General features: G+C 27.0%; 6 protein-coding genes across 14 annotated transcripts in view; 4 read left to right on the top strand and 2 right to left on the bottom strand.

The window, feature by feature from the left end:
* LOC107163136 (uncharacterized) overlaps positions 1-11281 on the bottom strand; it is a 16727-nt gene extending 5446 nt beyond the window's left edge. Inside the window, exons 1-12 of one of the 2 annotated variants that reach the window (XM_089227629.1) lie at positions 11012-11281; positions 8321-8452; positions 7634-7785; positions 7378-7477; positions 4718-7306; positions 4340-4419; positions 4086-4274; positions 3114-3264; positions 2535-2711; positions 1836-2049; positions 469-704; positions 161-307 (exon numbers count right to left, since the gene is read on the bottom strand). In XM_089227629.1, coding sequence (XP_089083755.1) covers positions 161-307; positions 469-704; positions 1836-2049; positions 2535-2711; positions 3114-3264; positions 4086-4274; positions 4340-4419; positions 4718-7306; positions 7378-7477; positions 7634-7785; positions 8321-8452 — 4167 coding nt within the window. In that variant the 5' untranslated portion in view covers positions 11012-11281. Of the gene's footprint in view, positions 1-160; positions 308-468; positions 705-1835; positions 2050-2534; positions 2712-3113; positions 3265-4085; positions 4275-4339; positions 4420-4717; positions 7307-7377; positions 7478-7633; positions 7786-8320; positions 8453-8553; positions 8788-11011 lie in introns of those variants that run through there. The other variant, XM_089227632.1, reaches the window with a different exon arrangement.
* A 282-nt stretch (positions 11282-11563) lies between these two features.
* Positions 11564-16877, top strand: LOC107171651 (deubiquitinase OTUD6B). 2 transcript variants are annotated; one of them, XM_089227636.1, is made up of 2 exons: positions 11564-11837; positions 14677-16877. In XM_089227636.1, the coding sequence occupies exon 2, from the start codon at positions 14683-14685 to the stop codon at positions 15526-15528; it is 846 nt and encodes a 281-aa protein (XP_089083762.1). In that variant the 5' UTR covers positions 11564-11837; positions 14677-14682; the 3' UTR covers positions 15529-16877. The 2 variants fall into 2 exon arrangements, with proteins under 2 accessions (XP_089083762.1, XP_015377382.1); XM_015521896.2 differs by having other exon boundaries at positions 11565-12207.
* A 1087-nt stretch (positions 16878-17964) lies between these two features.
* Positions 17965-29691, top strand: mei-9 (DNA repair endonuclease XPF mei-9). Of its 4 annotated transcripts, none has more exons than XM_089227634.1 (17): positions 17965-18087; positions 19407-19595; positions 19662-19841; positions 20030-20210; positions 21748-21900; positions 21964-22077; positions 22150-22298; positions 22407-22561; positions 22622-22758; positions 22881-23111; positions 25029-25175; positions 25237-25374; positions 25457-25690; positions 25755-25928; positions 27790-27939; positions 28144-28239; positions 28733-29691. In XM_089227634.1, exons 2-17 carry the CDS (start codon positions 19528-19530, stop codon positions 29003-29005), a joined length of 2580 nt encoding a protein of 859 aa, XP_089083760.1. In that variant the 5' UTR covers positions 17965-18087; positions 19407-19527; the 3' UTR covers positions 29006-29691. The 4 variants fall into 4 exon arrangements, 3 of the variants coding, with proteins under 3 accessions (XP_089083760.1, XP_089083759.1, XP_089083761.1); XM_089227633.1 differs by lacking the exon at positions 17965-18087 and adding an exon at positions 18634-18773; XR_016191731.1 differs by lacking the exons at positions 17965-18087; positions 28144-28239; positions 28733-29691 and adding exons at positions 18634-18773; positions 27000-27168 and having other exon boundaries at positions 27790-27940.
* A 1751-nt stretch (positions 29692-31442) lies between these two features.
* Positions 31443-41596, top strand: Flo1 (flotillin-1). 2 transcript variants are annotated; one of them, XM_089227105.1, is made up of 11 exons: positions 31443-31584; positions 32589-32664; positions 33021-33111; positions 34147-34290; positions 36314-36433; positions 36780-36910; positions 36995-37079; positions 38070-38257; positions 40102-40312; positions 40405-40574; positions 40935-41596. In XM_089227105.1, the coding sequence occupies exons 1-11, from the start codon at positions 31458-31460 to the stop codon at positions 40942-40944; spliced, it is 1353 nt and encodes a 450-aa protein (XP_089083231.1). In that variant the 5' UTR covers positions 31443-31457; the 3' UTR covers positions 40945-41596. The 2 variants fall into 2 exon arrangements, with proteins under 2 accessions (XP_089083231.1, XP_089083232.1); XM_089227106.1 differs by lacking the exon at positions 31443-31584 and adding an exon at positions 31600-31878.
* Positions 41597-52645: 11049 nt separating this feature from the next.
* On the top strand, positions 52646-114293 carry LOC107163142 (uncharacterized). 3 transcript variants are annotated; one of them, XR_001506003.2, is made up of 7 exons: positions 52646-53056; positions 81163-82165; positions 95473-95600; positions 97407-97569; positions 107449-107508; positions 111806-112568; positions 112652-114293. XR_001506003.2 is itself a non-coding variant. In XM_089225801.1 (6 exons), exons 2-6 carry the CDS (start codon positions 81202-81204, stop codon positions 112237-112239), a joined length of 1749 nt encoding a protein of 582 aa, XP_089081927.1. In that variant the 5' UTR covers positions 52646-52865; positions 81163-81201; the 3' UTR covers positions 112240-114293. The 3 variants fall into 3 exon arrangements, 2 of the variants coding, with proteins under 2 accessions (XP_089081927.1, XP_015365884.2); XM_089225801.1 differs by having other exon boundaries at positions 52646-52865; positions 111806-114293; XM_015510398.2 differs by having other exon boundaries at positions 111806-114293.
* LOC149056112 (uncharacterized) lies at positions 67777-71022 on the bottom strand. The gene has a single exon (XM_089227016.1). The coding sequence runs from the start codon at positions 71020-71022 to the stop codon at positions 67777-67779; it is 3246 nt and encodes a 1081-aa protein (XP_089083142.1).
* Positions 114294-144179: the final 29886 nt, after the last annotated feature.

The following is a 144179-nucleotide window of genomic DNA, read 5'->3' as shown; positions in this document are numbered from 1 at the left end:
TTTAAAGCAAAACTCATGTGCAGAACCTGGCGATTAACCGGAAAACAGTAAATCAAGATTCTACTGTATATATAGTTAAATGTAAGCAATTTATTTAAGTGATTACTAACACATTAATGTATACAATTTAATTATAAAAATATATGTAAATGTAATTTACCTTTATCATAGGTATAACTTTACGGGCATCTTTAAATTGATCGTTAAACACTCTATTGACCCTATTTTGAAGTTCATAATAGAATTTTTCTTGCTCTAATTTTTTAAAATCTTTAAGTGCTTCTAATTTTTCTTCACTAAGCAATGACTATAAATAATTTTTAATATGATATTATTCATATTTTATTACAGTGTTTCCCAATAGGGGGTGGTATAAGATTTTTGAAAATCCACAAGGGGTGTTGAATAAAAAAATTGGGAAACCCTGTTTTAATTTTAATTATTGTAATTAAAAGATAAGTAAATTACCTGGATTTCTATAGGATCAGTGGAATTATCTAAAATATTGCTCAATTCATCTATATTTAATTTATCTAAATTTTCTTTTTTTATACTTGAGAATATATTTTTTGACACTTTAGTTTTAGAGGCCATTTCAGCAATTAACTCAGTTTTTATTTTATTTGAAATTATTTCTAATGATTTTTGTTGGTATGCTTTATACTTTTCTGCTTCAATAGTTTCCATTTTCTCATTCCTAAAAACTAAATTAATAAATTAAGACAGTTCTAATTGTCATACCTATATCTATATTAAGTGGTGGACCAAAACTCTCCATAAAACTCTTAAGTCTTATATCTGTTCCATAATATCCATATAAAATTATTTACAAAAAAACTGCTAGAATTTATCCATATTAATCCCAAATATAAATGTATTATTTTTCTAATTTTTGAAATAAACAGGCAGATGTCCAATAACAAATTAATTAATTAAATTTAATAACAGTAATAATTATGATATATAATAAAAATAAAGATCTTATAGATTTATTTCTGAATTGTAAAGTATTTTAATTTAATTTAATTGTTGAGCTATAGGTAGTTATAAATAAAAGCTAAAAAAAATCTCATAAAATATATATCTAGTAAGCAGGGTCAAGCCGAGGGCTTGGTAAGGTGGGCGCCTGCCAGGGGCACACAATTTGATATAATTAAATTTGAAAATCTAGGGAGGGGACACAAATTTTTATTTTGCCAGGAACCGCTATTTATTGGCCCAGCCCTGGTAGTAAGTACCTATAAAGGCAATAAGTTTAAAAACAAGTAATAATAATATATTACTGATATTGATATACAAAGTAATCAGTTAATTATAAATTATTCCACAGATTTTAAACATGTTAAAACCGTCAGAAATGAACGAGCAAACCTTTAGAAAATCAATATGAGACATAATATTATGAATTACATAGGACTATGTGGCATAATTTGAATGTGTTAAAGTGCAAAGGCATTTAAAATATGCATAAACGATATGGTAGCTCATATGGGTGTTGTCTTACAATATTAATTTTAGTACGTAGTAGCCAATAGGTAAAATAAACCATAATAAAATGATGCTGGACTTCAAAAATTATATTATGACCTAAAAGATGGAGATTTATCCAATTCCATTAGCTTATAAATAAGTTATATATTATATTATGATTAAAATTTGTTTGTTCCATTGAGTACTTATTTTTGACTTACTAAATTAATGGAATGTAAAAATCATTTAGGACATAATAAACTGGGACTGGTAACAAGGAATATTGTCTGGGCTTAAAAGTAAAAAATCTTGGCACCACCACTTTACATATTTTATATATAAATATATTTTATTTGTATATTTACTAGATTTTGTATTTCTTTTCTTTTCAAGAAACATTATAGGGTATTTTCTAAGTATTACAAGTGAAAGAGAACCTATAATTCCACCATGTGGTAGAACTGATTCTAAAGTAATAGGTAAAGGTAATGTAGAGTTTTTATAGAATCCTAATTTGGCAAACCAGCGTACTCTTCTTGTACTGTTTGTTGATATCTTAAGCTTTACACTATTGTGCACCTTACACAAAAACAAAAACAAAAAATTTAACATTAAAGTTTTTTCTAATTTAAAGATATTAAATAGTACAATATTTATATATTAAATTTATTAGCATGGTACTATACAAGATTATAATTTTTTAACACCAATATCAAAATAATGTAGAATGAATATCATTAGTACCGATTTATATTATTTAATTCTTTTTCTATATTATTAATTAAAGATATTTTAGTTTATCAAATTATATGATGCAACATTAAACCAGTTACAAATGAATTACTATTAAATCAATTTTTGTTTAAACACTGATAAATTGATAATTATATTTTAATAAAATGTTATCTTACAGAAGAAAAAAATGTACTTAAAAACCCACAAAAATCATTAGTAGAGTGGACAACAGTAATGTACCTGAATATTATACAAATAATAATTGTATTATAAACAAATTATCTGAAGCCAAAATGTATATTATTTATTTGTAGTCATAAAATATTTACATCTAGTGGATCAATTCCTTCTCCAGCACCAATAAGTTCTGCGTTGTATATTATTAGTTTAGTACCAACTTTTATAATGCCTTTATGTAAAAGCATATTCATCTCATGATCAATAATTCCTTGAACACTATACCAGCCATCAGTGAGTTCAATACTAAAGGCTTCAGTTAAATTTGTCTAAAATACATAAGAAAATCAAGTTATAAGAAAAGACATATTTTTCTCAATTGTTTGAAAAAAGAACCCAATTATAAAAATAAAACGTTTAAAAGTATTAAATGTATTTTGTTATAAACAATGGCCAAAAATAAATTTAGATTCATAATAACTGTACTATATTTAAAATTTTCTAGTATCTACTTGAAGTCCCTCTTTCACTGAAAACATTATAACTAAAAAATCTGAGAAATAATGTCAAACCTAAATGTGATAGAATTCAACAAAATATGTCAAACGTAAAATAATACCATTGATTATAATATTTATGATCAATGATAATACTTACGACTAACTCTTATTATCACAAAAAAGTTAAAGTTATTCAGATTCATTCAATATTGAAAATTATAGAATACTTACTCTATTAACTTTTGATACACATAAAATAATTCTTTTTGATGTAGTTTCATCTTTCTCAAGTATCTTTTTTAATGCAGATCGTTGACATTTTTCAATTTCTCTATAGTATCTATATAATAGTTGGTGAATTACATTTTTTGCAGTTAACAACCTAAAAATTTTTAAACCATTAAATCTTTAACTTAAACAATAAAATAATAAATAAATAGATAAATATAATAAAAATAAATAAAAGTAGCTGTCATTATGACAATTTAATAATTATAATACTGGTTGCGGAATTATAAATGATAATTAAAATTATACCTACTTGAAATAAATCACATAAAAATTAATGCTTTTATTTTTTGTTAATGAATATAGGTAATTAAAACCAATGGGCTTTTACAGAGGTAACATATATACAGTGCTTGGAAAGTTCCTTTAAAAATGGAATTAGTTTTTCATTCCTGGCTTAAGAAGACACTACATCCGCATGTGTTATTTCCGTCTTACAAATGCGTAACATAGCAAAATTATGCTCAGTTCACGTTTAGCTACGTTAATTTAAAATTTAGAATGAATTTTATTGAATAAAAATCTTATGAGAAGCCATCGAAAATAGTGTTACTTTTAATTTTTATAAGAGGTCAATTCACTTTAAATTTTAACTAATGGAGCTAAACGCGATCTGCCGAGCGTACGATTTGCTATGTTACGCACTTGTAAGATGAAGACAACACATGGTGTTGCGTCTTTTTAAAGAAAATAACTAATTCTTAATTAAAGAACATTTTTCATTACTTGATATTTTTTAAATAATTTTAAATTAAGTTATATGGTATATCAAAAATTTAAAACAAAAATATTGAGTATTGAATAAAATATTTTTTAAGCATTTTAAAATTAAGTTGATCAGATTAGTGGATTTAAAATTCATGGTTGTATAGCTATGACCTTTAAATAATATGTTATATCAATATAAATATTTACTTGTTTCCAAAATGATCGGGAAAACAAATTTCAGTAGCAGCTAATTTCCATACTATGAAACGAAAATGATTTTCTATCCATCCTTTAGGAATAAGTTTGTTATCAACAAAATTGTGTGATAAAAATAAGTATTTTATATCTTGAAAATTGTACATTTTATTTTTATGTCCACCAGATAATTTATAATTTCTGTGAAAAAAAAAAAATGTTAATAATATATATTTAATTTAAAACTGAGGAAAATCAAAATATACTTGTCCCAATATAACTTCAAATTTATAGCATTATCAATATTCAATTTTATGAAATCTTTTGCAACACCATTCTCAGGAAACTAAAAATAATAAAACAGAATACGGATAACTAGGGATGGGTCTTAACAATTTTCATATAACATAAATTTATCATACGATCCACTTGATTAGTAACATAATAAAATTATCTTTGATAAAATACCTGAAATATCACAATATGCTAACATAACAATTATTAATTTATCTTTATGGAAAATAAATTGTAACATGAATGTATGGTCTATATAACTAATTATACTAATATCAATTAGAAATTATATAGTAATATATACTTTACTTAAAATGGTATTACAATAATATTACTTTTTAAATAGGTACCTGTTTTATAGTGAATATTTTTGGTAAGACCCAATCAACAACTTCTGGTAATGATACTTTGGGTCCATTCAATTTGTTTGATAAATAAACATTAAATGAATTATTTAACTCATCAATTTCCCATCTATCATTATCTACTGTTTTTTTAATTTTATAATTAATTTCATGTGTATTTATAGGACTTCCTGAACGTTTATTTCTCAGCACTGGCTTACAAACAATTTGATCTCTTTCAAACTTCTCAACTGTATTAATTAAAGACAAATCATCCTCAAATGTACCTTCTTCCTCAGGTTTTAAAATGTCTAAACAGTTTGATTTTGTTTTTGGATCAGTAGTTAATTTTGAGACTTTGTTAAAATTACTGCAATCACTTGAAACAGCCATTGTTTCCAGTGAATTATTAAAGATTTTTTTATTATCTTTATATGTTGGATGATTTTTTTTTAATGATTTATCTAATTTTATAAAAGATTTGTCTTCAGCATCCAAAAATGTATTACAAAGGTTTGTCTCTGTATTAGTTTGATCCTTCATAATTGATGATGAATATTCAACTTTGAGTATTGTTTGAACTTTTTTTAAAGCGACATCTGATACTTTAATAGATTTACCCGCTGCGGTTGCAAAACCTTTACATGTATTAGAATTTATAACAATATTGTCCTGATTAACATTTGAAAATTCATTTAATTCATCTTTTAACATTGTTTGAACTTTATTTATGGCATTGTCAGACACTGTAATAGATTTACCTCCAGCAGTAGAGAAGCCTTTGCATAATGTATTAGAATTATTAACAATATGGTCCTGAGCATTGACTGAAGACTCATTCAGTTCATCTTTTAACATTGTTTGAACTTTTTGCAATGCTGTATCTGATATTTTAATAGATTTACCTCCTGCAGTAGAGAAGCCTTTGCATAATGCATTAGAATTATTAACAATATGGTCCTGAGCATTGACTGAAGACTCATTCAGTTCATCTTTTAACATTGTTTGAACTTTTTGCAATGCTGTATCTGATATTTTAATAGATTTACCTCCTGCAGTAGAGAAGCCTTTGCATAATGCATTAGAATTATTAACAATATGGTCCTGAATATTGATTGAAGACTCATTCAGTTTATCTTTTAACATTGTTTGAACTTTATTTAAGGCATCATTAGACACTGTAATAGATTTACCACCAGCAGTGGCAAAACCTTTATATATATTAGGGTTCATAATAATATTTTCCCGAGTAACAGCTGAACATTCATTCAATTCATCTTTTAACATTGTTTGAACTTTATTTATGGCATTGTCAGACACTGTAATAGATTTACCTCCAGCAGTAGAGAAGCCTTTACATAATGTATTAGAATTAACAACAATATTGTCCTGAGTATTGATTGAAGACTCATTCAGTTCATCTTTTAACATTGTTTGAACTTTTTGCAATGCTGTATCTGATATTTTAATGGATTTACCTCCTGCAGTAGAGAAGCCTTTACATAATGTATTAGAATTATTAACAATATGGTCCTGAGTATTGATTGAAGACTCATTCAGTTCATCTTTTAACATTGTTTGAACTTTTTGCAATGCTGTATCTGATATTTTAATGGATTTACCTCCAGCAGTTGCAAAACCTTTACATAAGGTTAAATTTGTTAAGGTATCACCCTTAGTTAGAATTGGAGATATATTCAGTTCATTTCTTACAGTTAATTGAGATGTTTTTAATCTTTCATTTGAATTATCTAATGAGTTACTTTTTTTGATATTCACTTTATGATCAATAAAATCTGTTGGTGTGCATATCATTGTATCAACACTTTTATTAAAATTATTTTCTTTTGTTTTATTGCTCAAGTTAGATACATTACTAGTATACTGTTGTGACCACTGATCATCAAATGATTCTAATGGTTCTGTTATATCAGCTATTTCACACATCTGTGTATTTCCAATCGGATTTATTTCTTCAGGATCTAAAATGTTACATTTGAAATCACTTATACATGTATTCAGTTTATTACTTTTAGATTGTTCACTGTCATATTCAGATAAATTAGTTTCCTTGTTTTTTAGTTGATTAAGAGAGGTAAATTGTCCTTCAAAATATAATTTATTCATTGATCTGGATTCAGTCAAAATATTATCTTCCATACTTAATGCCATTTGTAATAATTTGTTTTCTTCCTCTGTATCATCAAGCTTAATGGTACTATTGCCATAAAGAAACGAAGCTAATTTTTTTTTTTTATCAGTATCAACTTTTATTTTTATTTCTTCAGATGATAAACTATCATCCATAATTTCTGACATTTGACACACTTGTTCTAATATATCCAAAGAAATGTTAAGCGAATCTTGATCTGCTTCTAAATTAGAAATACTATTTGTCTTTTCTTTTTCAAATAAGCACCTTTTAGCTTTTTCATTTACATTATCTTCATTTGATTTACTTGTATTGTTTGGTACAATTGGAGAAACAACATTTTTAATTTTATGAGCTAATTCAATTGAAGATTTGTTTGTTTTCCATTTGTTTAATTCACGGTTTTTACAAAGATTTGATGAATTGCGGTATTTCAATGGATTCTATTTGAGAAAAAAAATACTTTGTTAATAATTTTTCTGAGTAAAATTAGGTATAAATATAATATGTTTACCAATGAAAAATCAATTTCTACACGTGGTTTATGTTGATGAATATCTTTATGATTATATAAGTTTGTTTTTAAAGATGATGTAGACATTATTGGACTGAGACTAAAAAATAATTACAATAAATAAAATTACTTACAAGGAGCTATTATTAGAAACTTTTGAAGTTCTATACATACTGACTTAGACTATAACTTTAAATATTATTAAATAAATTAAGAACTGGATGATTTTTAAAAATTTTAAATATAAAAAACTTACTTCATTATTATTCTTGAATCCATTTCTTGTTTGTTAAAATGTCGAGTATTTGGTGTTGATTGTAAATTAGTAAATAAATTCAAATGTTTTAATTTTTTTGATGGATGATCAGTTGTCGTTGATACTGTTAGAACTTCTGTTTCTTGATTTTCCTGAATCATGTTGATTTTAAAATTATACAATTGTACCTAATCATAACTATGAATAATATACAATTAATTAAAATAATTTCTTATTGCTGATGATTAGAACTTCAGTATAAATAACATAATGTTATAAAAAATTAAATCATTTGAATAATTTAACCTAAAAATGCTTGGGACAACAGGGATAAGCTAATGGAAATCATCGGTGCTCTTGAAGTATGCTACCTAATGGAAAATATATCATACCTTTTTTTTTTATGTATATACCTGTATGAGTACCTGTGACATGAGTTATTAATATATATAATATATTATAACGCTGACACAATAGGGACAATGATAGTTATTTATTTTCTATTATATGTCTATGTTATTTAGCAATCATGATAACTTGTGAAATATATCCAAGCTACATAAGGTAGTTATAATTCCCCATCAGATAGTAAATCATTTTCAGATAAAATTTGTCAAAAATTAATTTTCAATAACCCTAAATATAAAATTTTAGAAATGTGATAACATATAATTTAATATTTCATACCTTTATTATTGGATTTAAGCCACGAGGTTTTGGAATAGATGGTGCATCACAATCCAGTAAAGCTGATTTAATTGTAGGGCTTTTAGGTCTTAAACTTGGTTTAAATTCATTACTTTTTTTTTGCTTTTCCATCTATAACAGAGAATTTTAATGCTAATAAAAATAATAATATATATAAATAGGTAGAATTAAGTTAATATTTTCATTAAAATTCCTTTATTTTAATTACTTACATTTCTTAATTTTTAAATGGAGAATTAGAACTTTAATATAATTTATTTAATTTCACAATATGAATAGAATTGATAATAAACAGACAGTTAAATGTATTAAAATTATGCATATTTGTAATTTTTAATATTTAAAATGCATAATTATTTAATATGCTCTAATCAAACTCATGGGATGAAAAAAGGATATAAAGGGCATGAAAAATGTATAAGAAATAAGGATGGAGAATTGATAACAACAAAGATGGAAATAACAGAAAGATGGGCAGAATATTTCGAACAATTGCTTAATGGAGAATACTCTGAAGAAATATTTGATTATATACAAGAACCACCCAATAATTGCGAATATAAAACACCTACGATACAAGAAGTTAAGATACAAATTAAGAGATTAAAAAACCATAAATCACCTGACGAAGTTGGTATACAAGGCGAAATCCTAAAATGTGTTGATGAAACAATGATTGAAATGATCCATAAACTAATTGAGAAAATATGGAATACTGAGGAGATCCCTAAAGACTGGAATATGGCATTAATTTGCCCAATACACAAAAAAGATGATAAAAAAGAATGTAATAACTATAGAGGTATTGCCTTAGTGAATATAACCTATAAAATTCTATCGTATTGCATTCTAGATAGACTCAAGCCTTTAGCGGAAAATATCATAGGTGACTATCAAGGTGGTTTTAGAGAAAATAAATCCACAATAGACCAAATATTTATCATAAGACAATCAGCTCAAAAAACCTGGGAATTCGATCAAGAATTACATACACTTTTTGTTGATTTCAAAAAAGCGTATGATAGCATCAACAGAGAATGCATATACAAAATTTTAGAACATTTTCGTATCCCACAAAAACTTATCGGATTAATAAAGGCAACTTTAAATAAGACTATGGTAAAAGTGAAAGTTGGTTACGTACTATCGAGAGAAGTTCAAGTGAATACAGGCTTTCGGCAAGGTGATGCACTGTCCCCAATTATTTTTAATTTAGTTCTGGAAAAAGTAATTAGAATGATGAATATCTCACCAGATGAAGGGGTAAGACTCGATGGCACATCAATAAGTATTCTAGCATACGCAGATGACATAGTGCTTTTAGGGAATAATATAAATACAGTGAAAAGTATGTGTGAAAGACTTATAACAGCGGCGAAAAGAGTAGGATTGCAAATTAACGAAGAGAAAACAGAATATATGGAAATAAGTAGACAACAGTACGGAAAACAAGCAGAGGAGTCTCTCAAGGTAGGACCTTATAGATTCAAAAATGTACCACAATTTAAGTATTTGGGTTCAATGATCACCCAATCAAATAATATGGAGTATGAAATTCTTAAAAGGATACAAATGGGTAACAAGTGTTATTATGCAATGGATAACTTACTTAAGTCAAGAATTCTCTCAAAGACACTTAAACTTCAGATATACACCACACTAATAAAATCTATAGTACTATACGGAGCACAATGTTGGACCGTAAGCAAAAGTGACGAGTCAAAACTGAGAGTTTTTGAAAGAAAAATATTAAGAAGGATTTATGGACCATGTCGTGACCTGCAAACAGGTGAATGGCGTAAAAGACATAATGAGGAGTTACATCACCTATATAACAGACCGGATATAGTTAAGGAGATAAAAAGAAGAAGATTGGAATGGGCAGGTCATGTATGGAAGAAACCTGATGCTTTGACAAAGAGGGTCTTACAAGAGAATCCAAGAGGGAAAAGACCACTAGGAAGACCCCGAATGCGATGGGAGGATTGTGTCAGGAAGGATGTAGCAGTTTCTCTGCCGGAGGAAGATTGGCATATGCTAGCACAAAATCGTGAAAGATGGAGGCAGTTATGTTTGGATGTTTGGTCTAAAAGGCCATAAACAAAAAAAAAAAAAAAAATTATATAGCTGACTTGCGTACCCAGACTAGGACACAAGTAACATGCAGCCGCTACCACCACTGCAAAATTCACACACACATATATATTTAAATCACCCACTTCCATAGTATTATATTTTTTGATCATTCTATATTGCTCTTGCTCTGCGCACTATTTATTTTAGTTCCTGGTATCTTAGCAACAGGCAACAGCTACTTCAGAAACAGCATCAGATATTATTGGAAGTTATAGTTTGAGTCAATATTTAAAGTTCAATAAACTAAATTTCACATATAAAATAAGTAAAATTGTTGTTATCATTTTATAAAGATCATAGTTTTTAAAACGCCTAAGTGCTATTAGTCCATATACAATTAAGCCTGAAAAACAGCAGGCAGTTTGGAAAAATAATAATTAGTTTGCAAATGGGCTACCCTATTGCAAAGAGCAAAGTCTTATCGTAAAAAGACTAATTTTCCAAATGGCCTATGACATATATAAGACATTTTATAATAACACACTATACTACTAGAGTATTATCCTAAACAGAATTTATATCAAAAACAATTACCTTAAAGTCCTTATTTATGAATGATAATTTATAAACAAATTATACAACAATTACAATGTTTTAAGTATTTGGGACTGTAAATAACACTTAAAAATTATTTTACTCTAAGACATTATCCACAATACATGTTTTCATAATACTTTTATAATGAAACATTGAAAGCTAGATATAAACTGAATAATAAGAAATGAGAATTTAGTAATATCGTTTGATTTTGGCCTTAACTTTTTAAAATTAGAGTAATGAATAAGAAATATGATAATCAAACATTTTAAATTAATTTAAAGTACCAAGGTATTATTTTTTTATAATATTTGATGAATTATAAATAACTGTACGCATATTAATATTTAATTTGCTTTTGAAAATTTAAAAATGTAATCATTTAACCAACTGATAAATGATAACAATAAATGTAAAGATATTAAAGACAGTTGTGGTATTATCACAGAATAATAATGGTATTATTCTGCCTTTATGGTATAAGGTTTATGGTAGATATTCACCATTTTTTTGTACGCTATTAATACTGTTATCAAATGTTAACAATTCAAGTTTTTGGTTAGCGTTCGAGTATATTATAATTATTATGAATCACGAATTCACGATCTTGTGTAGTTGTGTGAACTTTGAAATGTGAATGTGTGAGTGTGATGCCTACAATACTTAACTGTATGACGTGCAGAGTGCAGACTTCAGACTACAGTGTACTCGACACACGTACCGAACTACCGAGTCGTACTCACTACTACATAGTGATAGTAGTATACTAGTATAGTACTCTACAACTCTAGTCGTACAGCGTCTGTTCTCTGTATTCTGTATGGTGTGTTTTTTGCTTATAATTTATATCATGCTAAATTCTATAGACTATAATGAGTAATGCATACTATTTTAATATAAGATAACGTAATATTGTTTTATGATATTGTGTACTTAACTTATCTATAACGTTAAAAAAAAAAACCAGTGAAGGTACCTATTGTCAATTTAGATGTGTTACGTATTGTAAACCATATTTTACGAATATATCTTAATTGTTTTTAATAATATGTAATTTTGTTCTAAAAAAATAATTAAATAAGACAATATTTCAAATAGTTTTATGAAAATGTTTTTTAAATTATAATATATCCATCATTGGACTAAGTTGAATTATGACAACTTTTTCATTGTTCAATTGCACATTTATTTATGTAAGTATATTTTAAAATACTATAAAAGATAATAAATTGTATATACTACTTTCAGTTTTATTGTACCTGGGATTTTAATAGGGCTGGGCCATCATTATTCATTCATTCTAAAATTCTAAATATCAAAATAGAAATTAGGATAATGATAATATAAACTATTATTATTCATGATTTACACCAGTAGTTCTTAACTAATGTTCCACATTTCATAAATACTCCATACACTTAATGAAAGTATTCTATCCAAATTTAAAATACAGTGAACAAATAATAATGTTTATTAAGAATTATTCTTAGTTCTATTTACTATAATTATGTTATTTTCTATTGACTGATGTGTTAACTGTTATGTAGCTTTATAATTTAAATGAAAGACATTTCCTATATAAGTATTGTTTTATTTTATTGCTATATATAAACCTTAAAAATTGAAAAAAAATAAGTTTTCAATGATTCTTAAAAGGTTCAGAACCACTGATTTAAACAATAAAATAGATTTACTTTTCTTTAATTGAAAATAATTAATGTGTAAATAGATACAAATTAAAAAATCTTTAAAATTTGCATAAGGTACCTAGCTATAATGATAAATTAATAAATACTTTCTTGCTTCTGATATTAAAATCTAGTTAACTAGATAATCATGACTTATTAATAAAATAATACGTTCAAGTTACTTATTAATAAATTACAATAATAATACTAATTTTCATGATTGTATTTTAAACTAAAAATAATGAACTATATTTGCTTACTATTTTGTAGGAATTTATCCTATATTTGGAGTGTATAAAAAGATAGTTAAAGGGAAAAGTTATTGAGATCTTGTAAATGTATACCCTTTATTTCAATTAAAAGTCTTAATGTATTTAGAAAACTTTAAATAACCATAGTTAATAAACTAGCAAACCAAAATTGATGATTTTAACTAAAAATATAGTTATTACTTATTACCAATGTTATTCAATGACATAAGATAATATACAAAGGGTGTGAATAATATTTATGATATCTAGATATCCACATCTAAATAGGCACCTATTAATAAAAATGTACTATTTTCTCATCATTTATAAATGTAGATACTAAAATAATATTTTAAAAATTTGGTAGCTGCTTCTCTACAAAATAATAGATTTCTTTATTTGTTGGTATAATAAATATTTTGTTTGTTCCTAATATCTAATTACTAATATTATTAGATTAATTTTTAAAATTATTTTTATTTAATATAATGTAATGAACTGTTTATTGATACCTATTGAAATTTATGTAAAGTCAAGATAACATTTTATTTTAATTAGTCATATTAAAATCATTTTTAATAAATATAAAATATTATTGGCAAAAAAATTTCCCATTATTATGGACATTTTATAATTACCTAAATCATACAAAAAAATTGAAATTAATTTTTTTTTAATTTTGATTATTTTGAATCTAAGTACCTAAATAATCACATCCCTATAGTTCCTATGTTTAAAAATAGTATCTACAATGATTTAAATATTCCTTTTATCTTTGTATTAGGTTAAAGTAAACATAACTAAAAACTATTAAATTATTTATAGTTGTTTAAAAACTAGGAGGAAATATATCAATTGCTAGCTAATTGTCAAAAAAATAATAATATTAAGTAGCAAAAAAATAAATTATTTGTTTTATTAACATAATAAAAATACCAAAAATAATTTGATAAAGGAAAATAATTCGGCTTAGTTAGAGCTCACTTGGTTGATGAAAAAATTATTCACTGACAAGCTTTATTTCAAATAAAATAATTGAAAAACTTTTCACTGTATGGTAAATACATTTTTTCATTCTTTCATAATATATTATGTGTTGTTTCTTATTATGGCATATATTTTATGATTTAAATTACTATTGCATTAGGTAACTCTAGAGAAATTCCAAACATAAAAAAATATTGTCTGCCTGTATATTATATTAATAATCAAAGAACATTTTATAGTATTTTCTTGAAATTGGACTTAAATATTAAGTTCAACTGCCAAATCCTGACAACATAAGTTAAAACAAACAAAAAAGGATGCCTACTAAAAGATAAATATACCTCATATTCAGTTTTTCGCCTCTTCTCAGGATTTTTTTGTAACGCACACCTCTTGGTGATAGGTTTTCAATTTACCGAATTGAGCTGAACTTTTTAAATAGTTATAACTTATATTATATCATTAGAAATATAATTTTGGCAACCATGTAAACTACAATTATTAAAATTACAAAATAATATTTGAGACTTAGTGGATTATTGACTTAGCATTTATATATTTATACATTGGCTAAGTTAAAGCCCAGCCCTAATTAACATTGACATTTAATTAAAAGTGATATTTTAAAATGCTTAACATTTATTGTATGAAAGAAATTATGAGATTATGAGAAATTATTTTTTAATTTAAAATTATTTAGTGATTTATAATATAAAGTAACATACTATATATCTAGTGCTAAATGGAATCAGTAAACGTCGAAACAAAAGAAGATATTTTGCAAAGACATAGAAATGAAAAAAAAGACATGCAATGTAAGATTCAATCAATGAAGAAGTCTGTAGCAAAAGGTGATCGGAAGAAGAAGAAAGAAGTTGCTGAGCAAACAGCAGAAATCGAAGCCAAATTAAAGCATAAACATTTAGAAGAACTTAATACATTTACAGAAGAAGACGAAGAACCATCTCTGATTAAAAATTTACAAGAAGTTAACATTAATGGTACTACTGCTAAAGTTAGTAGAGCTGAAAAACGGCGATCAAAAAAAATCACTCAATTGAAAGAGAGACAAGCATTAATTGAAGAACATGATATTCAAAATATTGGTGGAACGCGACATTTAGAAACTCAAACATTAGTTAAGAAACTCAAAAATCTAGGTTTCGTTATTTATGATATTCCTTCAGACGGCAATTGCTTATATAGTGCTATTGTACATCAGCTTAAAGAAATATGTGGACAAACCTTTACTGTACCAGAAATTCGACTTAAGACTTCTGACTTTATCAAATGTAACAAAGATGATTTTATACCGTATTTGAGTCATCCGGATACTGGAGAAATGTTAACTGATCAACAATTTATTGAATATTGCAATCAAGTAGCAAATTCAGTTCAATGGGGTGGTGAAATTGAACTAAGAGCTTTATCCCATATATTCAAAATACCAATCAAAGTAATTCAAGCTGAAGGATCTGATATCACTATTGGAATAGAATATACTAATTGTAATAAATCATTAATATTAGTGTTTCATCGACATATGTATGGTTTAGGTGAACATTATAATTCTGTATGCCCAATTTAATGTATATTCATGTTGTATACTAAATGTTACTAAATTTCTAATTTTGATTAAATACATAATTCATTTGAAAATAAATTGCATTTCTTAATCTATAACTATTTTTATTATACATTTTGAATAATAATTTGGGTACTGGTCTAGTTGAACCCCGCTCAGAAGGCAATTCCCTGCCACTCAGGTTTAGTTGACGCCTGCCTCTTACATCTCTCGTATTTTTGATGTTATAATCAATAACCAAAAATTAATTTAAAAATGTTCGAATAATAATACATTATAAACATTATTCATTTATGATTATATAGAACAATTCAGGCGATAAAAATAAAAATATGATAATATAATATTAATAAATAAATGGTAATACGTATAATAAAAATTATGCAGGTGGACAATACTCCATCATGTTATATAGGGCACCCACTATTATACCTATCTTATATCATTAATTTTACTGCACAGATTTTACCAAAAATTATTCTTAAAATATCTAATTAGAGAATTTCACACAAATAACACATGTATATGATCTCAAACTTTTTTTATCTGCACTCTGCAGTCTATCAGTATATTATACATTTTATAAGATCAAAAATATGAGGAATGTAAATGGCGGGTGTCAAATAAACCTGTGTGGCAGGGGAATTACCTTCTGGACGGGGGTCAACTAGACCAGTACCATAATTTGTTTTTTATTCTTTCATTGATAAACACAAGGTTGTATAAATAAATCATCAGCATTTACTAGATAGTATGTGAAGTTTGTGTTGATATTTTATCTACTAAACATATATGAACATTGATAACATTGTAGTTATGCATATTACATAAAGTTGGATTTAAAGAATCTGAGTCTGTAAATGATTATTTATTAATATATAATGAAATAACACATAAACGTGCAAGTTAATTTTTGTGATTGTTGAAATAGATAATAATGATTAGATGGTGGCATGTGAAAAAAATTGATTGATTTTTAAACTTAATAATATTCTAAGTATATAATTTTAGCCATCTTTGTCAATATTTTTGGTGGGTTTATAGACTTTTAAACTATTAATACAATTTTTATAATATGACAAACCAGTGGATTCTGTGAATTGCCAAAAAATCCCTGAGAAAGAGTAATTTATTCACACAGCATTTTTCAATGAAGTTGATTGAATAAATATAATAATATTATTTTTAATTTATGTAATTAGTTGATTATCAAATGAAATATTGTAAAAATTCAATAATAATATAATTTTTTTTTGTTTCTACAATGTTTTATTCAATCTGTTGCAAAAAAGAATAATAAGAACAACTGAGGAAGTAATAGAAAGTAACAAAAAAAAAAACAAATAGATAAAGATATCAGAGCGAGCGTAGAAGCCTCCCAGTGGAGGTACTTGTCAATAACTATTTAATTGAAATCAAGCTAAAAACCATTAAAGAACCAACCACTGTTTAATGAAAATTAAAAAAACTGAGTTATGTTGTATACTGAAGATAAATATTGAATACAATGTAATTTACATTAGTAAATGTTATATTATCACTTTCAAACATGAATAATAATAATAAGTCACTCTTATTTTTTTTTACTATATTATCTAGAATTCTATTTAAAAATTAAATAAAGTTTTGTTGCTCCTAAATAAGTTTGTTGTTCATTTAGATTTTTTAAATCATAAACCTTAAATATATTTACCAAAGTACTGTATTTTGAGAAATTCTTACTCAGGAAATTTTATTTTCCTGATTGCTGGTTACCGTTATAATACATATTTCTGAAATGTAAAAAATGCTGTATAGAATATCCCATTTTCCATTGTGATATTTCCTGAGATAATAAATATATCATAAATCTGTTTTTTTTTTATTAGACTTACATAGACAAGGGTTACATGTATTTTATTTTTTAATTTAATTAAATTTTTTGGCAAAAAAGTTAGAAAAATTAATTTTTAATTTTTTAGAAAAATGAAGATACCTATTTTATAGAGTTAATTTTGCTAAAAAACAACATTTTATTTTCGTTATTCACATGATTTTTAATAATTTTTTTAGTACTGGGTTTTTCTGGGTAGCAAGTCCCCCTCTACGGCTAATGGGTATACCCTCAGAGAACACCCTGTATAGTTGATAAAATTACTTATAGTTGTAGAACATATATTTAATTATATTATCTATAAATACTTAATATTATAGCTAGGAAACAAAAGAAAATTATTTATTTTTCAGCTTTTAGTGTTGATATTAGTGTCTTCTACAAGCTCTTTGCAGAGTATCCTACACTCGATCACTGGTGTTGTTTCAAAAAATAATTTCTCATATTATACGCTACAAAATAGAGGGTATATTTCTATTGTATTAAAATCTGAGTAAGTAGATTATACCTTTTAACATGTTATACATGTTATACTTATTAAAATATATGCATTTATTTTAATTTAGAGAGGGTGACGCTGATTTATATATATCACAGCCTCATATTTCACATCATCCTACCTTTGATCCAGATACATATTGCCTTCAATCTACTACATGTGGAATTGATATTCTTCATATACCTAAATGGTAATTTAATAAAACTGATTATTTACCATTGTATTAATAGTTAGAAAATAGAATTGTAGCTTATCACTTGGTATGTTTTAAGACTATTTTTCTTAAATTTTTACATATTAACAACGATTAACATATTTTTATAAAGTTTATAAATTAATAATATAAATTTAAATTGGTTGTAAAATTCCAAAAATCAGAATCCTAAAATTTGATTAAATAATAGGATAAATAGCCCTGAAAATTTTCTATAATACAATATTAATTATTTCAAATAAATAATAATTTTTAGGAATTAAAAAATTACTTATTAAATGTAATTATATCATTTATTATCATAACCAAATATTTATGATCAATGTATTTTACTTTTAAAAAAATTTAAAAAAATATTGTTATTTTTTAATATGGTAAATTTTCTTGTTTCAGAAGAAAAATCTTTGTCTTACCTATTTTTATGATGTCCCTTATTGAGTTAAATGTAAATTTAATTAACTTCTTTTATGCTTTATTCAATATATTATAGGTTTAAACGTCCTATATACCTTGGTATTTATGGTCATCCATCTAATGAAATTGCCAGTTATACATTAGACATAATTAATAATTCAGACCCTGGTGAGGAATTTAATTTGAATTTGTTTGAATCCGAAGAAGAGAATGAAACTCAATCTATAAATACTGACAAAAACAATGATGTAAGAATTTAAATTAAATTAAATATCTGTTATACTATTACTCATAAATAACAATTTTAATTATTTATGTGGAAAAATTACAATGGTATTTCAAATATTTCACTAGATATAATTAGATTTCAATGAAATATTATGATATTATATTTAAATAAAAAAAAATCATCTGTGAAACGATACCGTATTCTTACTATGCTCTGCACCAGGAAAGAACATCACTGTTTTGTGCATACAACTATATAAGTCCAGGGCCGGTCTTAGGGAACTATGTGACCCTTTTGTTCAGGTTAAGTAATTGAATAACAAAAACTATTATTAAAAACTAATATCTGAACTCTGAAGGCGCCCATGATATATCGGCGTCCTGAGCCATCATCCAGCTTACCCACCCCTAAAACGGGCCCTGCATACAACTGATCCGAGACTACATTTTCTCTGCTTTGTGGCGCGATGATATTTATATATTATATTGTTGAGTGTTGCTGAATGAAAAAAGCATTGAATAGATGTTGTCGTTGAGTGGGGAATGTGAGAGATCAGATGCTTTTTAGTTGGGTTACAGTAATATTCTCTCCTGGTAGCCTAGTACCTAAGATAAATTTTATATATTAATTTTTTTCATTATTATTGTTCAAGAAAATTAATGAACATGCTGAACAAGTGATAGATTCCTTCAGCTTATCACTACAGTTATTTTGGAATTTTATTGGTATTATTTTGGAAGTATTATTTTTATAAACGTTAATAATTGAACAAAATGCTCCCATATGAAAATCAAATGTTTCTCGATATCTTACACGAGGATGGCCTAGTAATATGTGCTAAGTAAATTTAATATTTATTTTATATATTTAAAATAAAACTTAATAATTTTCATTTATATTTGTATAGAGGCCTTGGATTGGAAATTGTATTATTGAACATAATTAAAGTATTTTGTGACCCTGGTAACTTAGTATTAGTTGTTGGTTCATCTACTCCCGAAGAAGAATTTTGGATTACTCAATTAAAAAAAGATGGTATCAAACCATTACCAAAAATACTATCTGCTGATACTTCAATAGCTGAAAGGTAATCAGTTTATTATATAGAATTATTTTGACCCATATATGATTATACCAGGTTAGTTACCTTGTTTTTCTATTTTCTATGTTAAAATTTATGAAACAATGAGTAAACATGGTAGCCACCTTTATGAACATTATGACATGTGTATATGATATTCATTTATCTCACATCATTATATATACATTTTTTAGAGAAAAAATTTATCTTCAAGGTGGAGTATTGTTTGTCTCGTCCAGAATATTAGTTGTGGATCTTTTAAAACACAGAATTCCAACACCTCAAATAACTGGATTTTTGGTCTGCCGAGCTCATAATATTTTAGATTCTTGTCAAGAAGCATTTGCTCTAAGATTGTACCGTATGGAAAACAAAGTAATATCTATGTATTAAAACTAGTAGTTCTGCAGTGAAATCACTGTCTTCTAAAAAGTTTAGAAAACTATTATCTGTTATTACTCTAATATCATCATTTCTTTAATGTGTTGTTAGTATTGGAGTAAAATGATCTATTATCATACTTAATGCCCAATAGTAACAATATTTTCTATAATTTTTTTTCAATTTTAATTCTGATTTATAATTATTTTTAAATTTTAAATGTTGCAGTATTTTACATTCTTAGTTTTCATTTTAAAATTAAAGTATTAAAAAAATTAATGTGGTTGTGGTAACCTTTAAATCAATGATTTCCAATCTTTTTTTATTTGACACTTCTTTTTAGAGTTTCATATATCTCACACCACCCTCTTGATAAATTAAAAAAATTATCGTTTTATTTTCATAATTAACCATTTAATTAAATTTAAAGATAAAACCCTATGAACAATTTTTGTTTTTTTATACCTACTAAATTCTTCAATCTACTAAAAATAATAATTATATAAATATGTATAATATAAAATTGACTATTAAATAATTGTAAACAATTTATTTTTGATTAGTGATTAATGACTACCTTGCGGTTAATTGTTTCTTGCTTACAAGATGATATCTGGCTCAGTGGATATCAGCATTAGTCTTAAATCTCCCTTTTAGATATGTCCAATTGATTTATTGATTTTATCAAAAGTTGTTAAACCTTGTTAAATCCTTTTTTAATTAGGTAGGTTAGCGGAAAATCTATAGTTGATAACTCCTCTTCTTCCCCAAGTTTAGGGTATGTTGTTTTTTATTCATATCCGTTATGTTTAAAATTGATTTTAGCCTCTTTATTATACTTCATTTCAAGTAATTTTTTTGAATTAATGGTTAGATATTTTGTATATCTGCTAAAAATAAATTTAACGTACATTCTGGTTTAATAAGCTCATTGATATCCTTAAATCTAATTATCATATTATCTTTAAGAAATTCAAGATGAGCTCAGTATATTTCTAAGTCAGAATTTAAAATTTGTTTTGAGCTTGATAATTAAAAAAATTATTATTTTCTCTCAGGGACTAATTTTTTTCTTTAAAAAGTCTTAATTTTTGAATGAATACACTAAAAATGAACTTAGATTTGATAAAATTGATATTATGACTTTGCAAATGTTTGTTGACTTTATAAGTTTTTTAAAGATGTTTGCTAGGTATGTGATATATATTTCTCTTTTTTAAGTTCATCATTGAGTGGTTTATCAAGTGACTGTAATATAAGCCAAAGTAAAATTGCCCTCTTTTAGTTCTCTCCCCCTTTAAGTAAATGTCCTCTCAAAACTATAAACGCCCTTCCCCCGCCTGGAGAAGCAGTTGGAAATTAATGCTTTAAATAATAGTTAGTGTTATAATTGTGATTCGACATATTATTTAATATTAAAAAAAAAAAAAAAAACTAACAAATAATTATATTTCTATTATATATAAAAAAAAAAAAATAATTTAATATATTGTTAAAACTTAAAAATAATTTTTATGATTTTTTTTTCCAGACTGGATTTATCAAAGCTTTTTCAACCTCATCACAGACATTTACCTATGGATTCACTAAAATTGAGAGAATTATGAAAACTTTGTTTGTTCCTAAATTATATCTTTGGCCCAGATTTCATCTTGCTGTTAAGTCAAGTTTAGATAAAATAAATGTAATATTGTAAAATTCTGTTATAACTAGTTATTCTCAATTTTAAATGTGTTTATAATTTTAGCCTGAAGTTATAGAATTACATGTAGAATTAACACCTGCAATGTTAGAAATCCAAACATCTTTACTCGACCTTATAAATTATTCAATTAAAGAGTTAAAAAGACTTAATCCTTCGGTAGGTGTTTTTATCTGGTTTGGTATCATTATTTTAAAAGATGATTTTGGCTTAATATTATTTTATTTATAGCTTGATACTGAAGAAATTACAGTTGAAAACAGTATATCAAAATGTTTCCATAAAATATTACAAACACAATTAAACCCAATTTGGCATAGATTAAGTAGCACAACAAAGCAATTGGTGTCTGACCTTAAACTTCTACGAAATTTAATGATGTAAGTGGATAAATATATCCATATTTATCTATTTTTAACATACCAGGTTTTTTATTTACATTTCAATTATTGATTTTTAAAAGTTGTTTGAATGTGTACATGTTATAGATCTGTCACATCTTTAGATTCTGTCCGATTTCAATCCATGTTATCAAATTATTCTTCTGTAGATTATGTACATCGCAGTTCAGGATGGTTATTACTTGATGCTGCAGAAACATTATTTGTTACAGCTAAAAGTCGTTTGTTTAATTCTAAAAAAGGTATTTAAAATTTTTTTTAATAACTATATGTCAATATTATTGGTAATTTATTTTATTCAGAAATTTGTCCAGAACATAATCCAAAATGGGGAGGATTGACAGAAATTTTAAAAGAAATTGGACAGAATTCAAAAGATAATGGTGAAATTGTATTAGTACTTGTTCAATCTGCAAAAACCTGTTGTCAATTGAAAAATGTAATAGAATTAGCATAGTATTACTTAAACTATGAAAATTAGTATATATTTTTAGTGACTATATGGTCTATATGGTTAATATGGTATATAAAATATTATGCTAATACTTTATGGTCTTATAGCTTCTTGTCAAAGGAGCAGACGATTTACTCTTAAATTTATACAAAACACATATTAAAGATAAGCCAATAATGTCTACTCAAAAGAATACAACTAATGAAGAATCGGAAGTATATGATGATATTTTAAACGATGATGAGTTGGTTGAAGAAGATTTGAATAATTGTTTTACATTAACTCAGAGTAAAAATGAAGATGGATTGACGTTCACTGAATGTGCTAATGAATCTCGGGTATACTATAATTTTTTTTATTTGAATAATAATATGGCTAATGCCTAACTTATTCATTATTATCTTTTCCCTTGCTGAACCCCTTAGAGTATAGTAAAAATGATTGAAAACCTCACACTAAATATTACCCACCTAATAATAATAAATAAAGATAATTTGTGGACCCCTAAGAGTCTGCCGACCACAGTTTGGAAAATACTGATAATATATTATATAGTTTATAACAGGGGTTGCCAACATTTCTAACAAATAAGCCATTTCAAAAATATTATATTATTATTTATAATATTACACTCTACCTAATAATAAATTGTGTAATAATATTCATCTTTTTTAATTTCTCCATTCAAAAATTGTATATTATATTCTTCAAAAAACCGCCTAGTTAGCGACCCCTGATTTATAACATAATACCGTAATGAATATTTTTATTTTTATAAATATGGGGTGTCCCGCAAGGATTTACACATTGCGATATCTCACGAAGTAATGAAGATATTTGAATTCTGGTTTTATAATAAGGTTCACAGGGATAAGAAATACAATTATTTCATTTTTTAATTTATTTTAATGTTTTGTTAAAAAATTTAAAAAATTCATTTTTTATTTAATTATTTCCAAAAAAATTAAAGATAGCCATTTTGTAAAGTTTATTTTTCTGAAAATATTGACGTTTCAAAATTTTATTTTCATTAATTTCCTGATTTTTAATATTTTTTCTTGTTTTGAAGAAATAAAATATGATTATAACTATTAGGAATACGGTAAGTATTCGGCCGGCCAAATGGGAATGCTCAAGGCATGGCAGGTCATATGTTTGATAACATTACGGTGTTAAATACAGTGAAAACTCTTTATAATAAACTCATTACAACGAAAAACTCTATATTACGTAAATAATATTAATTTAACTTATAATGGTTGGTCTGTTTTAAAACCTATTAATTACTCTCTATTACGAAAACTCTCAATAACGAAAGAAATCACATGGTCCCTTCAGATTCTTTATAGAGAGATTTCACTGTAATTCGCAATTTTTCTCAAAATTAAAAATCAGGAAATTAATGAAAATACAATTTTGAAATGTCAATATTTTTAGAAAAATAAATTCTACAAAATGGCTCTTTAATATTTTTGGAAATAATTAAATAAAAAATATATTTTTTAACTTTTTTTCCAAAATATTAAAATAAATTAAAATATGAAATAATTGTAGTTCTTATCCCTGTGAAACTTATAACAAAACCAGAATTTCAATATCTCCATTATTTCGGGAGATATCGCAATGGGTAAATCCTTACGATATACTCTGTACAGTAATTATCAGGGCTCGGAACTTATAGCACTTAAAATCATTAAATTAAGCGCTTAAAAAATGTCTTAAAAACATCATTATAAGCACTCAAATATGCATTTAAAAACTTAAATTTTTGTTTTACATATTTTTATCAAAAAACAAAAAACTAAAAAAATCAAACAAAATCAAAATACATTTTTATCTTTATATTATAAAATAAATTAAACTTCACTTTCGATACTTTAAGGATTTTATGGGTTTTCTGAAAAATGAAATGTAAACAATATTTATAATATTTGAAAACATTATAAAAACGTAGAAATACTGGTCAAATAGTTAAGCAAATATAATCAGAAAAACTGGAAATAAGCATTTTTTTGAAAAATCGCTGAAACAAGCAAACTTTCAAACTTCATAATTAAACTTATTACAACATGACATACACTTCAATAGCACTATGCGTCTATGCTACATTTTAAGTCAATCCATAAAAATAAGCAAATACTTTAAGCCCCGAGCCTTGGTTATTAGTAATATATTACTTATCATATTATATAAGATTCAAATATATATGATTTATTATAAATAATCATAATAATAATAAATATAATTTGTTTTAGAATGAAACATTAAAAGAACCTATTATAGTAATACAGCAGTATAAAAAAGATGGCGATTTTTTATCCCTTCCTCGCACACTAAGAGAGTTACAACCTAAGTATATTGTTATGTATGATGCAAATATGACAGCAGTTAGACAAATTGAAGTGATATTTATTATTTTTAATATAATTTTAATATCTGGAATACATAAATATTATTTTATAGGTATTTCAAAACTCTGATGCAAAATCAAAGTTGGTTGTTTATTTTTTAATATTTGGAGGTTCCACTGAAGAACAAGCTTATTTAACTACTCTTAGGAGAGAAAAATTACTTTTTGATTTTCTAATTAAAGAAAAAGCGGTACATATAATTACTAAATAATATTTCATTGTCATTATTATTTTACATTGACATATCCATATTAATGTTGTATTAAATTTAGGTTATGGTTATACCAAAAGGTCAAGATGGTAAAGATGAAGATTGTCCTGAATTAACTCGTGATTTGGGTGTACACCCTTCAGAAATGCTGGATGATGACGATAATTCATATAAACCAGAAGAAAAGATTAAAAAAGAAATTCCTAAAGTTATTGTTGATATGCGAGAATTTAGGTCAGATTTGCCTGTGTTACTTCATCGCCGTGGCATTGACATAGAACCAGTCACTTTACAAGTTAATTACATACTTAAAATATTTTATTTTTATTTTTTTGTATTATTTTAAATATTTTATTTAGGTTGGTGATTACATTTTGACTCCAGAAATGTGTGTAGAACGAAAAAGTATTGATGATTTAATTGGTTCTTTAAAATCTGGTAGATTATATCATCAAGCTTTAATGATGTGTCGTCATTATACAAAACCAATATTACTTATCGAGTTTGATCAAAATAAACCATTTGACTTACAGGTAATTTTCTTGCTTTATCAAGTACTCTAATCATTACTATTTTCATTTTAAACTTTAAGATATATTTTATTATTAATCCAAAATATTATTTAATATGCTTGTGTAATATATATAAAGTGTAACGGACTATTTAACAAATTTACATTAAAAACATTACTATATATTTGTCAAATAGTACTGTTATACCCTGTATATACAGTGTGATTACAATTTAAATTAACACTAAATATCGCAGGTGGATGCCCTTGTATTGAAATGGGGTTTTTGGGAGATGATATTATTGAGTACCTAAATACATATTTTCAGATAAATAAAAATTTTTTAACACTTTTGGTGTGCGCATGTGCAACATGTTATATGTTTTTTTTATTGAAAACACTATTTTGTTTGATTGTTTCTTCATATTTGGATAGATTACTTTTTTTAAACATTTTTCGTTCCAAAAGTTTTTTTCTATTTACAAAACTAACCAAGTTAGAGTAAGTCAAAATTAGGATCTATACATAATTCCTATTTAATGAAATTTTCATTTATAACCACCGGAAATAATAAAATAAGTGTGAAATAATTAAACATTATTTTTAGAGTATGATATTTTGCCAATTGTATTAATTAAATGTGTAATAAAATATTTATACTGATAATAGTAATATATTAATATTATAATAAAAAATAAAATGTATAACTAAATTAAACTATATTAAGACTTTTTAATATGCCAGAATTATGCCTGGATATTAGAATATTGTGGTTTATACAGATTCATCTGTCAGTCTTCAGGATTTAAAATCAAAATACAGGTAGTATGTGATATTTTAAGTGAGGACTAAAGCAAGGCAGAACTTTAACTGAATTTTTGATGGGACTTGAACCATGTTTAGAACATAATGGTGAACACTTTGAACAATTTATAAGATAAATTTAGTTAATAAATTTTATTTTTTACCATAATATTAATATATTACTATTATTAGTATAAATATATTGTTTTAAATTTTATTAATACAATTGACAAAATATCATACTTTAAAAATAATGTTTAATTATTTCACACTTATTTTGTTATTTCAGGTGGTTATAAATGAAAATTTCATTAAACAGGAATTATTCATAGATCCAAATTTTGGCTTACTCTAACGTGGTCAGTTTTGTAAATAGAAAAATACTTTTGGTACGAAAAATATAAAAAAAGTAATCTATCCGAATACTTAAAAAAATATAGTGTTTTCATTAAAAAAATGTAAGTTGTATTCGCATGTGCTCACCAAAAGTGTTAAAAAAATTTAATTTATCTGAAAATATGTATTTAGGTACACCCTATCATCTCCCAAAAACCCCATTTCAATACAAGGGCATCCACCTGAGATATTTAGTGTTAACTTAAATTTTGATCATACTGTTTATGAATAAAATAAATTGTATGTTTCAATTTAGTGAAACATTTTTTTTTATTTCAATGTTATCTGCACTCTGTTTAGCATAAAAAAAAATGCTTGTTCGGCCTACTAGTGTACATATTGCGTGATTTTACTACTTGATAGGCGTACATAATATAGATTATTGACTTAGTATGGTGCCAAACAGGTGAAACCTGACTACCATACAATTAAAACTGGTTGGCCGTCTGAGTTAAACAGAGTATATTATTTTATAAAAACATATTCAATACCTATCCAAGACACAAGTTTTGAATGCTATTGATGATGTATTGTTAATTTTAATTTTTAATGTTATTAATTATGATACAATAAAATTTGCTTAAGAAGCTCTTTAGAGCGCCCTAACATATTAAATAAAATAAAATAAAGTTAGTAATAGTATATAAATAATAAACAAATTCAAATTAATGTTTTAATTTCAGGGAAGATTTTATCTTAGCAAAGATATGACAACTAGTCATCGAAATGACATAACTTCTAAGTTACAATTGTTAACTTTGCATTTTCCAAAACTTCGATTAGTATGGTCTCCTAGTCCTTTTGCTACATCAGAACTATTTCAAGAACTTAAGGTATTTTTGATCACAAATTCAATAGTTTTAATTTTTTTTAATTTTAATCATTTTGAAAATATAAGACTTCTCATTATTGCCAACTAATTTAAAACATTATATAAATTTAGTCATTAAATTCGTGAATACTTATTCATAATAGATCATTATTTTAATATATAAACGTATTATACATAATTACTTATTTTAATTGTTTTTGTAAAGGAAGGAAAAAGTCAGCCAATATCATCAGAAGCTGCTGCAGTTGGTTTAGAGGCTGGACAAAATTTTGATGAAGAAATATATAATGCTATTATTAAGGTTCATAAAACATTATAATTAATATACAACTGTGAATTATATATATTATGATATTGATAATAATTTCAGATTAAGTATTTATTGTTATTGAATTTTATTTATAAAAATCATGTACTTTTAAAAAAAAACTTTCAAGAAAGTCTAAAACATTAATAGTTTTGTTAGGTTTTACAGTATTATTTGAATAAGAAATTGAATTTAGGATAAAAAATTTAAAACAATGATTTGAGGGTTGGAATTCTTTTGCCATAATTCAAATCACTGAAAAAAAATGTATAATAGGAGTGTGGATAAATTACTTGTTTTTTCTACTGAAAAATTAATTGCTATTGTGGAAAATGAGGTATTTTACTGGCTGATTTTCACTTGAAAGAATTTCCTTGCTCAAACATTTTTATGATAACTTAGTTAAAAATTTTAATTGATTGGATAAAAATAAATATGTTATTATGATTATTAATAAATAATGTTGTTATTAAAACATTTTTTTCAGGATTTCATAAGTAAATTACCTGGTGTAACTACTCAGAATATATTAAACTTATTGAATAAAGGACAGTCGCTTACACATATGCTGAAAATGCCATTACAAGAATTAAAAACAATTGTTGGTAACTCTCAGGATGCTGAGACTTTGTACAACGCACTTCATAAAAAAGTAAAATCAACCAATGAACAATCTATTGCTAAGCCTCAATCGAATAAAGGTTTTCGAGCAACAATGAATAAAAAACGATTTAGACATACCAATTCAAAATCAAAATAGTTTAAACAATCTGTTTTTTTATGCTTACAATGTTTATTTACCTACCTATTCCTATATAAAAAAATAAAATAAAAATATTATGTATCAACATTTAATAAATGTATTTTTAAAAAAACTGTATTAGATGTATATTTTTTTAATAACAATTTATTACTTGCTGAATAGTGCCATGTTTTGTAATAGTTGTTGAAATGACATATCTTGTGTATTTTAAATCAATCTTGTTACTGAATTTAATTTAATTGATGCATTTGATATTTTTTGTACTTAAGAAATGTTAGGTTGTAATTTTTAACATGGTTGGGCCAGTTTTATCTCATATACCTAATGCAAGAAAATACTGAATCACCATGTTTTATATTATAATTAATTTTGTTCTTATTTTATTTATATTACTGAAACAGTAACGGTGTTTATAAATATATATTTCTAAGATAGTCCATAAAACGTTCAATTATTTTTTATAAGTTATTGATCCTACATTAGATAAGCGCAGCATTGTTAATTTAATTTCAAATATCTATTTCTACAGGCCTTATAACAAATGATTCGAACTTAATTCGAAAAAGAAATTTATGTAATTTATTTAAAGTAATTTTAAGTTAGAATGATTTATGTTCTGAACATTATATCGTGACTTGTAATAATATAATATTATGTGTAAAAATACATTTTTATGAGCGGAAGTGTGAGTGTAAATCTATTTAATAGCCAAATTCAATGTATTGCATCCAATCATTAAAACAACAAAAACAGGGAAATTTGTTTAGGTTATTTTATGGATATCAAAATAGACGTCACCGACTTATTCTTAATATTCTTTATTAAAACTTTTACCTACATCATTAAAATTATCAATTATTTCATAAAAATAATTTTCCGAGATTTCATAATCCATTTTTCTTCATGATTGGGCAAAGTGTTTATTTTATATTACTATCCTTATTGATGAAAAAACTCCGATTTCCAATACGTTCCAATGAAATTGAAATAAAAACTGTGCCGGATAAACCGCCGAGGCATTAAATTAAGGGCCCTTGCCCCTATAAATGTTTTTTTGCACCAGGGATCTAAGAATTCAAGATTCAGCTATATATGCAGGGTTGGGCAGTATGCCAGTATCTTCGATACAATTGTATCTTGTATCGCAATACTTCAAAGCAAAGTATCTCGATACTGCTTTTTTAGTATCTTGCCCTTGGAAATTATTTTTCAGTACCGATAAATCATAAAATTATAAACTATTATTTATTATAATATATTAGGATTTAGGACATTATGTTATTACTAAAATTATTTTTATTATGTATTTATATGATTTTTAATGTAGAATTATTATTTATATGATTTTTAATGTAGAATTATTATTGATATAATTATTATTATTTAATTGTTCTGTAATTGTATTGTGGTTATTATTACATATTTACATCGTTGACGACAACGAGATTACGTTATGTCGTAATTGATTTGTTTTATTATTACTGAATAAGTGTCAATTTTTATTATTTTATTTGCCATATTTAACGAAGGTGGTCATCCCCATAATAATAAACATATTTTTTTTTTAAACCAGTGACTAATTTTATTAAAATGTATCGAGTATTTAGTATCGCGATATTCCAAAGCCAAGTATCGAGTATCTATAGTATCGCGATACTGCTTTTTGTGTATCTTGCTCAACCCTGTATATATGTTATGACATTCAAAAATAATATAGGTAGATAATTTTATAGATTAAATTGACGATAAAATAAAATAGGTATTTTCATTATTTTCAAGATTAAGTTAAATGTCAATTACTTAGGTTTTATTTCAAATATACATATACAGCCACAGTGTGTTTAAAAAACTAATATATATTCAAATAGAATTAACTTGGGTATGTCAAAAAAAACTCAGGAAATTAGCTAACTGGAGTTAGGACACACTATATAAATGGTACCTATGGTTTATATTTTTATAATATTATGGTTTATGGAAGTAAATAAAGATTCTAATCTAATTAAAGATTTTTTTCCTGAATACTGTTAAAATACTAAATACCTATTATATAATATTTAGGTATGGCGCGAACAATGTTTTCCATTAATTTATATGAAAAGAGCCTAAGAAGTGAGAGTACCTACTTGATAATTATTAAATTATTATTGTTGAATAATGTCTTTTATCTAGGCTCTCTTATTGACATATTAAAATATAATTAATAGGTAAAATCTGCATGATACATTTATTTTATTTTATCCAAATATTCCAAATTGTACTTCTAGTTTGTACTGTTTCTAGGTTCTACATCTTGATTTGTATGTCGTAGCCCGTAGGTCGTACCACTCGTACCTCATGTCCTCATGGGTGGTGACGCCGTGACGGTGACGTTAATAACGTATGACGTCACCCTAACCAAAACTGCGATAATAGTTTTTGGAAGAGGAGTGGGGATCGCTTATCGTTTATGCCATTCCCACTTCACAATATTGAATTTTGTTTGTTTTGTTTACAGTTTACAAGTTTACTATATAATCATAATTCCTACTATATTTCGGTCTTTGAGATAGGTAGCGGTGTTCGTGATTTGTTTGGTAAAAAGTTAATCAATTTAATTTTTTTTTTTCATTTTCATGTTAACTTAAATGCAAATTGATTAGACAATATTATAAATTGTACATAGAAAATTGTTCTTTGACAAGTCTATGATTTAGAAATAGTTGAATATACTGTTTATTATCAATTAACTACATTCCTGTAGAATATAGTAATGTGACAACTTTATTTGACACTATATTTTATATTTTTGTTACATTGAATCTAAATATTTATAAAAATGACTTGGGGTTTTGTCACTTGTGGTCCTAATGAGGCTTTGGTTATATCAGGTAATTTAAATGTAATACAACTAATTGTATTTTGTTGAATTTAGTTACTGTATTATAACTTCCATTGATTGATATATTGATTGTACTATTTTTTTTTTTCAGTTAATTAAGTGGTAATAATATTTTTTTGTTTCTTTTTATATTTTTCATAACTACCATATTGGTTTTAAATTTGTTAAAGTATTTCAATTTTCTTTTAGTATGTATGGACTTACTTATAATGAAATTTAATACTCTTTTTGACTTAACACATCACTTTTTAAATAAAAAAAAAATATGTACATATTATACTGTGGAATTACAAAGAAAGGTTTTTAAGGGGTGCCTATTTTTGAGTTTTTTAATGGTGGCTAGGGGTATAGACAATAATTTATTATTAACTATAGTATATTAGTAATAACTAGGACAGGTAGTTACAATTATGTTAGTGTATTTGCCTTTATCAGATAATTGGTGCTGTTGGGTTGGTGAAGTATTAGACTAGCCTCTGAAAAATTTCAAGTTCGCCATACAGTGTTGTAGAGAACTCAGTTGAAGTGTTTATTTTGTAGATTTGCTATGCTGGTTATGTTTTGAACTTTAATAATTGTGTGTAGAGAATAATTTAAAATGTAAGGAAGTGCATTTTGTTGTAGAATCTGGACTTACCAATGATAATTACTATTGGAACAGTTTTTACACAATTGAAATTTGAATTTTTTTTCTTCTAGGATTTTGTTATGGTAAACCAAATTTGGTACCTGGTGGAAGAGCATTTGTTTGGCCTGTTATACAATATTGTCAGAGGTAAATAATATACTATTTATATTTATTTTAAAAATTTATTTCGAGAAAAAATACTTTGTCATGTACCCGTGTCTTACAGGGAAAATTATATATGATAAATATGAATGTAATTACAAATTAGGTACCTTTACAATAATTTTATAAATTGATAACTGATAGTAAATTAAGGTAAATTAAGGACAATAATCTTAGTTATTTGTAAATTTTATTTTAAGCTAAATTATTGCAAATATATTTGTTATACAATGTTGATTTTTATATGTATGCATCCAGTTTTTAATTTGATGTATTAACATGTTAAACTTATATTATTGTTATTTGCTGATTACATATTAAATAAGTTTTAAATATTTTAGAATATGTTTGAACACTATGACAATACAAGTTGATAGTCCAAAAGTATATACTATCCAAGGTGTGCCATTATCTGTTACTGGTATAGCTCAGGTATGATACCTTATTGTAAATAATAATAAATATCTATGTTTATATTTTAAATATAAAAAATGCAGACTATTTCATTTTTATTATGGAGTTTATAAGTGGTCAATAAAATAATAGTATTATATAGAAAATTATTCTTGTGCCTACATTTTTACTAATGTCATTTGTGGAGTATAGATAAACAAGTTTGAGTTGTTGAAATTCATACAACCAACTAAGTCTTCTTCGATAATAATATTTATTAATGGTCAATGATAATAAACAATATATTAAAAATGCTCTCAACCTGTAACTTTGATATGCTTTATATTTTTATGATTGAACTATCAGCTGGTAGAAGTAATTTATTATTGCTTTCCTTGATTATGATGTATAAAAATCTGTAAAAAGCCCAATTCAACTGTGCATGTTTGAAAATCAAACAAATATATAAATTAATATTTTGCAAAATAAATAGTATGTATTATCATTAAACTTTATAAATTTATAATATTTATATTTTGTATTTAGTATTTACTATTTATTAATTATTTATCATGTAATAATATGCTTAAACTTGAAGATAATTATTGTTCATCTTTTATTTGGTAAATTATTTAATATAATTATGTTAGTATGTTTTTTAGCAAAAATTTAAAACAGATTACAAAGTTATATGGTTGATAAAAATAAAAATAAAAAATAATAAAAAAAACTGTAAGTTAATTAAATATTATTATTTTAGAATAATAGTTATTTCATTTATATAATAAACATCTTGTGAATAGTGTACAATAGATAATGAATGAAACACTTAATTCAAACATTACATTTAAATGTAATATTTTAACTTGGTTAAAATTACATTATATATATATATATATATTTTTTAGAAGGAATTTGTGGCAACAGGCCATTGGGTGTGGGGTGGTATGATAGGGGTAATTTTTGTGTATTTGTTTGTAGGTTTTTAAGTTGATTTTTTATTTGTTAAGCTTTATGAAGTAAGATTTTTTTGATTATAAGTGTCCTTAAATTATTAATGATTTAAATGTTTAGGTAAAAATACAAGGGCAAAATGAAGAAATGCTTTTAACAGCATGTGAGCAGTTTTTGGGGAAACCCAAAGAAGAGATACATGAAATTGCATTGCATACTCTTGAAGGTCATCAACGAGCAATTATGGGTTCTATGACTGTAGAGGTTTGTTTATTTAAAAATGTCTATTCTTTATATATAAATAGAATAATATATGAATTAGAAATTACCTATATTATTTTGCTAAATTTTAAATTAAAATTGAAAAAAAAATTATCTTTTATTAAATTTTATCTTGGGTATTATTATGCTTAGTTCCCTTTTTTTTTATCTCTTTCTAATCTGTATTCAATACTTTCTAGAATACTTAATACAGTTCTCATACTTTTGTTCTGGTGTTCCAATTATCAACAATTGGTTTTTAAAAAAGAATTTTATTTTAATAATTTAACTTTTTCTAGAACACTCTTCTTTCTAGATAGTAAGTTGATTTCAAGATTAAATTTGGAATTTTTTTTCTTTTAGAACATTATTTTCTCCTTTTGATTCAGTGTTTATAACCGTCTGTAGTTGTTTTGAAGACCCATAAAATTTTTTTTTATTGAGTTATACGTTCAATTTCTTGAATGTTATTTTCATAGACTGGCATAGGTAAATTGTAATAATTCTTTATAGTTTGAGCATTAAAAAATGTCATTGTTATATTTTTAATAAAGTGGCTTTGTATGGAGCATTGTCTGCTATCAATCCCGGAATGTGACTGGGAGTAAGTAATGGCTGCAGCTACTTGCTCTCGGATGGGTGACCATTTGGGTTCATAGTAGTTAAAAACCTTGCCAAACATACACGTGTTTTCTACCTACCGTAAAAACTGTAAAAACAAACTACTGTAACAACTGTTAAAACATTCTACCGTACCAAAACCTTACCCTTACCACAGTTCATAACCCCTACAACAGCTAATGACCTTTGCGGTGGAAGACATAAGTGCCAAAATAATATAAGAAAAAAAAAGTCGTATCGTACAAAAGCGCCAAATCGTATCATTCATAAGCGCTAAAATGAGATAAGAAAAACAAGTCATATCGTTCAAAAGCGCCAAAATCATATCGTACAAAAGCGCCAGAAATTAAAAAACAGATATTAAATTTAGAACTATATCACTCAAAAACTCCAAACGCTTAATCTTAATCGACAAAATATGTATTATATGATTATGATAGATTGTCAAATAGACAGTGTGTGAGCAGTTTGTGTTATAACATATTGTTAGTACCTATTTCGTAAGCATCCGTGTAAGCATCATTCGTTAAAATAGATTTTATAAAAACTGTTACGAACAAAGGTGTTGTGTGTATTTTATTTAAAGAGCAAAAATATAGATTTTTAAGAGAAGTGGCCAGTGGTAATGTGTAATTGAGGTGTACCAAAAAATAATTGTACAATGGAAGAAATACCAGGATGGTAAAATAAATCGTATGGAATATGTCAAAAAAGTGGGATTAAAAAATCAACCAATTTATTAAATGTATAAAATATTGATGTGAATATTATGTACCTAACTATATTATAATTTACTATCAACATAATAATATTAATATAATATAATTTTTATAAGATATAGACATTTTTAAATAACTACCTACTTAATACTTATATGAAATATTAATTTTGGCGCAAATTATAGGTCATTTTTGTACCTTTGGCGCTTATGTCATATGTTGGGTATAGCAGGTATACAATATTAGATTGGCACTTATTTTCTACAAATTTTGGCGCAAATGATAGGTCATTTTTGTACCTTTGGCGCTTATGTCATATAGCCGGCCTTTGTCACCAAAATTTCTTAATAGACAAGACATTTTGTGTTGTGTTAAGAAAAATATAGTAGGTAATAAACTGTTGACTATATTACAATAATATAATCGACATGTAAGTTTTATATTAAAAAAAAAAAAATTATAATTAATTAATCTATAATTTTTATTACAAACTATTGAGACTATTTCTTTAAAAAATTTTAAATTAATGTATGATTATATTTTCTAAATTGATGATTTCAAACTAATAAAGTAATTTTAAAATTTTAAAGCATATATTATTAATGAATATTGCTTTATTGTTAATTTAATTAGATATAGAATAATTTATAGTATAGTTTAAAAACTGTGCATTTTTATAATTTTAGGAGATTTATAAAGATCGTAAAAAGTTCAGTAAACAAGTATTTGAAGTGGCTTCTTCAGATTTAGTTAACATGGGTATAACTGTTGTATCATATACAATAAAAGATATAAGAGATGAAGAGGTAAGATGTATTTATATTAATTTTGTTTTAATTGTTTTTTGTAAGCATAGTAATAGATTTTATTTGTTTTCCTTATAATTTGTATATTTAACTTTCCAAAATACATTATTAATAATTTTATTTGTTTCTTAAGTAAATATTTTTACTGTATTCATGCTATTTATGTTTAAAACATGTGTCCAATTAACATCATTATTAAACACTACATTTCTGACCATCGATATATTATATTATTTACTACTTATTACTAGGTCTAATTGTAATATTCTAACAATGACCTGTATTTACTTTTTGCACTTTTTTCATAATATAGTGAATTTAATGCATAATTAATTACCATGTTTAGGGTTATCTTAGAGCTCTTGGGTTGGCAAGAACAGCAGAAGTAAAACGTGATGCTCGTATAGGAGAAGCTGAGGCAAAACGAGAAACAACAATTAAAGAAGCAATGGCAGAAGAAGAAAGAATGGCAGCCAAGTATTAACATTTATATGATTATAAATATAGTTTATGCAGTTTGTAAGACCATAAAAATATTATTCAATCAATATTGTTTTACAGATTGATCAATGATACAGAAATTGCCAAAGCTCAAAGAGATTTTGAACTCAAAAAAGCAGCATATGATGTAGAAATTCAAACAAAGGTACATTGTAAGACATGTGAAGTTGTTTAAAATATATTTATTTTATCTTAATGGATAAAAAAATTATTTACTCACTCAGAAATTAGTTGAAAAAATTATTTGATTCAAGTTTTTTTACCAGTTTTTTGTTTTATATTGCAAATAAACAGTAATATTTTTAAAGTCATATTGTTAGGACTTTTACTGTCATATAATCATATCTAAGCTATATGTTAATATTTATTAAGTTAAGCTGCATTTTTCAGCATATGTTTCCTGAAATTAATTCATAATATTTCAATTAAACAAATAATATTTTATTTGATTTTAATATTCCAACTAATCTTATTAGATTTGCCAATATAATAATATATATTAAATAGAAAGTAATAACATATTAGTTTGTTTTTAAACAAACTATTCAATTACAGAATTTTTATAGTAAATTTCTTGGATTGTAATTAAATAGTCAAAAATAATTAATTTAATGTAACAAGTAATATTATAATCTTATTCATCATTACAAACAATATTATTGAAACTTTGAATTATGTTTGTATTCTAATATTGAATACATGATAAATTATTTAAAAATAATGAGAAATTAAGTTACGCCTAAAAGTCTTAAAATAAAGACTGGAAAATTTAACTATTTTTTTAAACTCATTTAATTAAGCTTAAAGTTTAATTTACTTTTAATTTTAGTTTTTTTTACTAGTTAATTAGAAAATAAAAATAACTTCGTTAAAATTAACTTGCTAATTCCCAACCTTGCTTAAAATTAATTTATATGAAACCTAAATGTACTCAAATAAATATTATATAATATATTTGTTATACTGTTCATTTAAGCTATTTATTGATAAATTGATATTGTTATTACAACCCCTTTTCAGGTTTATCTTGATCTATAAGCTAATCTTAACAAGAAAGAACTGTGTTCTCTTGATTAAATAAAAATATATATTTGGTTTTCTAATGTTTATATACTCAAATATTTAAATATCTTAGAAAGCTGAAGCAGAGTTGGCTTTTGAACTTCAAGCTGCAAAAACGAAGCAACGTATAAAAGAGGAACAAATGCAAATTGATGTTGTGGAAAGAACACAACAAATTGCTGTCCAAGAACAAGAAATTCAAAGACGAGAACGTGAGTTAGAAGCTACTGTAAGAAGACCAGCAGAAGCTGAAAAATTTCGGTAATATAATGTTTGAACTAAAAAATTTTAGTTGTATTATAAATTAGTATAAAAGAGATAATTTAGGATTTTTTAGGTTTTTTTTTCAGTGCTATTTTTTACAGTATTTCACTCTTAGTGTAATATAGTTTTCTTATATTGTTAAAAAAAATCATTATAGTCGTCAATGGCCATATATGATCAATTAGAAAATTCTATAAAATATTAATATTTTTATTTTAATTTTCAATACAGTAGCATTTTTTATATGTCAAAATATCCTAAAAATGTATGGTATATAATGACACTAATTTACAAAATGTTCATTATATTGTGTAGTATTCATAAATATTTATATTTTATTAGAGAAAAGTTTGTAGGAATCATAGTATGGATTTTTCAGTTTTTTAGTCTCAGTAATGATGGAATAGAGTAAAAATCCTAAATTGTGTTTTTTTAGAACAAAATTTATCATATTTGCTTGGAGCTCCATGGATACTAGCGAATAGTAATTTTTGTTTAGAAACATAGCCTGTGGTTTAAATTTTGATTTTTACTCAAACCAATATATAATAACATGTGATTTAGTTAAATTTAAATTAAATTACATTAATCATAAAATGATGTATTGTAATATTTATACATTTTGTTTGTTTTCATCTAAGACTAGTAAGACTGGTTGTGGTGTTCTTTAATTTAAATTCTGAAAATGTTCAAACGTAATAATTATTTAGAGAAACTTTTCTAAAATTGTACCAATGTGCAATACAATGACATGTTAAATCGCCAGTGTCTAACCAACTATGCTTTTTGATGTGTTTACTGACATGATTGTGTTTTATGGGTATAATGTAATAATGTAGAAAACTTAATTGCATTTTTTTTTTTTTTTAACCGATGATGCCGCTGGAATTGCTTTCGCATTGCTTCTGCGACACTGCCCATATAAATGACTAACTACCCAAAACATGGTATATCAATGTTTCATTGGGTTTTTATAGGTTCTATGAATTATTTTGGTTCTTAATTTGTTACTCTTTATAATATGGAATAATATAAGCTTAAATTTTGAATTTTATATATGTTAGATAAATAATAATACTCAATGATTATAGAGGATAAGAGGATATCACTACTGTTTGTTTTATCTTTCTGACCAATTTCCTATAGTGCATTTAGCAAAACCAATCTTGTAAGTTTAGCTTTAATATTATAGCATTTTCCATATGACTGAACCAGTGTGGTGTGGTTAAATGCACAGGCAAATTATATACCTAACTTAAAATCTTTTTCAGTGCAGTTGAGTTTATGATCATGTTGAACAAGGTTATGATTCAATATGATGATATCAACTATTTATTTTTTATTTTTTTCATTATTCAATGTAGGTAAAAGATGACCTAACCTAACCTTAATGAGTAAAATATAATGTTCACAATCATGAGGGACTTGTGCAATTATAACTTCAAGAAATTGAAAAAGCGGACTTACGACACATGTGAAACATAACAAACTGTACTAGTTATGAACTGATATTCCATATAAAACATAAAATAATTGCAATAGTACAGAAAATATTTTTAGAGTGAATTTATCTTTAACTATCAAACTTAAAGTTAAGAACATTATTTGTGTTTGTTTGTTGGAGTTATACAATTTTTAAATTTATATGTAAGTTATAAGTATACAAATATTACGATTTAAAATACTCATGGCTTGTGCACAATATTTTTATAATTTTAAAATCTTGACAAAAATGGTTGGTGGAATCAAACCTTGTTTCACCAATGTGTGGTGTCACAATTTCCGTGGTGGCTTGGGATAGTTTTAATAATTTATTGACATAAATTTGTTCATGAAAATAGGCTAGAGAAATTGGCTCAAGCAAATAGAACTCGAATTATATTGGAAGCTGAAGCTGAAGCTGAATCACTCAGGCTAAAAGGTGAAGCAGAATCATTTGCCATCCAAGCAAAAGCCAAAGCTGATGCAGAACAAGCGATGAAAAAAGCAGAAGCATGGAGAGAATACAAAAAAGCTGCTATTATTAATATGGTTCTTGAAACATTACCAAAGGTGATTTATAATACATTGATAAATTAATATCACATAAATTATTCATTATTATACTCATATAAAGTTATATTTTTTTAAAAATTTTATTCTAGCTTGCTGCTGAAGTTGCAGCCCCTTTTGAGAATACCAAAAAGGTTACAATGGTGGCCAGTGGTGATGGGGATGTGGGGGCTGTAAGATTAACAAATGAAATTATTCAAATTGTTAATAAAGTACCTGAAATGGTAACTACTTTAACTGGGGTTAAAATAAATGATGTCATGTAAGTTTTTTGGAATTCAGTAAAACAAAAATATTAAAATTGTCATTAATCATATGTAAATTATTAATTAAATTGAATCAATCATTTGAGATAAATTTATTAGACATATCAAAATGTATATTAAATATGAATACACACGAATAAATAATTATATGTGTATGTTATATTCTGTACTTAATATATAAATCAATTAATACATTTATCAATAATATCTTAAAAAAAAAAAATTGTTGTTCTCTTCTATTTTAATTAAAAACAATATAATACATTAATTTAGTATAGTTTTCAACTTAATTAATTAAAGTATACCTATAATTATTATATTATGTATATTTATTTATTTATTTTATCTTGTGACAGGAATATGTAAGAAAATGGGCTGGAAATTCGATCAATTTGGTAGTATTATTGTTTTTTTTTATATGCTTATGACTTTAATTGTCTTCCTATGCTCCTCAAGTAAAAATTAATATTATTTACCCTTTACAATTAATCAATTGCTTAACATATTATATGATAGCTAGGTCTACATTTTACATTAATTTTACTTATGTAATTTTCTATATTATTTTATTTATCAATCTTTTAAAAAACTTTTTATAAACAATTTTGTATTATATATTTTTCTTCCAATAAAACATACATTTTATTTATTTATTTTAAATAAAGAATATGTCTGATGCTTGTTTATTGCTTTCTATAAACTTTTAACAGGTCATGGTAAAAATTCTTACAATTTTGTTTTGCTTAAAACTACTAGCATTGGTCAGGAAAAGCACTGCGCTATAGTTAGCATAATTGTAGCAACGTTTCTTTATTTGTAGTAATTAACTTACACTACAATAATAAACCTAATGTAGGTATAGCGAGCTACTTTTTGGGGGGGAGCTACGTTGAAGCGCTTAAAAAACATCAGCATCTTGACCACTGGCTAATAGTACTACCAATTAAACAAGAGATAATGAATTAAAATTGTACATTTATTTATTATATATTTTAAAATAAAAATATACCTACAATTATTTATCAAGTGTTCTTTTATTAAAATGTGATTATGTTTTTTTTAAACTTTTATTTGTATTAATTAAATATGTTGATTTTAAGAGTTATTATTTATCTCATTTAAATCAACTATACTTCATTGACTCATTTTATCACTGGATGCTGGATAGCCCATACATAGTAGGTATCCTACTATCCTATTTTGTTGGTCAATGTAAATGTTGACAATGGCTACCTTGCAATTATTAGACGTATGATTGAAAAAAAACCACTAAGTAGGTAATTCTCTGCTGTACATACGTGTCTAGAAAGTCACTGTAATGGATGGATTTAGTTTGAAATCATAAATCATAGTATACAAAAAACAGTTCTGAGCAAAGACTGTCTATTTGCCTATAGTAATGAAATCACGGTTATCTACTAGATAACTGTGCCTGTAATATAACTAAGTACATTTAAAGATATGATTGTTAAATTAATTTATTTTATCATTAAAACTCTAGGGGAATCTTGTATTAAAATTACCAATTTTAGATATTATACATAGAAATAGTGGTAAATTGCCAATTTTCATGATTTTGATAAATTTTGTCAACATTTTAACTTCAGACACCCATAAAAACTATTGTGGATGTTCAACGTTTTTTTAACAACTAACCAAAAATTTATTGTTGAAAATAAATCAAAAAAAATAATAAAACTCGTGACTTAATTTATGCCTGAAGCTAAATAAAAATATAAAAAAAATGAAACTTTCTTTTATCAATTTATTATTTTATCTTATTAAAAAGAATTGAAATATTTTGAAAATATTATGGTGCTAATAAAAACATACGGTCAAAATTTCAGGTGTCTACGGTTATTTGTTAGAGTTAGGTATAGGTCCTACACTAAAAAAATGTTTTTATTGAAAACTTGTTTTTCTTTAACTTTTTATTGTATTTCCTAATGCTTTTGAAAACTATTGGGTGTTTTTTACTTTTGACTCCATCATAAGTACCTACCGACTAGATTCAGTTTTTTTTACCAGAAATGATACTGTTGAAAAAAATTGAAACACTTTTACTGTCCCTAAGGTGATTACAGACAAAAAACACGTTGTAAAATCAATACATACATCTCTCTGCTCAGAATCTGATACGTGATTTCAAGTAAAATATATTGAAAGTCTACACCAGTGTTTCCCAACCTTTTTTTACTCATCGCTTCTTTTAGATTTTACAAAATCTCGTTAAGTTAGGTTAGGACGCGCAGATGACATCCATCGAGTTTGAAGATGGTTTATTATATACACATCTATATATTATTTTTTTAATGATAAGTATACCTACCTTTACTGAAAGTATATAATACTTATTTGTAATTAAACATTAAAGATGTGGTAATTACACTAATTGCGTTAAAGAAAATATTAATCAATAATTTTCATGTTAAATATTATATATTGTAGTCTGGTGATTTTTTTTCCGGGGCTGTTTGTCATGGATTTTTGTCCTAAGGATACATAAAGTACCAAAATGCTGAATCAGTTATAAATCAGAATACACCAATAAAAAATAAAAGTGATGGAACTATAAAAAAATTAGAAGGAATGTATAGAAATTGAAAATAATGGTATCGAAAAGGTGAAACAATTTAAGTAACTATAAGATCGAGATCGACTATCACTTAAAACAATAATGTCTGGAATTTTGAAATTATGAGTCGCATATTTATATAAGTTTGGCATGAAAGACATATATTTCATATTATATACATCATGAATATTTCTAATCAAAGTTACCTATCCTTTAAAGTCTTAAAGGTTACTAACGTTACTACGCTAGATTCATAAACCAGCCCATCCGATCCCTACCAAATTTATTGATAGTCGCATGCTGACAAGGGACAGTGATGTCGCCCACTAAATTATATATATATATTGTACCGTATCAGACATAGGCGTGCGCAGACTTTATTTGCAGGGTATGCGGCTGATAAAATATGCCCCTCTCCCACAGATATAAATGATCCTAAAATTAATGAGCATGACATTTATTTTCATCTTACACTTTTGGTTACTAATTTATTCATGTGCTCCCAAGCGTCTGGCCGAAGGGTATGCAAACGCATAGGATATACGCCCATGTGAGTGACTACACTCGATCTCCATAAATTATTATATTATGTGATCTTATGACTATAATACCTATATAATATTTAAACTATAATTTTTGCGAAACACTGCAATGTTACTTATTGTTGTTCAACGTGTTGTCTAAAATTAATAGTCAGTTACCTATATTACCTATACCGTATAACCTATAGACTATTGCCGATGATGACCGACTTGCTAGATAGGTACTCAAACACGGCCTATGACTTTAAATTTCTTACATATACGAAAAAGTATATCGGATATACGACGTGACGGCCTAAAGCACTCAATCCGCCATGACCATAAAGTCTGGTCGGGTATTGAGTTAACCGTTGATTACTGACAAAAGTTATAAGGTTCGATGATGCAATACACGCAATAGGTACGCAAATGTCGCAAATCTAATTATAACAACGACGACAATTTCCACGGAGACACCAACTTAAACATAAGCAACTATTATTATGTATAATAATAAAATTCGATAGAGATAATTAGTGCGGTTGCGGTAGTTTTTATTTAATAATTAAACCAACTTATTTTATTATTATGTTGGCTGGAATTAAGTAAACAAATTAAAAACTGTGCTGGCTGTTATACACGTATTTGCATTACCTATTATAACGAAAGTATGTTTATTTTGTTAAGTGTTTTGTAACTCTCGGTTATTGTAATTTTGTACATACCTAGTTATTAATTCTATTTATTTTATACTCATACTTTCAAACATGAATATAATATTTTTATTTAATATTTTTAGAGTCAATTTTTCGTTTAAATAGTTGTTTTAGGAAAATGTATGTTTTCTTATTCAGTTATTGCAGGGAATTATTTTTCAGATACAAGAATATAATATCATAATAAGACACGATTATATAATCCAGATGTATTGCTTTTTCTAAATATACAAATCATCAAACTATGGTTTTATTGAAAAAAAACTAAACTGGATTAAAAATGGTACGTTAATAAAATTTTAATTATATAATTAACGTTATAAAGCTTTGCAGGATAAAAGAAAAGCAATTGACAGTTATAATAGTGGTAGTAGCCAGACTAGCCAGTATAGGTAAGCTATAAGTTTAATTTATTTTTAGGAATAATATGCGAGCTCAGCAATCTTGATGAAATCGATTATTCTTTTTTCTCGTCCGGAGCCGAATGCTTCTTTGAGTGAGGTATTGTTTATATTTTATTGTGTTCGGTCTTTTTACACATAACACATAAGAAGGAATGTGTGAGTCTAGTTTGTCCAATGCGTACTCTGGTAACCATGATTTCCTCGTGTCGTGTGAACTTTATTACTGAGTTTGATCATTTTTTGGTAGATGATAATTTTATTTGTTTAAGTTTATTGTTATTGTTGGTTTGTTTTTTCCAGGAATAATATTATTAACTGTAATTTACAACAATTAGCTATAAGTAGTATAGCGTAATACTTCAGATAAAGTATACAATAATAGTAGCTACCTACAATTATTACATTTTTTATTTAATGTATAATCTAAATTATGTATAGGTAGAAATATAATATTGCCGTGTTAAATTCAGTATATAACTAATCATTTATTTTGTGTATATAGAATACATTTATTTTGTAATTATTTTCTTTGGTCTTGCGTTAAGCGTTTTAAGGACTACCTACCGATAACGATATCCACGTTTTGAATTTAATACGGTACAGGGGACATTGGGAGAATTGTGGTTAACAAAAAGATACATTATTAAATCATCTTTATATTTATATTAATCTGCATTATTATATTGGCTAAAATAATGATATGACATAATACATTTCTTACGGTTTCTCAGTTTGTCTCATTTGAGTTGGCCGGCAGTTCACTCCCATTCTCCTCTTTGTGGAATAGGCCTACATGGGGACACCACAATAAAAAAAAACGCGCCTCTTGCAATACCTCATGTGACATTAAATGCGACATATTATACATTATTGTCATTGTTTAATAAGCTAAGGTGGTGTGGAAACTTGCAATACATTACATTACAGTGTGCAGTAAATATGCTAAAATTACCAAACTAAATATTTATGGTTTTTATTAGAGAACATAATCCTATAATTTATTTTATTGTACAGTCGTTGTAGTAATAATACATATCAACACGACTAACTAGTTTTATTTAATATAATATAATGTATACACGATTATGTTTTCAGAATTGAGAACCCCTAATACCTCTATGCGTCAAATTATTCAATAATCATAGGCGTGCGCAGATTTTGTTTGCACTGTTTGCAGGGTACCTATGCGGCTGATAAAATATGCCCCTCTCCCACAGATATAAATGATCTTAAAATTAATGAGCATGATATTTCATCTTACACTTTTGGTTACTAATTTGTTGATGTGCTCCCAAGCGTCTGCCTGCAGGGTAATGCAAACGCATACCCTGCATACCCCGTGCGCACGCCTGTGGTATCAGAGTAGATGAGTTATCGAAAAGCGCCACCTATTTGACATGGTGGATATGGTTCCAAATTAGGATGTCGTCGTCAAAACAAAAAAGTTGAAAAGAACTACACACTAGAATTTCATAATTTACCCACTGATTTACATTTCGTTTTAAAACTTTTAATATTTATTAAATTAGTTTTCCTTAGTTACCAAGTAATCACAATACATTTTAAGCTGGCGTACCTTCTTTTAAACTTATTTTTTTTTTAAATACCGCTTTTGGGGATACTATAAAAATATTATAGGTAGTATAATAATACCTATTGTATGTTTTGTATCATAAATACATATTTACATATAACATATAACATATTACTTGATTAAGAGATTACTCATTGATTACTACATTGATGTTTTATCTTATGTTTATTGAATTATCTGCTGTTCTTTCAAGTCCCAGCATTCTTCGCAGAAGAATAGTCACTACCTAGTCAATATTGTAAATAATATATTATAAGTACCTACTGAAAAATATTGTTGAAATAGGTACTTTTAAACATTTTTGTTTTTTATTTTTACTTTTTATAAAATGACAGTACAGTTCAATTTAGAATTTACACTTTCTAACTGACTTAATCACTTATTAGATATAAATAATGTATACATAATATATATGTATAAATATTACAATATTTTAATATTTTATCACTAAAATAATTATCACACGGCGGCGTCTTTTATAGATAAATTAATTACACGATAAATGTGGGTACATTTTTTTCTGTACCTATTCAAATATACCTATTCGAATTCCTGATATTAACTGAGTACATAACCATGCACGCGTTTTCTATGATTTAGGTTAGAAGGTTAGAACCCCACAAATTTACGTTCAGTTTAACCAAATCTTTGTTGGTTTTAATATTTAATATTATTAATTAATCACCTATTTTAATATTATGCCATTGAATTCAAATGGAAGAACATTATCTGTACGTCAGTTTTTTACTAAGTTTTAAGTGAGTTATGACTAGTCAAGTTACTTATCTTCTATCTATCTTCTATTTATCTTATGTATATAATATATAAATGGATTTCTATCTGTCTGTCTGTCTGTTTGTCTTTTATGTATTCCTAAACGGCTGGACCGATTGTGATGAAATTTGGTACAGAGATATATTAGACCTATAGGTAGAAGATAGGCTAAGTTAAAAAATGATAGGCCCACCCCGGGAGGTTCTCAAACAGACATTTTGAGATTTACGATAGAAATTTTTGTTTATTTATAAATGGTTGCTATTAGTGCGAAAGAAATCATTATCCCTAAATGTGTTATTATTTGTTTCCATGGCACTTGCGTCTATGGAATTACAAATTTTTATTAATATTTTGTTTTTTGTTATCGTCATTTCTATGCAGCTATGCCCCCCCCCAAAAAAAAAAAAATGTATTGGTAGTTTCTATGCCTCAAGCATGAAAGAAAATTACGAGCTTCAGAAGCAATCGAGCAAAGAGATGCAAGATTGGGAATCGTCAGAAAACGTCAAGTCTGATTTCGTTTATCTAAAACAACTGAGCAACGAGATGCAAGATTAGAAACTTATACATGAAATATATGGGTGTTACATCTAAAAAATGATATATCAGCCGATGGTTTCGAAAAACAATTGTTGGAAATGGGGAATGGGAAACTATCCATGAATCGGGAATAACACGATTGAGATCTTCTCGTCGTTATCGGTCGTACCTTTTTTAATAACACAATTGAGAACGTTTTTACTTGCTAACTTTTATGCAACGTTGCCACATTAATTAAAAATACAATATTGAAATAAAATAAACAATATATATACCTATATATATATATATAATTGATATAAACAACTATATTTCTTTGAGTTTTTGGTTACAGAAAAAACTTACGTGGAAATACATTTGATAAATAAAAATAAACACACACACCATTGTAAAATCAATACACGTATCACTTATTTGTTAGCTTGAGGCATTTTTTTAAGATTAAAATATTATAAATATAAATATTATAATATAAATATAAAATAAATAATATAATAATATAATATTAATAATATAAATATTATAATATTTTCATTTTTATTTGTCAGTTTAAGATCAAAATTTAAAAAAATTAATTCAAACCAAAATCAAAAGCAACCCTACCAAAAGTCTTTTGTTAATAGCAAGAATTTTCGTTCATTTTATAAACAAAATTTAAGGTGAATTTTGTCAGGAAATGTAAAAAAAAAATCAGTTTTAATCAGCAAAATTTCAAAATACCAAAAACAAAGATGCCCTTGCATCAAAATCCTAGCCCTAAAAGTTAAGATAAATGACAACGTTGCTCGAAAAATCATTCTCAATCGTTTGATTTTAAGGTGCAAAATATTGTTTCTTTGATCTGCCGAGGCCGACAATGGTTCTCAATCGTGTTGCTAAAAAGATAAAACGTTCTCAACCGTATAGCACCGCATGAATCAACACAATACACCACATTCCCAACAAATTTCTGTAAAATAACAGCAACAACCAATGAGTTAATCGACAAATCTAACACAAAATTACGAAAATCGTCAGTGGCTCATTGCACGGGCTATATTTATGTAAATACATACCTACAATCAATAACACCATTCTAAACGAAACTCCAGATGACACGATAGCGTACCAGTCCATCGATACCGGTAATGAATCAAGATGAAATTGTCAATTATCCATCTGATTTATTAAATTCACTTGATTTGCTAGACATGCCACCGCACATTAAAATTTGGCGTGGCCATCATTCTTCTACGAAACATCAAGCCACCATGACTCTGCAACGGTACCAGGCTTTCAGTGAAAAAGTTGTTGAACAACATTATCGAAGCTACTATTTTAAACGAAAAATTTAAAGGTGAAGATTTACTGTTGGCACGCATCCCAATGATTCCAACAGATATGCCTTTTGAATTCTAACGTTTGCAGTTTTCGGTGCGACTCGCCTTTGCAATGACCATCAATAAAGCACAAGGATAATCGCTACAAGTGTGTGGACTGAATTTGGGAAATCCGTGCTTCTCACACGGAAAGCTGTATTTGGCATGCTCACGTGTCGGAAAACCTTCTAATTTATTTGTGTACGCACCAGAAGGAAGAACAAAAAATATTGTGTATCCAAATGCATTTCAATAAATACCATTCGATTGAATACTTGAATTGTCAGACTTTTATCGATAAAACGAATAAAATTACATAATAATAAATTAAATTGATTATCAGTGTAAGATTATTACTAAGTATATTTGTACCATTATCTATCTATATATGTAGAAAAATACTGCTAGCATGATCACAGGTAATAAATTTAACACACATGCAGTTTGAGACATTTAAGAGATTATAGGCTTTTTAACGGACCACGAAGTGCACGGGTGTAGCTAGTGAGTAAATTAAATACTGTGATTTTAAAATGCTCATTTTATTATATACTAAAATTTAAAAAGTATCCAGATTCCATGTCGATATTGAAAATGCCTATGTACAATAAATAATAATAGATAAAGTTCTTACCTATACGTTTGATAATAGATTAATTAAATTTTAGATCATATCAATTGGTAGAGCCATTCAGCCATGGCTTATAGGTTACACATAGATAACGTTATTTGTAGTACCTACCTTGGAACTTAAAATGGATGATATATGTAGGTATGTTAAAGTTTTAAGACTGTGAAATATTTTTAAATTTCAATAAAATAACTAACATTATCATTCTTCATTTGAAAATATCTAATTTCGTTCAAATTTGAGCTCAAAATGTCTTTAAAAAGAATGTGGTAATATACTTTATAGTTTTTTTGGCTACAATAAACTCCTCATATGAAAAACTATGTTTTTAATTTTTAGCTATAAAAATTGGATATTTTATTACTAAGAACGACAAAATTTTCTTTTGACCGAATTTAAAACTATTTATTGACAGTTATAATTATTGTTCTAAAAAAATAAATAAAACATAGGTTCCAGTTTTATAAATAGTTAATACTAGTGCGTTGAACGAGTCTATCGAAATAATTCTTTTTTAATCACATTAAAGACTTAACGGCTTTGATTTCTATATCATTAGCCTATTTTTCTATTGTAGCCTGTAAGAGTTACGGTTGATACGGTTGGTTAGGACTGTTAGGAGCAATTGTATGTGTTGCAAGGATTTGAAGACTAGAAATTAGAAGCCCAGAGTTGGCAGTCAAAAGCATACCTTAACATTACTGGCGATGGCGATGGTTAAGTGGATTTGTTTCTTAAAAAAATTATAAGTTTTTAATTTAATTTAAATATTCATCTTAAAGGCAGACACTTCTCTGTCCGTTCAGGATCTGCTATATCCAAAATATTCCCGATCTATGCTGGTGTTCCCCAAGGAGCAGTTGCAGCTCCATTACTGTTCAATCTATTCACATCTGATCAACCTACTACTGACTATACCTACTACAACTGGGGACTTTGCCGACTTTAAGGCACTCTTGGCTCTCCACACAAACCCTGAAACTGCCTCAAACTTCATCCAAAACCACCTAAATCCCCTATCAATATGGTATAAAGATTGGGGGATAAAAGTCAATGAAACCAAATCCGTCCATTGTACGTTCACGCTTTGGCAAGCTGTTTGCCCTCCTGTGTACCTTCCACTTCCATCTGCTCAAAACGTTCGCTACCTAGGTCTTCATCTAGACCGCCGGCTAACCTGGGCAACGCATATCCACACAAAACGGCTTGCTCTAAATATTCGGACTCGTCAATTACGCTTTCTCTTAACATCAAAACATCTAAACCTTAAAAATAAACTTCTCTTATACAAACTACTTTTCAAACCAATATGGACATATGGCATCCAATTATGGGGTGCTGCCAAACCCTCCAATATTAATAAAATCCAAACTTTTCAATCAAAATGCCTTCGAAAAATAACTAATGCCCCATTTTATGTCTCTAATGATACTCTCCATAAAGATCTTTCCATCCAAACTGTTAAAGACGTGGCCAAGTCCTTCTACAAACGCATGCACACGAATCTTCACAATCACCGCAATCCCTTGATTTCAGAACTATCTATCCCCACTATTCCAGGTGACCCCAGAAGGTGACTAAAACGAACGTGGTGTCGTGATCTACTTTTAGACTAACCTCCACCAACACATGTCATGAAGTCCCATCAATGGATGGTCTCTTCTCTCATGCCCCCTGTCTGAATTGTTGTAAATAATTGTAATCATCAACCCGTAGTTGTTTTATTACCTTATTATTTCGTCTTTTCTATATTATTCTATTATATTATCACTTGTGCTTATTGTAAACCTTAAATTACAGATTGTACAATTCTCTCGTTTAAAAATAAAAAAATAAAAAAAATATTCATAATTTTTATTTTTAACACTGGACACCTACCTCACATTGACACTAAAAATAGGATTGGAATTTTATAAGGCGTATAATTTCTAAATTCCAGCCCTGCTATCATTTAAAATTAATGGTTATTTAATGAAAAATCTTCTTGATGACAAAAATTAAAAAAACATAATGAATGAAAAGAAATTGAATGAAATAGAGTATTTATAAGAATAGAACAAAAGATTTTTCAAAAAAATATTTTATAACTATTAGCAATATTAGCTTTACTCACGGAGTGGCGATCCAGAGGGGTATGAAGTTGTAACCCCCTTGAAAATTATTCAATGTTTAAATCATTAAATGATCGATCGAAAATTATAAAAAATAAATAAAATAAAATTCAACACAATTTAATGTTATAATTATATTATTAAAACAAGTTTTAAAGTGTACGTACTTATTATATAGTATTTATATGCAATATTTATTAATATCAAAAGAAATTACCGTAGCAAATTATTAATATTTTTATCTAAAAATTAATGGATTGATAAGTGTAGTGTAAAAATAATTAAATAATTGTGTGTATAAAATATTGCAGATATTTAGTGCAGTGAAAAAGATATAATCTATATTATATTATAATTGTTCATAGTTTTTTGATTACATATAATCTAAAATTATAAAAGAATTTTACTGTTGATAAGTATTAAATTCGAGTTTTTGAATCGTAAGAAAAATGTTTAAGAAATAAGCAGATACAACTGCATAAGCAAGAATCACGAACTCGATTAATTTTTTGAAAAGCAAGGATTTCCTATAATAGGACTATAATAGACTAAAAATAAAAACATTAAATAAAACCAAACCAAATCAAATTCTAACGACCAAGTTTTATTAAATTATTTAGTATGTGTATTTAGTTTAGCTGTCGGCGGCGGATGCACGTTGGAAAGTTTAGTGGTGTGATTTTTTTTTAGGCGAAAAATAATATAATAATCAAAACAAAACCAACACCACAGAACACGGTAGTGGTCATGCGATCGCGTCGTTAAAATTGGGTACGAAAAAAGGAAACGCTTGTCACGTGACCTGCGGGGAAACCGCCGATTTTCCCGCTACTACAGGCTCGGTGTGTAGTCAGTTTTCCCGTCCGCTATAGCCGTGCAACACGCGCGCCGCTATACACTCGTCGTCGTGTTCTCGTCCCGTGCAAACATTCGTCCTTCCGCATGAAATAGGATTGTTTAGAGTGTAAAAATCAAAATCATTGTTACTCGAAATCCAAATCTATTGGTTGATGGTCACGGTGTTATATAACAACCACTTACCAATTTTGATTTTGTTACGGTAAGGGACGAGATAATATTAAAACATTAATAACAAACCTAATATAACAATTTTCGCGATTCCGGAATGTTTGTTACGTACCCATAATTTTTGTGTCCAGTGCGTGAAATCGTATATGGCCTACGGGGCCACGTAGACCGCGGCTGCAGCCCGTCTGTGGCGTCAGTGATGGTCGTGGTGGCCACGTAAAGGTAATAATATTCATTTGATTAATCGTCTTTTTGAATGGTAGTGTGACAGGATAATGGATAAAGTGACCAAAACAAAAGAAGCGAAAACAATTAAAATACATAATCTACATTCATATGGTACCCATGGTCAATGTTTTTAACTGAAAAATAACATGGAGTATATTTACTGTATACTATAATATAATATTATAAAAAACTATAAAAGTATACACTAAGTATAAGCAATAGGTACACTGGAAATAAATACAATTTCAATTATTATTGTATTTATTTTGTGTTAACGTAAGTGTTTGAGAAGTTCTTGGTAAAATGTTAATATAACACCAATGGAAGATGTTGCGTCTCTTATAAAATATTTATGTAAATTACTCGATGTAACTAACTAAAATTCACCACTCAGCACTCTCATCATAATTATCACACTTAATGCAGGTACTATTTAGGTATGCACATATTAAGACAATTTATAATCCAACGTAAGAGAATGATTAAACAACAATTTGAACAGAGCAAGTTCACATCAAGTATTACTTAATGTTTTAATTGTAATTGAGTATATTTTGTGTTTTCTATTTGGAGCTAGTCTCGTCTTGTACCTAGACGCCACATACACAAAATTATTTTATTGACGTTCAAAATTCTTTTATTAGATTTTACCTATCTATCTACTGACTTATTGTATCATGTGGAAAATTTAGGGAAGGAATTTGATTTACTTGTTAACGCAATTCAAATACTATTTCAAGAACTGTAAATTTACACTCGTATCGAAAATACAAAAATTACAAAAAAATTAAATATTGGTTATTCGTTCACTATATTATTTGGAATAAATACATTTTTTTAATGAAAAACCGTAAGTGAAACATAACTTTGTTGGTTTTATTCACTGATATAGGTAATACTAGATAATAATATATGATTGGTGAATGGTGATAGTGAACTAATGATTTATAAAAATAATTCTTAAATACAATAATATTAAAAAAGTGAAAGGTTTTTTTTTTGTATAGATTTTACAAATCATAACAGTTTCCAAATGGCCTACAGTTTCTTCGGCTGGTACCGAATTGGTTCCCGAGCTCCAACCCCACATGCCGAATTGGTTCCCGTTTGAAAAAGGTATTTTATTAAGTTAAGCCAAATTGGTTCCCGTTAAATTACGCAAATTTTCCTTCTCAATTTTACAGGCTTAGGACTGTCAACTTAAAAGTAGGCTTGGTTAAAAATGTGCGTTAATGTGTGTTATAAAAAAAAAGATGGAATATATACAATTTTAAATCGTTGATTTGGAAGTCAACTATAGTCAAAATACAAATAATAAAATATAATAAATAGGTACCTACAATTACTTAAAAGCGTTGATTTGCAAATTTGAAACAAACTTTCTTTAAATATTCAATTCACCGATAATTTGCTAAACTGCCAATATATAAATATTAAAGATATTGCCATATTATTGTATATTATACTATAGAGTATAGACTATAGAATATTGCCATGAAGGTACATTTATATTTTATCTAATTTATATTTTGTACCAATTATTAAAAATTAAAAATTACCTGTACGCAAACGGGAACCAATTCGGCTCAACTTAATAAAATACCTTTTTCAAACGGGAACCAATTCAGCCAAACGGGAACCAATTCGGTTACTCCCGTTTCTTCAGGCTCCTTATCGACTTTAATTATAGTACCCAGTAGGTACTGTTGTATTGTGTAGTTATTTCTGTACCTAATGGTTGTTGGTTAGGTGTTATTTAAGCTACCATACGTACCTATGTAGTATGTATGTAGAACTTGATTATCTAACCAGTGATCGAAATGGTAACTGGTAGGAATTTTGAAGTGAATTAGTCATCAATAATTTAAGAGCATCCGTAGTTCTTACCAGAGTCCTTATCTCACCAAACTGTTTTAAGAAGTCCTCGAGGTCTAAACCTCCATCATTTTTTTTCTTTCACACAACTATTTTTTCATAAAAAGTTTATGTTAATAAGGTGTAAAAACAATTTTCCTACTAAGAAAATTGATTATACCTACATATATTATGCCAGCTCAGTAAAAACAAATTGTTATTTATAGCCTCTTATGTGAAGAAAATATATATTTAAAATTCAAAGTTGTTTTATTTTTATATATTTCATTAAAAAGACAAATAAAAACCAATTTATATTAAATATCACCTAAATAAATTTCTTCTTAAGCGTTGCCACGGACTTTGGAGACTAAAATTAAATAAGTCGCATAATCTCACCTTAAATAAGAAGAGGGTCTCCCACTTTAATTACTGCCATTAGCAAAACAATACACTTTACTAGAGGCTTCACTGTTACTGGTTATTAATTTATTATTGCTTTAAAGTGAATGGTATTGAAGTACATAATCTCTTACTGCTTAATACGTAGTCAAGTTTCGATAATTCGATAATTTTATTTGTGTTTGAAATATGAAGGCGTCAGTGCCGTACCCAGGATTTATTTTCTTGGGGGGGGGGGGGAAATATAATATACACATAGTATTTAATGTATTATGCATTCAATACATTAATGTAAATCTAAACGCCTTTTCTTTTTCGACGCAAACATATTTAAAATAGTATCTGTATCAATTTGTATGTCTCTGTGTATAATATTCATAAGTGCTATAACTCGTTTAATCTTGCCTCACCGGTAGAGTTTCTTATTTCTTTATTATCATGGGTATAAACCATAGACCTTAATATACTAAAAGGTCGTCAACATTATTACTATGATATGAACCCATTACGAATTACTAAAAAAAAATATCTTTCTGAGATTTCAGGGGGGGGGGAGGCTTAAGCCCAAAAGCCCACTCACCGGATACGGCACTGGAAGGCATTATACAGTTTACATTTGATTCTGATTTAAAAACTCAATTAGGTATTAAATGTTGTCATAAACGTCTAAATAATCCCATTTGTTTTTTAGTATTTTCATATGTATTTTTCTGGGATTATTTAAAGATTATTCAATAATCAGTCTAATGTAGCCCGAAAAAAGTTTTTCACTTAAAAAATATATATAAATCCGATTATTCTGCAAGACTTAATAGCGTTAAGTAATTTTTGATCGTTGAAATTGTTTGATTATTTATTTTTTCGTATGACCACAGCTCAATGTAACTAGAAATTGTTGTTTGAATTTTGACGCATTATAAATGGACATTTAGATAAGTACAATTAATATGAGTTTTCTTCGTACTAAAATTTGAACGTATTATTTCTTCTTCTGCATAACGTTTAGTAGGTTTGTCCTCTGAAAACGACGAATAATACTTAAATATTTACGTCAATAAAAACTATTTTATGATCATTTTTTTATTAATATCTTTTGTATCGCCTCTATTTATAGGTTATTGCGTCTATAAATATTTTTATCTAATATTTTTCTATAGGTATCTACACTATTTATTGGTAGGTAATATAAACGTAAAAGAACATTTTTTTTTAAGATAACCATGTTATTTATTTACTGATAACTATAATGTGTATAAATTCTAGCTAAAAAATACAATATACACTGCATAAATGATAATTTGTTTACATAAAAATAATAATTTTGCAAATTCAAGAATTCGTCAAAATATTGTGCAAATAAAAAATCAGTTTTTAATTTAATTAGTTTTTAGTACGAAATCTTCGACTAGAGTTAAGATGAAATGTTTTATGTAATAGTAATAGGTACAATAATATTGTTTGTACATTATTTTTACAAAAAATATCCATGACGTATAGTTTTAATTAATTTTATATTGATTGATTTAATTATTTTTGTACAGAGTGATTCACTAAGCATGCTCAATCCTCATTTCCTTTAATATTATGAATTTAGTTTAAAGCTAATGCATGGAATTTTTAAACATGCAGATATACTTAAAGACTAGATTTTAAAATTCTTGAGATTTTTAGCAATACTTAAAGAGTATGGTATGATGGTACAATCTTTTGTTTTTTAAAATGAGAACGCCCCCTACCCCATTTATAATGTTAATTAATTAGTGTATATTTTTGTTTTTTGAATATTATGCAATTAACTTAACTATATAGTTCAAAATTTGAATGAGTAATTTCTCAGTTATCAAAATATTTACAATAAATTTATAAGGATAATAGTCCTTAAAAACGATTTTACAAATACCAATATAAAATAGATATTATATTTATTGCTAAAATTTTTGAATCGTCTTAGATTTCTATATCTTTCCATATTGACCAATTATCCTTATTGCATAATGTTATTTAACAGTTTTTAAGATACTTTAGTAACTTAACTCAAAAACGACTCATTAAAATTGTTGACTTTGAAACGTCATTTATCGAAATTTTCATAGAAGTTTTATACTATCTTCACATTTGAAATATAAAGTTTGAATATCCACAGGAAACGCTTTAAGCAATAAAAAAAATATCCAGTGTTTGGAAATATGGTGCTGACGTATATTTGAAAATTCCTATAGTCAGGTTTTGAATAACTGCGTTGTTGAAGAAAAAGTAAGGTGATTTGATTGCCGAATAATCCTGCTATACGGATTGAATTATCAATAATTTTTAATAAATTACGCAGTATTTAACAACTTATTACAATTGTATTATGTAACTATTCTACTTTTTATCCATAGTTTTTATACTACCAATTCAACCACTAATTGAAACAATAATTTAACCTTACATTTTACTCTCTTATCGCTAGGTACTCTCTTTTTTGATAATGTCACACATTAATTAGATTTTGAACGATTATAGGATAAGTAATAATAGAAGTTAATTTAAAAAATTAATTAGATATAGCTGTATGATCGTGTGACGCTGGGTATATGTACATATATTATTGGGTTTTAACGTATATTTTTTAAATTTCATCTTTAGTTATGACTCAATTCAAAATTAGAGTGGTCTATGATTTTCATAACTATACTTACTAACTATTTTTCAATCTTAATCAATAAAAATTGAATGTTTTATACATTTTTAACTACAAAATAAAATGAATGATTTTGTTATTTTGATAAATTGTATAAAAATTGAATTTAAAATGATTATTAAAAAAAAGTTATGCCTAAGTATGTATATTATTTTTGAATTTAAATTATGAAGATTTATCATGTGTTATATTTTGAAGCTTTTTGACTAGGCGAACACATTCTAGTTAATATTTATAGAAAAACAATTTTAAAAATTTTAAAAATTTTAAATGTCTATAATAATACTCAAAAAAAGTCAAAATATTTTTTAAATATTATCCATATATAGAAATTGATAAAATAGATATTTTTGGTGAAAATGTATGGTTGTTTGTTTTTGGATTTCAACATAATAATAATACCGCTCATTCAAAGAGAAATCGTTAATTTACGGTTATCGGTTGAATATTTATATTTTCGTATAAAACTTCAAACGCTTATAAAAAAATAATGTGTTTTTTCGATTTTTATTTTATTTGAGGTAGAAAAACTTATGAAGAAACTTGTGTTAAATTTTCAAACTTTTTAACCAAACTAAATAAGATAGAACCGAAACTTATAGAAAAAAAAATAAAAAAATTTGAAAATTTGATGTATAAATAAATAACTCAAATCTAGTCAATTTAATTTGAAAATTTTATATTGTATAGAAAATGGTTTTATAAAAATGAATGTCTTAAGTCCTATTATATCAGACTATATTGGTATGTATATCTTCTCCTTTGCGTCTTCAATAGTTTTTGATTGGTTTACAGAAGTTTTCCATGCTTCCCTATTGTAACTTAATTCCTTTAGTTCTTTATAGCTATCCATTCCTATGTCAATGGTGATTTGTTTCATGTATTCCATCTTTGGCCTTCCTCTTCCAATATAGCCTTCTACGTCGTCTTCTTTAACAGTTTTCGTTAAACTATGATGGCGACCATGGCGTAGTATGTATCTTATCATTTTTTCTCTATTATAATATCATATTATTAGGTATTTAAATTATACAATATTATATGATGGAAGTGTAATATTTGCATACTTAATATTGTTGTGCCTATAACTACATATGAATAGGTAGGTATACGTGTTATCTCGATTGAAGTAAACTATCGTACGATGTTCCAAAATTGACGATGTTTACAGTTTACACTAATACAAATAATCTTTCAAATAATTTTAATCATTAAATAATAACGTGTATAGTAGTTGAGTTTGACACAAGTTATAAACAAGCGTTTATCCTCAGAAGTTCTTGAAGTGATTTACTGCAACGTATCACAGCGGCCATCACAATCGGACCTAGACGTCACATCAAGATTTACTATCAGCTTTCATATAGTATCTCTCACCATACTCGTGACAAATTATTAATTATAGACACTATACATTATATCAGCGGTTACAACCTTTTTAGCCGGCAAAACCCTTCTGTTTGTACACATTTTGTTAGGTGCCTTTCTGTTTATCACGAGGAACGTGATAAAAATAAACACTAGGTTTCATTCATAACTGATTTAAATAATTTTATCGAACATATTATTAACAAATTATAATTTTATAGTTGAAAGTAAAAAGAAAAAATACTGCTTTAATCGTAAAAAACTAATAATTAATAAGATATTATATGAGGCTGCTTATTTTTGGAAAGTTTGACAATATCTGGTTAAATTTAATTTGAGACAACTGGATACAGAGGTTAGGTTCTACATTAAGGCAGTTGCGGTATTTGGTTTTAGTAGTCGTATAGGCTGAAAATCCTGCCTTGCATAAATAAGTGGTAGCAAAGGGTAGGAGTATTTTAATGAACGTCGCCAATTAGAGGAAGTCGTGCGTTATACACGCAGATAACATTGTTGAAAGTTATCTAAATTTATGTGGTCATTTTTATCTATTATCAAATTATTCGACACATTTTTTTCATTCTTAGATGAGCCGTGGTGCCCCTTGAATGAGCTCGTGGTGCCATAAGGCCACCGCGGTGCACAGGTTGAGAATACTGCTGCACTATATTATATAAGTACGCACATTAAACAGCCTGATAAAACACGTTAATACGAACGAATCATAATACTCATAAATGGAGCTGCAAAGCTTATTTTTTGGATAAATTATGTATGAAGAAACGGAACAAAATAATAAGCGATATTAGGTTTTTAAATACTATTTTTTTTTTCATATTAATATTTTTATTTATTTATAGATATGCTAGCCATAATGTGATTAGTAATATAGTATTTTAATCGGTATAAATTAAGTGTAAAAATAGTGTCATAAAATATCAAGGTCTTAGAAAATGTATACTTTGTATATCCGAGAAAAGAGTCAAAGAAATTGGTAAGTCACGAGTCACGTGTAACTTAAACAATAGGCAGGTGAATTACTATCACAATATTTGTGTCACGAAGAAGAATAAAAATGTTTAATAAAAAAACAATAATACATTTGTAATATTGCATTAATTTTGAGTTTTGAATAAAAGCGTAAAATAATCTATTTTCTAAGATACGAGTATGATTTATTTTCCTAACAATTTGCTGAAATTATTGTCAATAACGCAGTGCTAGTGAATATGACCACGAAGAGCAATATTGTATACACTTATATGGTAGAAAAAATATATATGGATGTAAAATACAATATTCATCTGTTACGACTTGCGAGGCAATAATGTGTGCTCATATATAATTTATGTGTTATCTCTGAACAAAGACCGCAGAGGATAATAATAAAATCTCGTGACACTATTATTGGAAATATAGACAACAGTTCCTGCTGCAATAAATGATACGTAGACGGTGTGGGCCTGTTATATTATTGATGTGTGGCGTCGTCTAGGACTCGGTTTTGAAGGTTAGGAATGAATATATATATATAATATATGATATTATATATACCTACTGAGTAAACTTTTTGTGCGATTCTTTGACGTTTTTAACTTTGTTTGTATTTTACACAACGTGACATATACCTAGGTATCTACCTAGGTAGATGTATTTTTTTCCTCGTAACCCTCGATTATCAGAGACCAATTGGTTATTTTACAGAAACGATTGTTTAGTTCGGGTCGTTTTGACTTCTGACAGTAGTGTATTTACCCATAATACCCAATAGTTGATATGTATTGGGAAACCACGTGAAAATTATTGTCGGGTTCTCTGTAACTAAAGAATATTTCACAAATTTTAATTCCACTCAGCAACTATATATCAACTTGGGTATGAGTGTATAATTTATACTACTTATAGGTTACCTACTATTATATGGTCGTATGAACGTACTCGTATTTTATATTCTTTATTTTCAAATGTTTTCATGCAAATACGTTTGATAAAGGTAAACATAATTATCGATATTTCTGTCGACAATTTATTTACATACATACATACCTACCTATTACTTACAAACTGTTCTGTAAAATAATATTGAAATATTGTACAATGGTAAAAATTCTGAGTAAAATTTAGAAAATAAGAAAATGTGTAAAAGTCTTCTTTTCTACACTAATATTACAAGAGGAAACAATAACGCTACACATTCAACTTTCAATTATACACAGTATGTTATGCACTTATAATTTCAGACAAATCATAGAATTTATTAACATATTGCGTATTTAATATTTTAATTTAATTCCATGATATTTATTTGATTAGGTGTTTAACATATATCTAAACCGTATTACTATATTATGTATAGCCAGTAATTATATAAATGAATTTTTAATTGCTTGAATATTCGTTATAAAATAAATAGGTTTAAAAAAATTATAAGAACGTACATCATGACAATTTTTACATACAAATTTTGTTGGTTTTATGAAAATAAATATTTTAAATACTTACCTAAACAATTTGAAATACAATGTAGTGAATGTTGTAACCAAGTATTTGAAAAACTATACGCGTGTCTGGATATAATTGTTATAGGCCAGAGCAGTAATAAATAATAATTATAAAAATCTGTAGGTATATTTTTGATAATTTCAAGTGTGTTACTTTCCAGTCAGTCCAGTAGTTCAAGTTCATATGTGCACGAATGATGAAATGAAATAAAACAAATCAATATTTATAAAATTAGGCATTGCATGGAAGCAAATAGTTTTATTTATACTTACGTCAAACAAACGCAAAGAAACTTACTCTAACTACCGTCTACCATCATAATATATAACATGTACCTAAACTAATAAGTCCTCGGGGATTTTTATTCCAGAATGGGATATGCTACCTACTTAATTATAATACTGAAAATATATTGTTTTAGTGGTTTTGTTAGTGAATGTATAGGATTAGAATACTGTACATACTTTTAGTATAAAGTAGGCGCATACATAATATTGTTCAACGATATACCCAATTGTAGAGTATCTGATAATTTATATAATATATAGACTAGGTATAATAACATAACATTTAATGGATTCTAAATAATGTTGGTTGGCGGGGCCTTACTTAAACACTATTGATTATTTATTTATTGTTTTTTAAAATCATGCAATTAATTTGTATACGTTTATTAGGTTGGAAGGTTATGCACTTGTAAATTTGGTTATAATGAATAATTTTAATACGCATCCATACAGATACAATAGTTTTGATGAAATTATATTATACAAATTCTAATGGAAATCTAAATGAGGAACTGAAGTTTGTGTTGAGTATGTTTATTTTATTTTTCAAACCTAAAGTACTTAAAAGTACTTAAAAACGAATAGAAATTAAATATCTCGAAATTGTGGCTTTATATTATTATGTATATACTTATATAATATAATATATTGATATTTGGCGTTGGCCATTTGGGTAGGTATTGAAATCTGATGTGATACAGCATTGATCATAAGTTGTGAACATTGAATATTAATTTAAATGTATTTAAGCTTTAGCATTTATATATACATTTTATTATTAGGTACATATTTGCATTTGAAAGTTTTAATATAGAAGTACCTACATATAACTGTATAAAACTGTACCTAAGTAATCATCCAAGATATAAAATTTTCATGGATTATTAATTTAAGTATTAATAGCGTAAAATTGTTTAATCAGTTGGATAAGAAACAGTTACCCGTGGTGTTGGGCATTCGTATAGTTTATTGTTCACCTTGGACTTAAGAGTAAAAAGCGGTTTATATTATTAATACGAATTTCAAAGTTCTTATGAATAAAAGAGTTTGAAAAATATTTTATACTTTCAGAAGATATCTAGTAAACTTTTAATGAGCTAAATGTTTTATATAAAATAAAAATAAAAATGAATAGGAAGTAAACAACCTGCGACTAACAAAAATTATGATAGAAAAATGTTCAAATATGAAATTTAACAACGTATATAAAATATCATTGTAAAAATTTAAATATAAATATAATAATTTACTATAACATATGTATTTTAAATTTTATGCACTCCGAGTTATTATATTTTAGAGAGTCATAATTACATTAAAAAATCTATAGATGTTCGGTAACTGGATAATCTTGGTGTCAAGATACCTACTAGTATATTTTTGGTTTAATCTCAATAATATTATAGTTTTTAAACTTTACTGGATTATACCGTATGGCGTATGCCACACATTGCGTAGCTTGATCGGTAGCCGTGTGACTTAATACCTGCAGAACGTGTGACTTAATACCTGTAGACTACAGTTTGCAGATACTGTCATATGGATTCATAAATGGTGTTTCACTATGTCCATTGACCATAAGTACTATGATATTCGAATAAATTCGTTTGAAATAATAGTACTTGTACTCAGAAAATATTTTTGAATAATGAATAGAATTACTGGTTACAACCATAATATTCATATGGGGAAAACTTCGGTTTTTAGCGGACGACTGAATAATTATTAAACATTTTACAGTATACAATTTTCAATACACGATCTATACCTATAAGGGGCACAAATAGTGTATAATAGTATGTATTTATGTGCAAATAGGATGATATATAATTATATATACTTATATTAATTAACCACGTTTATGAAATAATAATAAGAAATAAGGAGGTAAGTTCATAATATTTTCAAGATGAGTTTTGATGTGAGCAGTCCATTAATGACACTCACGGTTGACTTTTATTATTAATATAATAATTATTTTTTTTTTACCAGCTTAAAGACCAAAAGCCCATAAACTACTAGCGCTTGTATAAAGTGTATTATTGTTTTTAGTCTTTATATATAGTGTTTACATTTGTTATTTATGCAGTATATAAAATTAATTATTTATAATGGATTTCGTTCTGGGTAGATACTTATTTATATTATCTTCATTATTCAAGAATTAAAAATAAACAAAATATTGTAGAATAACTTTTAATTTTTAATTTAGTAATATTTATAACTGAATTTAGTATTTATCTTTGATAAATTTATTTATTCAACGATTTGTTTTTATTAATTCATTACATTGATAGGTATCTTCCCATAAACAGCATACCTACCTAGTATTGTTAATTGTTATTGATTAATAATTGCTGTACTGTATAATAATTTTTTATATGATTATTGTTTATAACTTATAATAATTATACTCCCCTCCAATAAAATATGTCTTAATAAATAAAATTATACAATAATCTGCAGTTATTTTTTAATAAAATAAAATAAAATACATTTATCAGTAATTTTTAACTTACATGTTTAATTTAGTTAATTTTAAAATTGAATAATATGAAATTCCTTCTTTTATTCTTCAACCGTGTTACTTTCAAGATTTTTCTTATAAGAATAAAACTAAATTTATATTAATAGTATGAGAAATTTACATTTTAATCTGATTTAATAAATGAATACAATATGTTTGTATACAAAGTAATGTTTTTTTCAAGTTATTAAAATACATCTAAAAAAAAGTATATACAACTTTATACAATGTGCTATATAATATTTTTCACTAGTAAGCTAATCAAATAGTTTTTTATTGTTAAATTTGCATGATTAAAATGTTATTTTGTTTTATTAAAGTACATAATTTTCACTTAAATATATATAATATACTTTCTTAGTTTTTACAGAGAAAAATCGTGCGGTGAATTAATTACGTTCCGGCTTATTAACATAAAAAATATTCATATAATGTTGTGTATAGTTTAAACTATAAATTGTATAAATGGTAAGAATAAGGAGTCCACAATCATATTTGATGTGTACACTGGTGTATCTCCACGTGTGAATTTTATCACAAGTTTCATATCAATATTGTATCCTATACAGTTATACTATATCTATATACATATATTATAGATGCATACAGGATGATTCCGATGATTTACCGAGAGCGGTCACCCCCATTTTTAATTTAATGATGAATTTGTTAAAATTATTACTTTGGAATTTTTAAGTTTAGGTACTTACTTAAGGACCATATTTTTAAAAATGTATATATTTTTTTATTATTCGACTGTGACGGTACAAACTTATTTTTTCCAATGTAAACCCTTTATACTGTTTTAGATGATTTGTAATTTTAACGAGAATAAAATTTAACTAAAAAAGTTTTTAAAAAAAAATTAACTTTTTGAGTATAGTTATGTCTACCTTTGACAAATAACAATGATTAATAATTAATTAATACTGTATCCAAAACACAGTATAAAAACAATTTTGTTTTTAGATATTTTGAGTTTAAATTCGAACGAAATTAGATATTTAAACGAAAAATAACATATTTTCTCTCAAAAGTATACCAACTGTCCAACTAGTTCCAATTATCTATCAGAAAATGTATTATTTAGCTATTTTATTACAATTTTTAGTTTCGACATCCTTATATTTTAGTACATAATATAATATAATAATATGATTTGTTAGAATTCTAACTAGGTATCTATATAAACAAATCGAGATATAATTTACAAACATTTCTCTTTAGGTTTCAATAAAGTATACTTTGAATAATAATAACTAATACTTTAAATAATACTACAAACTGAGTCTAAAAACTAATTTACACTGAGGTAAGGTAATTACTAAACCGATTATCCACCTCCATTCACTGCAGTACATCAGCTTATTTGATTATTTTATATGTAATTATTCGTGTTATAAAGTATGAATATTTATATGAGTAGTATTATTTGTACGATGTTGGTACCTATATAGTCCTATATTCTTAAATTCATGTTGAAAAATATAAAATTGTACAAAATGTTTTATAATTCACTTTAAATTTAAATCCCTATACCTATAATAAAGAACATAAAATTATATAAAAAATATCATATATAATTATGTTATTATTGTTGATGAACAGATGAAAGTTGACACAATTATATTATTAATTGTTGCGCCAGAATAATTCATACGAATTATGTAGTCAACTACTCTGACTCGCATCACTAGTCTCGAGGTGGGTGACCAAAATACGAAACATAATATAACGCAAATGTATAGTATAATAATGTGAATCTATTGGACAATATATGAATACCTATAAAATACAATGATAAATGCGGGCGCCCAAAATTGGTAATAATATATAACACAAATAAATAATATTATAATAAATAATATGATCAATCGATCAATATGTAAACAAAACAATAATTAAAATACGATAATATAAATTGATAGTAGAAATGATAATGGAAATGATAATAGTCGATCACCCGGTAAGACGATGAAGTGGACTGGACGGTCACTGGCATGGACTGCAGTGCTGCCTCCTGGAACCGTTTGACACGAATACTACAATGTTCCCACGACGGCGACGTGAAACGACGGGCCCTCCAAACTTCAACGGGGAATCCCGCGTTAACCACCCGACGCTCGTCCGCGTCAGCAAAACAACATGGCAACCCGCACCTGACAATCGAAACAATAGTTCGGTTGCGGTAGTGGGTTCCCCACAAACAATGTGGTACGGAACGGGCGTTCACGCCGCCAAAACCGACACACGACGTAATGACACACGACGGTGTCGTCAATTTGCACAATTAATGTGGTTACGCGAACACCGAACGGCCGCGCGATCAGCGCCGACACTTACGCCCGTCACAAGAGGGCCCAAAACAATGGAGGTAACGGACAAGTCACCGACACACCGACAACGAACCCGTAATGGCGCACCCACGACGATCGAAGACGCCAAAATCCGTCCGAACAGGACGACGCGTAGAACAGACCGGCGTAGGCACTCGTGCACCACAACACAACACAGCACGCACCGGTCGCGAGAGGCGAGACGAGAAGTTTCTCGTAGACTGGCTGGTGCGTATATTATTACGCGCCGCGACCGTCCAAGCTGCGATTACGACGACGATAGTTGATAAAGATCGTCAAAACCTGTAGTAATCTGGCTGGACTCTGGACTCTGTATTGCCGTCGGTGCAAATCGTCGGGCACGAAATTGCGGCTCAAACATCCTCCCCCCCATGGGAGGCTCAGGCTCCCATAGAAATCGAACGGATTGGATTGAATGGGCTGCAGCGACGTCTTGAGATGATGCATGACCGGAGTGATACTAATTATCATTTCATTTTACAAAAGGAAAAGGAACATGTTGAATATAAAATTACAAATAATACACAATAATCGAATGAAGATACATAAATGTTAAAACCAATGACACATATGGTGCCCACACATTAGATATGAAGTCAGAGTAGCTAGTGATTAAATAATTGATAAGTGGTAGTTTATTTGAGAATATATAAAAATTAGAACTGGAAGCTATGTTTTGGGGATAAGCATTCAATCAACGATCAATTTTGTGAGGTTGTTAAGAATTCGAAACGCTAGTGGGTGGGTAATACCACTACTTTAGCCACCGGTCGAGTGATATGGCCGTTGCACGTCAACACCCGTACGACACGTACAACACCGTCGTTGCCAGGTAACAGTTCAAGGATACGTCCGAGACGCCATTCCAGTGGTGGAGATTGGTTATCGATTATAACTACCATGTCGTTGACCTTGACGTTGGGTGCTTCAGTAGTCCATTTCGATCTCCCTTGAAGCGACGTCAGATATTCGGTTGACCAACGTCGCCAGAATGCCTGATGGCATTGGTCAAGAAGCTTCCAACGTTGAGTTAAACTGACGCGTGACTCAAACGATACTCGGGGAGGTACAGCCAACAACGGTTGCCCGATTAGGAAATGTCCAGGAGACAAATATTCAAGGTCAGCGGGGTCCGTGGTTAATGGGGTCAATGGTCTCGAATTGAGTACTGCCTCAACACGCGTAAGTAAGGTAGTGAATTCCTCGTACGTGAGTACATGGGTACCCATGGTACGGATCAACAATCGTTTCGTTGACCGGACCGCTGCCTCCCATAGGCCACCGAAATGCGGTGCACTTGGGGGGTTAAAATGCCATTGACACGATGTGCGCGCTTGAGAAATGGTGCGTTGACCGTCTGGACTGTTGATCAGTAACTGAAGTTGCTTGTCCGCGCCAACAAAGTTCGTGCCGCAGTCCGAAAATATTTCTGACGGTAAGCCTCGTCGCGCAACAAACCGGTCAAAGGCGGCAAGGAATGCTTCAGTGGACAGCCCTGTAACCACTTCTAAATGGACAGCTTTAACCGACAAACATACAAAGACGGCGATCCACACTTTATATACTCGAGATTTTCGAAGTTGCACTTCACGCATTTGAAGTGGGCCGGCGTAATCAACCCCTACCCTCGCGAACGGCCTACTTTGCTGAACTCGTGCGGCTGGCAAATCTGCCATTATAGGTTGCGGCGGTTTCGCATCAAAACGCACGCAGACCGGACATGCGCGTGTGACGGTGTGTAACACAGATTTGATTGACACAATCCAGAAATCACGCGATATAAGGGCCGTCATTATTCGCGGACCAGCATGACACGTAATTTTATGCCATCGGCGGCATATTAACAACGACAAATGCGATTGTTTCGCTAATAACATGGGGTGTTTACTACCATAATTTAAATGTGAATGGCGCAATCGCCCACCAACGCGAATCACCCCAGATGGGTCTAGGAACGGACGTAGTCGTGATAGGTGTTTCGATGACACACGTGCTGACGTCAATAGTTCGTGTGCTAAAGTTTTATAGAAACATCGTTGAGACATGATGACCAGCTTGCTGATGGAGTCCTCGAGTTCGGTGCGCTGTAGTGCCCCAATGGCAGGCCGAGGGTGTTTCTTACATGCTTGAAGAAAACGATAAATGTAGGCAACTACGCGGACCAGCCGGTCATATGATGAGAAACTGTCATACCATTCTGATGGCTGTTCAGTGCTGAGCACTAGAGCTACAGGCCGCGTCTCAGGTAGTTCGGGTATCGGGATCGACGGTACAGTCAAGTCCCAGCTCGCCGCGTCATCGTGGAGGAACCGAGGACCTTGCCAATATAGCGATAGACTAGATAACACCGAAGGTAAGACGCCGCGCGAGGCACAATCTGCGGGGTTTTCTTCCGACTTTATGTGGAGCCATCGACAGTCAGGCATTAGAGTAATGATTTGATGGACGCGATTGGAAACGTATACCTTAAACGACGTATGTGGATTTTTCAACCAAGACAATACGATGGCTGAATCACTCCATGCGTACAAATCGACGATGTTTAAATACGATTTAAGGGTTGCCCGTATTCGACTCATCCATCGAGATAGCAATAACGCGGCGTTCAGCTCCAACCGCGGAATCGACAAGGGTTTTATCGGCGCCAGCTTCGTTTTTGTCCCGACGAGAAAAATGTTGCTAGAATCAGAATCATGCTCTAACATCTTTATGTATAAAACTGCAGCGTAACCGTGCTGTGAGGCATCGCAAAATCCCAATAGTTGACACGGCGATCCACGACGGGAATTGAAATGACGAGGTACCTTCAGGTCGTTAAGGGATGGCAGGTCTGATACAAACGATTCCCAATCCCGCGAGATGTCATCCGGAAGGGGGTCATCCCATGATGCCTTCGCCGACCATGTGCGCTGCATAATGCATTTCCCGTGAAAGATTGCGGGTGCAAACAGTCCTAAAGGATCGTAAATCCTCGCGATCATGGACAGCAATCCTCTTTTCGTGCAAATGATCGGCAACAAATTAGGACGAAGGGCACACGAAAACGAATCGTTGGTCGGATGCCACTGAAGGCCGAGTACTTTTATACCGCTGTCATCTGCGGCGTCAAACGAATGTGGATAATTTACACAATGGTCGGCAGGCACGGCGGTTAACACGTCGGGTTCGTTACTGGACCATTTTTTTAATTCTAGCCCCGCGCGATTCAGAATTGAAATTAGGCTGGATTGGAATTTTAAAACATCGGTAGTGGAATCAGCGCCAGCACACACATCATCGACGTATGTCTGGTTTAGCAACGCGTCACGAACGTCGTCATAATCAGTGCAATCATTAACGGCGATTGCCTTAAGGACGCGAAGTGCTAGAAATGGGGCACAGTTTGTCCCGTATGTCACTGTATCAAGTTCATACTCAACGAGTTTTTCGAACGGAGACGACCGCCAAAACACGTGCTGGAGTGTACGGTACTCCGGTAGGACCAATATTTGGCGGTACATTTTACATATATCTGCCGTAAAAACTATCTTTGGTACACGAAAACGGGTCAGTACATCGACGATGTCTTGTTGTAATTTGGGGCCCTGCAATAGACATTCGTTTAATGACAAACTTCGAGATCCCTTCGCAGACGCGTCAAATACGACGCGGATCTTGTTGTCGCCATCTGCAGGTCGATATACGGCGTGGTGCGGTATGAAGTATGTCCCGGGTGTTTTTGCCACCGACATATGACCTAGTGATAAGTATTCGGACATGAAATTGGAATATAACTCTCGTAGTTTGGAGTCCTTCGACAGTCGTTTCTCGAGATTTTCAAAGCGTTTGATCGCGTGTTCACGGGAACCTGGAAAACTTAGCGAAGACAAGGCTGTGCGCGTCGGTAATGGCACGGCGAATCGTCCAGACGGCAGTCGCTTGTGTTCCGCTACAAATACTTCTTCACAACGGCCATCATCCGTGAACGAAGGCGGCGGCATCGCGGGTTCCTCAGCACGCCAAAAATTCTCGATTAAATCTTGAATTGAGACGGTTAATGACACAGGGAGCGATGCGTGACACTCGACATAAGTTTGGAGCACCGGCCCGATCAGAATCCATCCGTTCGATTTCTATGGGAGCCTGAGCCTCCCATGGGGGGGAGGATGTTTGAGCCGCAATTTCGTGCCCGACGATTTGCACCGACGGCAATACAGAGTCCAGAGTCCAGCCAGATTACTACAGGTTTTGACGATCTTTATCTTCTGCTGTCTCGACCATGTTGACTGTTGTCTGAATATGACGCGAAATCAACGGAGAAAATTGGCAACAATCGACCGAAGACAAGGAGACAATAACTAACGGGACAAATTAGGTACCTATCACGATCCAGGTATAACCTATTGAAATGCGCGCTGTTATATATAAATACACAAAATTAATAATAATAAACCCAGAGAATAATAATAAATATTAATTAGACAAACAATAATTTGAAATGACGAATGCGACACTAATGTCGACTTGAATAAATTATTTGAAATCGAAATTATAGTTAGCAGTAATCGCTGAATTGTGAATAACAGAAAGGGTCACTCGTTGATTGAATACTCGAAACCAGAACGCTAATTAAATAAATAAAGAAACCACGCTCTGCTACCAAATGTTGCGCCAGAATAATTCATACGAATTATGTAGTCAACTACTCTGACTCGCATCACTAGTCTCGAGGTGGGTGACCAAAATACGAAACATAATATAACGCAAATGTATAGTATAATAATGTGAATCTATTGGACAATATATGAATACCTATAAAATACAATGATAAATGCGGGCGCCCAAAATTGGTAATAATATATAACACAAATAAATAATATTATAATAAATAATATGATCAATCGATCAATATGTAAACAAAACAATAATTAAAATACGATAATATAAATTGATAGTAGAAATGATAATGGAAATGATAATAGTCGATCACCCGGTAAGACGATGAAGTGGACTGGACGGTCACTGGCATGGACTGCAGTGCTGCCTCCTGGAACCGTTTGACACGAATACTACAATGTTCCCACGACGGCGACGTGAAACGACGGGCCCTCCAAACTTCAACGGGGAATCCCGCGTTAACCACCCGACGCTCGTCCGCGTCAGCAAAACAACATGGCAACCCGCACCTGACAATCGAAACAATAGTTCGGTTGCGGTAGTGGGTTCCCCACAAACAATGTGGTACGGAACGGGCGTTCACGCCGCCAAAACCGACACACGACGTAATGACACACGACGGTGTCGTCAATTTGCACAATTAATGTGGTTACGCGAACACCGAACGGCCGCGCGATCAGCGCCGACACTTACGCCCGTCACAAGAGGGCCCAAAACAATGGAGGTAACGGACAAGTCACCGACACACCGACAACGAACCCGTAATGGCGCACCCACGACGATCGAAGACGCCAAAATCCGTCCGAACAGGACGACGCGTAGAACAGACCGGCGTAGGCACTCGTGCACCACAACACAACACAGCACGCACCGGTCGCGAGAGGCGAGACGAGAAGTTTCTCGTAGACTGGCTGGTGCGTATATTATTACGCGCCGCGACCGTCCAAGCTGCGATTACGACGACGATAGTTGATAAAGATCGTCAAAACCTGTAGTAATCTGGCTGGACTCTGGACTCTGTATTGCCGTCGGTGCAAATCGTCGGGCACGAAATTGCGGCTCAAACATTAATAGAATGAATAATACAGTGTTAGGTAGTGCACTTTATATTTAAGTTTTCACCATCATTATTTATGTAAGTTATGGTGGGTGAAGGTGATGCATGTAAGGGTGGAAGACTCGTCACATGTTTCTGTTCCAACAAATTCTATATCTTGGATCCATATGTTTTATTCAAAGATACTATCTCCTTTAAAAGTCTGAAATAAAATAAAAACATTGATTTATAACGTCTTATGTAAACATTTATTTATTTTACACAACTGATTGTCAAAAAACGCTTGAATGGACTTGTCAAATGATTTAGTTAGGTGATAAAAATATGTTTCAGTAATATTTATATTGAACGAAAAAAACACGTAGGGGTAAAGCGATTTTGTAAAGAGATTTTGAGGTAGGTGCTTTATTATTATTATCTTTACTATCAAAATATTTCTTTCTTTAAAATAATGAAAGTACTTTTTAAAATAATTTTCTCGGTTTAAAATTAATATAGTTGCAAGTTTTGCAAAATAGTAAATATTGAGATTGAATCACGAGTATTTTTATTTAAGATTTAGGTACTTACTTAATTTATTGTTATAAATTTATAATCAATATTCCGACTATCTTATGTATTTATCTAAAAGTAATGGAATTATCTATGTAATATATATATTTAATAAAATAAAAATTTCAATGTTAATTTAAAATTGCAATTGATATTTGTAATATAACATTATTTAATATTACCATGATATTACCATAATAACCTTTGTCAATCCTATTTTATAAAATACCTACTATGCTTTTTAAATATTCCATTATACAGTATACATAATAACCTCCATTTATTCTTAATATAATCATTTATTAATCTTAATAATTATAATATATTTAGATTAATTCATTTAAATTCGGATTTATGGAAATTTTAAATATTATCAAGGATAATTTTTTCAAATTCTTGAATTTTTTTACTACTTAAGGAGTGTCCCGTTGGTATACAAACTTTTGTTTTTCAAATGAGAACCCCCTTTCCACTCTTTTAGTGTAAATTATTTAGTGGATAATTTTTTAAAAAATAAGATGTAACTATTTCGAAATTTAAATGAGTAGTTTCTTGGTTGAAAGTTTCGAAAATAGTTAAATATGCTTGAATTTATATATTGTTTTATGTTTTTTATTGGTTAAAAAAACTATATTTATTACTTAGTTATGATAATCGTTTATACAATGCTTATGTATATTTAGTATTTTAGTGTAAAAATGAATTTATATAATATAATCATCCGAAGCTAAACATTTTCACGTAAAAATATAAATAATAATATTAAATACAAGTTTGACTTTATGAATTGTATATTCCATATTTTTTTATATTCTCATTTATTTGTTAACAAGTGCTTATTATAATTTGTAAAAAATAAATAGAATTGGGAAGAAATCATCTATCACTAGTTTATATTGATTGTTGCAACTTACTACTTTAGAAGTTGAACTCATATCTAAACTCTCTTCTTGTACATTCCCTGACAACCCCCTTCGTTGTCTCAAACGCAAATGGCCTCGTGATTTATTAAATAATGCCTAGTATTTACTTTATATTTATAAAGTTACCTTGTTTAGTTTAAATTGGAAGTAGCGTAACTAGGTGCTCCCTTCCCTCAAGTTTTCACGTCTTGTAACTATCATCTCATTTACTTATTTATTTACTTGTGTACCTATATTGTACATTTTTTTTATAATAAAAAAAATAAGTTAGGATTAGTTATGTCCAATACTATTAAAATCCTTAAGTACTCAAAATATAATACGTCGAATTTGCATGAAAGAGCCATAATTGTTAAGGATGACTTATTAGCTATACAAGAGAATGGTGAAGTAATCAACTACGAGGAATGAAATTTAGGGGATAAGACTATACATTGTATTATGTAATAAAACTAAACAACTATAAAAACATCAAAATTTAAAAAAACCAAACTCAATATTTCAAAATGAGTTAAGATTGGATGTAAGATAGTTAATTAGTACGTATTATTTGCTTTTTAGGGGATTAGTGTAAGTAAAAATAATTACGTAGAACAGGCAAAAAGCTAGTGAATTAGCACAAAAAAATAGTGAGATTTAGGTTTGATGAATTTTAATCTTGAAAATATATTGAAAATCCATAATAAATCTACTAAAGCATGGTCATAGGAATTTATCATTATTATAAAAATTAATGGCCTACTTAAATATATAAAATACTAAAATTTTCATTTTTTAAATTGTAGATATTTTATCAAAGATTTGAATAAACGAAATCCCCTCAGTCATTCATATTTATGACTATTATATAAACAAAATATTCCTGACTATAAAATGTGAAATATGTAGGTATATATATTATATATAATATATTTTTGTACATGATTAATATTTATAAAAATGAAAGTTATAATTTATATTCCCATGAAATATTAATACAATATTTTATATTGTTTCATGTTTGATTGTTGAATTAACTGTCAAAAACATTTAATGACTTCAATTAAAAGTCTGTCATATATTTTTCATAGATAACAGGCATGAGTATATACATTTTTAAGAAAAGGAGCTTAATAATATTAATTAAAAGGTATCTGTATTCGTATAAAACAACTGATAAATTTAATAATTGAATATTTATTAGCATACATTTTTTTTTTATTTTACCTAACCTTATAATTATAATCAATTTAAAACTTGGGCTACTAAATAACCATTTTTTACACTTTTAATTTAAATGTATTTTTAAATTTTGTCAAACAGATTGATTTATTTTATAAAAATTAACAATTTGAGGATGACCTCTGATTCTATTTCATGTGAGAATTTAAGTGGTGTTTTTGAATTTAAAAATGTATAGATTATAATAGGATTTATGGGATTCGGTTAAAATGCTTTGCACTTACTATTAACCCAAACCCAAAGGATTCACATATTGTGGTTGTAGTTCTAATTGGGTCTTCTTTCTTTGCAATAAGAAAGTCTTGATAACTAGTGTAGCTCGTGCGTAGTCAATTTAATACATTTTTTTTTTTAAATTTGAATTCAGACTTTCTCATTTAGTGATAGTAATTTAAATTTAACTTTATTTCATGTATTTTATTCTTAATAAATGTGGTAATTTACCTAAAATTCAGCTTAAAAATATTTTTATGTAATTATAAGGTGATTTATAAAATACATATCATTATTAGTTGTGATTAATTTAAGCAATTTGTCAGCTTAAAGATATCTGTCCAGGTGGCAAGTATCCACATTATTGTGAGGTTGATTATAGTTTGTTTACTTTCGATGCTGTTAATTTTTTTTTAGATTTTAGTTGCAATATTGTATATTGGTACCACATTTTTGCAAACATCCATTATTATTGAAAATACTTTGAGAGTCACTGAATTTTAAATATTTAGTATATTTTTCAATAATTATTGTCTATATTTGTGGCTGTAAGAATCTAGCAGTTAAGTTTGTACAGTAGTACATACTATTGAGAAACCTCTTCAATGGTTGGTTTTAGGATTTTAGTTTAAACGTGATTAATTAAACGAAATCTAGGTTTGGTACCTTTGGTAACTATTTAAAATGTTATTGAAAAAAATACGATGACTGTTAAATTATTATTAGAAAGTGGTACAAGATATACTTTGGTTAGTATACTAGCTAAAAGGTATTAAATAAATTTGTTTACGTCATAAATATTATAACTTTAATAATGCACATTTAAATTAAATCATTTATTCATACATTGTTAATATGAATAATACTTTTATTTTATTTTATTAAGAAATTAACAATCTATACTCTGTGAGTTTAATAGAAAAATAGTATGATAATACAGTACATTTTATTTACATGTTGATATGGTATGAAGAGGGATTCCATTCAGTAATAGAACCCAACGTAATTTTGAATAGATACTTATATTTTAACTTCCAATAGTTATTTAATTTATTTCATGGAATGTAGATATTTATAATTATATAGCTTTTAATTAGTTCCCGAGAATAATTTTAATTTACATAGAGTACCTATTTTATTTTCGTACTCAAAATCTTATAAATATTAATTATAAAATAATTGAGATGAAACTTGATATGGATTGAAATTTAAATATGATCTATATATTATATTAACAATGTATTTAGAATGTTATATTACCATAATGATAGTCACTAAATATAACATTTGTTCAGCTCATATGATGTATTTTTTAAGATATCGTGAGCATTGTGCATTATATTGGTATACCGTTACCGTATACTAATAAAATTAAATATTCAAATTAATTGATCTCTTATGAATCATAAACCTTAGAGGTTTGAACTTTATTCCTTTTTATGATATTTTAATTTTTCTGTTAGATTAGGCCATTTTTAAATTTTGATATGTGTCGTCGTACTTATTCATATTTGACTTTAAAATTAAAATACCAATAAAATAAATTCATAAAATACATTTGATATATTTTTTTTCTTACCTTTAAGTTTTATAATAGATGGTCAATTAATTTTAAATTTAATTAATATTAAAACACGCAGTTGGAACTACTAAACTTATTTCTTTTACTTGTTACGTTTTTAGTCTTAGTAAAATAAAGATCTCTTAGTTGTCCAATTGATCTAATTGAAAAGAAATATCATATTGATGATCGATGGTCATTCGTGAGTCGAAACTAAAATGTTAATGTACCAATAAAAATACTGAACATTTCCATAATTGCACACTAAACACCTATCAGAAAACAAAATAGTTGTTTGACAGGAAATCAATGTAGGAAGCAATGTTAAATCAACAATGGGGTTAACACGAGACGAGGGATAAAGCGGGGTCAAATTTAGCATTGGTGGTGGCCTGTATTGTAATTTTAATTAACGTTTTGACGTGATTTTCTTACGACGGCTGCCATCATCATCATCATCACCATACGGGGGCGTTGCTACCTCCCTGTTTTGAATTTAGATGCGTGTGTTTGGTGTATGACATGAATACACGACGTTATCATCTAGTCTGTAGCAGAAACAAGAATGAGATCGGATAGAGGTAGTGGAAATAGGAAAGATCGGTGAAATGAAATGGAAATAAAACATACATTTAGATACTGAATAATATTAATGAAGGGACACCTAGAACTTTGGTAGTTATACAAGTATCAAATATACTTAATTATATTATTTTGTATTATAGGTTTTTATAATACACATATCAGCAACAATTTATAGATGCCTTTAATTTAGACCAAAAAGTGGTACAGAAATACGGTATATAATTATTTTATCTACGTCATGTATAATGTTTAGTTTAAAAATTAAGCTTTTAAGTCAAAACAATTTAGTTTGTAAATTTAGCTTTACGTTTTAGGAATTTCGTATAGATATGAATCATTTAAATACCTACCATACACAGCATTGGTCATTATTGCAATACATTTATTTTAGCCATTTGATTCAAATATTGTAAAATGTATCTATTTCATGACATTGCAAGTTACAGTAATATTATTTATTATAAAGATTCTAAATGGGACTAATGAGACTATCTTTATCCTAAAAAATTAATATTTATGAAAATACTTTATTTTAAATAATTTTTTTTTGCACCATCATTTGAATTATGTAATATACTGGCTAATGTTGAGAGGTGAGTTGTAAACTAGACAAGTACCAATATCCAACATCCAATTTTTTTATAATTTTTTACCTTTTAAAACAAACATAGTAGTATACTTATCAGGTATTTACTATTTAAAAAATTATATTTAGAATTGGTAAATGGTAGATAATATGCTAAATTCAATGAAAAATTAATTAATTTAATGACTCAATAATATTAAACGGACCAATCATAATCCGTGGCTCGTGAACTACAAAATCATGTTCATCAAATCTTAAACGAACTATCGATTCAAAAAATGTTTAATGATTATTAATTTATTCATGCGACCCAGCATTAGACTATTTTTGGTGTGATCAAAAAGTATCCTTAAAAATGTATTAAGATATTGATATTTTTGTTCGAATATTTAAACTTAACCTTATATATGTTGATGATTCAGTGCCAGTAACTTGTATTCAATAATATGGTGAACTGAATGATATACCAATTTGTTTAACAGCAGGAGAGTGACATAATAAAATGAAAAATTAATGAATTGAAAATGTTGGACTTTTGACTTTTGACCTCCTTACAAACATAAATAAAATTAATACCAGCAATAATTATGTAGTGTCTCGTGTCTGCTTACTTCAACAAATGCATGGTACAATATTTATCTACACACATTTCAGATTAATCTAACTTTGTTGTTTGAATCTATTAATTTCTATGTTTCTAAGGTGCATGCCTACTTATTTTTTGTTTTCATATACTATTTACTTCAACTTATTTTTATATATGGTAAGACAGTCTTTTTGAGCTATATATATTTATACTACTATCTTTTTTTTACTATACACGACCTTTAACGTCAGTGTATGTATATATTAATAAATAATTTAACTAATTTAGTTAAGGTAGGTAAACCTAAAACCATAACTATTTTATATATTTAACATAATTTTGTTCTATAATGTTTCCAATAAAATTATATTTAATAGTTGGTACTAATTACCTTTTTTATTAAATGATTTTATTTTAATAATATCAATATATTACAATATCAAATATTGTATCAAAAACCTCAAAATACTACTCTAAACACTAGATATAAGTTTCATCTAACTTTATATATTATCAAGATGTCAATTTTTAAATAAAAAAAAACCATTGAATATGAGTGTTATGACATTGTGTTTGCATGATCCATGTGAATCTGTGGGTTGCGCACGAAATCACTATTTGGTTGGTGTATAAACTGAAAGTTGAACAACTCCTTCAATTCACTGATTTTGACCCAAGAATCAAGATAGTAATGTTTTAATGTTATAATTTAATTTATACATTTGAGATTTTTTTATAAGTTACAAATTCAGTTTGTGATTGTTTATGCCAAACTGTCACAGAATATAATATTATAAGGTTTCTTTGACGGGAGTGTCACACTTTTTTTGTTTGTTTTTTATTGAACCTTACGTCTTTGCATTAATATGTATAAGTGTGACATACAAACTAAAAATTGTGTGAATCATAATACTATCAGTACATTAAAGATGCGATTTTATTTTAATGAAATAGATTTCTACGGGATTATTTATTTATTTTTGTTATATTATCTAGTTATTTTAATTCATAGTCTAGAATTTGGTACGATTTTTGTTAATAACCTGAGTGCAAGGCACCACTCATCAACAATAAAGAAAAAAACAACCATTAAAATAATGCCTAAATTGTACGATCGTTTATAAAACTTAAAATGTTTCACTATAGCTACCTATACTCAATTCGTTCGAAACAACCTAACCATAAAAATTCTCATTAAATAATATAATATATTCCTAGCTTGAACATCAAACTATTCAGATGCTGTTGTTGGGCATTAAAAAAAAACTTAAATTAGCTTTTGAGCAAAATCAAGAACGGATGTTTAAAAACAAATTATTCTGCACATAATCAAGTTATAAAAAGAATTTGTTAGAAATCGAGTTTAATTAACATTTTAGAGCTTAAATACAAATTCTATTTTATTAAAAGGAATGCTATAATGCCGAGTTTTCCTTACGCTTAGGACTTAGGAGGGGTACTAATGAGAAAAAAATAAAACTCATTTAAAGGACCGACTTGATATAATATCCAATCGAATGAAAATACGACTACTTACATACGAGTTGTAGCAAATTTATTTCCTATATAATATTAAGCATTTTATTTATATTTTAAAAAGTTGAAACTAATTTTTTTTTAATAAATATTTATTACGTAAGTACCTAATTAATAATTATATATGAAAAAAAGTTCATTTCAGATATGTATTATACGAATTTCATTTATTTTGTAAATATTTAAATTTAAGTTATTAATGTTACTATCATACCCATAAATTTATAAAGAAAAAAAAATGTTAATAATAATTATACTTATTATAAATATTGTATTAAACTATTATGCAAAAAAAAAATCATACCGGTTAAAAGCACCAACATTCTAGACACCTGATAAATTTATTAACTGATCATGATAAAGCGTCATACTTAAAAGTTATAACAGCGTATTTATAATTTATATAATTACATTGTAGGAATATGTACTGTACTTATTTGGTGAGCAATCGCATTTCACGTAACTTATACTAATAATTATTAATTTTACAAAAATAATTACAAACACGGGAATTTTGTAATAAAATAATGTTAATACAAATAATTAGAAACCATTTGATCTACCTACCTCTTTAAATTAATTTAAATTAATTTTTATACCATGATGGAATACTAATCTTGATTTTTTTATTTATGTTAAATTAGGTTACATACAATTTTATTGTGAATGGTTTGAATGCCACAATGCTTCAGAGATCTCCATCATCAAGGAAGAGGCGTGCTGCCAACAATGACTCTCGTCGAACCAGTGTGGCGTTTAATTTGGAAAATCAGTCAACAAGACTTCCGGAAGGAGGAAGGCAACAGACGCAGCAGTCACCGCAACATAGGAGAGCTAGTATAGCAGCTACGTCACCTTCTGATGGCTTCGAAATGCGACAAAGGACTAGAGTATCGCCGGAAGAGGAGTTTTTCGAATATACGCACAAACGAAGTCCCCGACCGAGTTTTGTGTCAGAAACTAAAGTACTGCAGTACATTGATAAAAGTCCTAGAAATAGTTTGGTTCCGGATAATATGTCAAGGAGTCCACGAACGAGTTTGGTACCGTCAGATCATCGAAAACCTCCTCGATTATTACCTGACGAACAACAAGACTCATATGCACGGTCTAGTCCTTCAAGGCTTGAGGTCGATGTCAATCGGAGTCCTAGGCATAGTCTTACATGTGAGCATCCAGATCCGAGAAGCCCTAGAAGTCCAAGAGGTAGTATGGTTCCAGAAGATGATTATTCGGAATTACGGTCAGGGCTGCGATTGGACGTGGAGAGTTTTAACAGAAGCTCAAGATCAAGTACTGCTGGCTTAGATCCATCTAGAAGTCCAAAAAATAGTTTAGTACCGGACCCTAGTCGATCACCTAGAGGAAGTATTGCTTATGATTTAAATCGAAGTCCCCGAGGTAGTTTGGCAGTAACACCTGATGCCAACCGGAGTCCTAGAGGTAGCTTGATACCAGACCCTGGGAAAAGTCCAAGAGGGAGTGTAGTATCAGAAGGTGCGTATAACATGAGTCGGTCAGCAAGAAGCAGCATACCCATGGCCGAATCAGCTTCTTTGGGAAGAACGCCAAGAGGAAGCATAGGCTCAGTGTCTTGTGTCCATTTTGATCCGCAGTTAAAATCAACTAGGAATTCAATTGAACCGGGTAAGTTATAAAATATGATTTTATTTCAAATTAATCTAATTTAGTCTATCATTAGGCATTAGAAAGTTATCTTACCTAATTAAACTAAAAATTGAACGTTATAATTGAAATACGAAGATAAGTAATAATATATATAATACATACTATATAAGAATACCTATAATTTCCACCTAAAACTATATTTATGATCATAATAATTGTCTTGTTAAATGTAGAGATAAAATAATTTAATAATAATAAGAAAAAAATATCTAAAATTAGTATTTTATTTTTATTTTTACTGTATGCTTATGTAAATATTAATAACAATTTTATAATCGTATTCTATAATATTTTAGGTTAAAGTTGAAAATTGAAAAAATAAAAATAAATAAAATAATATTGTTCTAATGCTTTGCAAAAATGGTAATAATAAATATATATAATTTTTATATGTAAAAATAATTCACAAATATTTTTATAGAGAAATGTATTTTAATACAAGCTTTTAACTCTCTTCAGAGTAAATAAAATATTGGTGAAATGCTCTTTATTTTATTTTATTTTTTTATAAACATTCGATGTAAGACTCCCGATTTATACCTACCGACATCAGAACTCAGGTAATCCATAAATGCACAACTGAACACTGATTGATGGTTGACACGGACATTTTGACACACGGATTCTGTGCGATGTAATAATTTAATATTTACGAGTTTATTGACTTAATACAATTTCAATACACACATAGTATATTATTTTGTTTGCGTAATTTTAATCACGAATATAATCTGTTTTTAATTTCTTCGACATCCAGGAGGCCAGACTCGCCTCGACGCTACTTACAGCATACACTATGGGTATTGTACAGTATAAACTCTAATGACTTTAATAAGATTTAAAACATTTTAAAACGTAAAAATATCTTTACAGATTAAATAATGAATATTTTATAGCCAACTACCTACTTAAGTTTTTAAAATTAGCGTGAGAAATTTATTATGATAAAAATGGAGTTACTTGTTTATTGATTTTATCTGGGAAAAATATACGATTTATGATGAAATAATATATACATGGAAGTAATTTTAAATTATTAAAACTATTAAACTATACTTGGAATATAAGATAGAGATACACAAATATGTTTAAAATATATTGCAAGGACAATAATTTTAAAGTAAAAGCTCTTAGTTTTTATTTAAAAAATAAAAAATAAGTTTTAAATGTTCAGTATTATAACTATACAACTATACATACTTCACATAACTGCAAAGAAAAGTATGGGTTTTTGTCAAATGTATCAATCTGTATTAAAAATATTATGGATTAAATAAATCGACAAGAATCAATGAATATAATAAAGTGGCATTAAGATTATAATACGTTAATGTGACCACATAGGTAATATTTATTATGAAATGAGCACAGTTCCTTGTTCGATTAAATTAAACAAATAAAAAGTATTTAAAATAGACTTGTGATGTATTTTGAATGTTTATAATAGACGGTAGTTTTGTATTGATATAATAGTCATTTCATGGTTGGACGATTTATCAGAGTGGTAGACACGTGCATACGTATAGAAGTCCTTACCGCAATGACATCCGTTCACGTGGCTTCAAGTTTGAATTTTGTATGCTGCATCGACTTGTTTCAGTGAGGGCAGTTTATGAGGAATTTTTTTATTAGATAATAAGCCCCTTTAAAATGAAATTAAAAGGAAACCGGAAAGCGAGTAATGGTAAAATAAAATGAAAATGCATTATGGCCATGTCCTAATCAGTCATTCATCGGGAATAATGTTCAATAATTTATCTTTGATCACATAGGATATAAACATACATATTCTCTGGATTAAAATGCATGAATGGATAATATTATTTTTTTATAAGGGATTAAAAACATTAACTACAAAGAAAATGGGATATTTTAACATATTATAGACTTTAAAATCAATTCATTAGAATAGTTGCTAAGGTGTTTCAAAATTAATAATTTCTACGACAGGACTGTCATGTTTGATAAGGCAGAGTGTAAAAGGTTTTTCGCTTCCGTTAAGTATTTTCAAACGTATTGATTTTATCTAGCTATATGACATTTGGATTATTTGAAAATACTGTCATAACATTTTTTATTTTATAAAACCTTCTTCGCAACGCTTTATTAAAAGATACAGATAAATTACGTAACTTTGTTAAAACTAATATATCACTATACAGTTTGAAATAGTGGTAAGTATAAGTGTTTTATAAATTAAGATATACAATATAAATCTTTATTTTTATGTATGTTTAAATAGAATTTATTCATTTTTCTATTATTTTAAGACATCACTACATGATTTTTTGACAACTTTACAATCGATCACTATAATTTATATTTTATTAAGTTATTTTTCAATTTTATCAGTTTCCTGTTAAATACAGCTGTCGGTGTAACTGTATAAGTCGTTTGCAGTTTGCTGTTTAGTATTTCTTGGTGTTAGCATCATTTTAATAATATGTGTTTGACTGTTATATAATAGTTCTACAAATTAAAAATGAGAAATTAAAATATTGTTCTCACAATTTAATAATATTATTTCTTATTATAGAAAATAAAAAGTGTGTTGTTGTTTTCGTGTCAGGTAGATTTCTTTTTTTAGTTAGTTGCGTTAACAAAAGCGTGTTGTATACTTAATTTGGACGTGATGGTATCTAATTCTAAAAATATATTACTGTGATAATTAAAAAGTTATGAAGTTTATGTATGCAACATATTAAATGCAAGTATAAATCTATACATACTCAATTGAAGTTTAAAGTTTTTGCACTAATAATAATTATAATGATATTTTTGTTAGAGCGTTATGATAAAAATTTTCAGTTTAGATAATAAAAAAAAAACAAACAATTTTTAAGTTAATATGGTTAAAATTGTTTTTGTTTATAAGTAATAAATGTTTTTTAATATTTTATAAAATATTTCAATTATTTGTTATTTTAGTTCAAAGTAAAACTAATGTATAACTAAATAGTATACCTAAGAATTAAATAATTAGACATCTTTTTGCTTTTAAAATATTAGTATTTATTATAAAAATATAATCATTACTACTTAGCATGTTGAATAAAAAAACCGTTTCAAGTGGATCATAAAATTTATTATGTTACTTTTACTTTAGAAAATGTTAAACGTGACCACAACTTATTTAAAATGCAATTCCGAATGTGTCACAATATTGTGGTTTTTAATTTATTTGTTTAGATATAAATCATACATTTTATATCGAATTTACTATGCATTATGATTTTCTCAGGATTTAGATTAAATATAAAATTTACGGTAATGAGAATTTATGTTAATGCAATTTTGAATTTACCAAATTTAGGGAATTACATTTATATAAAAAATGTTAAGAGCGAAAATACAAATATTTTTTACACTTTTCTACTATAGAATAAGTTTACCGAGTGTTATTAGATAGTTATAACGTTCTTTGACTGAAATATCTAAAACTTGGTTGTATCTGAAAAACTTCAATAATATATTCAGTGAATATGAACTGTAATATTGGAACTTGAAATGCAATGGTAGTTAATGGATAACAAAAGTAAATTTTCTTAAAGTTTTAAATTGAACTGAATATGACATGAACACTTATATATTTAACATTATAAAATCTTACAAAAGTATATAGTTCATCAAACTAAATCAATTAGGGATTTTGGAAGTGTTTTAAAATCTCATATAATTCATATTTTTAATATACTATGTCATTTTAAATTGTAACTATACATAATACGAAATAAGAAGAATTGAATCAACATAAGCAACAATAAAAAATCCATTTTATTGAAATATTATACTTCTTTGTTTCATTATTTTAGATTTTGAATGGAGTGTTGAATGTATTATTTTTTAAATATGTTATTTTTTTGTATCAATCATCCGTTTAGGAACATTTATAATATAAGGTTGATGTAGCAATTAAAAATATTGATAGTACATATTTACAATGTTTATAAGTGTTTTAAGTCCAGGCTTTGGTAAATCACGAAAATATGTAAATTGTTTTGTAGTTGAAAATGCATTAATATTTAATACGTTTTCGAAGTTAAAATTTGATTCCAATGCATATTATTCAAATATATAATAAACATATGTTAACGATTTGTGCTCAAATGATTTAAGTTATCATAATATCATAAATTAAAAATATTAATCGTAGGGTATAGCGTCAAACTTTTTGACACTGTGGGTAATATGTGTAGATTATTTTAAATACAAATTAAATTTTCATAATAATTAGAATAATTTTAAATTATTTATACCCCAATCTAATCATTCTGGTACGCGGTATTGCCTTAAAAGTTAATAACAATAATATATTATCGTAAAGGAGTGTGATTAATTTTCGGAAAAAATGTTCGGACTTACTGTAGTATTTCTAGTAGAGAAATAAATTATTAATTTCAATATAGGTATATATAATAACTAATTGGTTGACAGACCATTACCGCTAAATGTTCTTGTTATTCAATTAAATCATAATATATCCAATACAGTGATCTTTTCAAAAATGGAGTCTATACATTCAAATTCAAAACCTACTAAAAGATACAATGGATTTCACAGTTCATTTTATTTGTTTACCTATAATCATCTCACTGGTGTCTATTTTAGCAATAAAAAGTAGTAGTATATAGTTAACAGTATTAATATTATATTTTGACCTAAACAAATTACACCAGGATATTAATTATTAAATTGTATAATAATGCAAATTATACAAAGATCAATTAGCATTAATGGAATTAATTTAATCAAAATAGTATTAGACGTACTGTATATATATATATATATATATATATATATATATATATACAATTCGATAAATCTATATGATAATATATTTATACATTTTATATTATATTTAAGTATTTAATTTTATTTTGTTTTTTTTTTTTTTTTATTGATCTTAAACAAAACAACTCGGCAGCAAAGGCCATTAGTTCACAATTCTTAATAACAATTTAGATAATATACATAGGGTTCATAGATACAATTATATTTTGTTAATTAAGTTAGTTAGTTTAAGAAATTTAAGTGTTTTTTTGTTTTGATCAGGTTGTGGTCCGAGCGTTGAGTCGAGGGTCTATTTTGTTTTATAACAGAAACATCAATGGATTTTATATAACAAATCTTGTCAGTTTTTATTTTTTACGGTAACTATGTCAATTTGTTTTTGTCTACTTTACAACATATTTTTTCTCAAGTTCTTGTGCTTTACAATCATTTTAGTACGTTTTTTGGCTTTAGATTTGTAAAGATTTTCTTGCCAATTTCTTATTTCTTTATAACAGAGATAGTTACCATTCTATGAAGCTTTAAATGAGTTATAAGGTATAACATTAAGACATTGCAATCTATTTTATCAAATTATAGACTTATTAAATTTTAAAATAATTTGTGACGATTCAATAGAAATAAATATAAATTACCTTATTAAGCTATAGTTTCATGGATGGGGATATTAATTTATTTTATCTTTAAGTTTATATCATATTTTTGGTGTTGGTTTAATAACAAAAATATTACTTAGAATTTAGAAATCAAGATATTTTATTAGGTACAGTTATAATAATGTACCTTAAATTATATTCAGTCCTTGGGAAATACATATTAATCAACAACCATCACGTCAATTTACAACTTATTAAGCGGTATTATTGTGATAATATAGAATCACATTAATAACATTTGTTTCAATGTCACTATTTTTCTTTTATGGTGTTATTCGATATTGAGTCTATTTTCATTCACGTTTCAGTTTCAATGTTTAATAGTATTATCGTACATACAAAATAATTTAATTTATAACTCAAAATTAAATTTATTATTTTAATTGGTCACCCATAGATGATTTTATGATTCAAGTATAGAGTTAAAATAATTTAATATTTGTAAAAATATAGGTATACGATTTAGAGAATTTCGTTATTAATTTTTTCATGTATAAAAGACAACTATCATAATATTTGTTTATATAATATTGTTACACAGATCGGGTTTCACTAAAAAGTCTAAAATAACATACCTATTTTATTTTTTTTTCTACACAAAAAATGCAACTGGTATTATTATACTATTCGTATAAGTAGAATAATTTTCTGGATTGCTTATTATATTCATTGTTCATTGATTTATTTTTCTAATTGCTTTTTTTTATTATAGATATTCATTATAATATAGATAGTATTCGTCTTCTATGATTACTACCTATTTAATATTATAGCTCTAAAATATTATACATATTGTTCCTCAATTTTTAATTCTCTAATATGATTATAGTATACTGAAATTTGTAATGATGCTTTTCCATTCTAAAGAAAACTCATAAATCATTATTATTCATTGTGATTACTGAACTGTAAGCTACGTAGGTTTATAAGAAAGAGTGTCATTAAATAATAAATAATAAATAATATGATCAGAAAAATTATGTATATGTTTCAATGATTTTTCTTTTGAGTTTATTTTGTATAGCTTTTTTCAAAAGTCTTTGATTATAATTTAATTCTGTTGAATGAACGTTTCAACCACTGAATATTATATAAATACAACCATAATTTTTTCGGCTGAAAGTTTAGAGAGCGATTTCTAAGTATAAAACCTTATTGTTGAACTAATAAAAAATCGTAAACTTTATTACTCATAAAAATCTTCATTCGAAAACTAAAGAAGACGACACTTAAACTTTTCATCAAAAGTCAAAGAAAGTGACAAAAGTTGTGGAGCAAAAGTATTTTATTTTTATTTCATATACATAGTTGCAACAAAATAATTGTATTATTATTATTTTGTTTATAGTTTACATATCCTTAAATTCATTTTTATCGTTAATTAATACATTTTCAAGATAAAATTGCTTATTTTACGTATCATTTTATTTAATTAATTATACCTATTGCACTTGAATTAGATTGTAGATAGATAGATATCAGAGTAGGTATTAAAGTATAATAAACGCATGTTTTACACTTTGGACAAAAATTAAATGGTCTTTTTGTTTTGGTTGAAGCAAACGTAATTGTTTATTCAAAGTAAATCATGTTTAAAATCAGTAAAATACGTTTTACATTACATAAATCGTTAGTGGAGATTGATAAGTAATTTTTAACTTAAACATAATTTGTTTACAAACGATTCCACTTCAAACATTCTTCTCATAACAAACCTTGCCACTCTCATAACTCCTGGAAGTTTCGCTAGAAGGCTCAAGTCTTAAAGAAATGGGTGCGAGACCTTCTCAATTATCAATCTAAATCATAATAATAGTATATTGTTTAAACAATTAAAAAAAACACAATTTTGAAAAAAAAAACTCACAAAAAGTATATAAGTAATATTTAGAAATAATAATAAATGTAATCTTAATTATGCATTTAGTTATTAATATTTCACTCTGCTTAAAAGTTAAAATATATTATTAATTTTATATATTTAGTGTAGAACTCGTGTTATACAAAGTTTAAAGCACACAGTTTAACATATTCTAGTTTAATAATGATAATAGTTTATATTTATGGTTAGTTAGATGTGCTGTCATTGATATTACATGATTGTCCACTAAAATACTAGACTATAAACTTCGGTCCACCCACGATGTAGAGAAAATATCTTCTCTACATCGTGGGTCCACCTAACCAAACATTTAACCTATTAGACAGTGTAGGTTGTTCTAGAAACTTGGAGCAAATTAATTATCGTCACACTATTTCATAGGAGCGTTGAGAACGAGTACATAAAAACACCACTAATAAGAACAATTTTATGGTGTAAATATTTTGCTTTGAACAGCGTGAAATGTATTTATATACTAATTACCTACTGGTTGATGAATGATGAACATCAAGTAAAATCAAAATAATGAAACCAGAAAGAAAGCCATGCTCAAAAAATTGGGCATATTTAATTATTGTGTTTAATAATATTTTCAATTCAATTACAAAGTTTATTTATTTTTATTGCTTGTTAATTTTGTAAATTATTTATGGACTTACAAGCAATTAATTTAGTTTTTCGTTCTTATATTTTGTACGTGTTTTGTGTATACATTGCACTTATCTGTTACAATGTTACATAGCCATTTATGTAATGATTTATGCATGCATCATTGCATCATGCATTTAATACAATTTCTTTATTTGTTTACAAAAAAGCTAACATTTAACGTCATATATTCATGTATAATAACTATAGTGGTATATAAAAATGAATCTCGTTTCAGTCATTTTAAGTGTAGTTTTTTGAGTAATATTTTGCAATTTACTTGTCTGTTACAAAGGCAGACATTTTGAACATATATTATGACTGTTACAATACAAATTTATGAATATTTTTTGTGGAACACTGGCACACTGCAAAATATTATATTAGTGGAATTTATAAATTTTTAATAAATTATTCAGTGTGGATTGTGTTGTTTTAAGCATAACGCCTATCGCGATCTCCGTTAATCCAAAAACGGATTGATTTGTAAAAAAATATTTTTCGTATTATATCATTCAGTTCGAATACTTCAAAGCCGTAATTTATTCATTCCAGTTGCTTGACTGAACTAATTTAATTATACAACAACTAGTTTATTTATATTATTTGATTAAAGTGGATTCACTATTTTTTACTGACGGAAATTACATCGCTATGTCGTTGAAAAAAAAACTACAGTAATACGAAATTACTTCATGTAATGATTTAATCAGATAGAAACTATACTTCTTAAAACTGTGTGAAAAAATTAATGTAATCATAAGATTAAAACAATAACTATTTTTCGACATCAAAAAAATTAAAGTTAACCACGAAAATTGAATTTTGACCTATCATTTAATAAAATATTGAGTTTACAATAATTTCGTCACTAACATTTATAGTCAATTGTTATTTATTATGTAAGAATATTTTTTGTGGCAACAAATCCACGTTACCAGGATAATATGTTTAATGAGGTTTTTATATTTTTTTTCAGTAGAATATTTTTCTAAACATTGTATATATATTATATATATATATATTTAATGATGACTTTTGTTAGAACAATATTTTATTCTTTTCTACATAAAGAAAAATATTTTTAATTAAATTATCGTGTTGCTTAAATGAACTTTTGGATGCTTATTTTTCTTTTTGTATTTCCATGTTTATACGTCATATTATACTTAATTCCAATTTAGATTTTGAGTATAATAATAAATATGTTAAAGTTTACATTTACACATTTCCACAAAGACTAACGACGTCTAAAATTATTAATGAATGTCATTCAAAATAAAAATGACTTCGTTTATTTTATTTAAATATTCAAGAACTTATTGCAATACCTAATGTAATAAAATTTATACCATGCTGTAATTAATTTATGTACCTAAATTTACTGAATTCAAACAACTTGTTAGCAAATATTCTGTTATAAAGTAGATCATATAATGGCATTAACGCATTTTTAAATATTATATAGAAGTTGAAAATGTTGAGATAATAAAATAAGTCTAGTATATTCGTTTTTAATAAATAATTTAAAAGTAATTTTAATTTATAAATTAAAAGTTTATAATTTAATTAAAAATGTTTTAATACAATTATCAAATAGTTATTTTTAACACACTACCTATAAGTATTTACATAAAATTTCTGATTGAAAAAATAACATAATACCTATGTATATTGTAGGTACTAAAGGTACTTAAATAATTCGATATTCTAGGCGTCTAAACATGTATATTTTTAATTATAAATAGAAAAAAAATGACCATCTGCGTTATACGTACAATAAGAAATTAATATATTAGTAGACATTAGTAAATTTACAATTTATGGATATGTGGTGATATGATAGAACTATAGAAGGGAACGGCTAGTGAAATTTCTTGAAGATCATTAGGTACTTAGGAAATAAGTTATTATTTTTGTTAATATAACATGGACACAAATTTCTTTTGAATGAAAATCATAATTTATGTTGGTGGTAATTGACAAGAACTTTAATGGGTTCTATTTCTTGATATACGAGTATTTCTTCAGTCTAATCAACACATTTTATGAATAACGATAATCAATTTTGTGATATGGATATTTTGTTTGTATGTTTTTCAATTTGGAGATTGTAAAGGTGAGTTATAAGGTGTTTAACATTCATTGGGGTGATGAAGTTGTCACTGATGTCATATTGAGTTTTTTAAATGAGAAAAAAACGAATAGGTAAGTTATGGTCTTGTACTAAGCAATGTGAAAAAAACTGCTATACATAAATCAAAGTATGTAGGTACGATTATTAGATTTTGAATTACTACAAAAACATAAGATTGATTTTGTAAAAAATTGGGATCTCGTGCAAATAACCATTTTTTCTTATTTTCTTCTTCTTATTTTTTTTCACGTCGCTTTCAAAAACTGTCGAGAATTTATTATTTTAATTTACCGAATCCACACGCTAAATTAATATTTTATCAGAAAATATGCTGTATTCAAAACTCTGAGCATTTTTAATATTTTAAAAATTGAAGACAGACGAAAAAACACATCATTGTAAAACACTGTAATACATTCATTGATATGCTCTCATAATTTAAAATAATGATTATTGTTTGAAATAAGGTATAAACAATCTGAATTCAATATAATATTTCATCAAATTTTCAATAATAGAATATTTTGAAACATTTACATTTAAGATTACTCATTATTTAACCAAAACTGTTATTTACAGGTATAAATACAAATTGAGAGTTTATTGTTTTTCATTTTCATTTTATGTATAGATGTTCAAACTTTATTGTTATTTGTCAATGTTTACTGGATTGTGTATTTGTGTCCCTGTCATCGCTTGTTTCTGTGTCCATAGTTAAAACAAAAAAATAAAACAATGACCAAGAACTTAATGTTTTACCTTTTGTATTAACTATTTGTAATTGCAGATTTTAATACTGTATACTATTTTAATACTTAATTAGTTTCAATTGTCTCAACATAGGTACCTACATATTTTATGTTGTACCTACTGTATAACAAATTAGATAGTCAAATTAAATATTAAATATATTAATTAAATTAGGTAGGTATTGATATTAATTTTCGAAATATCTCGAGCAACAAAATACTTATTTCCTTTATTTGTACAATATAATATTATTAATATATAAGTTAATTTAAATCGTATCATGTAAATCGAATGTGTAAACTGTAAATTTATTATATAAAATATGTATTTCACACTATTTCTATACTTTATTATCAAGACATTTGTATGCCAATTTAAAATCTAAGCCAATCTATTAATTATAAGTTGATAAACAAACAATGGTAATTTATTAAAAACCATAATGATAGTTATAAATTATAATAAATATTATGAGTAATCGCTAATCAATAGTTAACTATATTTAAATTTGAAATTGATTATTTTTTACTTTTTTAAAACTGTGTTAATAAATTGTAAACTAATAGCTTTGTTATAATATAAAAATGCTCTATAGAAAATATTATTATAATATTAAAATGGCTCATAATCTAATGAAGGTATATTTATTCAGTTATTCTTGACCAAAAATAATATTATGATTAAAGCAAAAATGAAAATTGTAACTATCGTGTAATATTTGAATAATTTATTAATACGTCATTTTAAAAATGACATTGTGGGTTGACCACTCAAAAAGTAACTTAATATATTTCTTTATATAAATAATGCTAAAACTAACTTAAAAAGGCCACCGGAATATTGCGTGACTAACTTGTATGTAGGGCGCAACACTGTGGGTTTTAGAATTTTTAGGATGCCCAGCAAAACTAATTACAGATCAATATTATTTTTGTAAGTAGTTTTATTAAATACAGTCTGAAGATTTAGTTTTATATTTTAGAATTATTCGAATTTCATAATTGTATACTTGTGGTGTTTGAAATAGTCAAATAAGATTTATATTTATTAAACAATTTGGAATTAAAGAGATGTCATTTTAAATTAATTAAAAATACAATATTGTTATTTGGTCATTATATTTTCGATTCTGAGTGAAGAATTTATTGATTTTCAATGACTTATTTTTGTGTCTGTCATAGTTTCACCACCTTTAAGAGTAGTAGGAATGCTTCAATTTCAAAAAACTTATAAGGGTGCCTCAAAAGTAGGTTAAGAAAATATTTGCTCCTCAAAGAAACCTAAACCAAGATATATAATTATTCTTATTTATTGATTATATTGATTAGTAATCAACAAAATGTGTATACAAAAGATCAACTTTCATAAATGAACAGCTAAAATAAAATGCATAAAAAATAAAGTTAAAATTAAAAATTTCTAATAAACTACCTATTCTACTGTTAAAAATAAAAGTTATATATACTATTATATATGTATACCAACATAATTGGGTATTGGTCTGATCTACCGTATAAGTGTTGAATGGGTCACTGTAACGGATTTATGGATATGTTAATTGTATTAAATATGAACATAATCCAGTATCATTGTACCTATTCGAAAAACGATTCTGAGTGGTGATGGTCTGTCAGTTGACGTCAAGTATATTCCATGATATGTTTTTGATATTGCCATTAAAGTAACACTTATTTAATATTTCAATATTAGTGTTACAAGGGTTGTTTTAGATTTTGCTAAAAATATTGCACATATTATACAAATTAATATTTAATTATAATAACAGCATATTACATTATCTAATAAATAATAATTATATAACATTTCCGTTAAAAAAATTCATCAAACCAACATTTACCGTAATACAGTGCGGAGAAGTTAATGGCATAATTAGGTAGTAGCTTAAAGTTAATCTAAATATTTTGGATATTTCATTGTATATGTATAGTAAAAATTATAATTTTATAAGTTCTTACGAATAATGTCTTTAAATTACAACGAAATAACTAACATCGTTATTCATAAATATCTAATTTTGTCTAAATCTGAACTTAAAACGTTTATAAAAAAACTGTGTTATTTACATATTTTGTTTACAATATTAACTACTCTGCTCAAACTCTTAAATTATATTTTATCTAGAATAATCATATCGATTATAAAATAATTTGTAATTGATATTGCTTGTTCAATTTTAAGTTAATTATTGATATGAATGAATATACGAGTATATTATATTAATATTTAGTATAGATACGATCTTAGTTAGTTTTGTTTTATAACTTCAAAGTATTTTACTAATTACTTAAATTAGTTTATAAAAATAAAATTAACCTAACTGAGTTTTTACGCATCGATTGATAAATCTATAACATAGCTCTAATGTTGGTTTTATTTTTAGGAAATGGATCTCCAAAAGGAACACTTAAAGACACTCAAAAAAGTTCGTCACCGTATAAGAACTCACAATATACACAAAAACAGATTTTTCCCGACGAATCAAGAAGAGCTAGTAGTAGCGTTAGTCAAGTAAGAACTCCAGTTACTTTATCTCAATTTTAATGTTTTTTTTTTTTTAATAAAAGTAGCTTTTTTTAAATTTAAATTAAAGTTTAACGTAATAATTTAATAATGTCTATGTCTAATAGTTATTTAGTAAATACGTACATGAAAATAAAAACTTGATAAATTATATATACATAAGGCATAGTAGGTATACATATAAATTGCATTAATTTATTTTAAATTAAATAGAATCCTACTTTGATAAAATAATATAGCATAAAATATGTATACCTAATATGTCACTATTTTTCACTTAACAAATATTTTAAATGTCATACTTACATTTGGTAATGATATTTTCACGATGGTACTTTGTATTGTATGGATCGTTAATTTAATGAAAATAAAATATTTAATATTAGTATAATATTATATGAAGTATGTTAGTATATAAGTAGTATCTATCTGCCTATATATACAATATACATGTTATATTATATTTTGTAAATACATATTAATGTAGTTATCTATATTTACCTAACTGTAACCTTTCAAAGTTGATTTATGATCATTTTAATATAATAATTAATGGTTTATGCATTATGGCTGACGACATAATATTTTATCTATTATATATTTTCTTAAAGCTTCTAAAACGATTAATTACGTAAAATTTAAGGTATAAGTGTATTAAAAAATATCATTTTCACTCTGAATATTACAATTATTTTCAAAAAATGAATTTATCTTTTTCTCCAGTTTAATTTTTTTTTTTAGTAAAGAAATAGGTAATGTTTTTTAAACGATCGTTTAATGTCACCGTAAAATGTCATTAACCTTAAATGTTGTTTAGAAACTTATTTTCTATGACTTTTGACTACTGAGTAAATTATTAATCATTGTAAATAAATTGTCACATTCAGTTTTTCTATACCTATAGTCATTATCAGTTTAACAGTTTCTCTAAGACTTATTTCAAAAATTGTAGCAATTTTTACATCTTTCTATAATTATTTTAAAAATAACTTTTGTAGACTATTAAAATAAAAAACTTAAAGCTTTATTAAATTCTGGTTCACTATCATAATTGGCACAAAAGTACACATCAGATGAGCAATAATTATGAACAATAATTCGTACTTAATGATGTTTTGATAAGTTAGGTACCTTTTTCAAAGCTTTAAATTTAAGTCACGAGAGTAGACGATAAAGTGTATAGCATAAACGCTTTAAAATTACAATTAATATAACATCTGAATAATATTATTAGTTAATATGCGCTATTATTAAACTCACAAACCACGTACACGAGCCAGGAAGCGTAGTTAATTTGTTTTATGATCTCTACTTTTTTCGATTTCCACATTTTCAAATTATTATATCATCCGTATTATGGTGGAATGGCGAGAAATAATTTGTATAATACTTTAACCAGAGTTTCAAATTATAATATGGTATTTTTTGTGTAACTCCTTGGTATTCTTATACATACATTTTTTTTAAATTTAATGTTATAAGATTAAAGTTATTAAATGGTTAAATATAAAAAATAACAATATTTAAATAATAGGAGAAAATATTATGATGTTTTCAAGAAAAATATTTCAATTTTGATTTATGGATAAAAAATAAATGATATTACATAACACTTATTATTAGTTTTAGTTTTACTATAAATCGAACTAATATTTTCGATAATCATAATACACCATATTGAAATATTATTCTTTTACATAATATGTATACAAATAATACATTTTAACGTGTTTATTATTATTTATATGATAGGTGCTGATATCACGTTTATCTAAACTTCATGATGTGTTTCAGGTTTCCGGTGACGAAAGGAAACGATTGTGTGAGCATGTTAAGCCTTGCGACAGTGGCCTAACTGCCTATGGTTCGTTGACATATCAATTGAACCATGCCAATATGGAGTCGACAGGCATATTCGATTTTATCATAAAAGCACTGAGTATTATTCATAGAACAGGTGAGTTTTATAAATTTACAAACCAGCAATACTTTAGTAGACAGTAGGACATATTATAATATTATAATAGTTTATTTGTTATCAATGCGAATACTTAAAATTATTATTGTCGTTTAAGTTCGGCGGCATTGTTGTACAGAACAAAAAATATTATTCCATTTTACCTCATTTTGTCAACAATAATGTGTATTTGTATAAAATCATTTAATAAATTATAAACACTTTGAAAGTTTTGATCGTATAATGCATTGTGCTATCCAAGATGTATTTATGGTTTCACTATGGTTGGTGTTTTTGCAAAATTGATCACCACTAGAATTAATGAAATATTATTCATGAGATAGATGGTTAGTTTAACGAAGATTTATATTTATATTTTTTTTTATTTTTTTTTTTAAGGTTCAGGCCTAAGCCCAAAACAAAGAGTAATATAATAGTAATTAAATAGTAAATTAAATGAATGAATTACAAATATAATAAATAAACAATTAATCAACGAAAACTAAAATTAATAGAATTTGAAATAGTATTAACAAAGACCCAGTTTAACAGTATTTAAGGAAAATTGAAACTGGGGTCTTCATTAGGAATACGCATAAGACGGTTTATAGGTGAATTACCTAAGTATTTAGAAGAAGAAAACGGAATTAAATATATCACGCATAATATAATTATATACTCATACTGATGACGTGTCTATTTTGAATATCACTTAAACATAAATTCAAACAGTGGAAAATTGTATTTAATAAAATTCTTGATTGATTATTAATAATATTTTTATTGAGAAATAATTTCCATATACCAGATAAACCAATTCACCATAAAAATTCTCTTAGGTTTTTCTTTGTAAAACAATCTCTATTTATATTCATTTGAGTTTTCACTATCAACTGCGCGATTGTGAATTTTTTAAACTCAAAGTTGTACGTAATATAATAGATTAGGGGTTAATGTGATGCAACATCCCTTATTTAAATTTTTCGGAAATAATTACTTTTATATCCGTTGCATTTATCATAAATAACATATCAATATATTATATAAAATTTTAACGTCTGTCGTCTGTTGATAATTTACTTTCAAGTTTTAATTTAATAACTGTTTGCCTTTTTAGCATGATTTTTTAAATATAAATATTTAATTTAGTATCATTATATTTAGATAATGTGTACAATGAAAATAGATTAAATAATTTTGCTGTTAACTGAAATTATATACAATTAAAAATACCTACATAAAACTTGAATTTATTCATGAAAATCTCAATTTTGTATGTATGGTATAATTAAATTAAAGCGTATTAAATTTTAATTTTAATTTTTACACTTTAAGTCATATCATGTTAAATATTCTAAAGTTGATTGAAAAAAAAAAATAAGTATATTAGTTTTTAAAGTGTAAAAGTATCAATTAAAAACCTATAAAAAAATTATCATAGAAAAGTTAAATTTGTATGATCTGAAATTTTAAATTAGTGCTATCAAATCATATCATTATATAATTCAATAAAAAATTGTCAATATATAATATGACGTTTATAAACTTTATATTGGTTTTGTTAATTTTCTTAGTTAAAAATTGGACTTAAATGTAAATTAATAAATAATAAGATTAACTTTTTGCTTAAATATTTAATTTAAAAACTACTAGATTATATTATATTTAAGTTCAGAAATTTATATTTCAAGTTTAATAATTTAACGTGGAAATAATAAAATATTATATTCATAACAAATTTCAAATCAAAATCAAATAAGTTCTAAAACACTTGATTGAAACTTATCTAAATTGCCATTCGCAATTTTCTAATTTAATCTTGTAAATGTGTTAAATTCAAGTAATTTCCACAAATCTGTTTTATAATTTCATTTAAGTTTGATCATAATATAAATTTACATTTTTTGTCAATACATTTTCTATATGTTTAAGGAGTCATTGATTTGTGCAATACCTATTAATAATTATTTGTTTAATTGATCTTAAAAAACTTGGTCACTTAATACTACATAAGCATTAGCTATAATAAGTAACTGTCTAATTTTTATTACATTTTTTTTTTTTATTTGCCATTATTCTAAATTTTAAGATATTATATTACACTGTTTAAACTATTGTTTATAATTTGTATTTTTCATTATATGAATACTAATATTTGTGCTATTTTTGGATATGGTTTTAGTTTTTTAAAAATATGAATAGTTGAATTGACGGTTAAATTTGTTAACCGTTTAAAAATTGTTCTCGAAAAGAATTTCAATAATATTATTATTTAGTTTTTGAAGAAATATTCCAAATGCACTTTTTAAAAAGTATGCAAGTAGGTTTGTATTTTATAAATAATTTTTAATGAGTTTAAAAAAGTTAGGTATCTGTCCTGTAATATACAAGAATACCCAGTTGTTGAAACTTAGTACCTTACAACACTTAAGCAACTCGAATGTCCTTTTGTTTTACTCGGTTTTAAAATTGCTGACTGACAATATATGTACAAAAATCGAAAAGTACTCTCTAGGTGATTTCATCTTATAGACACTGTTAGAGGTATAAGGAGTAGGTACAAAAGCTGTACTACATATTCACTAGCGATAAAAGTAATAACTCTTCAAGTCTATTCAACAACATGAACTCGAAATTTGTAAGAAAATAATTTTTAGTAAGTTTTATAATTATGTTTGTCATCTCCATTATTTTTATTTTTAGTTCAGATTAATTTTGATGACCCTGCATTCCCATCACGTTTGTCACAACAGGTCTCATCTACCAAACACACGTACCCAAACTTTCTAACATTTTCCCAGTAAAGCGTTCAAATGAAATTTGACCAAATCCCATAACCTCGCATGTTCGCTTGAGTTTTCTGTTGAACTCCATAGACACCACTCACACTGGTAATCTGCTTGTTTGTCCACACACTGGATTGTTTTGTTGGTGGTTTTACGTTGTTATCGAAAAGTGGGTTAAAATACTCACAACTTCCATGAACCGTTTAGTTTGTAGTTTGCGTGACAAGGCTTCTTGTGTAGAATAATAATCAAAGACCAAAAGTAGTATACATTTTATGACGTGATATTTTCTGATCAACCATTTGGTTTGATAATATTGTGTTAATAACTTTTTCAGTGCTATTTTTTTTCAATCATCATAACAGTAATAAATAATAATTCATTCTTATCTATAAACATAAATGAGGTAAAGAAATTCAAAAAGTCATACCTAATGGCTATTGCCAAAAATATTGACTGATAGAAATTTTAGAAAAAATGTAATCATGCATTATGTTGGTTTTGGAAAAACAATTAAAATTTAATCCAAAATTATAATTTTGATTTCTAAGCGTTATTAAAATCATTAATATTTTTAAGTTTTATTTTGAAGTATAAGTATTTTTACTAATTTGTTTAATAAAATAATAATACATATAATTTTTATTTAAAACTATTTAAACCTGTTCAAACATCTTGGATTATATTTTTAGTTTAATTTTAAACTTCATAGTCATTGTAGTAATAACTTATTTTAACATTTACATTTTAAAACGTTTTGTATCAACTATAATATGTATTTCTTATATCCCTACATTGCGATAGTAGGTACGTTTGGCGTAAAATAAAAATAAGTACATTTTGAAATAATTTATAGAAGTAGGTAGTTTGTTTTGACATAGAACTGGAATAACTACTTTTTGATTATTCAAGTATATTTTTTATATATAGAAAAAGTTCGTTCTGAATTAACTAATCATTTTTAAATGGAGGTTTTACTAGGAAATAGAACTTTTGACGTATTCTGCCAATCAATTTATTGATTTTTCTCATGCACAACTAAATGACTAAATGTTGTCAATTTTGATAACTGTACCTTTGGATTATAATTTCTCAAAATGTACAATTATTATCAAATATCAATAATAATACCTAACAATGAATAAGTTATAAGTTCAATAGCTAATACAAAACTAGGTATACCGAAATATTCTGCTTTAGTTATTCGAAATTTCTTTAATTGGCATATTATACGGCCTTTTTAAGTCTTAAGAAAATATTATTATATAAGTTACCTAGATTAATATTACTATGAATGTTATACGTTGAAAATGAAATGGAAAAATACACGCATATAGGAAATTCATTAATGTATTTGTTTATTAACTGGCAGTTCGATTAAAAAACAAATTGAATTTATATTTTGAATTAGGAAACTGTAAAATGTAGTAAGTAATTAATTTTATAAATATTATTCATCTTGTTGGCATCTTATACTTATCTTATTCATTTATACAGACTCATAAGAAAATCTTAACCAAACATTTGTGTATAAAAGTTGATATAATATTTTAAATATTAGTTTAATGTATATTTAGTAATAAATTTTAAATTTATAATGAGAACCGCATTTTATGAAACATACAATGATTAAAAGATAATTATGTGCATATAAGTATTATATTTATAATTAGCTCTTATTTATCTTATAGTTTTAATTGTTACATTATATGAACATAATTATTAATTAGCGAGGAGAGTTAATTCTAACAAAATAAGGTATAGAAACAATTCATAATTTATAATTTAGTACACTTTATTATTCTAGTTAATAATAGTTTAAGTTTTAAATACTTTAAATTCTAAAAATAGAATAATCACATACACTAATCAGTTATTAGATTTTAATTCAAATATAAATTTAACACAATAATAGAATTAATTAAAAACTTTTGTTAACGATTATATAAACTACCTAACATATGTAAAACAAATTGACGAGTAAATAAGATCATGAAATATGTGAATGGAATTAATTTGAGGTAATGAATATTAAAAATCAATATCATATCTTTCTTACCTAGATAATGTGATTTGATGTGACAGGTGATAATAATTAATTTAATATTTCTAAGCTTTCTATAAATATCATTTATTATTTTTATTAATTTATAATACATATATAATAAAAAGTAAAACTATAAACCTACTGAAAAGCTTATTTCTGGTGTATGAGATATTATGGTAATAGTTTTATGAATAGGTATAATTAGTCATTACTTACCCTCGTGTAATAGCCAAATATTTGGTTTAAGTAATAATAAATTATATAGTTAGTAATTTTTAAGTTGGGTTACACTTTGTGTATGATAAATATAAAATAATAATAATGAAAATTTATTATGCATGTGTTACTCTAGTACTAAAATATTTTATGGGCATGTATGATTTTCAAAAGTAATTAAAGGTTCATTATTTTCAAATAACTAGTTCAAAGAATTTCAAATAGTTCCAAATAAAATATCTAAGTAGTACATATATTACTGTTTTTCCTATCTCAATAAATTAAAATGTAATTTTTTACGAAAAAACTTAATATTTTATTAATTATATATTTTTAATACGACGTTAAAAATTAAAAATCATATTATATTCTGATTATTTTATTACACTTAAAATATCAGAAAGAAACTCTACAAGGTATTTATTTAACATTTTAACAGGGGACATTTTTAAATATATTAATATTTTCAATAATATCCAAGCTTTTTTATACATAATTTTAATTCATTAAAAATAACGTTATTATTATTATCATCTTTGTATTTTTAAGTACTAATTTCTTTAAATGAAAATGCATAAATTATCATATTTTGAAGCAGAATATTTTCGAAGGATTTAGAAACATGACAAAATCGGATTTAAAACATGCGTAAAATAAGATTTAAATATTTAATTATTGTACCAAACAAGAATTATCAATGTGTTATATAAAAGGTGGTGATCCATTTAAATTTTCTGTTGCACTTATAATTTGTATGAGCTTTAATTTTTTTGAAAATACAATTTTTACATAATTTTATGTTATTGTAAACAATATATCTTTTAAATTAACATCAGAAAAATAATATTTTTTGAACTATTTCGATGTATAAAATATAATTTTGTACATGCCATATAATTATATTAATATTAAAAGATATAATAAGTGGAGTATTGATACATTATCTTTAAAAATGTTGGTCTACTACTCTGCTCATACAAGCTTAAAATACTTAATAATTTATAACTAATTAACTAACGCAAAGCGAAAAGTGAGCGGCAATCGTCGCGCGCCTAGTGGCTGTTTTTCATCAGTGACTTGTTTGAGATTCGAGTTTCATATACCTATTGAAGATATTCCGAAAAATATTCTGCTCTTTTTTTTTTAAAAAAAATTGAAAATAAATGATGAAGTTCATAAAAGTAAAATGCTTAAAAATAATAGCTATAAGATATTTTACAATCTATAATTTTTTTTAAATATTGTTTTACTATATTATTAAATTATGCTTTGAATATATATATAGGTATACAAATCTTTTTTAAATAATAATTTAAATACTTAAATGGATCACCTTGTATTATAAATTTATAACTGTGTTTAGGCTAAATGATTCACTCTTTTAAATTAGTACAACTGTATAAGAACAACACAAACATGAAACATAACTTCAAAATTACCTTTTAAAGTACCTGCGTATTATGTGTTCAATTAATTTCTTCATGAGTTTGTGATTACATATTTTAAAAAAGGATTACTTAGAAAAATGAAAAATACAGCACTATAAAACCAATATCTTTAAGTATTTTGAAATACGAGTAATTACATACATGCATACATCATGAATTACTCGATTGTACCTAAATTCAATTATGGTGAATGTGATATAAAAAATTAAATATTGTATGTTTACATAACCTGTAGCGTTTCTTTTAAAACGTATTAAAAATTATGGTGGTAACAATGGAATAACATAAATTATTGACTAAATATTACTTCTGTTATTAATGTTTATTTAAGGAAAATATAATTTGATTCTTAAAGTAAATAAAGACCTGTAATGTTTAATAATATAATAGATAAATACATTACAATGTTTATTGGATATGTTGTTAAGTCACATGGTGCTTTGACGTCTTAAGTTCTAATATGGATAGCATAATGTGGAATATTATATAAAATGAAATAGCATATAATTTATTTTGCTGATATTATTTTAAAGCTATAGTCAGCTTAAGTTCACTTTTTCTTAATTCCTCATTTTAAATTATATTGTAAATTAAATTGTTGTACGATTTTTTATTTAAAAAAATATAGCTACTAATTGTATATTATACCGTTCATGTTTTTATTTTTTTTGTTTATTTTCATTTATAAAATATAATATTTTACAAATATTATTTATTATAATTTTATAATTTTGAAATATCATTATTATATCTACCATGTATTCTATATAATATATTGACGAGATTGAAAAATGATAACACTTTTCCCAAATTATCGGTCAGTGACATGTAAACTTGTTACATGGTGTAAACAATATTATAAATAACTATTTTAGTAAATGAAAATATTCACAGTGCGTATTACAAATTGTTATTTTATACCAGTATTTTATGACTGTTGATTAAAAAAAGCATAAAGCACTCAAAAATGTATAAAACGTATTGATTCTAATGACACAAATGTAGGTCGGATTGAACTGTTAATATGATTATTAAATATTTTCGACTATGGTATATTATTTGTAGTGGTACTAATCAATTATTATTTCAAGAATATTAACATAGTATATTATATAGTTATGATAATACCACAGACAAATAATAATATAAAACAGTATTTATTTTAAATTAAATTATAAGTTGGTACTTGGCATATTAGATTATTAGGATTAATTCAGTTATAGTTTTACGATGGTTGTTAACAAAAGTAACTAATCAATATTACGCATATTATACAAATATTAGAAAGTATTTTGTTTTTTATATTTCTCTCCTGCTTCTAAGAACTATAATAGTCTATTTTGTATTTATGTAGGATACAATCTGATTTTAATTTGATTCAGTTGCTAAATTTAAATACATAAAGGTAAATTCTTTATTGGATACCTATATCTATTGGTATATTTTTACTGTTTGTTTTTGTTAAGATCTAATAAATGATAATATATGTATATTTCACTTCTAGTTAGTGTTATACTATAAATTGACAAATTCATTTTTGTTTTTAGTTATCATTATAACATTTATAACAAATTATTGGATTTAATATAATTTTCAATAAACAATATTATATACTTAAAAAAACAATAACACTAATATTAGTAATATTATTTAAGTATTATTCATTATAAATGACATTAAATTATTATCAAAACACTTTTTTTATAGAATAAATTACCTTTAATGCATAACAAATTGGATAAGTTACTTATAGAAACTTTTAGAATATGTTAATTTTGATATTGCTATATGAAAGCATATAATTGATATGTACTATGGATTTCAATATTATAAAAGCTGGTTAATAAAATTATAACTGTATGTTATATGATGATTAATGATTAGCCAGATTAAGTATATAACAATCAACGAACATTAACATATTATACATTGGCTTTTATCGTTTTTGTGAAAAATAAATAATTAATTGTAAATTGGGAATTTATAAATTCGTGAAATATGCAATTCCATTAGGCACTTAACAAATTAAAAATATCATGAATTCATCTACCTACAATACAATTTGTTTTTTAAGTGCAGTGCATTACGACACTCGAGCTTTAAATTTAATGATTAATAAATATTGTGCAATTCAAAAGGAGAAAATACTGTTCAAATACAAATAACCTAACCAATGCACAGGGTCCCGTCATTTTAGGGACCTCGCGCCTTGTACATTGGCATTTGATAATTTGTAAGTTCATAATTTTGTTTTTCAAGTTGAAAATACAAGTCCTGCCTGCCGTCTACAGTTGCGGCTTGTGGGTTTTTATATAATCTAACCTATAAGAATTAAGTACTAAGACATGCGAAGGAAATTTTTTTTTCTTTACAAAAAAAAAATGTCTAGGGCTCATGAAACAAAAAACTGCCCTTGGCACCGTAAAATCTCCCACCGATGTTGAACCGGAATCTGAGAAATGTTGTATTATCATAATTTAATTATTAATATTAAGTTGTAATTGTCTTAAAAAATGTTTTCTAAAAAAGTATTATCTATATATATATATATATATATATATATATATATTACCTAACCTATACCTATGTATATGTACTTTATATAATAATCTGAACAATTATTTCAATATCTCCCTATAAATCTGTCCCGTCTCGAGATTAATTGGCACTAACAAAGATAGTTCCCACGAGATTATATTTTATATGTTACAATTCTCACAGTGAGCTGTCGTATTTTATTGGTTTCCCTGGTAAATTTACCTGAAAAGGATTTCGAACAACTAAGCCACGAATTCACCGGACCAGACGACAATAAAAATCACTTGTGAGCCTCTTGAAGAAATAATTCTCTATCTACCATTTGTGTCTTATTATATTTTTTGAAATAAAAAATACGGTTTGTGAGGGGAATTCCATTCTTTTGAATATAATTTTATATTGTATTTTGAAGTAATATTATATACTTAACACAATAAAAATAACAAATATGTAAACGTATTAAAGTATCCTTTAATATTAAGTCTAGTATTTATGTATCTGATAGAATTAATTACCAGATAAATGTAACAATTTATATATATATATAGTTCAAAAAACATTGATAATAATAGGTTTTTAAATTCAAAAAATTAACATCAGTAAAAATGAAATATATATTATATCTTAAGAATTAACTAAATAGATAACGTTAGTTCCGAAACTTATTGCGTTGATTAACATGATGGATATATTTAACTTATTAGTTGGTTTATTAGTACTTTTAAAGTTTTAACAAAGAATTCTTTAAATTATGTTATTAATATTGTATTATTGTTAACCGTTTAATTTTATAATTTTTGATTACACAATTATAATAATGGATTTATAATTTTTATGATTTCAGTAATAATGACGGTTATCTTGTCCATTTTCACGGTGGTGCCATTAATTATGTTCGTCGTTGGTAAGTTTTTCTATAATGTAAAGAGGCATACCGTGTGTTTGCCAATTTAGGGAACACTGAATTTCTGAGCCGGATTATGTTGGAATAAATCGAATTTTTTTTACAAGCTAGTGGTATAAAAAATATAAATACACATTTTAAGATAAATTTAAAATGTTTAACCCTCTCAGTACGCACATGCGCAACGCAACTTATTATTTTTGTATTGAAACTGGTATTTTTGTTACCGAACTCGGATAGATGAATTTTTTTAAGTTGTCTTGAGTTTTGACCAATTGACCATGGCTCTAAAACAAAAATTGACTAAATGGGAGCCATTCAAATTTTAATAAATTATATACTTTTACAATTCATTATAAAATGCCTAAAACCATTTATAATTATTTATTATTGGCTACTTTTGGAATATTTTTTTTAATACCTGTTATAAATAAGATTAACATAATATGGATATAAAATTATATAATTAAAATTGACTACAACTGTATACGTAAAAATATTCAAAAAGTAACCAATAACAAATAATTATAAATGGTTTTATGCATTTTATAATGAATAGTAAAAATGTATTATTTATTAAAATTTGAATGGCTCTCAGTCAATTTTGGTTTTAGAGCCATGGTTAATTGGCGCGCGTACCGAGAGGATTAAAATTTTGAAATTTATCTGAAAATGTGTATTTATATACCACTAGATTGTAAAAAAAATTATATTTATTCCAACATAATCCATTCGAGAAATTCAGTGTTCTCTAAATTGGTGAACACATGGTATAGATATTTTTTAGTCTAGTTTCATTACTTATACAATATTTTTGCATTATGTATAGTACTTGTATAAATATTATATACGAATCTGTATCCACTTATTTATTTCTAAAAATAATAATCAACTGAATATTATAATAAGTATAAAAAGAAGTTGAACAGTTGCACAATTTAGTCAACTTCGAAATTCTATACTTAAATATTTTACGGATGATATTAGTATGGAGTGAATTTTTTATATTTTTAAAACGTATATCAAAATTTCACTTGGTATATGAAACATAATATAATATATATGATAACGATAAATTATGAACATTATTCGTTTATATATTTTTTTTTATTAATTAGCTATTTAAATTCATATTATTTATTTCTGATTTTATATTATGTTTACCTATTTAATTTCTTAATAAATAATTTATGAAGCTCAAATTTATAATAGGTTAAAACATTTTTATTTTGATAACATTTTTGGCCATTGTTTTCAATCATATGAATACAAATTACAAAATATATTAAATTTACAAATAAAAAATCAACATGACTAAAAATAAAATGGCGTAAGATCGATACATACATTAAAAATTTTTTTTTGCTTTAGTTGTCACATAAGAAAAAAAACAAACAAACAAACGAAAAAGATTAAAATAGTCAACTTTTGTCTTTTCATAGAAATTTATTGATCTTTCAGAAACCATAGATTCATTACTACTAATTAAAATCAAATTATTTAATAACATTAAATTAAATTTTGACTTCGCAGTTATTTTTCTTGCCTGCAGTATCATGCCTGGTGATATTAAATACAAATTTTACCTACTTACGTTTATAAAGATTATACTAAACCAGAGGTATTCAAACTGTGGGTCACGACTTCCAGAGTCGTCACGAGAGTTTGCAAAGGGAACCGTGTCAAAGCACCGAAAACTAACATCATACCTAGATCTTGTATAATTATTATAAATATTAGTTGCAATCATTATGGAAATGAAAACGACACACCTTACGACGCGACCATTTTTTGAAGTTTTATTTCTAGTACTGTTACTTAAAGTCACTGTTAATATCACCCATATAACATATTGGCCATATCGTAATTGTGCAGTGTTGTTTCAATTTTTTCATAATAATTTGGGAGCCGTCAAAATATTATGAACACCCAAAGGAGCCGCGGGATGAAAACGTTTGAATATCTCTGTGCTAAGCTATTTCATTTAATCAAAATCAAATCACAAAATATACATTTTGTATATACAAAAACGAGTTTTTTATCTCAGTACTTTAAAAATTTAAACTCACAAAGGTAAGACATAGTTTCTAAAAATGATAAAATCAATTAAAATCTGTTTTGCGAAAACATTTTATACCCATGACTCAACATAATATTAACTTTTACTAAAGCTAAGTAATTCATTTATCTGGTCAGCTTACTGCAAAATATTAATACTTAACGTGGTAGATTTCAATTGAAAAATGTATCATAAATGACTGATTTCACACATCAATAGATTTGTATATTTACTATAGATTAAATTTTGATCAAAACACTTTTCTGCTTTAAAACATGACAAATACAAATACAAATCACGTCATGATTTAGTGCTTTAAAGGTTACCTATTGATGAATAGATGAATAACTCTTTGAATATTGTTTTCAAGCGTGAGTTTCATAAAATAATGATTAAGAACTGTCAACTCTTTCATGTTCGTCTTTGCATTTATTGTGTTAATTCGTTAATCTTTCGTTATAATATCATAAATTTTTAATAGGCTTACTTACTAGAAAACGTAAAAAAAAAAATTAAGATAATAATAACCCTACATCATGAATGAGTTAGACATTCCTTATTTAATTATACAATTTCTTGTTTTTCAGAAATTGTGTGTTCTAAAGTGAATATTAATAAAAACTTGTTGGAACAATACTGATAAAATGTTTCTGATCCTTGAAAACTTATTTTTAACTGTTATTATTCTGTCATATATTAAAATTCGCAAATTTATTCCAATAAGAAGTCAAGAAGAGTTAACAAACATAGGTATGCAGTCAAACAACATTATTCATAGTTATTTCAGTTTGTGAGGGTGGGGGGATAAAATAAGCTGAAGTTTACATTTATGGTATTAATTCTTAGAAAAATATATACATATTAAATGTAGTATCAATATTAGAAAAAAAAGGAAATATTATGTTGGAAATTATATGTTTTGAATCTCAGTTTATTGAGAGAACGAAAATTATTTTTTTTTAGATTATTTATTTCATATTACCTATAATTTGAGGAAACTCTTTAAAACATATACCTACCTAGTACCTATTTCAGTAACCATAAGTCATAAAATAAGAAATATAGTTAATCTAATTAATCTATTCGGAAAATACATGATACCTAATAAATGTTTATAATAAAAATTGATAAAAACTTCTTGAACATTAATTACATTCATCTGAGTAACTTGGATAACCAAATTTTTTTTCGAATTATATAATTAAATACTATTCGAGGCTCATTATTACAGCATAATAATATTTTTCTAAAATACCGTTTCGAACGAGAGCTATTATTGAGAGACAGATTGTTTATTATATAGAATATAAAATATACCTTTATAAATTAAGTTCTTAATAATAAATAAATTATATTGCATATTTTATTAGTTGAATTCGGTGCTTATATAAAGTTTGTGTTTTCTTAAGATATTTTTATCTCAACCAACTGTCACATAGCTGCATAGGTAGTAGGTAGCTACTTGGACTATAAGTATAGTTTATAATAATCACGTGAATGGACATGTGGTTAAAAACTGGCCGAAAAATCGTCTTGCGATACGCGATATTTTCTACTATTATAAAGTCTCGCCGTTTTTCGGCGAAATAAATATTTCTTTAATATTACTTCGGGGTTGTGGATCACATAGTACTGACGGATACAGCAACAAGAAAAAAAAAAAATGAAATATTACATGATTGTCTCGCTGCCAAATATAATTTTAGTCGTGTCCTAATGGTATCCACCTTTTTACCCGTAGCTAAAACCGCTGCATACGAATTGATTAGCTCGACCTAATCCCCATCCCAAACGAAACCAACCGAACCGAACTTAGTTGGAGCCGTATATACAGGCGTGGGCGCTAAAGGTGGGGTCAAGGAATATCGATTGTTCAGGAATATGATAATCACCCTGACATGCACGATACACCTCGCGAGTTTACACATGCACATCACACTCGATGTGAGAGGTATATATACATGATTGGCGCCCGGGGTGGGAATGCCCCTCGCTATTTTAGTTAATATTATTATTTTTTTTACAGTGTGTCGTGTCACTTGTCGAAAAATAAATTAATAGTAATAGGCTGTATTTTTATACAACCTAACCTCCACGGCTTATAATATTGAATATTGCGACAGTGCGGCCGGCCAGCGAATAACCGTAGACATAAAATGTAATTTTATAATAATAATAATTATAACTAAAATGTGGCGGACGACGATGGCGTTCGTCGTCGGTTTTGGCATGTTACAGGCGTGGAATTTGTGCGGGACTGTCCACGGGAACCGCACATACCGGTGTACATGATCGTGGGCGGCATATTCGGCATGATCAAAATGGTGTGGTTGCTGTGCCGGCAGGTCAAGTCGCTGCGGTACAACAAGCGCAGTCGACCGGACATGAGTACGCGGGAGGACATGGTGTCGTCCATGGGGTCGCGCATAGCGTCCGTCGGGCTGGCCGCGTTCCTGGCCGGTTGGTTCGCGCTGGGCAACTACTGGATACTGTCCGTGTACTGGCCCGACTCGGAGCCGTCGTCGCTGTACGAACCGAACGTGTGGTGCAACCGGACGCTGTACGTCACCAGCCTCGTGCATCTGGCGCTCGTGTACGCGGCCGGCGCCGTAGTGCTCGCCGCCGTCGTGGCCGTGCTGGTGTTCCAGCAGTGCGCGCTCCGGTTCAAATAGCATACGGCCACCACGGCGCTGTGTGGTTGTGCCCACGGCCACCATGGCAGCCGCCGCATGACTATCACCAGCATACTGCCGTACAGCGCCATACACATCAGCGTCACACAACCCGTCGACGGCGGTGGATGTGACGTGGCCTTGTAGACGTGTTGACCGCCACGATGAGCCACCCTTACCCCGACCATTCTTCAGCCCCAATTCCCTCCCCCAACGTCTATCCCCAGCGCAAAGACCCAATGCAATGCCTCGGACGACGGTCGTCTACAAAGGCGGTTGTGACTTGTTGCAGTCGAACACATGTGCATCTAGCTGACCGTGGCCACAATGTAAGTAGGAACTCGACGTGCAACATTTGAATGCATTTGCCGTTTTAAAATACAATAATTTGGTTTTTTTTTCTCAACATTAGGTTAGACCAAATCCAACCAAATCTAACAATGAATTCTAATAATATACATCTATAGTCATTATTAACGAGTGACAAGTAACCACATTGTATTGATAATCGATATTTATTAATTACGGTTATATGTATATAGATAATAGATGTATTATAAAATTATTTTAAAAGTATATTATTTCGCCTTAAATACCTACAGTGTAAAACGCAGAACTCTCGTTTACGGCTGGGGTGGTGATGATCTTCCATCATGATCATATCATAATTTGCAGCGTTATGGTAAAGTTATAAGGAACACCAACTCTTAATCGAATAGATCATGGATAAGATATCTAAAAAATATTATAATAACATACCTACTACGTTGTGCGTATAATATAGCGTTTGCCTATAAGTGGTAAAATCACTCTTATCAGTGTCATTTGTATTCAACATATTACGATCGTTGCGTTACGCAAGGTTATTTCGTTCGCATTCATATTGTTAGTTACCTGCCTAAGTACAGCATTTGTTTCATGTGCACTATAGTTCCCATATGCCGTCGAATTGTTTCGATCATTGTCAAATTTGACCGTTATGTTATACCACAGATACGAAACCACGTAGACGCATAGGAATAATAATTTATAACTTATCATTTATAATTTATGAGCGCATTATAGAATATTTATAGCGTATGTCTCACCGTGGTTGTTCCCGTAGATAACATCTCTTTTCCTAATTTAAATTTTTGAATTATGATTTTGAACTGTTATTATTGCATTACTGAGTTACAGCTATCATAATTTCTTATATTTGTACTGTATTTTTAAACTTTAGAAACCGTGTTTCGTAAAAGTTGACTGTAAATATTTTAAAAGTAGAATTACTAATTTTCATTCTTTAAACATTTGAAATAGTTAAGAGAGTTTCAAAGTTAATACATGCGGTGTGTAGAGGAGTATAATGTATTGTTGTATGGTGGGTAATACATATAAGATACAAATAAAAACGGTGTGATACCCTGTGAAACTTTAAGTGTAATTTAACGAATATAAGTCACTATAAACGTTTTACATTCCTTCCCTCAGAACGATTTTTTTTAATCCAAAACCGTATAATAATATACCTATCCCCGATTCCCAGCCTGTTTCACAATTCACGGGTGAACGCTCACCGAGAAAACTAACTTCTTATTATTCCTACATCGAACGTTAGTGTACCTATCATTGTGTTTAAATGCATCATGAGCTCATATATACATATGATATTTTGTTAGCTGTTCTCCTTCGTTTTCGCTCTATTATTGTTATTATTATTTTTGTCTTAGAAATTCACTTTTTAATAATTGAAGTAGTTTCGTCTCTTATGAAATCTTTGTTCTCTGCTTCACTTAAAAGTTTGGTGCCCAATACACGTTTAACGAATTGAAACACTTAAAATATTTGAATGCGTTTCGTAGATCAACCGACAACTTGATTTATCTTTGAATTTAAATTATTTAATACATTTCGATTGATAATATTATTAAAATATTTAATTTCATATTATAAAATAAGAATAACACAGTGCAATATTCATAATTTTTAATTTAATAATTATTAAAAAAAAAAAATTACAAATATGCATAGATAACATATTGTATGAGAACATTGTTGTGCCCATTATAAATATTATACATATCATATCTACTTAATTAAAATCTAAAAGAAACTGTATGATTCGCTTTAATATTATTATAATTGAAATAAAAGTATTGTCTCTTCTGATATTTCATTATGTTAAACGTATTAATTATAAAATATACTATTGTTACAGTTGATACTATGTATAGGTAATATTTAAAACATACTTAAATTTCTAATTTATATTTCACAATGACTATTCAATACTCAATTTGATTCAAAATTCAAATGTGTGAAAATAATAGTAAAATCACCTAACAAACAAGTTAATCATAGTCATCATAAAGATCTTACAGCAAACGGTTAATTCCCTTAATGTATATTGCATTGTATATTTAAATTAGTTATATAAGTATTTAGTTTACTCGTTATTGTTATGTCTGAACTAAACTACTCGCATTTGGATAAATAATTGTTTGTATATCGCATAAAATTAAACATAAAACTAATAAAAAACATCATTCAATTAAATTATTTCTGCTGATTTTGTTTTTTAACTATGATATCATAAAATGGTCCAAGTAAACAGTCACTATTGGTACCTACTTTTATTGTACATTTGTACTTAACATTTAAATTTGGTTAAAGGTTTTTAGAATAATTCTAGTTTTGTCATGCATGATTTGGATTATGGTAACAAAATGTCCTACTAAATTTATTCCGTGAACCTAAATTTAATCACGTATAATGTATCATAACAATAATTGTTCTAGGGTGCGTGTTATTTTATTAAACTGGGTTTTGAATGTTTTTTTTTATGACGTTTTGAAATGTTATTACATCGTGAATTAAACTCATACGCATAAGTCCGTGTTCATATATTATGTACCCTGCGCGTTCATTGATTATTAATTGTTTTATTATTTTCGTGAATATAACAGAAATAATTCAGTTAAAATATACCTAAAAGTTAAATTAATATTCTACTCGTTTAACGAGTATTCTCGTGAATGTAAAATAGATATATCATTCTGATTTATGAACATTGGTATCAATGATTAAAAGATTTTAAGTGTTTGGACGTGAGTATGTGACGAGAGTTAAAGAAGACAGCGGAGGAAGGTAGAGAGTTATCACTTTAATGTACCAGATGCCTAAGTGTTAAGTCCGATAGGTAACCATCAAAATTATTCGTACGGTATAAATATATTTTTTAGAGTGCAGGTTAAGAGGGACTTGAATTTCTAATAATTAATCGACTCTTTTACGAACAAATAGCTTCCTATAGAAACTATTCATTTATTATTTAGATATAAATAAAACAATGCATTTAGAGTTAGGTAATTGTCATTATTTCTATAATATAAAAAACTAAAATAAACGTGATTATTATGTTATTTATCATGTTGACCATTTTTAAATTCTGTTTGAAAAATAAGTTATTACATGGGCCATTGTGATCGAAATTTATATCAGTTTAATCGTCAAATTTAAAATTAAAAAAAAACAGAACAATTATAAAAAAGTGAAATTTTACTTTTACACTCAAATCAAAATAAATTTGTGACAAATAAAATACAGTTTCTTTTATTATGTTTAATATCTCTAATGCTTTAATCTAATCATGTATCATTATTATAATATTATACTTCCGTTAAACCTTAATTTGGTTTTTAGTTGAAAACTTTTAATAGTACCTTTTTAATGTTTATAATATTATTCTATAAGTATAATCTTTTACAATTAACTGTTAAAATATTATTCAAATCATTTAAACTAAATTGTTAAAAACCATTCATATTGATTGTACGAAATTGTATTTATTCAAAACATGTCAAGAATTCCGTTAAGTTTGTACATTATATTTATCGTAAATAGTTTCATTTTTATTCCTAAAAATCAAAATAGGTTACTTCATAAAATTGTTACAAGTGTATAGTTTTGGTCAAAAATTGATACATTTAATTATTTTAGGGTCTAGAACTAATTCGGGGACTATAATAACTACAGATTATATATCTTATGTAATATATATTTATAAATGTACACAAATAAAGCATTAGAATTCAGAATGGAAGACTTGAAATTGACATTGTTTCACATAGTTTTATCTATTACCTATCATTTAAAAGATTGACATTTTATAACCAAATAATCCAATTCCCAAATATCTTGTCCGTCCGTTAATACTTAAGTTAGTGTTTTTTTGTTATTTGTATTTTCTATTCCAGAACATCCCAACCTAAGCCGTGACAATGATTTTATTTATTTACTATATATCGGTGTTTAAGTTTGCAATTAACTCGGTCATTCTCCCAGTGTCGATGTACACTAACAATGAATTATTATCGCCCGAGTGTAAAAGACAAATCCCTGTATTTTGTTATTCCTTAGGGTTTTCGGTGTTTTTAACAATTCGTTTCAATTTTCTTTCAAGAGCCTTCCTGCTCATGTTTACAACGTACATGATTGTATCCAAATCTAAGACAATATGTGAAATTAAAAACGAATCATTCAGTAATGTCAATACAAGAGTGAAAACATGTTTCAGCAATGTAAACCCAAAAATGTAGTATTTGTAGATTATATTTAAAAGTGCTAAATTGTTTATTTTTAAGAATTTTATACTTATAAATAAAAAATAAAAAATCTATAATATTACCTACCATGAATTTATATTTTTATCCATCTGATCTTCCTATAAAATGATTAGTTTTTTAACTATATTTTATTTCTTTGACACAGTTAAATATAATATGATTTGTTTAAAATATTATCCTATATGACTATGTGCATTTAATTGTTGTAGGTTTGTGGATTTATATTGAATTATCATCGATTTTACGTACCAACATTAAACATGAGGTTTATGCTTGAACTTACTTATTTCATATGCATACTCGTATATTACACAATTAATAATATTATGAATGCTGGGACCAAAATAGTAGAATTTATACAATTCATCGAGTCTTTATAGAATATAAATTATAATGTATGTGTTAAATAATATTTCTTAAACCAATACTAACCATATCATACTAAAAAATACCAAAGATGTGATTTTATTATAGATTATAAAAATAACCTATATTCTTTTTCCTTTTAAAATCTATTTTTTTGACATAAACCTATATATGAAAATTAATATTTTCAATACAATTATGATTTCATTGACTGTACTTCCATATAACATAAGTATAGCCTATTGCCTATAATTATATTATAAACATTTGTTTGTTTCAGTTTTAACCATAAATACCTTCTTGTTAAGTTACTTTTGTCTAGGTTATCTAATATTTTCAATATATTTTCTATACATTTAATATGATAAAATACAGCATGTTGAATTCCTAAGAAAATACTTTTAAAAAAAAATTGATATTTAAAATTATTTTTAAAATATAATAATTTGCGTTCAAAGTAATTATTTTAAAATTTATAATTAGAGATTCCAACAAATTGTTTATGATTTCCTATACACCAGTTTTATGGAAATAAAATTTTTAGACATTGTATAATGAAAAATAAAGGTTAAAACATAAGCACTCTTATAACACTAAAGATCGTCGTACAAACTTTTATAAAAAAAAATAAAATCGTTGATATTTAAGCTGTACCTATATTGATTTTTTGTTGTTGTGAAACCGTAACCTAATTTTTGTTTAATATACAGTTTTTCAATCATTATTTATGATACAGATATTGAATGATATGAGTAGTTAAAAATAAAAATATAATTATAAGAATAATCGAATATTTTTGATTTAATTTTAGAAAAAAATAAAACGATTTAATATAATAATTTATTTCTATAAGAAATTATCTATACGTTATTCAATAGGTACTTAATTTCATTTTATATTTTAATATTACATGTTGTATCAAGTATTATAGTTGTCATGAACCAAATTCATAATTATCAGATTAAAACTACATTTAATAATAGATTAAGTAATATGTAAATACTTTGTGTTCAAGACGTATTATACATTGTGCTATATTGTAATATATAATTTATATATTAAGTACACATAGTAAAATGTTTTTAAGGAATGTTGAGTTTTCTTTAATAAGTCGAAAACGATGAAGGAGTTAAATATTTGAGAAAATGTATACTTAAATTTCAAGTTATCACTGTAATATAAGTTATAACTCATTATAGGTTTATCAGATTATAAATGTGCTGTTTAATGATAATTCACACGTAATAAATAGTTGCTATAAAAGTAGGTAGGTAAATACTCCCGAATCTTCATCAGTATAGCCAATTAATAACATAGATCGGAAATACTTTAAGAATTCCCATGAAAAGTCGCATATGATGCAATTAATACTGGATAAAACAAATATATTAAAATTAAGTACATAATTTTCTGTTTATATTCATAAAAAATATCAGCGTGAAACGAAAAGATACAATATAGAAATCTCGTATGAACGTTTATCGCTGTTAATGAGAACATATTACGTTTCAAATAACGAAATTTATGGATTTTACCATCATATAGTAGTTTTGGTAAAGATAAAATATAATAATTGAGTTTTCTGTAAGCTTTATCTTTAAACAAATAACATTTATTATAATACAATTTTGCATATTGTATCATAATATTATTTCCTAAATTATTGCTTTATCTTAAAATATAGTAAATGGTATTTTTCAAATAATATTAATTTTTAGATACCTTTAACATAATAAAAGAGTAAATCAAATTTTTCACTATAAGTAATATCACATGAATTAACTTTACCTATTCATAAATAATAATATATTATTACTGTATCATCAATCATCATTGTATTATTATGTCAAATCATTTTAATATTTCGAAATGATATATTATTATTGTGTAAGTAACAATGAGAAAATAATCAGGAAAAGAGAACTAAAAAGAATATATATTATATAACTATAACTCTTATATAAAAATCCATTTCTTAATAATATTCCCGAAATCTGATCATGCAGATTAAAAGAAAATATTTTTTTGATTTAAACAGCCAATTAAAAATGTCATATTTACTAAACATATATAAAATGTTTAAATGTATTTATATATTATACCTAAAAACTGTAAAAATGACTAGGTACATAGTATTAATAATCTGTTATTATTAACTACCTATCTTTAAAAGAACAAAAACATTTTTCATTTTCCTGTATTAAAAACAAAGGAGACTTTTCTAAGATCGATCTTAAAAAATATACCTAAATGAGGTTATTGAAATCCATACAAATGTTTTGTAGGATTGGTTAGTTGGAAATAAAATATATTTGAAAATCTATTGTTTCAGTAAGTTAAATGGTTGTAGGTTCAACAGATAGATTTTTTCCTTAAAATAATTAGAACGACTCATTAAATATATTTCACTCATATTATAACATATAATTGGAAATTTCGTCCAGATTTTAATAATATGTAGTTTATTATAGTTTTAAATACTACCTACTGCAACACAAGTATTAGCGGAATAAATTTATATGTCGTTATACGACGTTACCAAAATAATTTAGTAACGATTAAATACTTAAAAAACAAATACTTTCAATTAACCAACAAATCCTACATCAACCTAACTAAACGTTAAAATGAATAAAATGTCTTGTATTATGTCAAATAATAATTTCTAATTACATTATATAAAATCAGTAAATTTATGTTAAAATAAAAAAGAAAATTGTTAAACAGTGAAAAAATCAAACTATTTTAGATACAGTCTTGATGTCGTCAATTTATACTAAAGTATTTTATAATAATGTTACAAGATAATTTGTAAAATAATTTAAAGAATATATCAATGGGTCATTTATTCAGTTTGTTGAGACGAATAAATAATTATCTGTTATTGTAGAAAAGCATTAGGTATACTTTAACCATATATGTATTATTTAAACATAACTAATTAATTATTAAATTTATACATTTAGTCACAATTTTATGTATCATATAATATTATTCCAGGACTTAAGTTTTTTCTTTTTGTAACATATAAGTTTAATAAGTTTCATTTTATTTAATTTTAATAAGATTTTACTGTTATTATTATAATTATTTTTTTTTTTGTCAAAACTTGTTTTGTTATTTTCTACAGACGAAATTCCTCATTTAGATAATTGTAATAAAACACCAAACACAATTTTAGGAATCAAACTTTATATAATTACATAAAAATTGGTTATAGGTATAGTATTATTAATAATTACATGGCTATGAAAGGCTACATTTATGTTATCAAATCTATATTTTAATTATTGATTTATATATCTTACAATTATTTAAAATATTTTATCGAATAATAAATTATTGTATACCACTAAATTATTACTATACTTAGTTTAAAATATATATTATTATATTACGTTTAAATAGTTGTGTATTTTATGTGCAAATAATATAATACTGAATTGTTTATTCTTAACTTGTTTTTATTTAGAAAGACACCTGTTGATGGACATCACTTCCAAAGTATGACACTTTGTTTTGTTTATTATATACAATAATTACTTATGAATTCATTTTTATCATATTTATAATATTGTATGAAGTATGTAACTTTTGAAATAATAATCTGAACTATCAATGCGGATGTTGTAGGTATACATCTGCCCCAAAATAATTTTATTAAACATCAATTGTTAAATTCAATATTCGAAATTCATGGAAGCACATAAAATATTTTGGGGAAATGATACACATATGTATAAAAGGAATGCATAATATAGGACTGAATGAAAACCTTCATACGATCTAAATATTTAAAAGAATTGTAGACAGTAAATTGTGGTTATTATAAGGACTTTAAAAATACCTATACGATTTATCTAAATATAAAAATATTGATCGGTCGTTTTTTAGACGTATCTGATATTAAAAATAGCATTTGAGTCAATTTATATTCAATATATTGGTAAAGATTCCAAAGCAATAGTATAGTAATAGAAGTATAGTATACGCCATACCTAAAAATGACTGCTTAATGCAAAGTTCAGACATTTTGATGAGCATTCGAACCTGGACTCCATCATGATCCTCAAATTCTCTTTATGAATCATAAAACATTAAATAATTTTCCGGATATATTTTTTTATGGGTAATATTAAAAAAAATAAAAATATAGATTATTTATTGATCACACTTTATCGCAAGAAAAAGTAAGCTTGGAATCATAATATAAGATAGAACATTCTGTAATAATATATACAGTAAAATTTAATCCACAAAGATAAAACAAAAATACTATTATTAGACTTTTAGAGTGAATTGACCTATTATTAAACTTAAAGGCAATAATAATATCTAGGAAAGCTCATGGGATTTATTTATAATTTCATTTGAAGTGAGCTATGACCATTTTAAAATTAAATATTTTAAATATTTATACCTGACTTTAAAATTAAAATATTAAAAAAAGTTTAAGAGTTACCTAAGATAATATTCTTACCCAAAGGCTAAAAGTTTAATATTAGGTCGATCCACTTTAATAATAAAGCGTACAACATAAAAGAAATGGTTCAGCTGAACGAAAATAGGCTATGTCGTACATTTGTATAACAAAAACAACACATGCAATTTCGGCATTCTTTTAAAGTAAATGACTATAACTTGATCATAATAATCTCAAATTTAACCTGCAAAAACACAATATGTTTAGAAATAGAGGCTATTATTTAAAGTTTATAGAGTTAAATATATACACCCAGTAGTCTGTCAGATTAACAAACAAATAATTTATTATTACTACTATTCAATACATTTAATACATAAATTATATACCTATAGTGCTGTAAAAACTATTTTTCTAAAGGTTGACTAGTTATTTATTTACATTTATATATTATCATATTATAGGAATTTTGATACCTAAATTTAATTTTTATGCCTCTTTTCTAAGTTGCTCAGAAATTAATTTTATTTTTAGTTCCTTGATTATATTATTAAATACAAGTTAAGTAGGTATATTTCATGAATGGAAGTAAGCTTATTATAAATTACACTATATTAGGTAAAAAAATTAAATAGGAAATATATTTTCGAGTAAATTTAATAAAAAAAAGTCATCTAATCAATTAAAATATATTTTCACAATTAATATTACTATATTAGGTATATTAAATAAAATGAATAAGGTAAATTATTCGTTCTTTTTGGTATTTGGTACTGCATTCATCGAAGTAAAAAATTTTTGATCGTAACTTTTTATAATATGTGCATTATGGACGCGGCTGGCGATGGTAATGTGCTGAAGATACTCATACCTAAGTTCATTTTACTACTCAAACAGCAGCAGTATGCGAACACAGTTAAAATAATTGCCTATCGAATATTGCTGAAAAAAGGTAAGGTTCAAACTCATAAAATCAAATCAATTGATTAACAATACAATACTGATTCATAAGAAGTAAGAACCAAATTTCATAATTAATTTAGACATAAATGTTGGTAGGTATGTTATTAATGTTATTATTTGTTTAATATTTGGAAACGTATGAATAAAAAATATACGTTTACGATGAAGTCTACTAACTTTTATAATATTGTTTATTATCATATCAATAATATAAAGCATTAGTGTGGAATAGTTAAATTATCCTTTTTTAGATAAAAATTAATAAATCTACGTATAATATTGTATTTATAATACTTGCTAAACCCGTACAATTCGTAACCCGTTAAAAATCCTACCTTTTAAATGTCTCAAACTGTGTGTTAAATCCGTTAACTGTGATCATGTTAGCAGTATTTTTTTTATATACATATAGATAGATAATGGTTAAAATCTATTAAATAATAATCTTACACTGATAATCAATTTAGTTCATTATTACGTAATTGTATTCGTTTTATCGTGAAAAGTTTGTATGTTATTGATTGATATTCAATTGAATGATATTTATTGAAACGCATTTTGATACACAATATTTTTTGTTCTTCCTTCTGGTGTGTATACAAATAAATTAGAAGGTTTTTCGACGCGTGAGCATGCCACATACAGCTATCGATGTGAGAAGCATTGATTTTCCAAATTCAGTCCACACACTTGTAGCGATTGTCCTAGTGCTTTGTTGATGGTAACTGCAAAAATGAGTCGCAAGGAAACTGCAAACGTTTGAACTTAAAAGGCATGTCCGTTGGAGTTATTGGAATGCCTGCCAACAGTAAATCTTTGCCTTTAAATTTTCCGTTAAACATTTAACCTTCGTTAATGTTGTTCATCAACTTTTTCACTGAAAGCCTGCAGGTACCGTTGCAGAGTGGTTGTGGCTTGATATTTCGTAGAAGAATTATGGGCCACTCCAAATTTAAATGTTTGAACGTGCTGTGGCATGTCTGGAAAATCAAGCGAATAAAACTGATAAAATAAACTGTGAAATTCAGTTGGATAATTGACAACTTCGTCTTGATTCTACGGTATTGATGACTGGTATGTTATCGTTACGCATGGAATTAAGTTTAGAATAGTAATATTGATTGTACTATTACATCATAGTTTTGGCTGCTAAAATAGTTCGTGTACTGAGCCACTGACGATTTCTGTAATTTTGTGTTAGATTTGGGAAAACTTTGTCAATTAATTCTTTTGTCGTTACTGATATTTTACAGAAACTATTTGGCAATGTGATACATTTTGCTGATTCATCGATCGCTAGTTTCCCATTCCTCGTTTCTAGCAATTGTTTTGCGAAACCATCAGTTGATGCATCATTTGGTATATATACAACGCATTTTTGTGAACAATAATTCAGGGATATATGTCATAATAATATTATAATTTATAATAATAACCAACCATAATTTTTAACTTAAATGTTTGATTGAGCATCTCTCGGGGTTGGGGAGCCGAATTGATTTGTGAATCTAAACCATCCAGGGCGTCACCCAAACACATACAAAAAAATTCATTCAAATAGGTCCAGTCGTTTAGGAGGAGTTCAGTGACATACCTACGTACAGTAGAGTTATATATTTAAAGATGTATAGGTAAGTATTTTGAATAAATTATAAATATTTATTTAAAAAAATATTTGATATTAAGCTAATTTGTGCAATGTGCATATTACAGTTTTCGTTTAGTTTTGCTATGAATGCTGAAAACACGTGAAAATATATCTTAAAAATTAGTAATTCTACATCAGTTAATGTTAATAAAATGTGCCACTAGAAACTATAGCAGCTATCCTGGCGACATTATTAAAGGTTACACGTCAAACTCAACGACCACAACAACCCACTTTTATTCTATACGCTTTCAATCACCCTTACTAAGAACTTCTCCCTCATATATTCAGACAAAATTGGAGTAGGGATGTTTTATTATGAACTCTGGAAACAGCAACGACACATGTTATATACTGATGGGTAGATTACTCGCACAGTCTATATACACTAAAACATAAAATATAATTACGATATAAATAGTATAATATTGAATTAATTAAAAATATATTTACTCTATCAATTATTAATGGATGATTCAAAATACTTGTAAGTATGAATATATTTTTCTATTTTTTGTGTAGGTATTTATTACAATATTGTTGGTTATGTAAATTAAAACAATTACTCAATATAAAAATATGTGATCAATATATTATAAATTTTATAAAAATATTTAATATTCATTATCTTTATAAAGCTTTATGTAGATATAGTTTTTAAAATATCTAATATGGAAATACAATTTTGGTTCATTTATTAGTCTGATTTATAATTTTTACTACCTACGTACTTATTTCAAAAACATAACATTAGTTCCACCCACTTAGTGTATAATATTGTAAAATGTTCGAAAAATAATATTATTTTTAATATTTTACATGACTCGATTACTATACACAAAATCAAACATAAATTGTAATTGTTTATTCAAATAAAATTTTCGAAGAAGGATGAGAATATTATAGCACTATAGTATCCTTAAAAAAAGTTTTCATGGTATAGAATATATTTTGTCTAAATATTAAATACAGTTAAACGGTTTGAACAAGTATATCGACCTCAAATCGGTTATCAGTATACCAGTTGTACAATTATCACCCATAAATATTTTATTAATGTCGGTACCTACACATAATATGTTAAATGTTTTGGTATTTTCGATATTATATAAACATACCTCAAAATATTTGGTAACTGTTTTGGTAAAAAACATTGTATACCGGTATAAAGATCTTAAATCAGAACACCAATATTACTGTCATCTCTTTATACTGAAATCGCTCGGTGTCTCCTGAGTTCTCCGCTGAAAAAGAATTTCCGTTAAAGAGAGACCAAAATATTAAATGGGGTATTGGTTATGCAAGATTGTTGTTATTTCTTGTCGTATGGAGATTTCTGTTTTATAGAAGGTCTGTTATAGGGAGGTATTACTGTATTTTTATGTTACAAAATAAGACAAGTTGTGAAATGTACTTATGTATGTATATATGTGTATAATTCTAAATCTGTAAAACAAAATCAATCTTAATCAAGAAAATCATGTGATGAATTTAAGAATTGTAATATAAGATGTAATATTTAAATCTTGCCACTTTAGGCATTAATTGTACCATTATACTTATTGTTTAATATATTTTAAATGTATGTTATTTTGATATACTTAGGTATTATATATTGCACGCGTATCTATTAACTTTGTATATGAAATCAATAAAGCATTATACCTACCAACCTACCTCTTATAGTTTTTGATGGCTAAATATTATAGATGTTTTGAACTTTGAACAAATTACAGGTGCCCAAGAAAAAAGTTTAACCAGTTTTCATAAATACTCTGCTTCCCTTAAAATCTTGCTTCCTATTCAGCTTTTTACTCAACATTTATCAATTTATGAATATTTTTAATTTACTTTTTACTAATTTGGACCGTAGGTTGGTATCTATATAAATCATGTTATTGGTATAAAATAAAAAGGATTTTGATATCGGGAAATAGTAGTGGTAAAATTGTTATATTATAATGCACAGTAGTTGTTTTGAAAATTTAATTTGTTCCTGTGACGTTTGGCTTTGAGCCAATATGTCATGCTGAAGAATCTCGCTCTCTTTATATTTTATTTTTTTTAAGTGGCTCGTTTTCTTTTGTTTAGGTGTTTTTTTTTTTTTTTTTGTTCAAGTCTCTCTCTATCTTTGAGCAATATAAAGAGAATATGCCACGTAGTTGTTGAAGATTTTTATCATAGGGATTTCGCAATTGCCATAGGCGATAAGAATGTTTCATTGTCGTCTCCGGGGCATCGTTTCAATCTGCTGCGATTATTTATACTGCCATACGGCTTGACGTTTACAGTTAAGACGTTTATGGTGCATAGTACAAAAGAAAATGAGGACACATTGAAAAGTCTGTAAAAAAAAATTTGGATACCTTAAGGTTTTACGAATGAAGGTATAACCGTGTCGCACCGTCGGCGTCGTTTACGAATAAACCATTACACTGTCGTTGCATCGTGATTCAATGTAGGATCAAATAAATTTTATTTTAAGTAGTCATCAGTGTTGAGGTAACAACTTTGCTATGTTTCGCATCGATAGTTCAGAATTGAATGGTTTGTACTGTTTACATTTAAAACTTTATGGTATCAATGTTAAGTAAGCAAGTTAGGTATATTTCTATCATATACCTAATATATCACTAAGTTTTGTAAGACGCGAAGAAGAGCAATTATAATTCTAAATCCAAATATTTAGATGATTTATTCCTAATTCTGAAACATTTGTCTATCATTTTAATTCTTAATATACAATATACATTCAATTAAATTCGTATGTTTAATGCACGGATAAATAACTACCAAAATCCTAAAATGTTGTTTATTGACCAGAACATAATAACTATCATAAACGACAATTGAATAACTAAAAAGAAAAAAAGGATGAGAAAATCATTATAGATCATCATATTCAAATAAGGCTTACAACTTAATACACACAGCCACGTGAATTGGATTATACTTTTAAGTATATCTTTACAGAATGTCAAAAATATGACGAAACAAAAAATGGACAGCACAACAGCTGGACCTTTAATAAAATCAAATTCAACATAATATAAATTTTCCAAAGGAAACTATGGTAAACTATATCAACTTAATTACACATATTAATTCAATAAATAAGTATCTATATATTGTAAGTATAATTTAAGCTAATGGCTATATATCTAAATGAGGCCATATAAAAGAAATAATATGTATATATATTATGTAATTACAACTTTTTTTGCTTCCACCAAAATTAATTTAAAAATATTAAAAACTATTTAAACTAATTAAATTGTTAATATCGAACCTTAAAACAAAAACCTTATTTATTAAACAATAAACCTATATAAACCATGTACGATAATTCAATTATTTTGATATTTTTAGTTTTTTAGCCTGGGTCATATTGTTGAATGTTGTTTTATTTTATATTAAGCATGCGCTGTTTTAATTGAGACCTTTATAACAGTACCATTGGCTTGTATTATACAGGGTGATTTTTTTATCATGGACCACTCATTATTTCAAAAAATATCAATGTTTTTGGAAATATTTTTTTACAAAGTTTCATGTTGTTAAAAAAACAACGTTTTTATTAAAAAATTATGTTTTTTAATATTTTTTATCCTTATATTTTTTTTAAGTTTTTTACTTTTTTGAATGACAACCTAGAGTTTTAATTTCATATTCTAAAGCAGAATATTTTTCTAAGTATTTTGATACGTAAAAATCGAATTTTGAACGAGTAGTTTATGAGTTATAAGTATTTTAAGTTTAGACAAGCGGAGTAGTGGACAAACATTTTGCGGGGTAACCCGTACCACTCCACTCCGCCAATCTAAACTTTAAATACTTATAACTCATAAACTACTCGTCCAAAATTCGATTTTTACGTATCAAAATACTTGGAAAAATATTCTGCTTTGGAATATGAAATTAAAACTATAGGTTGTCATTCAAAAAAGTAAAAAACTTAAAAAAATATAAGGATAAAAAATATTAAAAAACATAATTTTTTAATGAAAATGTTGTTTTTTTAATAACACGAAACTTTGTAAAAAAATATTTTCAAAAACATTGATATTTTTTGAAATAATGAGTGGTTCATGATAAAAAAATCACCCTGTATACTTAAATTACTTAAACTAAAATATACAATTTAATATTCTTCATAAACAATATATTTTTTTTAAAGAATCTTTTCTATGGTGCCCAGTGCTTCGTGAAGGTCCTTGGGTATACCGAATTAAATAAATTAATGTTTCAATGACTTGGCATAATTTAATTGTTATATTGGATTGATTTTTAAAAACGATTTAATTTTTTAGTAACGTATACTAGAAACTGGATGACTTACATAATAATATATAAACATTCTAGACAGTAAATAGAATGTTTATTAAATTACTTATATTATATATTATATAATAACAAAAAAGCTTATTGTGATTTATTTTAAGTTTATTGAAATTATATTTTCAATATTATATAATAGGTAATAAAACTTGTACAATTTATTAGTTATTTGTTGAAGTCCTCGATGTATAAAAAGCATATTACGTCAATATTAAATCACTTATATTATATGAAATTTTTAAAATTGATTAGTTACTACTCAACTTTTATAATAAAAAAATTTTTGCAATAACTCAACCTTTTTTATTTAATTGTACAGTAAATATTTACTTTTTAACTAACAATATATACCTATAATTATTATAAATTGATTGATTAACAAAGACTATGTTTAAAAAAAACTTCATTAAATTATCTAACTAACTAATTAAATAAAATGAGGCTTTTTGTATTTAATGAGATAAAAGATCTTATTTTGATCTTTGTTTCTCAAATTAATTTTTTTTGTAATAATGTTCTTTACAACGTTTTGGAATTAAATATATTTATACTATTGTCCCTTTATTTACACTGATCGTTTGGTTCCTAATTTATAAAAACAAATATGTAATAAATATAAATAATATAAATAAATATTCATCTTATTTTGTCCCAAACTCTCCAGTATAAGTTATGAATGTTAAAATAAATTAAATAGCACAGTAAACTTTTTTTTTATTTTTACATCTGAAATATAAAATAAACACCGAATGACTTTCGGCTGAATATTACTTTTATGGTATGTATTAGTCTCGTGTGTATTAAACATTAGCTACGTAATATACAACTGCAACAATAAATGGAGCATTTAATAATAATCTCTGCAGTTCTCTACCCCTCTCAACCAGTCTGAGTCGTTTAACAGCCCAACCGAACCACAGCAATAATAATTCGAATAGCTTTTGTTTGCAGACCATAAATATTGTAGTCAGTGACACCATCGGATTTGTCTGTGGGGACAAATGTTTATCCGAATAAACATATGAAACCCTAATGGACCGAAGAATAGGCATTATGAGTTGTTATACACTATTATAGCTAGCGGCTATTTGTATCCGTGGCATTCGTGTAGGTAATACTAGGTACCTAAAAAAAAGTACCAGCGGCCATGTTCCGAATTAAACCGGATCAGCTTCCCTCGGAAAACAACGCTCCAGGGTAACGCCCTCTTTCCTCAACTGGTTCCATAGTACGCACGTACAGTAAAAAGGGAGTCTCCATTTGTGGGGCTATTTGATCATATATTTGAACATATACTCTACCTATGTTGTTTATGATTTATCATCCTTTAAAGCTTTAATACGATTCGTCTAAACTCTTTGAATCTCTATTATATATAATTATTATATTATATTATTTATATATAATCAATAATAAATACTATATTCTTCCATTGTACTAAACTTTAGACATCATTAGAGATTAGATGTTTCTATAATATCTTTCGCTTAAAATATACACATAAACCTGTTGTTCGTTTGTTTAGCGACATACACCTCAGAGATGTAACTGTAATAATTATTAACGATTCCATAGTAATAGTCTATTAATATGAATGCTACCTAAGTACATCAAACACATCGAAACTATTATTGATGCATTATCAATTATCATCACAGTGCTACACTGTAAGGACTTTAGGCAGATATCGTTAGATTTAACTATAAGCCTAAAATATTATAAAACTAAACATTTCTAGTACCTTTAAAAATAAGTTCTCAGAAAAAATGTATTCAAAATATTTGGACTCATGTTTAGCCATTTATTCTAACACTTTCAAATTCACACCATTCTTATAAAGTAGTACACCGATATTGATTTTATGAATCTATAACAATTATATTAGTAGGTATATAATTAATGGGACATTGTTGTTAATAATGCATTCAAACTACCTATATATAACTACTTGTAGTAGTTTAGTTATACACTTAATCAAATATATAAAATATCATTAGAATATAGGCTTACTTATAAAACGGCATTGTTCAGAATAATTTTTCGTAGGTATGCAATGTCTTATTATTGGATTACACTTTATCACATCCTATTCGATTTTCAGCGGCCAGTCATTGACTAGGCACATTAGAACCTTACTATATTGTACCTATGTATATTATTCAGCATAGAAACATCCTCAGTTTTTTTTGTTTTTTATATTTTGTTAATTACATTGTTTTACTGTATTATTAATGCCGAGAGCCAAGTTTAAATTACAGTCACAATTTCAGCTAAGAAAATTAAATTAACTATTTGATATAGGTAATAAAATCAGCCCATATTACTGAACACACGTATCTGCGACTAATATTATATTATGCTGTGGACGAGTCCTGCTCATGAAACGACTTTGCAATAAAGACGAACAGACACGTACCAATATAGAAATATATTAAAACCAGAATATTATGCCAAAGTTAGCCGTTACAATCGAGCGTTGTACACGAGTCAATTTGACGCACCTATAGTTTCAAAACCTTAAAAGTTTTTGTAAAAAACTTGGTAAAGGTTAAAGGTTTTTATATACCACGTGTACATACCACCCACGTATGATTTCATAAATTTGGTGTAGGATGTGGAACAAGTTGCAAATTAAATTTTGTTCTGAATAATTTTTAGTGTCCTAATTGCGAAAAAGTTTCCACAGACTCAGTTTGAAAACTCGTCCAATCGTGTGTACTGCCAACTTTTAACCTATAAAATAATACATATAAATAATATTATTAAATATCAAATATTTCGTAATCTGATTGGGTTCATAACTATGTGTTTTAGTATTTATTATTAATAAACCATATAACGTGTCATAGCGTACATGGTTTACGTATACATTAACTATATTGCTATTAACTTAAAAAAAAAAATTTGAAAACGAAACAGGACAACTACATTTTTTAGTAACAACTAACAGGCCAGACCTTAAACACTTCAATTTAGATGAGAATATGTAAAACACGCTACAATAACAATATGAATAGGTATGAAAACTTATTTTGATTTAACTGCAAAACATTATGTGATCACACATAATGCGAAACGTTTAGCTATTCAACTTATATTTTTTTATGTTATTATTCCTTTGTTTTGTATTATGAGTCGATTCAAAAACTATAAAAATTATTTTACTACACTGATTTTGAATATTTATATATAATAAAACATGTTACCAAAATGAATATTATATGCGGGGTCACGATGAATTATTTAAACATTTAAACATCAAATAAATATTGCATAAACATTAAAGAGTCATTGACATTTTTAATCTCAAGAGTTTGATTTTTACGTGCATTAACAATGTATATTATATTATAAACAGAAAATATATGAGGAGTATGACAATTTACTATTATAATTATCCTTGACCCCTTCATTTCGAGTAGGGCCCGGTTAAAAATTAGATTTGAAATCAATATTGATATTTTAGTAATTATTGACAACATTATTATTTGTTCCTACCAATAACATATCAAAAAATTATATATAGGTACATTTCACCCTTGGTTGCCATGATGACGTTATTATTGAGCTACATAATAAATTACATAGCTATTTGTATATATTTTAACGTAAAATATATATTCAAAATAAACTTACTCAACATCAAAAATGCTAGGTACATATCAGGCGTAGATCTAGGATGAAAAGGGGACTACATTTTTTCCTCAGAAAACACAGAATTATAAGTTTAGTAAAAATAGCATAAATTACATATATAATCTGTAAAAATATAATATAACATTTTGATAAAAGTATTCATAATTTTGTTTATATTTTAAATTTATTATTGATTATTGATTATAATACGTATGAACTATTTATTATACAAATATATAAATAGTATACAATATCATTTCCTAATGCTAAAGACCTACTAGAATTGAGTATGAGAATTTAATGTGAATAAGTTGTTGGCTTATTATTAATATATAATTATATAAAATAATTATTTGTTAATAAAAAAATAAAATAATTTTAACTGACGATTACTACGTTTATATGATTGGTGTTAAAACGCTTGCACTATGCGCTAGTTAAAAAATTTAAAACCGATTTCATTTCAAACCGTTTTAACGCCATCATATAAACGTAGTATATGCCAGTTATTTTATATAATATAAGCCTACCTACAATAATTCAGCAAGTAACTTTCTTTTCATTTTTTCCAACACGGCTTTAGGTTGATGAATTACTTTGAAAGTTTACACATATCCTCACTATAAATTGGAAATACGTCGCAGATGGTCTTTTATTGAAGTGGTATTTTTCAATAAAACTGAAAAAACTGCAGTTACCGAGTATTGTAACTAAAATTAAGAATAATAATAATCCTAGATAATTTATAATTAAAGTTTCTGAACTAGTAATAAACTTCTAAAATAAGATCTTACAGATTTGAGAAAATGTTTGAAACTTTCAATGATGTTATTTTTATACATAAAGACAGTTAAAATAATTGTTTTATAAAAAAAATAATATTTGCATTACTATAAGCATTTAAAATGTATCATTTAAATCAATTAAAATGTAATTGATCATGAACTAATTATGGAAAAATTCAATTTTACCTTATTTAAACTGAAGGTATTTTAAAAATAATATAAACCTTGATCTTTTTTTATGATCAGTTGACATTTTATATACACTATAACCTATAGGTACATTAAGTACAGTATACTTAGGTACTTCATACTCAGTTGAGATTTCAGAATCATTTTCCTAATGCAACGATTATCATTGCTTTCATATCATAAATAACAATTATAATACGACATCACTATCATTTTCTGAAGTATATGAAAGTATAACGAAGCCTTAATACCCACTCAGCAGCGTATATCCGTATAACTTATAATGCATGAACCTACTATTGTTATAATATATGAATATAAAACAATGTGGCATAATATCATTCCATTACTTTAATCGATCAAAGTGTATATTCAATTTATTATTATGAATCAAAAGCTTTGTACTTTCATATTATATACGCATACATACGCATATTTAATATATTAGATAAGTTGTTACCTACATATCAATACTATTATTAACGAAATATTTGTTTTCATTAAAACAAATTTCTCTGTTGTTAATTATTTTTAAACGATGCATCAAAGTGAAGATAAAATAATTGTTTTTATTCGTGTAATCTCGCGTTTTATCTGTTCCCATAAAAATATCGATTCAATATTTTTTTAGTCGAGATTTTAACTTGGTTAAACAGCTGAAGTATTAAATGCGAGACATTTGAAAAATGGATCAAAGGGATAAGATACAACGTATATATTTTGTATATATATAATATTATAACATTACTTTATATCAAAACCGGACATATTTTTAAACTGTCAATATAGGTACATATTAATAATTTGCATCTATAATAGTGTAGATGTACCTACATAGGATTGTATGAATGAAACTAAAACATTTTAGTGTCACTTTATTCTTCGACGAGTTACTATATAGCATACGGGTCATCAATATAATATATACATTTTTAATGATGCTGATTTCAGAGTCTGTGAAATGATAGCAACATGATGATAATTATTATCAATTAGGCGCTCGCAAATGTCGACTACAGTCGATTATACCTGCAATGAGGATGACCGGACAGCCGCTGTAGATGAATACATATAGTATGGGCATACCCATATATAAAATATGATACATTATTAGTAGGTGCCTACCCTCAAAGTATCCTCATATTAATATATTATATCTATCTAGCAGTTTGGATTCACATTACACGGAATATATAATGAGTAATTATACTATGTGTATATTTTATACTGGGAATAGCATACCATTAGTTATTTTGTAACGTCACAACGACAATAATCAGTCTGTCAATATTTATAGAAAGTATTGAGTTTGGGAAATTAAAAATTTAAATACTTGTACTTTGCATTATTTGATATTTCACAATTTGTATTTGACTGAGGTTTTTAATGATTTAAAAAACTGCGTGACCTAGATGTGGTCTTACTTTAACTCAAGAATACTTTTAAATTTTTTGATTTGAACCTCTCATAATCTTTAATCTGCACGACCCAAAACAACAACCCTCGCCAAATAAAATGTTTTTAACTTTTAAAGTGTTTTCTAATGACAAGTTTTCAATTAAGATTACTCCAGTAGTTCCAGAATTTTAGAGTGATTCTGACGGTATAGTTAAAATAAAGTGAGACCAAAGTCATTAAAATGTGATTGCTCCGTGCTCTTAACCTTAAGATTTTTGCAAGCACTCCCTAGAACCAAGGAAATTCCTTGGTATTTAAAATATATAATGATGTTTTATGATTAAACTAATGCAGACTTGTTGACTGTTATTATTAATTATTTAATAATTTATTTTTACATTTTTCTAATTCTAATTTTTTCTTATTCTTAGACTGTAGCCCAAAACAATGTATGAAACATACCTACACGATTTTTTTATCACAGTGTAAAAATATTTTATTATAACACATTATTAACGCGTAACTTCGGTTCTTTTTTTTAGAATTTTCAACTACATGCCATCCTCGGGCAACATAATTGAGTTAATCCACTTTTAAAAAAATGTAACAAATTATTTTAATTTTATCTTGTCTATTTTTTTCTTCTTAAAGTATAAATATAAAATTTGTTAATATTTGTCGACCATCAAAATGGCTGCTAGAGACAGTTGACCCCTCTAACCTCGGTTCCGGTATAACAGCCGCAAGGCGGTACACTATCAGATTCTGCGATGGTACCGTAATAATTAAATACCTATCTAATATTTTTATCTTTGAATTACGAAAATCGATCCCAATCCCGGCGGCGTAAGGGTCAACGGAGCACGGGCTGGATGGTTTAGCGGTGGTCGGGTGGAGTCAGTGGGTGCGGGCAACGGTGGGGTGGTCGTGTGGCAAGAAAACGAAAATCACTTTTAAACGGGAAATTATCTGACAATTTTGCGCACGATGACGGCCAATTATCAGAGTACTGTTATTGCTGCTATATAGTGGAGCCCTGTGCTGCTGTGCGTGCGTACGAGCGTCCGTGTGTGTGTTTGACGTCGGTTTAAAAACCTTCGTGGTTGTCGTCGTCGTCGTTTTCGTCGTGAATTTTACACCCACACATTCGCATATATTTATATACATTTACACACACACACACACACACACTCACACGCAGGCACGCACGCGCACAGCCCGAAGCCGAACGATGCGTTAAATCCATTATATAGCCACTGCGTTATTTACACCCAACCCTTCGGCCGACGTCTGTATACACACAAACACACGCATGTATATATGTATAGGTTTATTATTATTGTTATTATCATTACCGCCGTCGGATATTACTTACTGTGCCAGCCGATATTTACCGACCAGCTCCGCCGCCGTCACAATGAACCACTCGTGATGTACGCCGCGTATTATACGTATTATTATTGTCCACCGGACGAAAAAAAAAAATCGGTCCGCGCCAGGAAAAAACATATAATATTATATGTATAGTGTATAATATGTGGAGTCGCGACACGCGCCTTGTAATTATGCGGCCACGTGACCGACGTGCACGTCGGACATATGGTGGGTGCGCACCGTGCCCCGTGTGTCTGTGTCGATGGCAGACCATCATCATTAATAATAATAATAAAATAACGCGTTGTGTATTATACAACACAGTACACACACACTCGCGCGCGCGCACGCACACACATATAATATGTATTATATTATATTACTATCATTATAAATGTAGAGAAAACGGCAATAATACTTGAATTTTACTTCACCTCCCCATGGCAGTCGAGATCACTACCCCCGCGAAAATAAACACATACGTAAACACGCACATACGAGAGCGCGTGTACGACGACGTATCGACGTTTATTCGTGTTCCCATCCGAATGTGCACAATGAAATCTACACACTTATATGTACGATATTAATATAATACGGTACTGGATTTTATTATTATTATTTTTTTTTTTGCACCGGGTGATGATGGTTAGGCTATAAGCGTCATTTACATACGTGCGTGAATCGCAAATCGCAAATAAACACATTACGATCGATTGCGATTAATCGCCCGAAAATGTCAATAATGGTACAAAAACGATTCAAAGTCACTACAATTAGTTATAATATACCATTGTGAAATCTGTTGATTTTGAACATTATATTCGTATGTATGATTAGCACACCTCTCGTACAATTTTTTTCCCTGGTTCTGTGAAAAAAATGGTGCACTTATAATAATATCTAATATATAAATATTGAAATTTTTTTAAACATAGAATACGGGAAACGTACATTTTAAAGTTTAAAATATAGATAAAATTATATTTTTTACATTTTACTGGCATATGATTAATATTTAACACTTATTTATTACCTAATTAGAATATTGCAATATTTAAGTGCACCAATAACATGTTATTGTTAACTGTATTCAACACCTTATTTACGCTTAAATGAAGACAGTTGTGTGCTAACGAATAATATGTGGTTATGCGCACAATAATAATCCAACAAATGAAATAAATTCACTTCTTAATAATACCTACTAAAGTACTAAATAATAAATACTGATTATTAATAATATAATTTTTACTCGCACGATTTGTTTTATATAAAAACAGTATATTTATTTTAATATTAAGTTATTTTTTTACTATATATGATTTTTTTCGCAGTAGTGTGGGGTTGACTGTTTGCTTATTTTTTTTTGCGGGCCCTTTGACAGTTCCCTAAAGGAAATAAGGTCCCTGAACAGAAAGTAGCACTACCTCCTACACCATCATTTGTATTGCTCTGTGCACGATAGTGAAGTATTATTATTCATCGATGATAATTCGTCACTGTCGAATTAATATTTGTGTGTCTATATGAGTAAAATGTATAAAATCGATTTTGAAATATTGTTTTATGAAAACTATACATAATGCTCCTAAAATTTTTATTTTAAAATGAATTATTTTAAAGTAGGATTATAATATTGTGGGTATTATATTGTAAGTTTTATAACTTTATATAAAACAATGATTTTTATTTGATTTAATTCTAAATTCATTTGCATTTACCCATTAAATGTTTTTCGTATAATTTGTTATTAAAATTAGTTTTTTGTTAACGATTTAGTGACTTAAATACTCTAAAATCAATAGTACCTTCAGAAAATTTAAATAAGCTTATCGTTGCATACTTGCATGATATATTTACAAATATTATGATAATATAATATTTTATAGTTTTATTCTAAAATCTTTGAAATTAAAAAATATTGAAGATATTTTATATTAATAGTGTAGAAACATGATTTTCATCTATTTACAGATAGTGTCCAAAACATAATTCAATGTATCATAAACGTACCCACCTACTCAAGAATCTAAATTATAACCATTTTATGTCATTGTTTGGTATTCAACGAATTGCTGTTTTATGTCTTATGAAACTCTAAAAATATAAAGAACTTGAACATAGATAAAAGTATTCTTAACGACACTTTTGTGTGCCGATAAAAGAATGTCACCGTAGACGTTCCAAATAATATGTCATACTGTAGAGACGATTGAACAGTGGTATAACTATAATATATAAGAAAGTATATTATAAGATTATATCCCGAAAAGTATAGCATGCACTTTGAATTCAATATTATGTTTTCAACGATTTCACTCAAGTACTTTTCAGAGCTGTTGGTAGGTATATGCTAACTGATTAAATTGTACTGTACGAGGTTTATCGGACGATGACATCGCTCAACAAAGGCCACAGTAGCATTTCTCTTTTTTTCATTCCTATAATAATGGGTACCTAGTACCTACCTACCGCTTTTGTTGATGACTGGATATAGATATCGAAATAATATAACCAGCCAGATAAAATCTATTATCATTATTACTATTATTATTTTTTTATTACTATTTCCTAAAAACGGCCCGCAATGACGAATATTGCATTGACGACGTTGACGACGACGACGACAACGATGTCGAAGATTTTCTGATAGTAGTATTGCAGTCTACGTTATGGGCGCCGAAGGCTTTTGTTTTGCGCGAAAAGGAAGGGTTGTGGGAAACAAACAAAAAAAAAAAAAATACAAAACACAAAAAACTTCATTATATTTACCCTAGTGAATGGATCATACAAAAAATATCCAGTATTAGCGCAGTCAGTGTTGTATATAAATGCATATACAATATACATACATAACATGTACATATACGTTAAATATAATGACGCGCATGGTTGCGGTTTTGTTGCGATAAGTACATATATATATTATATACACATACGCTGTCAGATGCTGCGGGCCGATAATGTTTAGGGATGAAATTAATCGTGTTGGAAAGGAGGCCCCCAGGTAAACACGAATATAATAATATAATGTATCGTCCGCCAGGTTTTTTAGCATTTTTTTTTCCTGCCGATCACCTACCGCCGAGATCGTCTGTCGACAATGGAAACGTTTTCAGGGAGGTAAAATCGAGTGTTAACTAAAGTAAAAAATGTTTCTCTGCACGTTTTATATACATTGTATATATAGTGTATTGCATACTTATATGCACACACGTCACAGATTGTTTGCCAATAGGGCTTATAACCTATACCACTATACTCGCGTGTTGCACAACCCTTCTATATGCATTATCGTCCCAATACTGAACAGTGTAAACTATAAAGTGTAATATACCTATTATCGTAGTAGGAAGCGCAGCCGAGGCGAATTTCGTTTTTAATGACTTGGGCATATTTTACATACCTACAATAAATTAGTGTATACGGGAGACGCGGGTAAATACAATATACTCATGTCAGGATCCAATAAATAATATTATTAGCATTTTGTTAGTGCTTGAAATCACGTTAGTCCTGTTTTGTGTACAAAAGCATATTGCATTTTAAAATAATAAACAAATTATGAAATCTATCGCCTACTTATATTTGTTCATCCATAAAAGGCGTGGAGGTTATAGTCCCAATAAAACAAAAATATGATTGAATTAAAAATTATTACGGTCAAAGTATCAAACTGTTTGTTTTACTTTTTGGATCATGCGGGAAAGGAGTGTCCTTGGTTTTTGCAAGAGGGATGGTGGAGAATTTCAAAACTATGCATATAATAATAATTTGAGACGATATGTATAATTATATCTTATATGACAAAATGTTGTTCAATTTTCTATATTTAACCCTATCCATCATATTAAGATAAATATTTTGATATATATGTATATGTGCAATTATATAATAATTGATTTATATTTTAATGTACAAAACAAAACACAATGTATAAAAACTGAACCATGAAGCATGATCATTCTGTCATCATTATCTACGACGTCTCTGCCTATTAACAAATTAAGATATTTTACGTATTTTTCAACTTCTGTTATTGAAACATATATTTTTTTTTTAATTTAAATTAATTCATATTTTTAGGCCTATTTCTTTTTGTTTATAACATTACAATATTAATAATATTATGTACTATGCATGTATGATGTATCGTAAGAAAATATTCATAATTGTTATCATTCAATTTAAAATTGAATGCACATGATGGTATAGTGTATACGTTTCAGAAATTGATTAAATGTTTAATAAGTTAGTAACTCTAACTTATTACATAATATAATGGATATGGTCATAAAAGACGATAGTTTTTATATTATTTTTTATTTATTGGATCACAGAACATATTCAAACCACGTTGCAATATTTGCTTTCTAGAATTGCACATTTTTTTATACGGTATCTATATAATAAAAATAATAAAATTTAGTGAATTGGAATTTTTACAGAAGGAAGATATGTAAATCATGTTCCTTGAATAGTTTTGATATCTGATTAGTCCTTGCAGAGAAATAAATTAAATCTATTTTTGTGGTTGAATAATTTTTTATTCAATTTTTAGTATTTTTTTTATTCCCTGAACAGTAATAAAATGTGTGTATGCTACAAAAGGTATTTTTTGTCATTCCTTAAATTTTATAGAATTTTTATCTAAACATTATAAAATATATCCAAGGGATGTAGAGTAATTAAAATGTATCTTTTGGTAACTTAAATTAGTTAAAATCTTGTTACAGTTTTGAATATTTTATCCAGCACGAATAAGTTAATAGGAATTTTACGAGAAAATAAATAATTAATTGAAAATTAACTGGCAATTTCAGATGAAAAGAATCTCGTTTGCATTTAAAAGTGAATGTAAAAAAAGTATCTTGTTAAATATGTCAATTAAATAAAATGAACTCAGCTCAGCTGGTTTCCTTTATAAATAAATGAATATATCTACATATAGTTGAAATATTTTTTTTTTAGGTACTTGTGCTAATATTCATATAAATATAATATAATTAAATTGTATAATTTTCTAGCAGATTTTTTTCTAATGTGAAAATTTAGTTAAAAATAGATGTGTTGGTAGAAATAATCAAATTTACTCGTAAAATAAAAGTAAAACATCGAACACAAACCGTAGATTTTTTAATTCTATTACATCATAATATCTCGGTTTGGTTGTACAATAAACATACAATTACTAATTAGATTTTTTGGTATAATACCCAAGTCGTGAGGCATGTGTCATGTGTGACTTTTTCGACCGTAAAAGCCCGTCTTAATCAAATTTCCCATTTAATTGTGTAAATAGTTCATGCAATGCGTGTCTCGTATCTTCAAGAACATTTTCCATATACTGTTCAGGTTCACACGACATACCTCGGAGATAGGTACGTTACTTGGAAATCAAAATATAAGGTCCATTTCCCTGGCACCCCCACTTTGGAATTTCGAAACAAAACTAAGAGCCTTTTTTTGTGCTTCATCTGTGCTGATTTGTGCTGAAAATCCCGACATTTGTGCTTTTGAACTTCCCGAGATACGAACGTTTTTCATAGGGGGTGCTGGGGAAATGGTTGCACCCCCACTTTGGAATTTCAAAACAAAACTAAGAGCCTTTTTTTGTGCTTCATCTGTGCTGATTTGTGCTGAAAATCCCGACATTTGTGCTTTTGAACTTCCCGAGATACGAACGTTTTTCATAGGGGGTGCTGGGGAAATGGTTGCACCCCCATTTTCATATTTAAAAATTTGAATGGTGTCATTAATTTGTGCTTCATCTGTGCTGATTTGTGCCGAAAATCCCGACATTTGTGCTTTTGAACTTCCCGAGATACGAACGTTTTTCATAGGGGGTGCTGGAGAAATGGTTGCACCCCCATTTCCATATTTAAAAATTTGAATGGTGTCATTAATTTGTGCATCGTTTGTGCTGATTTGTGCCGGAAGTCCCGACATTTGTGCTTTTGAACTTTCCGAGATACGAACGTTTTTCATAGGGGGTGCCTTGGAAATTATTTGACCAAATTTTAACCCTTATAACAAGTATCATAAGGCCATATTAAGGCTATAATAACCCTTAGTAAGAAATAGTGTTATTATTATTTTGTAATTTAGTATAGTATAATAATTATAGTTTTTACACAATATTTTATAAACTATTCGTTTTTTACATGTATTTTTATGTTTACTTTTTATAATTAATTAAATTGTTGTTATATATTATATGTGTTAAAAAACCTATATCGATTTATATACCAAATGTCTAAAATACATGATCAATAACATAATAATTACTACAATATAATATAATATTAATAATGATTGTATGATTTGAATTCCATTTATTTAATAAAACATATTTTATCATAATGAATTGTAATATGATGTGTCAACTAGGTATTAAAATAATATTATATGTGTTTAAAAATGGTTTTCCTAGGCACAATAATTAAAGAAAAAGTATAACGACTACATAATTACAATTATTATCCTTTATTAATAAAATACATAAATTATTACAAACTTAAAAATGTACAACAATTTAATAAAAATTTAAACAAAATGTTTTTAAATACTTAACAACTCATTGGGGTAAACAGTTTATTTTATTATAACGTCAAAACAAATAAATTAATACAATCGTGTATACGTACATTATAAAATACATATTACATACAAATAAATAGACATTTTTTTTTTCATTTTCACATCACTTTGTAATCATGTATATCTGCAATTTATTTTTAGTACATAGAAACAAATTTATTCATACAAGTTTAATTGTAATAGTTATATAATATACTCGTAATATTTATTAATTTTGTATGCCCGTAATGCTGTAGTAGTATAGTTTTCATCTTATTTGTTTCGGTGCCCAGGTAAAATGACGACATTTTTGGAATACAATAGAAAAATACTGTGCGCGTGCGGTAAGGACTAAGGACGTAGGACTATTGTACGTAATAGCCTATAATGACCAATGGGTCTGTTATAAACCGGTACCTTAAGTCCAAAAGTCTCCTAGTGATCAGTTTTGTAATTTTCATGCATAGTAAGAAAACGATTTTTATAGTTTGTCATTTGTGATTTTGTATGGTCACAGACCACAGTGAGACTACCAGTTTTTTTTAGTTTGTTTACTGAATGCAGTACTGCTGTGTATTTAATATTCGTGTGTTTAGTACAATATTGTTTAAACTAGTAAGTAACAGTTAACTAGTATTAACAGTTAATATAATTTATATAAGTGCATATACTATTTAGTTATTATGATTTCCTATTTGCATATTCTAGATATAACAGAAAAAAATAACAGTTTTTGTTGATTTCGGAATGATAGAACGCACTCATTCGATCGTTCACAGTTGAATCTTGAATGGTAAATATTATATTATATTTCTATTTTAAATTTTTTTAATAAGTATAAGGCTTTAACGGCTAGGTCATTATTTTACAGTTTTATTCAAATGATTAATGGATAATTTTGTTTATGGTTGATAATTGCTTAGCTATGAGTTAAATAATATTTGTAGTTTCATATATATATATATTAAAGTTGATTAATACAGGGCTTGCATTTGAAAAAAAATGTTGTTTTACGTTATTTACAATCAAAACTTTATACAAATTTTTAGTTTATCGTTATTCAAAATTTAAACGTTATTCAACTTTTGTGTTTATCGTTATTCAGAATTAAAACGTTATACAATTTTTGCGTTTATTGTTAGGTATTCATAATTAAAACGTTATACAATTTTTGCGTTTATTGTTAGGTATTCATAATAAAAACGTTATACAATTTTTTCGTTTATCGTTCTTTAAAATTTAAAATAAAATTTTATTAATTAATTAAATGGGTGATACAGATTAAATTACAATATATAGCTCGTAAAGAATTCTTGGATTGAATAAATAATTGAATACTACTAAGTATTATTAAATAATTGGAAATTAATTATTTCGTTTAATGGAATACAATATATTATACTGTTTTCAGTTTTGCGTTAGGTATGTTTTGTTTAATGATATATCATATATTTTGTTAAACGTTTCGTTTTGTTTTGTGTTATTTATTTATTCATGTTTATTGTTTTCCGTTATAATTACATTTACAAATTTCAATCGTTTTTTATCAAATATAATGTTATAATCATAACGTTATTATAACGTTTGCAAGCCCTGGATTAATATATAGTATTATTTTATTATTAAATTGT

This window comes from Diuraphis noxia, unplaced genomic scaffold (genome assembly GCF_037042655.1).
Source record: "Diuraphis noxia isolate RWA-SAM2 unplaced genomic scaffold, SU_Dnox_SAM2 contig0004, whole genome shotgun sequence".
In the NCBI taxonomy this organism is placed as follows: Eukaryota; Metazoa; Arthropoda; class Insecta; order Hemiptera; family Aphididae; genus Diuraphis; species Diuraphis noxia.
Note: the sequence above shows the minus strand (reverse complement) of the source record. Positions and strands in the feature narration are given on the sequence as shown.

Excerpts from the sequence above, each read along its gene's own strand:
- Flo1 (XM_089227105.1), top strand. The coding sequence starts at position 31,458 with ATGCCATTCCCACTTCACAATATTGAATTTTGTTTGTTTTGTTTACAG. Across the intron at positions 34,291-36,313 it reads TGGGTTCTATGACTGTAGAG|GAGATTTATAAAGATCGTAA; the intron begins GTTTGTTTATTT and ends TTATAATTTTAG. Across the intron at positions 37,080-38,069 it reads ATGTAGAAATTCAAACAAAG|AAAGCTGAAGCAGAGTTGGC; the intron begins GTACATTGTAAG and ends TAAATATCTTAG.
- LOC107171651 (XM_089227636.1), top strand. The coding sequence starts at position 14,683 with ATGGAATCAGTAAACGTCGAAACAAAAGAAGATATTTTGCAAAGACAT.
- mei-9 (XM_089227634.1), top strand. The coding sequence starts at position 19,528 with ATGCTCCCATATGAAAATCAAATGTTTCTCGATATCTTACACGAGGAT. Across the intron at positions 25,375-25,456 it reads TTCTAATTAAAGAAAAAGCG|GTTATGGTTATACCAAAAGG; the intron begins GTACATATAATT and ends TATTAAATTTAG. Across the intron at positions 25,929-27,789 it reads ATAAACCATTTGACTTACAG|GGAAGATTTTATCTTAGCAA; the intron begins GTAATTTTCTTG and ends TTTTAATTTCAG.
- LOC107163142 (XM_089225801.1), top strand. The coding sequence starts at position 81,202 with ATGCTTCAGAGATCTCCATCATCAAGGAAGAGGCGTGCTGCCAACAAT. Across the intron at positions 95,601-97,406 it reads CTAGTAGTAGCGTTAGTCAA|GTTTCCGGTGACGAAAGGAA; the intron begins GTAAGAACTCCA and ends GATGTGTTTCAG. Across the intron at positions 107,509-111,805 it reads ATTAATTATGTTCGTCGTTG|GCGTGGAATTTGTGCGGGAC; the intron begins GTAAGTTTTTCT and ends GGCATGTTACAG.
- LOC149056112 (XM_089227016.1), bottom strand. The coding sequence starts at position 71,022 with ATGCCGCCGCCTTCGTTCACGGATGATGGCCGTTGTGAAGAAGTATTT.